The 144,179-nt window shown below is 40.0% G+C and overlaps 3 protein-coding genes across 3 annotated transcripts; 2 read left to right on the top strand and 1 right to left on the bottom strand.

The window, feature by feature from the left end:
* Positions 1-19,372: 19,372 nt before the first annotated feature.
* On the bottom strand, positions 19,373-48,551 carry LOC128114163 (protein phosphatase 1 regulatory subunit 15B-like). Its single transcript, XM_052744005.1, is given in 3 exon segments — positions 19,373-19,416; positions 19,419-20,745; positions 48,456-48,551. Coding segments are annotated over 3 exon segments (1,467 nt in total).
* A 3,192-nt stretch (positions 48,552-51,743) lies between these two features.
* LOC128114708 (claudin-34-like) lies at positions 51,744-52,376 on the top strand. Its single transcript, XM_052744896.1, has one exon. The coding sequence runs from the start codon at positions 51,744-51,746 to the stop codon at positions 52,374-52,376; it is 633 nt and encodes a 210-aa protein (XP_052600856.1).
* A 38,975-nt stretch (positions 52,377-91,351) lies between these two features.
* Positions 91,352-91,984, top strand: LOC128114174 (claudin-34-like). Its single transcript, XM_052744010.1, has one exon. It carries the CDS (start codon positions 91,352-91,354, stop codon positions 91,982-91,984), a length of 633 nt encoding a protein of 210 aa, XP_052599970.1.
* Positions 91,985-144,179: the final 52,195 nt, after the last annotated feature.

Genomic DNA, 144,179 nt, shown 5'->3' on the forward strand with positions numbered 1-144,179 from the left:
GTTTTGTCTAACAGAAGAAAAGGACACTGAACGAGTGTAAAGATCAGGGTCTGTATTTATGAGGGGCATCTGCTTTTGATTATGAGCCACAGACTATATTGAACAGTGGTGAGAATTGTTTTCATAAGGGATTACCGGTCAAAAGTCACATTTCATACATATTTGTGATAGCATTTTATCCATCAAGTGAAACGGCCTTGAACCTCATTCTCTGTAATCCTTTCTTTTAGGTCTTTCTATGTGGTGAATTGGAGGTCTTCATGGGCAGGATTTGGTCCTACTTCTCTTATGACTGAAAACATAGTCACTAATGTTCCTCCTTGAGAAGCATCTTTATGGCATTTTTGGAAAGTACTTTGTGGACATGGATCATTTATTGTATTACCGTTTGTCAGAGAACAAGGCAGAGGAGGTGTACAAAATTTAGTAGGAGGGGGCTTTTCTGTACCTTCCTTTTTCTTTTGGTAAGGCTGTATGGCTAGCCTAACCTCGTTCCAAAGGTCTAAGCATCACCTCCACTCCCAGGATGCGGAATCAAACAGTCCATGGTCAGGATGCCAGAGACAATATTTATTCTTTTATTTTTAAGATTATATTTTAATGACAAAAGTTCTCCATTCACTTTCTTCCCTGCAACCCCCCCCCCCCCCTTATACCCTTGCCCACTCTTCTTCAAATTTATGGCCTCTTTTTAAAATTAAGTATTATTACATGCATATATGTATACACACACACACACACACACACACACACACACACACACACACACACATATATATATATATATTTCTAAATACAACATGTTCAGTTGATATAATGCTACCTATATGTATGTTTTCAGGGCTGACTGTTTGGCACTGAAAAACCAATTGGTATGATCTTTCCTGGGGAAGGCCACCTCTCCCATTCCCAGCTTTACTTAGTTGTCTATAGTTCTTTGTGTAGGGTTGAGGCCTCTTGGGATTTTCTCCATCCAGTTTGGAAAGTTCATTAAGTGTCATCTTTCTTCAGCTCAGACAGGGACAGTATTTTTTAATTATAGTAAGTAGCTTACAAATTTGTCTTAATGACACTTTGGCTCCAATTCCTTTAAGTGAACTTTTTAGCTGCTGTGCCTGAGGGTAGTGGTTTGAATGTAAATGATCCCTATAGGCTCATATATTTTGAATGCTAGGTCACGAATTGGTGGAACACTTTTGGGAAGAATTAGAAAGTGTGGCCTTGTTGGAGAAAGTATATCAATTGGGGTTGGCTTTGACTTTTAAAAAGCACATGTCAGGCCCAGTCTCACTCTCTCTGCCTCCAACTTGCAGATAAGTTATAAGCTTGCAGCTACTGCTCCAGTGCCATGCCTGTCTGCCTGCTGACATGCTCCCTGCCATGATGGTAATGAACTCATCCTTTGAAACTGTGAGCAAGCCCCCAATTAAATGCTTCTTTTCTGAATTAACTTGGTTCTTGTGTCATTTCACAGCAACAGAACAGTAACTAAGTCAGTGGGCATGAGCTGTGGGAGGCAGGGCATTACCCATAGTGTGAGCAGTTTGAAAGTTAAAATGAGAGGGAAGAGGTATGAGATGACTGACAGAGAGACATGGTTTTTCCTTGTGACAGAAGTTGAAACAGAATCTAACTGGACTTGATAAAGAAAGAAAATCAAGGAAATAAAAGTTAGAGACTGAAGGGAAATTTCGGGGCATAGGATGTGTCTTCCTGAGATCAATTTACCAGTTCAGCTGATTTGAGACATCCAGATTTCCATTTTCCTTGGACCTGTCCACCATTGCAAGCAGATAAGCTGAGAAGTTTTTGGAAATTCCCAGGTTCCTGTCACTTTTGGATACTAAGATTTTCAAAATGCACATCCCCAGTAAGTGATACATCACCAACAAGGGATCTTCCAGATATGCTTGGATGAGTTCAGGCTGTACATTCCTTTCACTAAGTTCTCCAAAATACTTCACTAAAGCATTAAAAATTTCTCACATGGAGCACAAAAATATGTGGATTGTATGCATTAGTGATTAACTCCAAGTTATCCATAATGCGTTGGGGTTGCATTAAGGAAAGAAATGACACTTTCCCTTGAAGTCATCTAAGCAAAAGAGAGTTCAGATGTGAGTTCTCTTCTTCATGTTTCCCGTATCTTGTCTTCCGTATGCCTGTTGCATGAGTCTGATTCTGTGTCTGTCTTGAAGAAGACTGTCTTGCAAATCTGTCCCTGTCTCTACCCCTGTGTCTGTCTGTGAATCTGTTGTATGATTATATGTGTCTGTCCCTGACAAAGGTCTTTGATCTGTCTTTATTGAACAGTACAGAAAGCATCACATGGGGGAAGGAAGATACTTCACAGAAAATCTTTAACAGTTTTACAAGGGTTTAAGTCACTGGTTCTAATTGATCGCAACTGACCCAGACAACAAACAGTACTACAAACATCATTGTTTATCAACCAATAACCACAAATGGTAGATTTTATAAGGTTGCTTTCAATTTCTGTATTTGCTGTTTTCAGCAAATGATACACACACATTGTTCTGTGTCAGCGGCATTGAAGAGTATGTAAGTTAAGATTATAGCTATGCATTAGCTTAGGTTGTAATAGTTGATTACATTGAAAATTCAAGGCAAGTAATGTCAGATTTTATATTGTTATTTTAAAAGCAGGTTAAACATGAAAAAATAGCAGCAGTCTTAAGTGACCTCAAGGTATATGACTAACTTTTGTTGTGAGGTCCAACAAAAGGTCCAGTCTCTTAGAATGTAAGAGATATTTTCATAATATTGCATTGTCACACAGGTGAACACATGCATATATGTACCAATATGTACTGTGTTGAGAACTAAAATAGTGTGAGTATGTTATGTATTGATAGGCAACTATACATATAACTTGAATGTGTATTAATGTGTTCATATATGCTGATATATACCATGCTTGGAAATTCACATGTGTGAACATACAAATATGCATTGACATTGACTATGATTGGAATTTGCACACATGTCAAATTGCACATATGTACCAACAAGTGACTAGACTCAGAATTTGAATGATTGGTTATATGTGCCAATACAGTGACATGTGATCACTCTTGGGAATTGCATGCATGTCAACACACACACATATATGTTTATATGTGATCTAGCTTGGAAGTTCACCCATGCAAACACTCACATTTAATAAGATGCATCCATGCTCAGAACTGCATTACCTGAATGTATTCACCTGTGCTGACATGTTATTTCACTTGCATGTTGCATGCAGTTCAATAAATATTTATGCACCAATATGTATTCATTCTTGGCACTCAAATTCATTTCAAAATGTGCATGAGTGCTGACATATGACCACACTTGGAACTTGCATGTGTGTCAAAATGTTCATATACATTGATATATGACCAGGCTCAGATCTTACATGTTTGTCAACACGGATGTATGTGCTGAAATGTGACTGTGCTCTAAACTAGCACAGGTGTTAAAACGTGTATATGCAAACATGTAACCACCCACAAAAGTTTCACACAACTAATCCCACCATCTCCTGCTGTACTGCAGCCAATCTCTAGGTTTCTGTTAGGACATGCCTTACTTGCACCAAGCCACAGGACTCTTTGCACCACTTCCACCACCGCACTCCATAACCAAACTTCTCACATCCTCTTCCAGGATCTAGACTGGCTATCACCCCTGACCTCCTCATCCAGGCCTTTTCTGCAATCTACCAGATTTAGCTTGGGACCCATAACCAGGGCACACGCCTAGTCTGGCCTTACCTGCTTTCACTACAGAGGTGCTCTGGGCTTAGGCCAGTATTATCCTACCTATCCACCAAGGCATAGAACTCTCCCATTTCATATTCCACCTTTCCACTCAGACCTATCTACCTATACAATTCGAGCTTGGGATAGGAAGAACATCCTGTATACCAACCCAGTCCCCTCTGTCCACCTGACTTCATGCCACCCAAACCATTTCCAACCTCTAGACCCAACCTGTTCCTCATCTTCTCTTCTCATTCAACTTTCTCTATTCATAACAAACTCAGAACTAAAAAGGGAAGTCCACATGCCCAGATCTAATCCCAGGGATACCAATAATATGAAATATCAAGCCAGTATCTTCTCTCCAAAGCTGCTAGTCCTGTAGAAATGCTGGCCAATGAGAATTACCTAGATGAACTTCAGGATACAGAAGATAAAAGAACAATCATGAAGTTCATTAAAGAATTCAAGGAGTTTAAAGAAGGAACAAAGAAACAGCTCAGTGAAATCAGGGAGAAAGAGTATACAGAGAATAAACTCCTGAACGATGCCCAAGAAAACACAAACATTAGGCTGGTGGAAATAAGGAAGATAATCCAAGATGAGAATGGAGTGCAGTAAGAAACTAGAAACATTGAAGACTCAAGCTGAAATGAATTTGGAAATGAAAAACCTTATTAGGTTTCTAGACCAACTAGAAAATTCAAAGGAAAGCTTTACAAGTAGAATGAATCAATGAGAAGACAGACTATCAGGCCTTGAAGATAAAATAGAGAATTTAGACCAGCAGTTCTCACTCTATGGATTGCAACTCCTTTGGCGGTTGCATATCAGATCTCCAGTAGGATACCAGGTCTTACTGATAGAGGCTGGAGTAGAAGGCCCCAGCATCCATAGTCACCTAGAAGTGGCTTCTTAAATTGATGGGATTCACTCCAGAAGGTATGACTCATTGTGTCAGGATCTCTGAAGATAGACTCCACCTTAGACTTAAAATCATTTCCATCTTTTCCTATAGAAATAACCTTTAAACCGGTGTTTCTCAACCTGTGGGTCACAAACTCCTGGGATGGAATGATCCTTTCACAGGGGTTGCCTAAGACAATCAGAAAACACAGATATTTACATTCTGAATCTTAACAGTAGCAAAATTACAGTTATGAAGTAGCAACAAAATAATTTTATGGTTGGGATCACCACAATATGAAGAACCATATAAAGGGTTGCAGCATTAGGAAGGTTGAGAACCACTGATCTAGACCAAATAAGTGAGGAACATGAAAAATTTAAAACACTCAGGATGGGAGCATATAGGAAATGTGAGACAACATGAAAAAAAAGCCAATCCTTCAAATTGTAGGTATAGATGAAAGAGAAGAATCATAAGTCAATGGGATGGACCAGATCTTCAGCAATATTAATAGTAGAAAACTCCCCCAATCTAAGGAAAGATATATCCATACAGACAAAAGAAGCACACAGGACACGACATAGACAAGACCAGAAAAAACATCCCCATGGCATAATGTCGTTAAAACACTAAGAATATATAACAAAGAAAGTGTATTGAAGGCTGCAAGAGAAAAAATGCAAGTCGCATTTAAAGGAAAATCCTTCAGAATAATAGTTGATTTCTCAATGGAAACTTTGAAAGCTAAAAGAGCCTGGAACAATGCATTTGAAGTCCTAAAAGACTATGGCAAGCAGCTTAGATTAATATACCCAGCAAACTATCTGCCATGGTTGGAAGAAAAAAATTTTTTACATGACATAAACAGCCTCAAATTTTTATATCCAACAAAGCAAATCTAAGGAAAATATAGGAAGCATTATTTTGGGCCAAGGAGAAGAATGAGCACAGCAGAGAGACTGTGGAAAGAAATACAAAGCCATAATTATTAAAAGACAAAATCCCACTGAGAACACAACACTAAAAACCAACAATGTGATGACAATGACTAACACATACATTTTAATAATAACTTTATATATCAATGGCATCAGTTCTCCAATCAAAAGACACAGACTAACAGAATGAATCACGAAAAATCCATCTATTTTCTGCCTACAAGAATTACATTGTAGGTTTAAAGATAGGCCCTGCCTTAGAGTAAATGGGTGGAAAAAAAGTGCTCCAATCGTATACAATTAGGAATCAAACTGGCATCACTTTTCTAATATCTGACAAAATAGATTCAAATAAAACTAATCAGAAAAGATAAAGAGGGACACTTCATTCTAATGAAAGGAACAGTTAACATAGAAGACTTTACTATCCTGAACATATATGTAACCAAACTCAGGGGCGCTCAATTTCATAAAAAAATAATCCACTACTGGAATTAAAGACAAAGATTAAAAACAATTCATTAATATTAGTTTTCTCCAGCATACATGTCATTTGGACAAAAAAAAAGAACACACAGAGAAACATCAGAATTAGTATTATTCATCAAACAGATTGGATAGATATCTATGGAATAGTCTATCCAAATACCAAAAAGTACACATTTTTCTCAGCAGCACATGGAAGATGTAGACCACATCTTGGGACACAAAACAAATCTTTACAAATTGAAATTACTTGTATCCTCTGACCACAATGCAATAAAACTTAACATTGATAGCAAAAAGCATCTAGTAAATATATTAACTCATGGAATTTAAAGAACTGAATATTGAATGATGAGTGGATCAAAGAAGAAATCAAGAAAAATATTTAAAAAACCTTGAACTAAAAGAAAATGAAAATACACCATAATCCTCTGTGACACACTGAAGGCAGTCTGACAAAGGAAATGCACAACTCAAAGCGCCCATATTAAAAACTCAAAAAGAGCATAAATATATGGTTTAATTATGTAACTGAAAAAGTAGGCAAAATAGGAGCAAATCAAATACAAACCCAGTTGACTGCAGGAAATAATAAAAATCAGAGTCTAAATCAGTAAACTAGAAACAAAGAAAACAATATTGAGACTCAACAAATCTAGTTCTTAGGGAAGATAAACAATATTGACAAATCTATGGCCCAACTAAACAAAAGAGAGAAAAAGAGGATACAAATTTGCAGAATCAGACATTGACAAGGAAATATTACAACAGACACCAAAGAAATTGAAAATATTGAAAAACTCATATCCCATTAAATTGGAAAACCTGAAAGAAATTATTTTCTAGAGTCAAACCACCAAAATTAAAATAAGAAATCAGCAACTTAAAGAGACCTCTAACAAATGAGGGGATTAAAAGACTAATGGAAAATCTTCCACCCTGAAACTATCCAGAACCAGATGGATTCACAGTAGATTTGTTCCAAAACTTCAAAGAAGATCTACAGCTAGTCATTCTTTTTTTAAAATTAATAACATCATATTTTATTTTATTATAAAAATAAAATATAAGATAAAACAGAAACTAATATATCAGAGTTGCACAAGACAAACAAATAGAAGGAAAAGAGCCCAAGAGAAGGCACAAGAAACAAAGAACCACTACTTCACACACTCAGGAATCTCATATAAACACTAAACTGGAAGCCATAATTACAATATGCACAGGGTCTATTACAGATATCTGCATGCCCTGTGAATGTTTCTAGGTCTTTGTGAGTTCATATTAGCTTTGATCATGTTGATTTTAGAGGGCTTTGTTTTCCTGGTATCCTCCATCCCTTCTGGCTGTTACACTCTTTCTGTCTCCTTTTCCTTGGTGTTCCCTGAGCCCAGAGGGTAAGGACGTGATAGAGCTATCCTTTTTAGGCTTAAGTGTTCCAAAGTATTTCACTCTCTGCACAATGTCTAGCTGTGGGTCTCTGTATTTGTTCCATCTCCTATAGCAGGCAGCTTCTTGGATGATGGCCAAGCAAGGCACTGATCTATGAGTAGAGCAGAATGTCATTGGGAATAATTTTATTGTTACTTTTTTCTTTCTTTTTTCTTTTGCTTTTCAGATCAGTAATGTTTGGTTTTATCCTAGGTCCCTGGACTATATAGTCTCAGGTTCTTGGTCACCTAAGTAGTGTCTGGTATGAGTTTCCTCTCATGGAGTGGGCCTTAAGTCAAATCAGATATTGGTTGATTATTCCTACAAGTTTGTGCCATCATTGCACTAGCATATTTTGCAGACAAGACATTGGTTTTTACATTTATCTTTTGGTATCATGTAGAGTACCTTTCTGTACCAAAGATGTGAGAACACAGGAGTAAAGTCTCTATGTAGATACTAGCTCAACTTCTCATGTTCAATGGGTTGTGTAGGTGTCTTTAGCAATGGAGCCTTGTCATCACTTTGTGGGGAGCAACCTATAGCCTTGGCAATAACCTGACTTGTTTGGGGATTTCCATGGTTCCCTTTGGCCAACAACTCAATTAAATGTAACAGAATTCTGGTACTAGATGCTTCATCTGGTAACATGAGAAGACCATTTGGGGATCTGTCTCCCCCACTTTTTGATGATTTCATTTAGATAACCTTCATGTATGTATATATTTTAGGAATCTTTTACTGTTTTTCCATATTATCCCTCAAATGGCCCTCAATTTTTGCTCTCTCTTCATATTTCTTCCATCATTACCCTCTCTCCTTCCTCTCCCCTCTTGATTCTTCCATTCTAGTCCCCCTATGCACCCATAACTAGGTATTCTATTTCTCTTTCCTAAGGAGATCTATTTGTCCTCCCTAGTCCATTGCTCTATAAGTAACCTCTGTGGTTCAACAGACTGTAGTTTGGTCATCACTAACTTAACAGCTAATATCCACATATAAGTGAAAACATACTATATTTGTCTTTCTGGATATGGCTTACTTCACTCAGGATGATTTTTTTCTAGTTCCACCTATTTACCTGCAAATTTCATAAGTTCATTTTATTTATGGCTGAATAATACTCCATTGTGTAAATGTACCACATTTTCATTATCTGTCTGTTAAGGGATATCTAGGTTGTTTCCAATTTCTGGCTATTATGAATACAGTAGCAAAAAACATGGTTGAGCAAGTGTCCTTGTGGTAGGATGGAGCATTCTTTGGGTATATACCCAAGATTGGATCTTAAGGTAGATGGATTTGCAACTTTCTGAGGAACAACCATATTGATTTCTATAGTGGTTGTACAAGTTTGCACTTCTACCAGCAATGGATTATTATTCCACACTCTCAGCAGTATGAGATGCCACTTGTCTTAATTGATCTTAGCTGTTTTGACAGGTGTAAGATGAAATATCAAAGTAGTTTTGACTTGCATTTCCCTGATGGCTAAGGATGTTGAACATTTAAGTGTGTCTCAGCCATTTGAGATTCCTCTATTGAGAATTCTCTATTTTGATCTGCACTCCTTTTTAAAAAAGTGGCTTATTAATTTTCTTGATATATAGTTTTTTTAGTTCTTTATGTATTTTAGATATTAGCCCTCTATTGAATGTGTAGTTGGTTAAAATATTTTTCAGTTCTGTAGGCTGCAACTTGTCTTAATGACACTGTCCTTTGAATGCAGAGTCTTCACAGTTTCATGAGGTCCCACTTATTAATTGTTTATCTTAGTGCCTGTGCTAATGGTGTTCTGTTAAGAAAGTATTTTCCTGTGCCAATGAATTTAAGACTATTTTCTACTTTCTCTTCTATCAGGTTCAGTCCAGTTTTATGTTGAGGTCTTTGATACATTTGTAGTTGAGTTTTTTGCAGAATGAGAAGTATGGCTCTATTTGAATTCTTCTACATGCAGCCATGCAATTTGATCAGCTCCATTTGTTGAAGATGTTGTCTTTTTTCCAGTATGCATTTCTGACTTCTTTAACAAAAATCAGTTGTCCATAGGTGTGTGAATTTACGTCTGGGTCTTTAATGCAAGCAATTCCATTGATTGACATGTGTGTTTTTGTACAATGCTATGCTATGTTTATTGCTATAGCTCTATAGTACAATTTGAAATCAGGGATGGTGATATTGCCAGCAGTTCTTTGATAGCGCGCGGGTGTGTGTTTATGTGCATGGTGTGTGTTTCCATATGAAGCTGAAAATGATCTTTTCAAGATTTGTAAAGAATTGTGGCCAGTCATCCTTAAATGATTCAAAAAATAGAAACAGGGAACTTCCCCAGCACCCTGTTTCTCCCTATTCCCATGATGTCTTCATTTATCATGGTATCTCTTTCCTTGCTCTCCCACTCTGTCCCTGTTCCAGCTTGAACCTCCCATTTCCTTATGTTCTCATCCCCAATTCCTTGCCCTCCGTTACTCCCCTCACCCCCAGTTTGCTCATGTAGATCTCATCTATTTCTCCTTTGCTGGGCTATGTGCCCCTCTTAGGGCCCTCCTTGTTAGCACAAGGATGACCCCACCTTAGACTACTAGCAATAGTTGAGAGGGTGCCTGAGCTGGTCTACTCCAGTAACTAGATTAGTGAATACCCTGTCATCATAGAGCCTTCATCCAGTTACTGATGGAAGCAGATGCAAAGATCTACAGCCTGGCACCAGACAGAGCTCCAGGAGTCCAATTGATAAGAGAGAGGAGGGATTCTATAAGCAGGGGACATGGAGATTGTGATGGGAAAATGTACAGAGATGGCCAGCCAAACTAGTGGAAACCCATGAACTATGGACCAATAGCTATGGAGCCCCTATGGGACTGGACTAGGCCCTCTGGATACGCAAGATAGTTGTTTAGCTTGAACTGTTTGGGGGGGCCCCCAGATAGGGGGATTGGGATCCATCCCTGGTGCATGAGTGGGCTTTTTGGTGCCCAGTGCCTATGGTGGGACACCTTGCACAGCTTTGGTGCAGGGGGAAAGGGCTTGGGCCTGCCTCAACTGAATATGCCAGGCTTTGTGGACTCCCCATGGGAGACTTTGACTTGGATGAGGTGGGAATGGGGGGAGAGTTGGGAGGGAAGGCTGCAGGGCAGGAAGAGGGAGGAGAGGGGAATCTGTTGTTGGTATGTAAAATGATTAGAAAATTTCTTAATAAAAATTAGAAACAGAAGTAACGCTCTCAAACAACTTCTATGAAGAGTGTATCACTTTAATATGCAAATCAGGCAAAGGTATAGCAAAAAAGGAAACTATAGGCCAAATAAATGATGAACATATACTAAAAAGTAGTAAATAAAATGCTTGCAAACTCAATACATACATACATGAAAAAGATTATCCACCATGGCCAACATGGGTTTATTCTGAAATGCTTGTATGGCTCAACTTATGCAAGTCAATAAAAGTGATAAATTATATTGGAGACAAAACTTGCATGATCATCTTAATAGAAGCAGGGAAAGCCTTTGACAGATTCCTATATGCCTTTGTTGTAAAATTCACAGAGAATGCAGGAGTAGAGGAAACATACCTTAACACAATAAAAACTATATATGAGAAACCACAGCCAACATCATCCTTAGGGAAGAAAAGCTTGAATCAATCCAACTGGTCAGGAATGAAACAAGGATGTCCACTATTCCCACGCCTTTTCAATATTGTGCTGTAAGTATGAGCTAGAGCAATAAAGCAAGAGAAAGAAATTAATGGGCTACAGATAGAGAAAGAAGTCAAACTATCTCCATTTATAGATGATATACTATACATTAGAGATCACAAAAATTCTGCCAGGGATCTTCTAGAAATGATAAATAAATTCAGCAATGTGGCAGGATATAGAATCAATTTGTACAAATCAATAGCTTTTTCTATATACCATCAACAAACATGCAGAGAAGGAGATCATGGGCATACTCCCATTCACCATAGCCTCAAAGAAATAAAAATAAACCTAACAGGGGAAGTAAAGGACCTCTACACTGAAAACTTTAACCACTAAAGAAAGACATAGGGAAAGGCAATAGGAAATAGAAAGACATCTCATGCTCATGGATTAGTAGAATTAACCTTGTGAAAATGAGCATTCTACCAAAAGCTGTGTACAGATTCAGTACAATACCAATTAAAATCCCCATTCCATTCTTCACAGAATTATGAAATAAACTATCCTGAAATTCATATAGAACAATGAAAGAGTGCAGAAAGTCAAAATAATCCTGAGCAAAAAGAACAATGCTGGCGGGATTACATATCCTCATCTTAAGATATATTACAGAGCCATATTAATAAAAAATATTGTACTGGCACAATACTAGACATGTAGACTAATGAAGCTTTATCACTGATGCAAATAAGGGCACAAGTGACTTCAGCACTTAATATTTGAGATGCATACAAAAAAATTGATGGAGAAAAAGCATCTTGAAAAAAAATGGTGTTGGGAAAACTGAATATTCACATGGAGAAAAATGAAATAAGGTCCATATCTTTCATGTTGCATAAAATCTAAGTCTAACTGGATGAAATAACTAAGTGTAAAACCTAAAACACTTAACTTCTAGAAGACAAAATAAGCAGTACCCTACATGATACAAGTGTAGGAAAGCACTTCCTGAATAGGAATCTATTTACCTAAGAATTAACTAAAACTAAAACTAAAACTCTTGTACACAATTAAACAATTGGGTAAGGAGGAAGCCTACAAAAATGGGACAGGATCGTTGTCAGCTAGACACTGTCAGAGAATTAATATCCAGAATGTACATAGTACTAAAAAACAAAGTAAAAAAACAAAAAACAAAACCAAAAATTAAACAAATTCCAAATGACCTGATGAAAATATTGACCTACACCTGAATACATAATTCTCAAAACAAGAAAAAATGGCTAAGAAATATCTCAAAAAAATCGTTCATCATCCACAGTAATTAGAATGTGTAAACAAAACAACTTTGAGATTTCATCTTACCCCAGTTTATGGTGATATTTTATTTGTGTTGAAATGTGATTTTATTTGTATGTTAATAAAGTTGCCTGGAGGTCAGAGCTAATAGCAACCCATAGCAGAAGTCTGGCAGTAGTAGCACACACCCTTAATCCCAATCACATGACAGGCAGATCTCTGTGTGTTCAAGGACACCACCAATATGGAGACACATGCCTTTAATCTCAATACCAACCATAGAAGACCTGGAAGTCTGTATAGACAGGCAGTGCCAAGGAGGTCATGTGGTTGGGTTTACAACCAATGAGAAGGTAGAACAGAAAGTTAATAAAACGACAGGTACACAGGAAGTAGGTCTCTTTCTGAGGGGAAGGATGGCAGTGGCAGCAAAGGGTAAGAAAGAGATTTTAGTATTAGCTCTTAGCTACTGCTCTGACTTCTTGGGCTTTTAACTCTGCATTTGGCTCTGTGTGTCTTATTTAATAAGACCATTACATCTACATTTGGTGCCCATGTGGCAAGAATTCATTAAAAACTGCTTGGCTCAGCTTGGCGGCTTGGTAGCCTGCTGGCTCCTCAGCTCCCCGCCTTGGGCCAGCTTGGCCTAGCCCCCAGGCCCAACCTCTACAAGCAGTTACCCACAGCTGGACCTACTTGGAGCCAGATTGACAACTCAAGCATGCAGGAACAACTCAGGCATCCAGCTGCACTCCACTGTAATTGCAGCAACTACATGCAACTGCAGATAGAGCTGCTTGTGGCCGAACACCAACTCTTGTGGTTGGAACTTAAGGAAGCCAGAGCCCAGGTCAACTAGGCTCAAGCCAGAACACATGGCTCACTCATTCTTTTCTTTCTTTCTTTCTTTCTTTCTTTCTTTCTTTCTTTCTTTCTTTCTTTCTTTCTTTCTTTCTCTCTCTCTCTCTCTCTCTCTCTCTCTCTCTCTCTCTCTCTCTCTCTTTCTTTCTTTCTTTTCTTTCTCTCTCTTTGGATTCCCACCTCAGATGCTAGGTCTGAGGTTTTGAAATTCCCTCGGATTTCTACTGTTCTACACAGACTTGGTTATTCAATTAAGATATCAGATATTTTAAAGGAAAAAACTAAAAGAAATTTTTTCCACATTTAAAAAATGGGTATTGTGTGTACATTAGAAGAAAATTGGACTTTGTTTGATAAAATTTTAGGCAGTCTGAAAATGGAACAACTATATGAGAAGATTAATGTTGATGGGATTATGCACATTATTACTTTCCTTATTCTTATATTACTGTTTAAAAAGATAGTCAATTTAAGTGCCAGGATAAAAGCTTTAGAAAAACCTGTTAAACCTGTTAAAATGAATTATAGAGAAATTCAGATTCAAACAGAAGAAATTAATGGTGAAATTATTTCAGGATTGGTTTATAAGGCTACAGAAAGAAAGCCTGTTTTCACACAATCACCCTTAATTTATTTGGTAACCATACAGCAGCTACCTGATCAAGTGAATGCACAAAATATTTGGACTCCAATTGAAATGTTAGATTTACAAAGATTTAAGGAGGCAGTAGTATCTTATGGCATGCATTCCCCATTTGTAAAACAAATGTTAAACTCCTGGTCAACTTATAATAAGATTATACCACAGGACTGGCGAGAGCTGGTAAATGCTGTTCTGGAACTTGGGGCAGAGCTGCAGTGGCATATGTAGTTCAAAGAGGAAGCTAAAACATAGAAAATCAATGGAGGGCTAAAGGTATACAAATCTCACAGGATCAGCTTGTTGAAGAAGGCCGATATACTGCAATACAAGCACAATGTTTATATGATATCCAAACCCTAATTCTATGTCAAATGGCAGCCTTGAATGCATGGGACAGAGTTGAGGAACCAGGAAAGAAAACTGAGTCATTTACAAAGGTTATACGGGGCCCAAAAGAGTCCTTCACAGATTTCTTACAAAGACTGACTTCAGCAGTAAAGAGAATGGTCCCGAATTCAGAAGCTAGGAAGATAATAATCAAATCCTTGGCTTTTGAGAATGCGAATGCAGCATGCAAGAGAATAATCAGGCCATTAAAGCCAAGATCTGCACCTTTGGAGAAATTAACATCAAATATCCCAAAATCGATAGAATTGATCTTATAAAGAGAGGTGATTGGATTTTGCTGCAAATTGTACAGGAAAAACTCATATCTGGAGTTCGTACCTTTTATACAGATGCAAACAAACAAGGAAAGGCAGGTTACAAATCAGAAAATTTAAGTAAAGTGGTTCAAAGTCCTTATAATTCAGTTAAAAATCAGAATTGTATGCTATTCTGTTGGTATTAATGGATTTTTCAGAACCTCTCAACATATTTACTGACTCTCAGTATGCTGAAAGAGTGGTATTACATATTGAGACTGCAGAATTTATTCCTGATGAGTCAGAATTAACTTCACTATTTATTCAATTACAAGATATAATCAGGAAAAGGAGTCATCCTTTATATATAACACACATCCGATCCCATACGGGTCTGCCAGGGCCTCTAGCACAAGGTAATGATGAGATTGATAAATTATTGATAGGAAATGTGCTGGAGGCCTCAGAATTTCATAAAAAACATCATGTCGATAGTAAAGGTTTAAAAAAGGATTTTTCCCTAACCTGGCAACAAGCCAAGGAAATCGTAAGGAAATGTCCTACTTGTTCCTTTTACAATCAGACACCAGTACCAGCAGGATGTAGCCAAAAGGATACTCAGAGGAATGAAATCAGGCAGATGGATGTGTTTCACTTTGCAGAATTTGGAAAATTGAAATATGTACACCACACTATCGATACTTATTCAGGATTTCAATGGGCAACTGCTTTGAGCTCTGGAAAAGCTGATTCTGTATCACTCATTTACTAGAAGTTATGGCCATCATGGGTATACCTGCACAAATTAAAACTGACAATGCTCCAGCATATGTCTCTATTAAAATGAAACAATTTTTTGCTTATTACAATATAAAACATATTACAGGTATACCACATAATCCTACAGACCAAGAAGCTATAGAAAATCAAACAGAACTCTAAAGGATATGCTAAATAATAATCAGAAAGGGGTAACAAAAACCCCCAGAAATAGACTGCATAATGCTCTATTAACTTTGAATTTTCTCAATGCTAATGAGAAAGGAACAACAGCTGCAGAGAAACATTGGATAATGAAAAAAAATCAGAATTAAATCAGTCTATATTCTTTAAGGATGTGCTGACCTCAGAATGGAAACCAGGATATGTGTTACGTTGGAGACGAGGTTTTGCTTTTGTTTCTACAGGAGAAGGTAACCTGTGGATACCATCAAAATTGATAAAGGTTCAATTTGAACAAGAGAGACCTCTTAATTAGAAGAGGTGATAGTTAATCAACCAGCATGACCATCCAATTTAAACTGACTTAAACCATTAACACATGCCTTTTCATTTAATCAGATATAACTTGCCAAAAGGGAACCTCTCCAAAATTAGTCTTGGGGAAAGGTTTTTGTTTTTGTCTTTTAGGAGAATGGCTGTTCTGTCTCTGACCCCAGATAAGTTTATTAGGGTGCACAATATTTTGGGGAACACAACACCACCATAGGGCCCCACAACAACAATAATTCCACATGAACAATAATAATATCACTAAGCTGACAAACATCATCTACAGATCAGCTTTGGACTACAAACTGCTCAGAGCAATTTTGATATGGCTAGCTGAGACGATTCAGTTTCAAAGACTACTTTAATAAGGACTTGAGATAATCCCTGAACTTTGGTGTTACGCTCAAACTGAACAACAAAGGATATAGCTACCTTTCCTAGAATTTGACAAATAACCCCAAATTTTTCTTTTCAGATTAAAGATACCTTCGCCCATATCCAGCAGGAAGCAATTTTAAGAATATGATGCCCACATTCCCAAAGAGGTGGTGTGGGGCAAGTGGTTATTTTGTCTTTTAATGGGTTTTGGGTCTGGGATAATTTTCATTGTTTAGGAGGGTTGGTTATAAGTTGTTGTTAAGGGTTAGGAAAAGGGCTAAGCAAAGGAGATTAGATTTAAGGTTCTTGTTTAAAAAAAGATACTTAGAAATGATAGAATAGAGGGTAGATTATTGAATCTACTCAGAAAAATAAAGAGAAGATATAGATATGATATAGATAAAAAGGTAGATTATTGAATCTACTTTTAAAAGACAATTACTAGTTTTAAATACTTTACATTGGATTGGATTGGATTTTTGTATATTGTATATAAATTATATATATTAAGATTGATATTGTTAGAAAATGCTATACATATATTTCTAATCTTGTTCAAGATATTGTACTTATACTGTTCATTTAACAATGTAATGCAATTTGCTGATCCTTGAATGTTATTATTACCAACTAGTAGGATATAAATAAATGAAAGTTAGTAGTTAGACATTACAATAGAACTTGTAGTCATATTAGGTGTGTTTTCAAGATCGAGCAGATCTATTTTAGATAGACAGGTCATATTCAAACCTTTCAGAGATCTACCGAATATGGCATTTGAAATGTTTTAATAACTTAGAATTTTTTTTCTTTTTTTGTTATGACTATGAGACATGTCAGCTCCTGGCAGTACCAATCTACTTCAGAAAAAATATGGGCATTGAAGAAACTGCATATCGAGTTAACTTTCTTTGTGGCAAAAGTTAGCCACTGGATAACAAAGGATACTCGAATTGACTGCTGACAAACAGGACCAAATGGACAGACAGGACACGAAACAAAGGACTACTGATTCTTGCCAAGACAAGTGTGGCTGTGGCTTTAGCAACAGGCATCCTCTGAGGCCAGGACAATATGGCACTATTCCTGAAGTGGCCTTTGCAATCCAGAAAAGGTACCACTGTACCTTGAAGGCAGCTGAACAGGCAGTGGACTGATGGCTTCTGATGTGCAGTGGAACAGCAGCTGAAACAGTTATTCTTGAAAGAGTAACTAAGCTAACGGAGTCTAACCTCTCAATGGTAGACTTGCATTTAATAAAAGAGTTGAAGAAGCTCACAGCCACCACAAGCTGAGAAGAAAGGGATGCAGAGAAGAACGGGATGCTGAGATGAAGGCACACACACAAGCCGAGAAGAATGGACAACTGAATTCAAAAAATAAAAAAAAATCAACATTTTCCAGAATTTAAAATCCTGAATCATGACATTACACTAGTGGAATTCAGGTGTTTCTCGTACATGGACTGCTCTCACCAAATGTGAGATCGAACTGTTGATATTGTGTACATTCTACTTCACAAATGAGTCTGTCAGATACGCTAAGCCTGTAGGCTGAAGATGATGCCCCAACACTGTGGAGAAACCTCAGGTGACTGTCCAGGCAGCTGGCTGATTCTGTCAACTCACATGTTTTTGGAAGCTGCTTGCATGCACTTCCTGTTTTTATTTTTGTTAGGTAATATTATTTCCTTCTTGGGTCTCTGAGGGAGTTGTAGATTAGTTAGTTATAGTTGAAGATTAGATAGTTATAGTTTTCCTTGATAAGAATTTCTGAAAAGAAACTCACTAAAGAGGTGTAAGTGTATAAATTTGAAAGATGTTATAAGATAGGTCTTTTAGTAATATAAGTTAGGATAGAAAGTGAATCAGGTATATTTTGGACTTACCAAAATAGGATAGATAATGGAATTATTTTCTCTGAATATGTCAAATGCAAATGAACTAGACATTGTTTAGGTATTTATTGCTTGTATATATTGGATATAGTTATTGTACTTTTGTATATAGTTTTTCTTATATTAGTTATAACTTTTTTCCTTTTTTCTTTTTATTAAAATAGAAAGGGGTAAATATGGTGATATTTTATTTGTGTTGAAATGTGATTTTATTTTTATGTTAATAAATAAAGTTGCCTGGGGGTCAGAGCTAATAGCAACCCATAGCAGAAGTCTGGCAGTAGTAGCACACACCCTTAATCCCAATCACATGACAGGCAGATCTCTGTGTGTTCAAGGACACCACCAGCATGGAGACACATGCCTTTAATCTCAATACCAACCATAGAAGACCTGGAGGTCTGTATAGACAGGCAATGATGATGAGGTCATGTGGCTGGGTTTACAACCAATGAGAAGGCAGAACAGAAAATCAATAAAAAGACAGATACACAGGAAGTAGGTCTCTTTCTGAGGGGAAGGATGGCAGCTGCAGCAAAGGGTAAGAAAAGGATTTTAGTATTAGCTCTTAGCTACTGCTCTGACATTTTGGGCTCTTAATTTTGCACTTGGCTCTGTGTTTCTTTCTTTCTTTCTTTTTTTTTTTTTTTTTTGGTTAACTCGGGCCTCTCTGCCCATCTGATGCAGCAGCAGAGCAGAAGAGACCCTGAGTAGCAATCAAGCAGGTTTTTTTTTTTTTTTACAATGATTAGGGTGGGAGAATCTTGGTTTGAACTAATTGGAGAGTTGCAGCTGCAAGGAAAATGGTATATTCTCTGGTCATTCATGTCAGCGCACCTATATCATCAGCAGACCCATTTCCTGACAGTTAGACATCCCATTTTTATCTCCAGGAAATTCATTTCTTTGATGGCTATCGTATACAATCTATAGCAGCAGAAAATATCCCACAGGACATACCTGGTGCTTTGTTTATTACACAAGTTATGTCATATCATATCCTTTAGGTTATGGCAGGAAATGTCTGGAACTTGTTTTTATGTAGCTCCTAATTGTCTGGGTCTAGGGGCAGATGAGCAGCATATCCTCTCGTGTTGTTTGTTTGGTTTTTTTAGGATAATTTGTCCAAGGGCCTACTGACTCCTCTCTGACCCTTCTCTAAGATGGTTGCCACCCTGTCACCCTCTCAATTCACTCATCTTAACATTGCTGAACAATAGTAAGTCCGTTCAAACATGTTCCTGGAGTCTACTGAACATTCTTTCTCTGTGCTCAAATGTCAAGCAGTAGCCAATGGCATCTTCTGTTTCTCGAATCCGTTTCTGGAACCTGCATCTTTCCCTTGCAAATTCTTGCCATGGTCCTTTGCGATCCTCATCACCACTTATACAATACTCGGTAACTTCTTCAAGGAAGGTTACCTTTTTTCTTTTGACGTGAGTGTATTTTTCTCCAGAAAGAAACTTTTTTCTTTTGATACGGGTGTATTTTTCTCCAGAAAGAGCCTCACCCAGCCCATAGTCTGGACTATTATCTTCTTGGCTCTCTAACAGTTGTACCTTATAAGAAAGTAAGTTATGACACCCAGAAAAGGGCTCCATGGCCTGAGATGCTTTTGAGTCCTGACAGCCTTTCCAGTTGTTCCCTGACATTTGAGAAGGAGCCTTAAAATTTAAAAGGTTGTAGGGGTCCTCAGAATTGCAGAAAGAGTTCCACAAGCTAATATTCTCCTTTTCATCTGCATTGGATTCCCAGTCATCTTCCTCCCCAGATCTATGCTCAGGGGTCTCAAGAAGATGTCTGGCCCGAGAACCTCCTACACCGGAGTTGCCAGACAAGGACTTCTCTGAATCACACGGGTCTCCAGGGACAATTCTGTCAGCAGTCTGAATTGTGGCTGTAAAATTTGGGGGATTGTAAGGATCTACACTGCAGAAAGAGTTCCAAAGGTAAAGTCCTTCAGAGTCTTGTCCCTTGTCTGATTCGGACAGGGAGCCTTCACCCTCCGGTTCCTTATCCCAAACCCCACTTTCTGAATCAGCACTGGTTTCCAAGTCAGTGAAGGCACCTCCCAAAACACAATCAATCAGTTTGTTGCTACAAACTGGTCTGGCAGAAATAAGAGAGTCATCCTCTATGTCTGAGCAATCAGCTACACTAATGTGTTCCTCTTCTCCTTCTTTTTCCACAGGTAACTCGCAAGACAGATTGCTTCCCTGACGGCTTTGTGAAAATTTTTGAATTAACAAGTCTATTTTTTTCTCACCGGGCTTGGGGCTGGCTCTAGCGGGGGACACCGCCTGTGCTGGGATACCTGCGCAGTGTTGTGGGTCCATCCGAAGAAGGCTGTGTTTCTCCTCCAGGCTGTCGTAGCCATTATCTTGGTCAGGGGTGGGTAACTCTTGACCCTTCTTAGCCTGAAGTAATTCCAGCCGGTTCATATGAAGATCGTGGATTTCCCGCAGGCCTTCTGTAGAAAGATCTCTGCCACCCGGTTGCCGAGATCTCTTCACGCAGTAGCTTGGGGCAGGAGTGCTGAATGTGTGGAGATCCTGTCTCTCTGAATCCTCACACTGAATGGCAGAGAGATTCTGTCTCCACTGGCCTTTTATATTCCTGTCTCCACTTCCCTAGCCCTGGGATTAAAGGCATGACCATCCCATGTGCTGGGATCAAAGACTGATTCAATCTCATTCAGACTGATTCAATCTCGAGTAGTCCAGGGTGACCTTGAACTCCTGATCTTCCTGCTTCCTACTCCCAAGTGCTGGGATTAAGGGTGTGTGCAACCACTGCCTGACCTCTATGGTTAACTAGTGGCTAGCTCTTCCCTCTGATCTCCAGGAAAGCTTTATTTGTCAGAACACAAACTAAATATCATACATTTTATAGTTCATGGAGTCTCGGGTGATTTCTTGACCAATAACTCATAGGGAAATACCTTACTGCTGGCATTGGGGGCTTCATTCAATAACCTTATGGCCCCTGGAAGTGTCTTTTTCCACTCACGTAGATGGCCATTTGTATTCAAACAGTCTGGTTGTGCATTCTTGTTTGGTGAGTCTACTAGTACCCTCTGTGTACCAGGCATATAGATGACTGCATGGTATCCCTTCCAGTGTGTTATTTGACACAGCAGTTAGTTCAATTACTTAGGGATTCTCTGTGGCTTTAAAGGACCCTATTCCTAGGACAGTGTGTATGGCATCTGTGCAGGGGCTTGTGCACACCACACCTCATTTTGGTAAGTATGCCTACCACCTTTATAGAGTTTGATTCTGTGCCACGCCAGAAAGAGGATTGGCCAAGAGGCCTTCCATGCACCCCTTTATTGGTTAAGCTATTTTTTTTTTATTTTGCAATACAATTCAGTTCTACATATCAGCCACGGATTCCCTTGTTCTCCCCCCTCCCGTCCCCATCAACTTCCCCCCCGCCCATTTCCCAATCCCACCTCCTCCAGGGCAAAGCCTCCCCCACGGACTGAGATCAACCTGGTAGACTCAGTCCAGGCAGGTCCAGTCCCCTCCTCCCAGGTCGAGCCAAGCGACCCTGCATAGGCCCCAGGTTTCAAACAGCCAACTCATGCAATGAGCACAGGACCCGGTCCCACTGCCTGGATGCCTCCCAAACAGATCAAGCCAATCAACTGTCTTAGCCATTCAGAGAGCCTGATCCAGTTGGGGACCCCTCAGCCATTGGTTCATAGTTCATGTGTTTCCATTCGTTTGGCTATTTGTCCCTGTGCTATATCCAAACTTGGTCTCAACAATTCTCGCTCATATAAACCCTCCTCTTTCTCACTAATTGGACTACAGGAGTTCCACCTGGGGCCTAGCCGTGGATCTCTGCATTCAGATCCCTCAGTCGTTGGATGGGGTTTCTAGCATGACAATTAGGGTGTTTGGCCATCCCATCACCAGAGTAGGTCAGTTCGGGCTGTATCTCGACCATTGCCAGCAGTCTGTTGTGTGGGTATCTTTGTGGATTTCTGTGGGCCTCTCTAGCACTTTGCTTCTTCCTATTCTCATGTAATCTTCATTTACCATGGTCTCCTATTCCTTGTTCTCCCTCTCTGTTGTTGATCCAGCTGGGATCTCCCGCTCCCCCAAGCTCTCTTTCCCTCGATCCTCGCCCTTCATTACCCCTACTCATGTCCAGGCTGTTCAAGTAGATCTCTTCCATTTCTCCATCATTGGGCGATCCCCATGTCTTTCTTGTGGTCCTGTTTTCCAGGTAGCTTCCATGGTGATTTGAGTAGCAGTCCAGTCATCCTTGTTCCACATCTAGTATCCTCCTATGAGTGAGTACATACCATGTTTGTCTTTCTGAGTCTGGGTTACCTTACTCAGGATGATTTTTTCTAGATCCATCCATTTGCCTGCAAACCTCATGATGTCATTGTTTTTCTCTGCTGAGTAGTATTCCATTGTGTATATGTACCACATTTTGTTTATCCATTCTTCAGTTGAAGGGCATCTAAGTTGTTTCCATGTCCTGGCTATTACAAACAATGCTGATATGAACATAGCTGAACAAGTGCTCTTGTGGTATGATTGAGCATTCCTTGGGTATATGCCCAAGAGTGGTATAGCTGGATCTTGGGGGAGATGGATTCCCAATTTTCTAAGAAAGCACCATATTGATTTCCAAAGTGGTTGTACAAGCTTGCATTCCCCCCAGCAGTGGAGGAGAGTTCCCCTAGCTCCACATCCTCTCCAGCATAAGGTGTCTTCAGTGTTTTTGATCTTAGCCATTCTGACAGGCATAAGGTGGTATCTCAGAGTTGTTTTGATTTGCATTTCCCTGATGATTAGGATATTGAGCAATTCCTTAAATGTCTTTCAGTCACTTGAGTTTCCTCTGTTGAGAATTCTCTGTTTAGTTCTATAGCCCATTTCTTTCTTTCTTTTTTTTTTTTTTTTGGTTTTTTTCGAGACAGGGTTTCTCTGTGTAGCTTTGCGCCTTTCCTGGAACTCGCTTTGGAGACCAGGCTGGCCTCGAACTCACAGAGATCCGCCTGGCTCTGCCTCCCGAGTGCTGGGATTAAAGGCGTGCGCCACCACCGCCCGGCTATAGCCCATTTCTTAATTGGACTGTTAGGTATTTTGATAGCTAGTTTCTTGAGTTCCTTATATACTCTGGATATCAGTCCTCTGTCAGATATGGGGTTGGTGAAGATCTTTTCCCATTCTGTAGGCTGTCGCTTTGCCTTGTTGACCGTATCCTTTGCTCTACAAAAGCTTCTCAGTTTCAAGAGGGCCCATTGATTGATTGTTTCTCTCAGTGTCTGTGCTACTGGTATTATATTTAGGAAGTGATCTCCTATGCCAATGCATTCAAGACTACTTCCTACTTTCTCTTCTAGTAGGTTCAGAGTAGCTGGATTTATGTTGAGGTCCTTGATCCACTTGGACTTAAGTTTTGTGCACGGTGATAGATATGGATCTATTTGCAGCCTTCTACATGTTGATATCCAGTTATGCCAGCACCATTTGTTGAAGATGCTTTCTTTTTTCCATTGTGCACTTTTGGCTTCTTTGTCAAAAATTATATGTTCATAGGTGTGCGGATTCATGTCAGGGTCTTCAATTCGATTCCATTGGTCCACATGTCGGTTTTTATGCCAGTACCAAGCTGTTTTTACTACGGTAGCTCTATAGTAGAGCTTGAAGTCAGGGATCGTGATGCCTCCAGAGGTTGTGTTATTGTACAGGATTCTTTTGGCTATCCTGGGTTTTTTGTTTTTCCATATGAAGTTGAGTATTATTCTTTCCAGGTCTGTGAAGAATTGTGTTGGTATTTTGATGGGGATTGCATTGAATCTGTAGATTGCTTTTGGTAAGATTGCCATTTTTACTATGTTAGTCCTGCCTATCCATGAGCATGGGAGATCTTTCCATTTTCTGACAGCTTCTTCAATTTCTTTCTTCAGGGACTTAAAGTTCTTGTCATATAGGTCCTTCACTTGCTTGGTTAGTGTTACCCCAAGGTATTTTATGTCATTTCTGGCTATTGTAAAGGGTGATGTATCTCTGATTTCCTTCTCAGCTTCTTTGTCCATTGTATATAGGAGGGCTACTGAGTTTTTTGAGTTGATTTTGTATCCTGCTATGTTGCTGAAGGTGTTTATAAGCTGTATCAGTTCCTTGGTGGAATCTTTAGGGTCACTCAAGTATACTATCATGTCATCTGCAAATAGGGAAAGCTTGACTTCTTCCTTTCCAATTTGTATCCCCTTAATCTCCTTATGTTGTCTTATTGCTCTGGCTAGAATTTCAAGTACTATATTGGATAAGTATGGGGAGAGCAGACAGCCTTGCCTCGTTCCTGATTTTAGTGGAATTGCTTTGAGTTTCTCTCCATTTAATTTGATGTTGGCTGTTAGCTTGCTGTAAATTGCCTTTGTTATGTTTAGGTATGTTCCCTGTATTCCTGATCGCTCCAAGACCTTTATCATGAAGGGGTGTTGGATTTTGTCAAATGCCTTGTCTGCATCTCGTGAGATGATCATGTGGTTTTTTTCTTTGAGTTTTTTTTATATGGTGTATTACATTGACGGACTTTCATATGTTGAACCACCCTTGCATCCCTGGAATGAATCCTACTTGATCATGGTGGATAATTGTTTTGCTGTGTTCTTGGAGTCTGTTTGCCAGTATTTTATTGAGTATTTTGGCATCAATGTTCATGAGGGAGATCGGTCTGTATCCTTGTTTGGTTTAGGAATCAGGGTAACTGTAGCCTCATAGAAGGAGTTTGGTAATGTTCCTTCTGTTTCTATTGTGTGGAACAATTTAGAGAGTATTGGTATTAACTCTTCTTTGAAGATCTGGTAGAATTCTGCGCTGAAACCATCTGATCCTGGGCATTTTTGCTTGGGAGACTTTTAATGACTGTTTCTATTTCATTAGGGGTTATTGGACTATTTAAATAGTTTATCTGGTCTTGATTTAACTTAGGTATGTGGTACCTATCCAGAAAGATATCCATTTCTTTTAAGTTTTCCATTTTTGTGGAGTAGAGGTTTTTGAAGTATGATCTGATGATTCTCTGGATTTCCTCAATGTCTGTTTTTATGTCCCTCTTTTCATTTCTGATTTTGTTGATTTGGATGCTCTCTCTCTGGCTTTTGGTTAGTTTGGATAAGGGCTTGTCTATCTTGTTGATTTTCTCAAAGAACCAACTCTTTGTTTCATTAATTTTTTGTATTGTTCTCTTTGTTTCTATTTTATTGATTGCAGCTCTCACTTTGATAATTTCCTGGCATCTATTTTTCCTGGGAGACTTTGCTTCTTCTTGTTCTAGAGCTTTCAGGTGTGCTGTTAAGTCACTAGTGAGAGATTTCTCCAATTTATTTATGTGGGCATTTAGTGCTATGAATTTCCCTCTTAGTACTGCTTTCATAGTGTCCCATAGGTTTGGATATGTGGTGTCTTCATTTTCGTTGATCTCTAGGAAGTCTTTAATTTCTTTCTTTATTTCTTCCTTAACCATTGGTGATTCAGTTGGGTATTATTCAGTTTCCATGAGATTGTAGGTTTTCTGTAGTTTTTGTTGTTGTTGAAATCCAACTTTAGACCATGGTGGTCTGATAGAACACAGGAGGTTATTCCAATTGTTTTGTATCTGTTGAGATTTGTTTTGTGGCCAAGTACGCGGTCGATTTTAGAGAAGGTTCAATGGGGTGCTGAGGAGAAGGTATATTCTTTTTTGTTAGGATGAAATGTTCTGTAGATATCAATTAAGTCCATTTGAGTCATAACATCAGTTAAGTCCTTTATTTCTCTGTTAAGTTTCGATTTGGGAGATCTGTCTAGTGGTGAAAGTGGGGGCTTGAGGTCTCCCACTACTAATGTGAGGGGCTTTATATGTGGTTTAAGCTTTAGTAATGTTTCTTTTACATATGTGGGTGCCCTTGTGTTTGGGGCATAAATGTTCAGAATTGAAACTTCATCTTGGTGGTTCTTTCCTGTGATGAGTATGTAATGCCCTTCTTGATCTCTTTTGATTGATTTTAGTTTGAAGTCTATTTTGCAGGATATCAGGATGGCTACACCTGCTTGTTTTTTAAGGCCGTTTGATTGGAAAGTCTTTTCCCAGCCTTTTATTCTTAGTTAGTGCCTATCTTTGAATTTGAGATGTGTTTCTTGTATGCAGCAGAAAAATGGGTCTTGCTTTCGTATCCATTCTGTAAGCCTATGTCTTTTTATAGGTGAATTAAGTCCATTGATATTGAGGGAAATTAATGACCAGTGATTGTTCATTCCTGTTATTTTTGGTGGTAATGTGTGTGTACTTCTCTTCGTTGGGATTTACTGCTGTGGCTTTACCTATTGCCTGTGTTTTCGAGGGTGTATCTGACTTCCTTAGGTTGGAATTTTCCTTCTAGTGCTTTCTGTAGGGATAAGTATTGTTTAAATCTGGCTTTGTCTTGGAATGTCTTGTTCACTCCATCTATGATGATTGAAAGTTTTGCTGGGTATATTTGTCTAGGCTGACATCCATGGTCTCCTAGTGTCTGCATTACATCTGTCCAGGTCCTTCTGGCTTTTAAAGTCTCCATTGAGAATTCGGGTGTTATTCTGATGGGTTTGCCTTTATAAGTCACTTGGCCTTTTTTCCTTTGCTGCTCTTAATATTCTTTCTTTATTCTGTACATTTAGTTGTTTAATTATTATGTGGCAAGGGGACTTTTTTGGGGGGGTCTAGTCTGTTTGGTGTTCTATAGGCTTCTTGTATCTTCATAGGCATTTCCTTCTTTAAGTTGGGAAAGTTTTCCTCTATGATCTTGTTGAATATATTTTCTTTGCCCTTGAGTTGGTATTCTTCTCCTTCTTCTACCCCTATTATTTGTAGGTTTGGTCTTTTCATGGTGTCCCAAATTTCTTGGACATTTTGGTTCATGACTTTGTTGGCTTTAGTGTTTTCTTTGACTGATGAATCTATTTCTTCTATTGTATCTTCAACGCCAGAGATCCTTTCTTCCATCTCTTGCATTCTTTTGGTTATACTTGCATCTGAAGTTCCCAATCATTTACTCAGATTTTCTATTTCCAACATTCCCTCTGTTTGTGTCTTCTTCATTTTTTCTATTTCCCTTTTCAGGTCTTGGACTGTTTCTTTCATTTGTTTCAATGCTTTTTCTTGATTTTCTTTCAGTACTTTATTGTTTTCTTCCAGGACTTTATTGTTTTCTTCTAATTTGTTTGCCCTTTCCTCTAGTTGTTTACAGCGTTCTTCCCATTTTTTTGTCTTTTCCTCTACACAAGCCTCTACCTTCTTCATGATGTCATTCATAAGGCTGTTTTCTTCTGCTTCTTCAAATTTTTGATGTTCAGGTCTAGATGTTGGATGAGGGCTAGATTCTGGTGATGCTGTATTGCTCTTCATTTTTTTGTATGTATTTCTGCCTTGACGTCTGCCCATCTCCTTGTGGTTTGTTCTTGGTCTTATCAGCGCACTTGGTTCAGACAGAGCTGGCAGATTCAGGAAGTCTCTCTCTCTTGTCCATATGGGAGCTCTCTTGTCCAAATGGGAACTCCGGGGCAGGATGGGAGCTCTTGTCCATTCGGGAAGTCTGGGGCAGGATGGGAGCTCTTGTTCAGACAGGAAGTCCGGGGCAGGATGGGCGCTCTTGTCCAGATGGGAAGTCCGGGGCAGGATGGGAGCTCTTATCTCTCTCTCTCTCTGGTCTAGAAGGGAAGTCCGGGGCAAGATGGGAGCTGGGGGCCAGTCTCTAAGTCTCAGGAAGTGGCTGGGGTCTCAGGTGGATGGGCATGGGGGCAGGGCATGGAGATTCCAGGGTCTGTCTGGGGTCTTGGAGAAGGGGATCCTTTCTGGTGGGGCTAGGAGGGAACCTGCCCAGTGGCCAGAACTTGGGGCCAAGTTGGGCAGGTCTTCCCTGGAGTGGCTGGTGCCCATGGATGGGGTCTGGGCTGAGCCAGGGCACTCACCTCTGCTCCAGAAGGGAAGTCCGGGGCAGGATGGGAGCTGGGGGCTGGCCTCTAAGTCTCAGGAAGTGGCTGGGGTCTCGGGCAGATGGGTGTGGGGGCAGGGCTTGGAGATTGCAGGGTCTGCCTGGGGGCTTGGAGTGGGGGATCCTTCCCGGTTGGGCTAGAAGGGAACCTGCCCAGTGGCCAGAACCTGGGGCCAAGTTGGGCAGGTCTTCCCCGGAGTGGCTGGTGTCCGGGGATGGGGTCCGGGCTGAGCCAGGGCACTCACCTCTTGTCCAGATGGCTCTGTGTTTCTTATTCAATAAGACCATTACATCTACACCAGCTGGAATGGGATTATTCCAACTACAACAATTATGCATGGGATCTGGGGAAATGAGAACCCTCATTCACTGTTGATGGGATTGAAAACTGGTGCAGCCACTATGGAAAACAATGTGGAGAATTCTCAAAGAGCTGAAAATAACTATTCCTTGGCAGGTGCCTAAAAAACTCAATATCCTTTTCCAGTGATATTTGCTCAGTTATGTTCATTGCTGCTCTGTTCATAAGAGACAGGAAATGGGAACAACCTAAATGTCCTACAACCAACAAATGCATAGTAAAAATGTGGCACATACACATTATGGAATAATATTAGGCAATAAGAAAAATGAAATATTGAACACTGCAGGTATATAGATGGAACTAGAAAAGATTGTACTGAGTAAAATAACACAGATCTAGAAAGATAAACATGGCATATTCTCTCTTATGGGAGACTCCAAGCTCCAAATCTTCAGATATGGGTACATAGCCTGGAGTAACTACAGTAACCAGGAAAGTAAAATTGGACCATTGGCAGGATAAGGCAGGGGCTTGGGGAACAATACAGAGAGGCATAATAGGGTACAAGTGACCTGATCAGGAAAAAGGAGGCTTCTAGAGAATGGGGGAAGAAAGTAAATTCAGAAGAAGATGGGAAGAGAGTAAAGAAGCATAGCAGGAAACAAGTGATTTTTACAGCATAAATGAGAAAGGGAAGATATTTTGGTGGAATGAAGGGAAAGTGAAATAGCAGGTTACAAATGAGGTGACATGGGAAACCTCTTGGGAGGGGGAATGAGGTAAATACAGGGTAAGGATGAAAGCAGGCAAAATAACAATAAGGATTTCTACAAAAGCTACCAGGAATCATAGTATTAACTATTTTCCTAAAAAATTCTATAATACATTGTAGCTAGAGTTTTCCTGCCTTGCCCACAGTCAGGACAAATCTCTCTCACCTGCCAGTCCCACAGCCTCTCAGACCCAACCAAGTAAACACAGAGACTTATATTGGTTACAAACTGTATGGCCGTGGCAGGCTTTTTGCTAACTGTTCTTACAGCTTAAATTAATCCATTTCTATTAATCTATACCTTGCCATGTGGCTCGTGGCTTACTGGCATCTTCACATACTGTTTGTCATTGTGGTGGCTGGCAGTGTCTCTCTGACTCAGTCTTCCACTTCTCAGCTTTATTCTCCTCCTTGTCCCGCCTATACTTCCTGCCTGGCCACTGGCCAATCAGTGATTTATTTACTGACCAATCAGCAACACACTTGACATACAGACCATCCCACAGCACTTCCCCCTTTTTTTTTTCAAAAAGGAATGTTTTAACCTTAACAAAGTAAAATTACATATAATTTGGGAATTTGGGCGTAGCTTCTCTTACTACTTCCTGTAGATGTATCCAACCTTCTTATTAAATAATAAACACAGAACCAATGCAAAGAAGAAAGCCAAGAGGTCAGAGCTAAGAGCTAAAACCTTACCCTTCCTCCTGCAGTGGTCCTACCTCTCCGAACCAGAGCTACCCCTGTGTTAAAGTCTTTATATAGAGTTCCTGTCCTGCCTTCTCATTGGTTGTAAACCCAACCACATGACCGCCTCCTCACAGCCTGTCTGTATAGGCCTCCAGGTTTTCCATGATTGGTATTAAGATTAAAAGCATGTGTATCCAATAATGGCTGTATCCCTGAACACACAGAGACTTACCCAGCTCTGCCTACCAAGTGCTGGAATTACAAGCGTACGCTACCACTGCCCTGCTTTCCTATGGCTTGCTAATAGCTCTGACCCCCGGGCAACTTTATTTATTAACATACAAATAATATTTTAATATAAATAAAATATCACCATAACTTCCTGCTGGAGGGGGGCGCTGTATCTTATGGGGACACAAAGAAAATTTTAGGATTATGGAGTAGTCCATGAGGTTGTATTGTCTGAGCCAGTTGCCTTCAAACCATTCTGGATGTTGGATCATCTGGGCCATGGTGTCATCGGAGACCTTTCAGGGGGTCTTGGCTGGTCAAACCTGATGTGTCTTAATCTGGAACAAATCCATAGCCTCTGGCTTTCTGTGGGAACAAAAGCAGAGTCTCCTTTCCAAAGCAACATATCCTTATATCCAAATTTTGAAGTCAAGGTATCTTTAAAATATACATATTGGTTTAACTCAACAGCTTTTACAATCAAATGTTTTTCTGCAGTTAAAAATCCCAAAGACAACACAATCCAGATTCTCTGTGTAATATTCATCTTTACATGGCTTATTTTTTATATTAATTTTACTGTCTCTTTAAAGACTTTATTTTTTAAAACTATGTATTTGTTTCTATAACTGTATATATCACCTTTTTTGTGTCTTTCAAGCCTACATATATTTTACACACATTGTAAACTATTACATCTGAATCTGTCTTATTGTGAATCTATTGCTTTAAACTGCAGCAGCTGTGGCTGCTGGCTCTGCCCACCTCAGCTTCCCAATATGGCTATGTTTACCGCCAGCTCTGGGAGCTTTCGTGGGTCTATGCTTTTATCCAAGCAGCGTTTAGCCCAGAAACCTCTTTTTTTGTTTTGTACTAGCAAAGGCTAAATCCACCATGCAGCTTAATGTGCCACTTGCAGAGGCCTCATTCCCACCATACGGCAGGTCGAGCGTGCGCTAGGAACCCGCCAGTAGCTCAAACCGGCAGCTGCCGCTCATTTGAGAGAGACAATTAGGAACTGTTTTTAGCTCCGTTTTAGAATCTTTTCTCAGGTTTTAGGTGGAAACTCTTGCCACCACGTTGGACGCCATTTGTAGCTAGAGTTTTCCTGCCTGGCCCACAGTCAGGACAAATCTTTGTCACCCGGCAGTCCCACAGCCGTCAGACCCAACCAAGTAAACACAGAGACTTATATTGGTTACAAACTGTATGGCCGTGGCAGGCTTCTTGCTAACTGTTCTTACAGCTTAAATTAATCCATTTCTATTAATCTATACCTTGCCACATGGCTCGTGGCTTACTGGCATCTTCACATGCTGTTTGTCATCGTGGTGGCTGGCAGTGTCTCTCTGACTCAGCCTTCCACTTCTCAGCTTTATTCTCCTCCTTGTCCCGCCTATACTTCCTGCCTGGCCACTGGCCAATCAGTGATTTATTTACTGACCAATCAGCAACACACTTGACATACAGACCATCCCACAGCAATACATGCAATTCAATGTGTAAATATACATATATAATTTTAATTAACTTTTCTCATCTAGCCTCACTGTGTTCCCTCCAAGAGCCATAATCCACCTAACAAAAATCCCAATAGCAGACATGAGAAGCCCTTGAATTATTGTCCAGGGCTGTCTGAGGGACTCCTTAAACATCCAATCTATTGTGGTTGCCCTTGTTTACCCTCCATTGGTAAAAGGTAAATCTCTATTGCTGAAAAAAGCATTTACTTCAGAAACAGGGCCAAGAGGCCCCTGAGCTGGAGCTGACCTGAATGCTCCCTCCCTGAGAACTAGCTTTCATGATACCAGAAGTCACCACACAAGCTTCCAAAGGAAGGAAGCAACCAAGAATCCTACCCAGCTATGGTGTCTATAAACCACATTGACTAGCTTGGTGAGATAAACCTATGGGTACCATTGTGGCACTCATACCTTAATGTAGTCGAATGTTTTCATGGGTCCTGCCTGGCCCCATGGCTCTGCAGCAACTTGTAAAATAATCACTCAGAAGCTTATATTAATTATGACTAATCAGCCATTAGCTCAGGCTTATTACTGCCTAGCTCTTATGCTTAAATTAACCCATAACTCTTACCTATGTTTAGCCACGTGGCTTGGTACCTTTTCTCACTTCTGCCTTGTCATCTTGCTTCCTCTGTGTCTGGCTAGCAACTCCTGACTCCATCCATCCTCTTCCCAGCATTCGCCTAGTCTGCTCGCTCCACCTATACTTCCTGCCTGGCTACTGGCCAATCAGTGTTTTACTAAACCAGTGTACAAAAGCATTATCCCACAGCACCTCAGTGGTTCATTTTATAACTGGACTTATGACTCAGTCTAATGAGATAAATCCATGGAGTCTATTTAATGATCAAAGAAATTTATTTAGGGGTAAACTCCCAAACATGGGAGATTTATTGTAGGGTCCAGGAAAGCTGAATTATGTCCCACACTGAACCACTTGGCTCAAGAGCTCAGTATCCAGAACCTCAAGGTAACCAAGAAGAGAGGGCATACATGCATCCCTGGTCTTAAGGGTCCTTGGTGGCCTTGCTCCAGAAGCTGGTACCTCAAGGTGGGTGTAACAGCTACAGCTGCCTCACTAGGGGTGGTGACTCAGGGCATGGCTCAAACAGCTATCCACTACATCTCCCCCTTTTGTCTAAATAAGAAAGTTCTAACCTAACACAAAACTATATACAATAGGAATGATTATCAAGGAGAAATAAAGGGTAATGACATAATCAAATGGAATTATAACCAACAAGAACAACTTCAAACAAGAGACATATACTAAAATCCAGAGATTTCCAGAACACAGGTAAATGGTATGTTAGAGATATTATTCCAAAAGCTGTCTTATCCTGAAGAATCTGAATCTAGTACTTAGTATGTTCTAGCTAAGATATGAGAAAATTGTAACTGTTAGTCTTCAATCCCATCAAAGACCTGAGAAGGAATATATTAATGCCTGATAAAATAGGAAATGCATGCAAGCAACTTTTGGAAATCTTTCAAGAATAGGTAGAGACCGCTGGCAGACTGGACAGTCACCTAAAGTTTCTCAGCACCATTGGGGCATCCAATTTGGCTACAGGCCTAGAATATCTGACAGACCATTTTCAGAAGCAGGAGTTTTGAAAGACTATCTTATTCTGTCTTTGCAGGACATTGACCTGATAATTACACTTCAGGGCAAGGCACTATCACTAAGAATTCTAAGCTATCCTTGCCCAAAGCCCAGTCCCCAGGACCTCTGCTGAGCAAAATACCCTAACTGGTTGCCTTTCAGAAGACTCCCTACTGGGCTGTCCACACTGCTTGTAACCAGAGATAAGCCTCATATCCTCAATCAGAATACCTGGCCTTTAGACCAAAGACTCCATTACTGGGAATGGTGCACTGTTAAAGCACAGGGAACATGCATACAGGCTTCCTAATGTAACCCATCCCTACCTGGAAAGGAGGCCAGAAGCCTCAGGAACCAAAGCGTGGATAATTGTCATTTTGCATAGTACTTTCTGGGACTATGGGAGCCAGACCTCAGGAAGGCGGCTTCTTTCATGCTTGGCACTAGACACCATCAACTCCCTAGTTTTAGTGAGGTCATGGATCTTAGAAGAAAATCTACCACTATCACTTTGCTAGACCAGCATAATTCCTAACTACATTCTAAATCTTGTCCTTACACCACAGATATGTGGCATTATTATTCTTCATCAAAGAAGCTTCTCTTTACAGTAAATGGAAACCATTACATAAAATCACAACTGGACCCAAGTCAGTGACCAGTGGATTGTGGGCCACCATTTCCAACTATAATACAGCTCTGGCATATATGACTCAGGGAACATTACAGAAGATGAAGCAGAAAATAGTGTAAGAGCCAGAATACCAGGAAGTTTTCTGTGGGAAAGTCTCTCATTAACAATATTAATAGACATGCTAATGTGGAAGTGGGGAATCTCAGAGGGTCCTAGCCACAGTCATAGAACTACAGGCAACTAATGACTGCTGAGAGAGGAGAATTAGCCTCTCTCAGGAATGATCCCCCTAACTGGTTACCCAATATAATATAGTCATTTCTTAAACCATATATACACAAAAAACAACATAGACTCAGCATATTGTATTTATGTATGTGCATATATATTTACATGTAACAATAACCAAAGAAAAAGATTATATCAATTTAAAAATTAATAAAAAATTAATAATTTGAATCAAACTGTGCTTTTATTTTAAAGAGATGTACTTAGAGAACAAGTAGTTTTTTTTTTAATATCTGCTAAAGTTGTGGTTCAGAGACAGGAGAAAGAAAATACAGTAAACAGAAGGTCATGCTCAGCTTAAAAGCATTTAAAGTCACACCGAAACATCAGAAAAAAACAGAACAAAATAAAAATAAGTATACCAGGGCAAGGGACTGACTGAGACCAGGTACTCTCATTGCCCAGCAATAATATTCAGACTTAGGCATTGGTGCAGGACCCTCAGCTATCACCTCAATCCTAGATCCAAAAGTGATCCATAGGTTGGCCAGGCCTAAAAGGGGTGTCATGCTGTGGAACCATGACACACCCAAGCTTTTAGAGACCATAGAGCGCAGAAGAAGATGGACAGCTGCCATGAGGGAGACAAGAATCTGTTTCAACCAGGACCTAACTTCTGAAATGGCTTTAAACCTAGCAAAAGATGGCTCTGGTGTGAACATAAGAAAAAACTCACCTGGGTATGAGCACACCTGAGGCCTAGAGTTTCTCAGGCCAGTACCCAGATTCTGAGGGAAAAGGAAAGCTACCACTGAAACTGTTGGTCATCTTGTTGAAATACCCTAGGCTTTGCCAGAAGTACCTCACTGTGTGTTCCTGTGAAAGCTTTAATCTACCTTCCCCTGTTAAGAACATGGCTCCCTTGGGAGAATTCCCAAACAACATACACTGAAATAAAGGTTGTAGAGCAGTGTAGTTCCCAGTCTTCCTAATGCTTTGACCCTTTAATACAGTTCCTCATGTTGTGGTGACTCCCAACCATAAGATTATTTTCATTGCTACTTCATAACTGTAATTTTGCTACTGTTATGAATTGTAATGTAAATATCATATATACAGGATATGTCATGACCTACAGGTTGAAAATCACTGTTGTAGAGTATCCTGATTATGGGATAAGAAAAAAATCAAAGGAGAAGTACTGCATCACAGCTGCTACCTCTCCTTGCCTGGTGCTTACTATGGGCCCACAATCATCTCCTTGGGATTGCCCAGCCAGCATTTTGATCTCCCTCTCTGGCACAATCTTTCCAATGACCTAGTACCCAGCCCCATCCAAACATGACACATCGCATACTTTTATTTCCTTTTTCCAAAAGATTCCAAGTCCCTCTGGAAATTGTAATTATTTTTTTCTTCTATGGCCACCAAGAATTCTATGGCTAGTTATGGTGATATTTTATTTGTGCTGACATGTGATTTTATTTGTATGTTAATAAATAAAGTTGCCTGGGGATTGGAGCTAAAAGCAAGCCATTTAGCGGAAGTCCGGCTGTGGTAGCACAGGCCCTTAATCTGATCACATGGCAGGCAGAGTCTCTGTGTGTTCAAGGACACAGCCAAGTGGTGACCCTAACCTTTAATCCCAGTACCAACCACAGAGACCTGGAGGTCTGTATAGACAGGCAGTGATGAGGAAATCATGTGGTTAGGTTTAGAGCCAATGAGAATGTAGAACAGAAAGGCAATAAAAAGAAAGGTCACACAGGAGAAGGTCTCTTTCTCAGGGGAAGAGATGGCAGTGACTGGTAAACTAAAGGTAGTCTTGGGCTTTGCTAGTGCTCTGATCTCTTAGGCTTTAACTCTGTATTTGGCTCTGCATTTCTTATTTACTAAGACTGTTTAGAATTTCATCTACAGCTAGTGTCAAGCACATACACAAGAGAAGGCACTATGATGACATTCAAATAGCATAATGGGCAATTGGACACACTACAAAGAACCAATTCCTCATGTCTTTCACCAGTATACCAGTAGCACCTCCACATTCCTGGATTACTCAGTCCCTTCCCACTGCAAACTTGGCATCCTCAAAGGAAAAAAAATCACAAGATCCATCATCCAGTTGTTTTCTCACAGAACTCATCCCTACAGGAAAGAGACAAAGTCAGTGGAGTTAGCAGGTGAGTGACTGGGTTTCCCACCAGCCTGCCAGCACTCATAGGTATCCATAGCACACAGTCCTCTCCTCTCTGCATTCCTAGGGAATTAAAATATTTACTTGGAAAATGCACTTCCCCACTTAACAGGAAATCTCACTCTCCTTAAGGAAGTCTCCAGAAGACCACCTTTTCAAAGGTTAGTACTTCTGTACTGCAGAAAGGAAACAGCCCATTCTCCCGGTGTCATTGGGACAGCCCTGTCATCACCTCCCACTTCCCTCTGTATCAATCCCAGCTCAGGGGTCCTCTAATGTGGGTAATTGTGCTCATTGAGAACTCCTGAGTTATTACCAGGACCAGGCCATATATTTCAAAGACTGACCTACCACATTCCACATAGTTCCCAGCCAATAGTATTGGTGGTTTAGCCTCAAATATAGGCACACATAACTGACATTATGGAAGCCTCTTCTCTGGAATCCATGCACTACTTGTCACCTGAACTCACTTAGGTTTCTGATGGCTGAATCACTAAATGGCTTCCTCCACAGGCAAACATCATACCCTGTGTGAACAAAGGGTACATCTACAACACCCACTACATAAGTAGCATGCTGTACCATTGTTTTACATGCTCTGAGGTTTTTTCATCCTTTCCAGGACAAAGAGTATATGTTTGTCACTCCCAGTCACCTCCACACTGAATTCTAGACTTTACAGTTGTGCCATGTGTCAAAGTTATTTCCTGTCCTACTCATTCTTTCATTTATGATAATAGCACAGCCAGATGCCTAGGTCTACTCTACTTGGGAGAGGTGGGCCTGAAGGATTTCCTAACCTTAATCTTGGTTGGTTCACTAAGATCCTGAGCAAGGTAGTTGTCTTATTTAGGGTAACTATTGCTATGCTGAATGCCATTGACTGAAACAACTTGGGGAAGAAAGGTTTATCTGACTTACACTTCCACATGACAGCTCATCACTGAAGGAAGTCAGGACAGGAGCTCAAACAGAGCAGGAACCTGGAGGCAGGAGCTGATGCAGAGGCCATGGAGGGGTGATCCTTACTGGATTGTGTCTCTTGGATTTCTTAGCCTGATTTTTTTTATAGAACCCAGACCACCAGCCCACGATGGCATCACCCACAATGGTCTGGGCCCTCCCCCATCAATCACTAATTAAGAAAATGCCTTACAGGCGTGTCTGCTTACAACCTGGTCTTCTGGAGACATTTACTCAACTGAGGATCCCTTCTCTTAGATGACCATAATTTGTGTCATTTTGACATAAAACTAGCCAGCACAGTGGCTGAGTAAGGAGGTACATCCAAGAGCGACAATCTATGCATGGGTCAGGAGTACCTGGTGGTTGATTTGATAGAGCATCCTTGGTCAGTGAAACTTGGCCATATGACACTGTTACTGCTACACCACTTTTGGGTACACTCCACCTAAAACTGCTACTGCTTTTACTCAGATTCACCCTAAGGAAGGACACCATATTCTGCTCTTTGCTACTGCCCACCCACAAGCTACACATATTCAGGATGCTCTAGGTGCATGTCACCCTTGCAGTGTTTCTCATCATTTTTAGATATTGCTAGCAATTGGGTTTTCTTGCAGAACCCTAGTCTGACAGGAAGGGTTTCCTTGAACTTCACCTGTAGATCAACCAAAAGAGAAGGAAAGTGAAAAAGGAACATTGTTGTGGAGCCTACATGGGACTATACTAGGTCCTCTGCATGGCAAGACAGTTGTGTAGCTTGATCTGCTTGGGAAGCCCCCTGGTAGTAGAATCAGAATCCATCCCTGGTGCATGAGTGGGCTTTGTGGAGCCCACTACCTATGATGGGACATCTCGTGCAGCCTGGAGGCAGGGGGAAGGGCTTGGATCTGCCTCTACTGAATGTGCCTCCCCATAGGAGGCCTTGTCTTCCTGTAGGTGGGAGTGGGGGTGGTTTGGGAGTGGGAGGCTGGTGGGCAGGAGGAGGGAATGGGGGGAAATTTAAAAAATTAAAATAAAATTAAAAAAGAAAGAAAAAGGAACAAAGGAGAGGTAGAAAGAAGAAACAGAAGGAGAAAGGAAGAAGAGATGAAGGCAAATGGAGAGGGGGTGCTGTGGGATGGTCCTTCTGTACACTGTGAATATGTGTTGCTCTCATTGGTTAATAATAAAACAATTTGGCCAATGGTGAGGCAAGATAAGGTTAGCATAATCAAACTAAGGAAGAGAAGAGAAGGGCAGAGTCAGGAGACATAAGCCAGCCACCCAAGGAGCAAGATGCCAAAGGACTGGTAAGCCACAGGCCATGTGGTGATGCTTGAATAAATAGAAATGGGTTAATTTAAATGTAAGAATGAGTTAGTAATAATCCTGAGCCATCGGCCAAGCAGTTATAATTAATATAAGCCTCTGAGTGATTATTTGGAAACAGCTGTGGGACGGGACAAAGAAAAGACTCCATTTATAGGAGGGCAGGGTGAGAAGTAGGGAGAACAGAATAAAGAAAGAAAGGAAGCAAAGGATAAAGAAAGGAAGAAGGGGAAGACAAAAGAGCTTTGAGTGAAAGGATTTTTTGTGTTTTGAACACCATGCTGGAGGTCCTAATATCCAGGGCTTCTGTGGCTCCAGAAAATAAGTTGTGGGTGGGATAGTGAGCCCATAATGCTGAGGCTTCATGAAGCTGTGGCTTCAGAAAATGAGTTGTGGGTGGGATAGTGAGCCCATAATGCTGCCAGGGACTCTGTCAGTGACTTGTGTACTGGGACACTCTGCTTTATGCTAGGAGGAGAGGAAGGGATCCCATCAAAATTTCCCACCTCCCTCAGGCCCAGTTGCATACTCCTAGGCAGTGAAAACCTTGCTTCCTGGGCAGACATGGTAGCCATATGACCTGGGAATGTATTCTTCCTCTGCTGCACAAGCCAAGAGTTTTTTAGCCCTATCTGAGTCAGGAGCTTGCACTGGCCCAGGCTACCATGGAGAACCTGGGACATGGCTTTTCCCAGGCCTCTCAAACTTACAGGAACCCCCTGGCCTGGACTGCAAGAAAAAGGTTCCACATTTATAAATATTGCCAATACAAAAACTATAGAGCCAAAGCAATCTTAAACGAAAGGGAGTGATTGCCAGTCCAAATTTCAAGATTTATTACAGGGCTATAGTAATAAAATCAGCACGGTGCTGGCACAGGAAATACATATAGATTGATGGAACAAAACAGAAGACCTTAACAGGAGTGCATGAACTATAGACATCTGATATTTAATAAAAATACCTAAAATAGCTGCTGGAGCAAATACAGCATCTTCAAAAAATAGTGCTTGGAAACCTAGATATCCACAAACAATGACATTGGACCAGTTTCTATCACCTTGCACAGAATAAACTCCCAATGAATCAAAATGTCAATATGAAATTTGAAATTCTAATACTGGTAGAAGAAAACATAGGCAGTACCTACAAGGAAAGACTCTGAATAGGGCTCCATTTGTTCAAGAATTATGGCCACAGTTGACAAATGGAACCTCATAAAACTAAAAAACTTCTGTATGGCAAAGCAAAGAATAAATCAAGTGAAGAGTAAGTCCACAGAATTGGAAAGAATCTTTTCCAGCTATACATTTGATAGAGGGCATTCAAATATTCAGAGAGGAAAAAAACAAAGAATCAAGAAAACAAAAACCCAACACAAAGAGGCTATGGATCCAAACAGAAAGCTCTTAAAAGAAGAAACTAAATGGCTTAGAAATATTTTAAATTTTTTTCAACATCCTTGACAAACAGAAAAATATAGACTACAACTATTTCATGATTTCATCTTACCCAGCCAGAATGGCTAAGATCAAGGAAGCAATTGGTAAATACTGGTAAGGATGTGAGAAAAGAGAAACCCTCATTCACTGCTGGTGTTATTGCAAACTGAGTCAGCACTATTGAAGTCAATATGGAAAATTCTTAAAAAGCTAAAATTAAATTTACTACATGACCCAACTCTGCCACTTCTTCTCATATGCTGAAAGAACCTGTCCTCCTATTCCACTGACACTTGCTCAACCATATTCATCACCACTTTACTTACAATAACTAGAAAATGGAAACAATCTACATGCCCATCAATTTATGAATGCATAATGAAAATGTGGTTCATATCTCTGATGAATGAACTGGCATTAACCTGAGAGTACTGATGCCATCTCTGCTAATACTGTAATCTACATATGACAACGACTTTTCTAAAATGTAACTAGTTACAATGACAGAGTTAGAATTCCTGCCTCAAAAACTGTTATGGCACTCTCTCTGGAATAAGCACTCCGACATCAATGAGAGTGAAAGTGAGATGTTACCAGCAGACTGAGCAAGAGCACAGAGGACTACTAGTGAACACACCCCACCCCACAAATGCTTCATGAGAAGGGACATAACTAAAGAAGCTAGAGACTTCCAGCACATGGGAGGCAGAAGGATCTCTGTGAGTTCGAGGCCAGCCTGGGCTACAGAGCGAGATCCAGGAAAGATGCCAAAGCTACATAGAGAAACCCTGTCTCGAAAAACAAAATAAAACAAAACAACAACAATAAAAAACCCAAAACAAAACAAAAAAAAGAAGCTAGAGACCCTGCATGGTTATCCCCTAAAGATGTCACTGTCCTTACACATTATGGTTGGAAATGTGGCAGGTGAGGTCATTGAGGGTTGGTATTTGATGTCACAATAGAATTCTCAGAACTGTATAGTAAGCCAATGGAGTGGCTAAGAGCTCACCGGTGACTATGAGGCCAGTAGCGAGCATGAAAGGACATGTGAGGGGAGCTATGTCCTCATCAACCCTGCTGGTCTAGATAACTGCACATTCTTGCACAGCATTGGCTAGCAGTTCATTTAAAGACAGAATCACTGGTTAGTAGAGGTTTTGCCTGTCTTTATTGTATACTCTGATTAATGTTATTAAAGGTCAGGATTTCTTACTAACCTTTCTAGTTGTATGATCCCATGGCTATAAATACATTCACCAGGACATAGTGATGTCACTACTGTTAATCTCCCTCAGTTGAATTGCTGTCCGTATTGAATGCCATTTCCTGTTTCTCCCTGCTTTTGCTCCTATCAACCACCATTCTGCTTTCTGTCTCAGTAGAGTTGACTTGGTCAGGGACCTCCTTAGTTGAATAACATGGTATTTAATCAGTTGTGACTGCATATTTCACTTTGTGTAATGTCCTCAAACTTTAACCATGTGTCACCCATGTGAGAATTTTTTTCCTTCCCAAGTTTATAAATAGGAATAATATTCTATTGCTTGTACAGTTGGCCCCTAATTTACCATAGGGTTATATATTGGATCTGTTTTGTTCCCATAAAAGGCTTTGTGTTAATTCACTGATTCACAACTGATGTATGGTGCTGTCTTGAGAACATATGGGCACTTAAGAAGATGGGTTGTTGGAGGAGAAAGTAGATTCCAGGGGATTGTGCCTTTGAAGAGATTACTTCATCCCTGTTCCCTTCTCTGTCTCTGATTTCTGATCACTCAGAGGTGATTACTACCTTGAACCACCTACTCTCATTACAGTGGTATTCTGCCTCCCCATACAAAGGATAAACAGAACCAAGGACTTTGGACTAACATCTTTGTAACTGAACTAATAATTACTTAGTCCTCCTTTTAAGTTGTTCTATTAGACATTTGTTCACAGTTGTAGAAACTAAGCAACAGTGGTGCTATGGTCTAACATCATTCAACTTCATTGTGTTGTTAAAAAACAAAACAGACAACAGAGTTAACATGCTCAATAGGAATTATACTTGAATTTTGAATTTAGAACTTTGCTTATCCCATTATTGCTCCGAAAGATGATATTCTGTTCTACAGCTAGGCTACCCACTAAGCCATACTTGGGGGTTCTGAAGTCTCTTGTCACAGATCTTTTCTCAGAAAGAATACTCTTATATGAATAAACAGCACCCAGAATTACTCTGATTTCTTTTTTGTGTGTGAGGTGATCTTTAGGCTACCCTATTCTGAGTAGTTTTCTTGGTATTTTTAAGTCCTTCTCACATCCAGGGGATGTCACTTTTATGCTACTTTTGATATGTACTCTGATTCTTTTTTCAGAACCTCAGTGAGCATTTAATCCCTGAAAAATTTTTATTTCTTTAGGGTTTTTGGCAGTGGAACTGTCCTTAGAACACAAAGTTTGTTTGTTGAATTTCCTGATGTCAGTAGAGCACAAGATGATTCCTCCAAGGAAGGTTTTCACTATAGGGAAAGAATCTGCTGTCTCTCATCTTACCTTACCCTGCACATAGGCAGCCAATGAATTTAATTCAAGCACTTGTATTCTTTTTCTTATAAATGAGATGAGGAGGGTGGAACCACACAGTAGAAGAAGTAGTATAGGAGGAATAACTTTCACTAAAGATTTTGTAAAAGGTCATATGGAAAGCTACTATTCCAGAACCTTTCTAAACTATACACATACAGATATATCAAGAAAGTTTAGATGGAATTACTCTATAATAGACTGTTTAAATTGTCATTACTCTATAATGCCTCTCTCATACATTGTAGGCTGTCAGAAAAAAATCTCGGCTCCTGAAGTGGGTTACCTCTTTTCAAGCTTTTGATCAGTGGAGTCCTCCCAAATATTGCAGATTATTCCTATTGCTTTTGGGTACTCCTTAGAATATGATAGTAAGACCCTATTGCTAAAATACCATATACTTGCTCATAGGACATGGAAAAATCAAGCTAATACTGACCTAGAAACTATTAGCTATTAGCTAGCTTTCATAGTGCTGGGGGGTTCTATGCATACTTCAGGAACAGAAAAGCAATCAACAGTTTTACCCAGCTGTAAACTCTGTAAACTACAGTAACTGGTTTAGCAAGATATGCCCAGTGTTGCGAAAGTGGCATGAATGTTATAGGAGTAAAGAATCATTTCATAATTGAATTTAAAGTCTGATCCACAAGATAGAACCCATGTCTGGTACTGTTAACTGAACCAGAAACCTGTGGCTGGCTAAGTCATAGGCCCTAGGGGAGAACCTAATACTATTATTCTATGAAATGGATATAGTAATAAACTGCTCCCTAAATTCATCTTTATATTCATAGATTAGTGGATCTCTCAACCTTCATCAGAGAAAATCATTTTTAAAGTAGTGGTTAATACAGAGACCCATGATTAATAAATATACAGAGAATTAGAGTCTATGAGTGCTGCACTTTAAATGTGAGATCTACATCACATCTCTTACTTGCAAGACTCAGGGATCATTATGGAAGAGCAGGGATTAGGAATGGGGGAGACTGTAAGAGCCAGAGGTAGTAAATGTCTGTAGTAAAACAGTGTTTGCCAGACTTGACAGGGCTGTTGCATGCATAAACTCACAGTGACTGTGTTTATATGCACAAGACCTATACAGAATGGAGCAAGACAAAATAACAGTATGGACAAGGGAGGAGTTCATTGCTGTGGATGATTGATTGACAAATAAAATGCTGATTGGCCAGTAGCCAGGCAGAAAGTATAGGCAGGACTAACAGAGAGGAGAATGGGGGGAACAGGAAGACAGAGTCAGAGAGACGCTACCAGCAGCCACCATGACAGGTGAGATGTAAGGTACCAGTAAGCCACAAGCCAAGTGGCAACTTTTAGAATAATAGATATGGATTAATTTGAGATATAGGAACTAGATAACAAGAAGCCTGAGCCATTAGGCCAAACAGTTTAAATAATATAAGCGTCTGTGTGTTTATGTATAAGTGGGCTGCGGGACTTCTGGGGCTTGGAAGAAGCTGGAGAGAAACTCTCCAGCTACAGTTCATGAAGTCCTACTTCTAGCTGAGAAGTTATTGGTAATAGAAAAGTGCTGGGGAATAGAGAGTCAGTTTTCTTCCTCCTTTTTTTTATTTTCTGGAGTATTTTGCTCACAGATAAGGAGACTGACAGAAATGCTTTGAGTTATAGTGGCTCGGCTTCATCACAGGCTTAAAAAATTACTATGTGAAAGAGATAATTTGCTCATTAGAAACCATAATGGAATTTTGCATTAGAATCTTTATCTATCACAGCTCTACCCTCACCCTACATGTGTTTCTATTGTCTGCACATTGTTTACATGTTCAAGCCATGCTTTGGGGATGCAAATCTCTTGGCACAGACCACTTACTGAAATATTACTCTAAATGCATTAAAATCATCCAGTGTTACTCTAAATTTTTGTGATATAATCTTTCATGAGACCATGTTCTGAAGGGACTGAGGTCCCTCTGATCTCCCTGACATACAAGAGGTATCCTTTCTTCTCCTTTGAAATAGGCACTAACTCCATGACTACTCTTTCTCACTTGAACAGATATCTGGTTTTTGGTTGGAGAGCTTAGCCTGGAACACTAAGTCTGTTTGTTGAATTTGCTGACACCAGCTGAGCCCTGAAACCCTTCTCTGACAGGAAATTCTACACTAATGACAGAATGACAGGGTCTACACTCCCTTATCTCACACATACCTGGATGACAAAGGCAGCCTGTGGATTTTAAAATCAAGCATTACCATTCATTTTCTTCTAAATACTATTCTCATCAAAGCATCAGATCAGCCTGGTGCAAGAAGGTAGAGGCTATAGGAACATCACTTCAATTGTTTTCTATGTCAATACAGAGTAAGAGGCCCTATATTAGATCAAGCAAGCAAAACACAGCAAAAAAGAATTACTTCCTGGACTACTGAGGGAATCAAGGACAGTCTGGGCACCTTTCAAAACCCTGTCTCAAACTGAACATGGATGGTGGAGAATTGCCCCCCCCATCAACTCCTGAGGCAGGTGTGGACTCTGGCCCTGAGGTCACAAAAGCAGGAGAGCTATCCCTACCCCCCACCAGCTCTTTATCACATTCACGGCTTCTTTTCTTTTGTTGTTTTTATGTATACTTAAACATATAAATTACAGCTACCTTCTCAGTCCATGCAATTTTTTTTGTACATATATGATTTCAGGGCTGACCACTTAGTATTGGATAACTAACTGGGGAACTCCTCCCTGGGGAAGAGCATTTCTCTCACTCTCAGCATTCCTTAGATGACCATAGATACTTGTCTAGGGTTGAGGCACCATAAAATTTCACCCATGTTAGCATATCTAACATGGTGTTATCCTTGATCAGATCTTGTTTAGGCAGCCATCTTGATGAGACTTTATGGGTATAGCATCTCTGACATTTCTAGGAGATACAATCTCACAGAAAACTTCCTGTTTCTCTGGCTCTAACAATATCTTTGCCCCCTCTTTCATAATGCTCCTTGAGCCATAGGTGTAGTAGTTGTGTTGTAGATGTATCAGTTGGCACTTGGCACCACATGATCTCTTGTTCTCTGCATTTTGATAGGTATGGTTTTCTGTAATGGTTTCCATCTGTTACAAAAATAAGTTTCTTTGATGAGGAGTGTGAACTGCACTTAACTGTAGATATAAGAACAGATATTAGAATTTAGTTAGGAATTATTCTGGATTTAACTTCTCCTCTAAGATCCATACCATCATCATTCCCTAATAGTTGACTAGGTTTCCAATACCAGGCATGATTTCCCTCTTGTTGAGTGGTCCTTAAGTCCAGGTACAGAGCTGTTAGTTTTTGCCAAAGTATGAATGTCACTGTAGTACTCTCAGGGTTATCATGCCATGCTGGTCATGGTAGTTCAATGGCCTCATATCTGGGTAAGACTATTGGTTGCTTCCATCTTTTGTGAGCTTATATGGTATCTTCTTCTACCATGAAAGCTAGTTCTCAAGGAGGTGGTTTTCAGGTGAGACCCAGCTCAGGTCCTCTGGATACTGTGTCTGAAGTACATGGTATCTTTAGCAGTAGGGGCCTACCTTCCACCTCCCAGAGGCAACTAACGACAATAGCAATAGCCTATAGAATTTTTAGGAGTCTCTTGGATAACTCTGACTAATGACTCAAAGCAGGGCTTCTCATGCCCTGTGTTAGGGTTTTAATTAGTCTATGGCTCTTGGGGAAGCCCTGTCAATCTAGATGGATAAATTTCAATTAAAGTATAAATGTATGTGTGTACACATATTTATATGTATTACATGTAATTTTAGGCAAGTATATAATAATATGATTCCTCATGTCTTTTTCACATATCCTTGCTGTTTTTTTACCCTCCTTGCTCTCCTTTGCTATTGACCTCCCATCATACTTAAATCCTCTTCTTCAAATCACTTGTACCTTACTATTCCCCTCTGTACTGTTCCTTCTCCCCATTGGTCCCGTCTTACTTTCCTGTTTTCATCAGTTACTCTGGGTTGTATATTCACATCTGAAGATTTGGATCTAGGAACTGCATCTGAGAGCAAACATGTGATATTTGTCTTTCTGAGCCTGGGTTATCTCACTCAATATAATATTTTCTAGTTCCATCCATTTACCTGTAAAGTTTATGAATTCATTTTTATATTTAGCTGAATAGTATTCCATAGTATGTATGTCCCACATTTTCATTGTCAATTTACCAGTTGTAGGACATTTAGGTTGCTTCCATTCCTTAGCTATTGTGAATAGATAGGTAACAAACATGGCTGAGCAAGTTTCTGTGGAATAGGAGGTTGAGTCCTTCAGATATATGTCAAGTAACAGAATTTCTGAGTCATATGGTAGATTTCTTTTTAGCTTAAACGAAGGGGTATTAAATGGTATAATTATGTTGCACTTAAGTGCTGCTTCTTGAGCAATGACAATGGAGATACCTGTAGATCTCTGTTTCCAGGGGTTACAACTACTCATTTTGTAGATAGTTGACACCAGGGAACTGAATTCCCTTAGGTCCTATCTTGAAGTCTATCCCACAGTATTTTTTTTTTCCTGAGGCACAAGGAAGGACATCTTTTTTTTTAATCTTTTAATTTTTATTGATTCTTTGTGGATTTTCACATCATGCATCCTGATCCCACTTATCTCCCTGTCCCCTCGAGTCCCCCCTCTGCCCTTGCAATCCCCCCAAAACAAAACAAAATTTAAAGAAAAAACAAAACCAAAACAAATAAAAACAAAAACAAAAACAAAAATAGGAGAAGAATCCCATCATGAAAGCTGTAGTGTGCTGGGAGATGTCTTTCTGTACACTGTGAGTATATGTTGTTTCTGTTGGTTAATAAATAAGCTGCTTTGGTCTTATTTAGGAGGGAAATCCAAGGAGAGAGACAGGAAAGAGAAAGGCAGAGTCTAGAGAGATGCCAGCCTGCCTCCCAAGGAGCAATATGCTAGCAGACCAGTAAAGTCATGGAACATGTGGCAAAACATAGATCAATAGAAATGAATTAATTTAAGAGGTAAGAGCAAGCTAGCAAGATGCCTGCCATAGTCCATACAGTTTGTAAATAATATTAAGTCTCTGAATGATTATTTTATAAGTGGCTGGAGGACAGTGGGGCCAGGTGGGACCAGAGAAAACTTTTGACTACAGTAGTGTGGTCCTGTTAGTTATACAATTTACCCTTTAGTTCATTCATCTTTACTCATAAGTATTTATTGCTATGAGTCATTGGTTTGGTTCAAGGCTTCTGGCTTCTGCTACACCACTGATAATGTACTCTCACTGGGGTTCCTCTTGGATATTCTGTTGTTGTCCTGTGTCATGGAGATCCTATAGTTTTGGATCTGTAGGTTCCTCCCCTTCACATGCTCCAGCAGTTCATTGATGAGGTGGATTTTGGGGTGGGCCAACTCATAGCCCTGGTTCTGGGCCTGGGTGGTAGCTGGATTGGTTAGCCTGCCAGCTTTCCCTCATCATCACTACCCAGGCTAGCTCACCCAATGCAGCCTGCAGCATGGAGCAGGGCTAGTTCTGCTCTCAGGCTCTTGGGAATGGATCACCCACACTCACACCACCAGGGCCATCTCTACTGTTTGGTCCAGGAGAGGTGCAAGACCCTCTCCTGATTCTGTAGATGGTATGCAGGGAGGGTCAGCTCTCCCACTTGCATGGCCTCAGAACTGGCTCACTTGTGCCCCCCCATGACAGGATTAGCTCTAGTGTGCTGCCCAGGTGGGGTACAAGGCCCGCTAGCCTGTGTGCTGCAGCTGATGAGGGGCAGGGCTAGTTCTCCCATTCTTATAACCTGGGTGCCAGCTCTCTTACCTGCTGCAGGTAGAAAGGAGTGGAGGTGGGCATCTTTTCCTCACCCCTGTCACCACATGGCAGACAATAGAAGGTGGTCAGCTCTGCTTCTCTCATGCTTTCAAGGCCAACTCTCCTGTACCCCCTCCAACAGGGCTAGCACTAGTGTGCTGCACAAGTGAGGTGTATGCCCATGGTAAAGGATAGGGCCATCTTTTACAAGTACAGGGCCAGCTCTTCCTAGAGGGGCAGTACCAACTCTTCTGCTGCAGTGTTCAGCAAGTGGCAGGACCATCTATGCCAGGGCCAGTGAAAGATGGAGCCAGCTCAGCATGGCCCTCTGACTTCAACATCCATGTTTCCTACGACTCCTGGTAACATGGGCCATGGGCATCTACATAGACCCCAGCTGCAGCAGAACCATGGAAGTAGACATGGCCCACTATAGCAATTCAGGCATGTGCATTACCATGGCCCCAGTGGCAGCACAGACCACACAGATCAGTATGGCCCTGGCAGCAGCATGGCCCTCAGTCACCAACATGGCCTCATGAAACTGGCCAGACCCTGGTTATCCACAGAGCCTTTGGTGGCAACAGGAGTCATGGGCATCAATTCAGACCCTGGCTGCTATAGGGCCATGGAATCAGATGCAACAGACCTGGTCTTGACAACACCATGGCCCCAGGTAACAGTACAGGCCACTCAGATCAGCATGGCTCAGATGGCAGCATGGCCCTTGGACACCCTTATGGTCACAGGTTGCAGCCTAGACCCCAGGTATCCATGTGGCCTTTGATGGCAACATGGGTCACAGACATCCATACAGACCCTGGCTGTGGTAGGACCACATACCCATACATGATTCTATGCAGCAGCCTGGGCTCAGATGTCACCATGCCCTCAGATGGCAGTTCAGGCCACTCAGATTGGAATGGTCCCTGCAGCAGCATGCCCCTCAGATGTCAATATGGCATCAGGTAGTGTCCCAGGGATTGGCATGGTCTTCAATGGTATCAGGAGCTATGGACATCAATACCACCCTGACTGTGGTAGGGCCATGGAGGGGAAGGATATCTTGTAGAGAGTAATTGAAAATATAACCCATGAAAACACACTTTTAGGAATGAGAGTTTAGATAGGTGGTAAACCATTTGAGTAGCATACATGAGACCCTGGATTTAATCTGCAAAACTTAAAAATAAATAAACAAGCCCACAGCCAGCATCACCATCATTACTACCACTACCACAACCTCCACCACCACAACAAAAAATAATAACAGAAACCTTTTGTAAGCCATGTAAGCCATGTATGGTGGTCAATACCTATAATCCCAGCAACTGGGAGTCTGAGGCAAGTTTATTTCCTCAAGTTTGAGACCAACATGAATTATATACTGAATTAGATTAAATCTGGACCTACATCATGAGAACTCCATTCCAGATAAACAAAAGCACAAAACAAACAAAACAAAAGTGATAATATTTTAGACTAAAACAAAGGGGAAAGAAAATCATCAATAACCCCAGGATTCAGCTATACCTTACTATATACATACACAGCATGTTTCACGATAGGCTAAAATATGAATAAATAAATAATATTATGTGTCTCAGTTTCTGTTTCTGTTGCTGTGATAAAATACTGTGAAAAAAGCAATGTAAAGAAAGTAGTGATTATTTTGTTATCAGTTCTGTCATTGTGACAAAGCCAAATAGGCAGGAACTTAAAGCAGCTAGTCACATTATAACCACAATCAAGAAAAGAGAGCAATGAATTAATACATTCATGATAGCACCCAAGTAGCTTTCTCCACTCATGCAGTACAGAGTCCCTTCCAAGAGAATGGTGTATCAACCCCTACCCATCCCCAACCAGGGCAAGTCTTCCTACCTCATTTAACATAATCAATAAAATCCTTCAAAAACATGCCACAGAAAATCTAATCTAGACAATTCATCATAGAGACTCCTGTCCTAGATCATTTTATATTAGGTCATATACACAGTATATACTTAAAATTTTCTCTGTATTTTACATATGCCTGATGGTGGACATTATCCCCAGTAACTAGTGTTAGGTTTGGACATGTGTCAAGCAGACCAGTGAGTAGTTTGCATCAAGGTAATATGCATTATAAGTACTTGTTGTATGTATTGGCCAGAATAAGCTAATTCTCTATTGCTTTAGAACTTTTCACTCATTCATAGTTTATTGGTGTTGATATATTAGATTTTGAGAGAGGAATGTGAGAGAACTTTTGTAGAATCTGGATCCTTCATATCATGCTACCCTGGGAGTACAAACTGGGGCAACCACTTGGTAAAATAGTTTATTGAATTATAAAGTATGAATATCAACCCCCCACCCCAGTTCTGTTGCTTAGGGTATGCCTAAGAGAAACAAGAATGCATATGAGTCCAAAGATTTATATATGCCTGATCATGCATACACACACACACACACACACACACACACACACACACACACACACACACACGTGCATATGACTTTATTCATGATAGGCAAAGCTTGGAGTTAATCCAGATGTCAAAACTTAATGCTGCAACAGAGAAACACAAGTCATCCATACCTTAAGAACAAACTGCTCATCCTGGCTGTAGCATTGATGGAGTTTGAAAACCTGACATCAGTTAGCTGATGTGGTGGCTGTTGCCTTTAACACCAGCAGTTGAAAATGAAAGGCAGCAGGATTGTCTCTAGCTGAGGGCCAGACTGGGGACATAGTTCTAGGTTAGCCTGGGATACAGAACCATACAATGTTGCAAAACAAACAAAAACCAAAAAATAACAAAAAAGCAAAATAACAAACCACAAAAATGTGTACTAAGCCCCAAATACCAAACTCAAAATGTATGATTCCATTTTTATATTTAAGATTGGCATATAACTCCATGGTGTGGGTATTTCATAAACTATTCAGTCATCAGACTTTAAGCGGCTTTCTATTTCCTCTGTGAAATTCCATGCTGTGCTGATAATCTGGAAGGCTAAGGATTCGGGGCCAAATTCATTGTGAGTCTATAAACAGTAGAAAAAGAAAATTATAGATGGTGTGTGGATTATCAGCCTGATGGTAAATGTTGCCGCAGAGTCAGCCCTTCTGAGTTTGATCAGAACGCACTCCCTGCAGAAAATTTCCTGGTCAAAGGCCCATCTGTTCAACACAACCCTTCTCTCCTGATATTGCCCCAACAGGGGACAATCTCCCAGGCCTGAAGAGCCCATCCTCATGATGTCCTGTGTTTTCTTTGCAGTTTCCAGGTGTTCAGTGTCAGCGTTAAAATGGTCAGAAAGCGTGCCAGCCGGCAGCTAGGAGGCTTTGCTGCCGCCGTCCTAGCATGGATCCTTTGTAGCGCTTCTATGGGCCTCCCTCGTTGGCGAGTGTGGGGTTTTCGAGAGCCCATGGATTCCAAGCCCAGAATGACTTTAGTGGGGATGTGGAAAACCTGCGTTCACCACCAGGAAAATAATTCAACCATTTCTACAGTGTGTTACCCATATACCTATCAGGACACCTTCATTCCTTTGGATATTCGAATTGCTCAACACCTGTTACTTGTCTCCAGCTTTCTTGGCATGGTTGCGACAGTCTCAGTCTTTGCTGCTCTTTGGAAATTGTACTCAGGGAAACTCCCGATGAAAGCCACCCACAATCCATTCGTCTTTCCAGGGGTTCTGAACTTCATTGCTGGCAGCTTTCTCTTCCTTTCTGTCTTGTACAACTATTTATCCATCATTCGCAAGGCTGGGATTGCCTTCCCCCCATATTTCCGCACGCCGTCCTTCCCAGATACCCAGAAAGTTGGCAGTGCATTGGTAATGGCAACTCTTTCTTCCTTCTTATTTCTAGTGGGTGGCACAATTTCCTTTTCTTTCACTCTTCCCCGGCGTTCCCATATACGTTCTAGCATTTAAATGTAAATTTCCAACTTACATAGACTTGAAAATTCAAAACTACAAGGAGTAATCACAAGTATTCTTCAGATATCTACCTAAAATTTCCAGATTCAAAACATGCCAAATTGGACAAGTGGCCTTCATTTATATTTCCTGTTTTGGTCGCTTTATTATTTCATTGATTGGTTTATGGATTTTCATTAAATAAATTCATGCCCACTTAATCTTATGACTTTTGGATTTTAATTACTATTGTTGAAGGTAAATAATCCGGGAACATAGTAGATGTGGAAATGAGTGTCAGAATTCTTTAATCCTCACATCACCTTCTAATCCATAAAAACAACAATAACAAAACAAATCCAAAACAAAAAAACCCCATGATAATGAGCCTGTTTCTCATGTCATGATAATAACAACTCCCCTTCATATGAAATTTCCCCAAATTTTTGAAGTTGAGAGACTGCTGTAAGAGACGTCCATCCAGTATGAGAATCATTACTTTTGACCGTTTTCCCACATTTCCTTGCTCTGTCTGTCAGTCCTGTAAGTCCAGTTTTCTTTTCTCTAAGTATTTTAAACTTATCTCATCCTTGCAAGTCCATATTCTCCCATACTATCCTGCAAAAACATATTTTCTTATTATCTCACATCTTCTAAGCATAATAAGTTTCCCTTATTAGTGCAGCCTCAAAATTTTTCATGCCACTCCCTGATGTGTGACAGACACTTCTCAGGGAGATGTGAGCAAATATTACTTCAGAGAGGGTGTGAACAACAAGAAGACTATTCTACTTTGGTACCACTTGGTGAGCCAGTGAGGCGACTAAGGTTTTCTGTAGTGGTATGGATGGAAGATTACTTTCAAGAACAGGAATAACTCCAAGACATCTCCATCACAGAAAAACCCACTCAAGGATTGTTCTGTATTCATGAAGGCAGCTCAACAGGTTTAACAGACTCCTCTCTTCATTTGTCCTTACTGTATGTGCAACTTTGGGGGAAAGAGAACTCTGAATATGGTAAATTTCAGGGATCTCTTAAGACTTTGAGTCATTTACTTCCTGGGTCTTAAGAGCCTCCCTTAAAATGGAATTATTCAGCTCAGACTAATTTGTTTCACAGCATTCTCCTCCCAAGACATGTTTTTCTTCAATGTATTTGTTATAAACTATATATATATTCTGCATCTTAGGTCATACTTGTCAATACCTTCACATGTAAGTATACTTTTGTTCCATCCCCTCTGACTCTCATCAATGAATTTTTGAAAAAGTGGGTCAATTGTCCTGTTAGTTAACTAACTCCAGCTGCGGTCTTCAAAGAAGACCTGGGTAAAGTCAAGTATTTTGCATTGATTTAGTGCTTCCATGTTTGATGCATCATTCTGTGGCTCCATGAAGGGAAAGCATAATCCCTCTAAACACCCTAATCTAACTGTAACACAACACTCAAGTTTTCTCCAGATAACTAATGGTTTCATCTCCTAATGGCCTTTCTTTGCATCCATGATCCCAGGGTCACTTTCTAATGTGTTTCTATTTAGCTAAGATGCTTTTTACAGATTTATCTCACTGGATCTGGCTACTTGTTTACTCCACAGTTCAATGCATGCAAAGAAGGCAGAGTCAATGCTTCATCTCTTATAACAGTTGATTTGTAGAGTTAAGGGAAAACACAAATTAGCTGCTATGGTGTCCAGCACATTTTAACTCATCTTATTTCATGTTTTACTTTTTCTTTTTTCATCTAATCCTTGATGTTAAAGTCATGAAAAACTCTCCATGGTGTAAATATACAAATGGTCAAGGATTTAGGTGTTTTAACATATAAGGGAGCTTTCTCAGCATGTAGAATGTCCCATTTTTTCTTAAGTGTAAATAAATAATAAATAAATGCATTCCAAGTACAGATCCTGCTTTTAGCTCCAGTAATGATCAATATATGGCCAGTCATGATTAACCTGTACTCTTTCTATCTGCTTCAAATCCAATGATAGATGATTTGGCTATCTCTGAAAATGTGTTTTATACATGTGAACTTCAATACACTTTGTATTGTAATGTTTTTAGAATGCAGCATCAGAGCATGCTCAGTCCTTAGTGGGCGTTTTCCTCCTGGCAGTCACTTTGTTACCCAGCTCCCCTGGCTTTATATTGGTGGATATGTGTCCCCCTTTCTATTCTTGAAGGCCAATTTGTTCTTTGATACCTCAACCAGTTCCACAGTGGACCACTCCTACAGTGTGTGCTGGTCAGTTTTTTTTTTTCAACTTTGCACAAACTCAAGTCACCTGTAAAGAGAGAATCTGAAATTGAAGAATTGCCTCCATCAGACTGGCTTGTGGGTATATGTCTTAGTTAGGGTTACTATTGATGTGATGAAACACCATGACCAAAAAGCAAGTTGGGGGAGGAAAGGGTTTATGCTGTGGGATGTTCTGTATGGCAAATGTGTTGCTCTGATTGGTTGGTAAATAAAACACTGATTGGCCAGTAGTCAGGTAGGAGGAAGTATAGGTGGGACAAGGAGGAGAATAAAGCTGGGAAGTGGAAGGCTGAGTCAGAGACACTGCCAGCCGCCACAGTGACAAACCGCATGTGAAGACTCCGGTAAGCCACGAGTCGTGTGGCAAGGTATAGATTTGTGGAAATTGATTAATTTAAGCTGTAAGAACAGTTAGCAAGAAGCCTGGTACGGCCATACAGTTTGTAACCAATATATGTCTCTGTGTTTACTTGGTTGGGTCTGAAGGCTGTGGGACTGGCAGCTGAGAGAGATTTGTCCTGACTGTGGGTCAGGCAGGAAAACTCTAGCTACAGGTTTATTTGGCTTACACTTCCAGATCATTGTTCATCCTTAAAGGAAGTCAAGACAGCAACTCAAGCATGGCAGGAACCTGGAGGCAGGAGCTGATGCAAAGGCCATGGAGGGGTGCTGCTTACTCACTTGCTTCCCCTGGCTTGCTCAGCCTAATTTTTTTTTTATAGAACCCAGATCACCAGCCCAGGGACGGTCTTGCCCATAATGGATTGGGCTTACCCCCATGAATCAATAATTAAGAAAATGTTCTACAGGCTTGCCTACAGACCAATCTTATGGAAACATTTTCTTTTTTAATTTTCTATTTATTTATTTATTTATTTATTTATTTATTTATTTTTATTAATTTTTATTTAAAATTTTTTTTTATTTTACACACTAACCACAGTTCTACTCCCATCCCTCTTCCCACTTCTTACTTCACCTCTCCTGACCCCAACCCCAATCCATTCCTCCAAAAGGGTAAGGCCTCCCAGAGGCAGTCAACAAAGCCTGGTACATTCAGTTGAGGCAGGACCAAGCCACTCCCCACTGTATGAAGGCTGAGCAAGGCATCCCACAATAGGGAATGGGCTCCAAATAGCCAGCTCATGTACCAGATATAGATCCTGATCTCACTGCCAGGGTCCCCCAAAACAGACCAAGCTTCACAACTATCTTACATGCAGAGACCTAGTTTGGTCCCATGCAGGCTCAGCAGCTGTTGGTCTAGAGTTTGTGAGTTTCCATGAGCTTGGTTCAGTTGTCTCTGTAGATTTCCGCATCATGGTCTTGAGCCCCCTTGCTCATGTAATCCCTCTCCCCTCTCTTCAACTGGACTCCTGGAGCTTAACTTGGGGCCTGGCTGTGGATCTCTGCATCTTCTTTTATCAGTTACTGGGTAAAGGCTCTATGATGATAGTGTATTCACCATTCTGATTACAGGAGAAGGCCAGTTCAGGCACCCTCTCCACTATTTCTAGTAGTCTTAGCTGGGATCATCATTGTGGATTACTGGGAAGTTCCCTAGCACCAGATTTCTCCCTAACTCCATAATGGCTCCCTCTATCAAGGTATCTGTTTCATTGCTCTCCTGCTCTTCTCCATTCTGCTCAACCATCCCATTCTCTCATGTTCTCATCCCCCATCCCCTCCCCTTTACCACGCTCTGTCCCCCAAATTTACCCAGGAGATCTCATCTATTTCACCTTTCCAGAGAGATCCATGCATCCCTCTTAGGGTCCTCCTTGTTTGATAGCTTCTCTGGTGCTGTGAGTTATAGTATGGTTATTCTTTGCTTTACATCTAGTATTCACTTATGAGTGAATACATATTCTGTTTGTCTTTCTGAGTCTGGGTTACCTCCCTCAGGTGATATTTTCTAGCTCCATCCATTTGCCTATAAACCTCATGATGTCATTGTTTTGTTTTTGTTTTTACAGCTGAATAATTGTGAAAATATACCACATTTTCTTTAACCATTCTTCAGTTGAGGCACATCTAGGTTTTTCCAGGTTCTTGCTATTATGAATAATGCTGATATGAACATAGTTGAGCAAGTGTCCTTGTGGTATGATTGAGCATTCCTTGAGTATATGCCCAAGAGTGGTATCATTGGATCTTGAGGCAGATTGATTACCAATTTTCTGAGAAACCACCATACTGATTTCCATAGTGGCTGTACAAGCTGGCACTCCCATGAGCAATGGAGGAGTTTTCCCCTTACTCCACATCCTATCCAACATAAGATGTCATCAGTGGTTTTGATTTTAGCCATTCTGACAGGTGTAAGATTGTATCTCAGAGTCATTTTGATTTGCATTTCCCTGATGATTATGGATGTTGAGAAATTCCTTAAATGTCTCTCAGTCACTTGATACACTTGATATTCTTCTGTTGAGAATTCTCTGTTTGGCTCTGTACACCATTTTTAAATTGGATTATTTGTATTTTGCTGTCTAGCTTCTTGAGTTCTTTATATATTTTGGAGACCAGCCCTCTGTCAGATGTGGGGTTGGTGAAGATCTTTTCCCATTCTGTAGGCTGTCATTTTGTCTTATTTACCATGTCCTTTGCCTTAAAGAAGTTTTTCAGTTTCAGGGAGTCCCATTTATTGATTGTTGCTCTCAGTGTCTGTGCTACTGGTGTTATATTTAGGAAGTAGTCTCCTGTGCCAATGTGTTCAAGGCTACTTTCCACTTTCTCTTCTATCTGGTTCAGTGTAACTGGATTTGTGTTGAGAGGTCTTTGATCCACTTGGACTTGAGTTTTGTGCATGTCAATAGATATGGTTTCTATTTGTAATCTTTTAAATGCATGTTTACATCCAGTCACGCCAGCACCATTTGTTGAAGATGCTTTCTTTTTTCCATTGTATAGTTTTGGCTTCTTTGTCAAAAATCAGGTGTTCATAGGTGTGTGGATTAGTGTCAGTGTCTTCAATTTGATTCCATTGGTCCATGTGTCTATGCTATTTTTATTATGTTGATCCTACCTATCCATCAGCATGGGAGATCATTCCATTTTCTGATATTTTCAATTTCTTTCTCCAAAGACTTGAAGTTCTTGTCATACAGGTCTTTTACTTGTTTGGTTAGAGTTACACTAAGGTATTTTATAATATTTGTGGCTATTGTAAAGGGTGATGTTTCTTTGATTTTTTCTCGGTCCATTTATGAGGGCTACTGATTTTTTTTTTAGCTAATCTTGTATCATGCCACATTGCTGAAGGTGTTTATCAGCTGTAGGAGTTCCCTGGTAGAGTTTTGGGGTCACTTACATATACTATCCTATTATCTGCAAATAGTGAAAGTTTGACTTCTTCCTTTCCAATTTGTATCCCCTTGATCTTCCTTTGCTGTCTTATTGCTCTAGCTTCGAGTACTATATTGAATTGATATGGGTTGAATGGCCTTGTCTTTTCCTGATTTTAGTGGAATCGCTTTAAGTTTCTCTCCATTTAATTTGATGTTGGCTGTCAGCTTGCTGTATATTGTTTTAATTATGTTTAGGTATGTTCTTTGTATCCCTGATCTCTCCAAGACTTTTATCATGAAGTGGAGTTGGATTTTGTCAAAGGATTTTTCAGCATCTAATGAGATGATCATGTGTTTTATTCTTTCAGTTTGTTCAGATGATGTATTACATTGATAGATTTTCATATGTTGAACCATCCGTGCTTCTCTAGGATGAAGCCTACTTGGTCATGGTTGATTTTTTTTTATGTTTTCTTGGATTCAGTTTTCCAGTATTTTATTGAGATTTTTTGCATCAATGTTCATGAGGGAAATTGGTCTGCAATTCTCTTTCTTTGTTGCATCTTTGTGATGTTTGGGTATCAGGGTAATTGTAGTCTCATAAAAGGAGTTTGGCAATGTTTCTTCTGTTTCTATTGTGTGGGATAATTTGAGGAGTATTGGGATTAGCTCTCCTTTGAAATTCTGGTATAATTCTGGGCTGAATTCATCTGGCCCTCAGCTTTTTTTAGTTGGAAGATATTTACTGACTACTTCTATTTCCTTAGGGGTTATAGGTCTATTTAAATTGTTTATCTGGTCTTGATTTAATTTTAGTATGTGGTACCTATCCAAAAAATTTTCCATTTCTTTTAGATTTTCCAATTTTGTGGAGTACAGGTTTTTGAAGTATGACCTAATGATTCTCTTGATTTCCTCATTGTCTGTTGTTATCTCTCCCTTTTCATTTCTGATGTTGTTAATTTGGATATTCTCTCTCTGCATTTTGGTTAGGTTAGATAAGGATTTGTCTATCTTGTTGATTTTCTCAAAGAATCAACTCTTTATTTCATTGATTGTTTGTATTATTCTGTTTGTTTCTATTTCCTTGATTTCAGCCCTCAATTTGATTATTTCCTAGCATCTGTTTCTCCTGAGTGAATTTATTTCTTTTTGTTCTAGAAATTTCAGGTGTGCTGTTAAATTGCCTGTATGAGATTTCTCCAACTTCTTTATGTAGGCCTTTAGTGTCATGAACTTTCCTCTTAGTATTGCTTTTATGGTGTCCCATGAGCTTGGGTATGTTGTACATTCATTTCCATTGAATTCTAGGAAGTCTTTAATTTCTTTCTTTCTTTCTTCCTTGATACAGTTGTGGTTCAGTTGAGCATTACTCAGTTTCCTTGAGTTTGTAGGCTTTTGGTAATTTGTTGTTCTAACATAAGCCATTGTGATCAAATAAGATATGGGGGTTATTCCAATTTTTTTTTGTAACTGTTGAGATTTGCTTTGTGACTGAGTATGTGTTCAGTTTTAGAGAAGGTTCCATGAGGTGCTGAGAAGAAGGTATATCCTTTTGTGTTTGGGTAGAATATTCTATAGATGTCTGTTAAGCCCATTTGAGTCATAACATCTGTTAGATCCTTTATTTCTCTGTTAACTTTCTGTTTGGCAGATCTGTCCAGTGATGAGAGTGGGGTCTTGAAGGCTCCAAGTATTAGTGTGTGGGGTTTGATGTGAGATTTAAGCTTCAGTAATTTTTTTTACATGTGTGGGTTCCCCTGTGCTTGGGGCATAAATGTTCAGAATTGAGACTTCATCTTGATTGATTTTTCTTGTGATGAGTATGAAATGTCCTTCTCCATCTCTTTTGATTAATTTTAGTTTGAAGTTGTTTTTGTTAGATATTAGGAGAGCTACTGGCTTGCTTCTTAGGTCCATTTGATTAGAAAGTGTTTTCCCAACTCTTTCCTCTGAGATAATGTCTGTCTTTGAAGTTGAGGTGTGTGTCTTGTATGCAGCAGAAGGTTTGATCCTGTTGCCTGTGTTTTCTTGGGCACATCTAGCTTCCTTGGGTTGGAGTTTTCCCTCTAATACTTTCTGTAGAGCTAGATTTATGGACAGGTATTGTTTAAATCTGGCTTTGTCATGGAATATCTTTTTTACTCTGTCTATGGTGATTGAAAGCTTTACTGGGTATACTATTCTGGGCTCACATCTGTGGTATCTTAGTGTCTGCATAATGTCTGTGTAGGACCTTCTGGCTTTCAGAGTCTCCATTGAGAAGTCGGGTGTTATTCTGATAGGTATGCCTTTATATACTACTTGGACATTTTCATTTGCTATTCTTAATACTCTTTCTTTATTCTGTATGTTTATTGGCTTGATTATGATGTGGTGAGAGGACTTCATTTTGGGTCCAGTCTATTTGGTGTTCTGTAAGCTTCTTGTATCTTCATAGGCATGTCCTTCTTTAGGTTGGGAATGTTTTCTTCTATGATTTTGTTGAATACATTTTCTGTGACTTTGAGCTGGAATTCTTCTCTTTCTTCTATCCCTATTATTCTTAGGTTTAGTATTTTCAAGGTGTCCTAGATTTCTTGAATATTTTGTGTTATGACTTTGTTTGCTTTAATGTTTTATTTGACTGATGAATCTATTTCCTCTAGTGTATCTTCAATGCCAGAGATTCTCTCTTCCATCTCTTGCATTCTATTGGTTATGCTTGCATCTGTAGTTCCTGTTTATTTACCCAGATTTTCTATTTCCAGAATTCCCTCTTTTTGTGTTTTCTTTATTGCCTCTATTTTAATTTTCAAATTTTGAACTGTTTTCTTTATCTGTTTGATTGCTTTTTTCTTAATTTTCTTGTCTTTTTTAAAGGAATTTATTTCTTTCTTTCAATTTTTTGTCTTTTCCTCAATTTCCTTAAGGGAATTTTTCATTTCCACTTTAAAGGCCTCTATTATCTTCATACAGTTATTTTTAAGGTTGTTTTCTTCGTCTTCTTCTTCTTCTACATTGGGATGTTCAGGTCTTGTTGTTGTAGAACAACTAGTAGAACCACTAGGTTGTAATGGTGCTATATTGCTCTTTATGTTTTTTTTTTTTTTTTTTTGGTTTTTTCAAGACAGGGTTTCTCTGTGTAGCTTTGCGCCTTTCCTGGAACTCGCTTTGGAGAGCAGGCTGGCCTCGAACTCACAGAGATCCGCCTGCCTCTGCCTCCCGAGTACTGGGATTAAAGGCGTGCGCCACCACCGCCTGGCACTCTTTATGTTGTTGAATGTATTCTTGCACTGGAATATACCCATCTCTTCCTCTAATCAGTGCAGTTGGTGCCTGTACCTCTGGGGTCGCTCTTCATCCAATTGGTGCAGGGGGTGTCAGTGCCTCCAGGGGTCACTCTTTGTGTGATTGTTGTAGGGAAATATTTTGTTAATTGAGGCTCTCTCCTCTCTGATTAGTCTAGCTTATGTCATGTTGAGAAAATAATCCAGTACAGCATGTGTGTGATGAATTTTCTTGATAAATGCTGTAGGAGGGCCTAGCCCATAATGGTGGTGGTAATGGGTTGTATAGGAAAGAAAGCTGAGCAAGACATGGAATGAAAACCAATTCAATTAGCAGCAATCCTGTAATGCTTCTAGTAATGAATTCTAGTAGAAAACACCATGCAGTACTGAACCTCAGAGGTCTCAGTAAAGTAGTAACCCCTTTACCATCTCATATAATCCTAATCTTCTTGTCCTGAATCTGCTAAATGGTACACGGTGTTAGAAGCAAAAGCTACCATGAGTCAGGTTTTAAAAGAATGCATTGGTATGTGAGATTACATTCACTGATGTTCACCAGCAACATATTTGGATAGTCCTCCTGAAAAGGTTCAGAGACAACCCCTACCTTTTATTAGTTCTTTTGAAAAAAATTCTCTTGGACCTAATTTTTCCCCAGGGAGTTTATATAACACATTATATGTATGTGATATTTGGTATGTATTCTACCAGAGTCAAAATAGATGAAAATAGCATTAGAGGCCTAAACTTTCTGGCCACTTGAGGCTACTGGATTTCCTAATAGAATTCTAGATAACATGAAAGAAAACACTATATTCAGGACATATTTTTTGGCACAAAAATATTCTCATCACAAGTTATAGTCATCATTGAAATATTTGAACTAAAGACAAGTTTTGATCCTCTCAAGACAAGTATGGATTTTGTCACATATGGATTCACAAATCCAGATCAATATCAAAACACCTCTGTGAGACCAGTAAGTACCTAAACTCTGAGCTCTATAATTGGGATAGTAAAATGAAATGATCCTTTAGTCAGATAAAGTAGGAATTCTTGGAAGCCACAGCACTGAGCATGCCCAATATTCAGCAGTGCTACTGGTTATTTGCAGCAGAAGAAAAACCCTAAAAATAAAACTGAACCTGTATCTTTTGCATTGTGACCCTCATAAGAGCTATAGTGGCCAACAGCACTGTGGTGATGTATTGTGTCCTACAAAATATTGTGCACCCTAATAAAGTTTATCTGAGAATCAGAGGAAAAAGCCAGCCACTATATTAAATGTAGAAGTCAGGCAATGGTAGCACATGCCTTTAATCCTAGCATTCGGGAAACAGAGATCCATGGATCTCTGTGAGTTGAAGGCCACACTGGGAACAGAGCCAGGCATGGTGACACATGCCTTTATTTCCAACACTAACCATAAAGGTCTGGAGGTCTGTACAGATAGACAGGAAGTGACAGAGCTGGGTAGGAAGAATAAATGATGTAGCTGAGTGGAGAGAAGAAATGAGATGGCAGAACAGAAAGGCATATAGGTGTGGGTATACAGGAAGTAGGTCTCTTTGGAGATTGAGGCATCAGTAAGGTGAGGTTGACTGTGGCTTTTCCTATTCCTCTGATTTTATTAGGTTTTAACCTCAATGTCTGGTTCTGGGTTTCTTATTAATAAGACCATTTACACAGCACTGATAATTGAAGGAATTTCTAAGCTGGCATTGGGGAAAACAATAGAATCCCTCAAATTCCATCAGATAAAAACCATACTAGAATTAAATGGTCTCCTATAACTAACTAGAACTAGACTAAATATCAAGCAACCATCCTAGAAAACTCAGAGATAACTATCAAAACATGGAGCACTCTATATTTAGCATCAATTATACCCCTGGAAACTTCTGATCTGATGACTTGTATACTGAGAACATCCTCTACACCTGTTTGATCCAGGCTAATGTATGTGACCAGCCCCTAGACAATCCAGAGAAGATGCGGCTTGCTACTGAAGGCAGTCATATTGTAAATGGATATTGAATGTTCAGTCCAAAAATATTAACTGAAGGATCTCCATCACCCCCTTCTACTTGTGTCCAAAATGCCAAGCAAATAGCCTTAACAATGGGACTCATTCTGGGTAAAGGTGAAAAGATTTCTATGAAAATTAATTTGAAGTATGCTTTCATGACCTTGTATGCCCCTTATGCAATCAGTAAAGTAATGGGATAATTCCACAAAGTCTATTTGATAGTCAAAGGAATTTATTCAGGGTTTAACTCAATAAGAATAAAGGAGTTGGTTGCAGAGTCCTGGAGGGGGGGCACAGTCCAACATGGTTCTCAGGAGCGCTCTGCCTTGATCCACAGCACCAGCATCCAAGACCATGAGGTAGTGAAGAGAAGAAGTGAGGTGCATGTATGTGCATCTCAGGTCTTAAGGGTCCCCTTCCAGGCCATGCCCAAGGGGGCAGGTACCTAGCAGCTACCTGCTACCTCACTAGGGATGGTGCTTCAGGGCCTGGCACAGACAACCACCCACTATAGGAAAGAGTGAGGACTATTAATAGCCCACATCACTGATTCTTTTGCCTGCTCTTGGGACCCTTTTCCTCCATCTTGTCCATTCTTGGTATGAGAATATGTGTCTAGTCTTATTGTAACTTGTTATGCCATGTTTGGTTGATATTCCTGGGAGGATTTCTCTTTACTGAAGGGAAATGGAGGAGGAGCGGCTCTGGGGGAGATTGAAGGTGGGGAGGGAACTGGGACTTGTGGAGGGAGGGAAGGTTGTGGTTGGGATGTATTGCATAAGAGAAGAATGAATAAAAAGAAAAAAGAAAAAAATATACAAACAACATTTCTAAATTTTTGGAAACTACTCAACTGTCCAAACAAGCAGCACTCATCAATCACTGCAAGAGCCATAAGAAGGACTTAGCTTGAGAGACAGACAGACAAAAAGACAGCCTTACAATTTTATCAGAGTTACCAATGTTCTTACCAAAGATAGATGAGGTGTAGCTATTCTTCATCTTGAGGTATAGTGTTGCCCCCCTCTGACCACGGCTTTTGTATGTTGACCCATTCCTTATTGTCCCAACTAGTCAGAGAAGATTTAACCTCAGTAGTGCTGGTCTCATAGCAATCATAACTGAACTTCAGCCCTAAACTGGCCTGTTGTGAAATATTATCTTAAGATGTGTTACATTTTTTTATGCTGTGGAACATTTGTTTTAATGATGCAAAGATGTGTTGCATTTTTTATGTTGCATTTGTTTAACTCTGTGAAGCTGTGTTACTTTGCCTGTCTAAAACACCTGATGGTCTAATAAAGAGTCAAATGGCCAATAGTGAGGCAGGAGAAAGGATAGGAAGGGCTGGCAGACAGAGGGAATAAATAGAAGGAGAAAAAGGAAGGAGGAGCAGGAGAACAAGGAGAGGAGGATGCTAGGGGCCAGCCACCCAGCCACTAAGCCAGCCACAGAGTAAGAGTGAAAGTAAGATATACAGAAGTAACAAGTGGAAAAAGCCCAGAGGCAAAAGGTAGATGGGATAATTTAAAGTTAAGAAAAGCTGGAAAGAAACAAGTCAAGACAGGGCTGGTCATTCATAAGAAAGAAGCAGCCTCTGTGTGTTATTTATTTGGGAGCTAGGTGGTGGGCTCCCAAAGGAAAACCCAACAATATTTTGGCATACCAACATAGGCTGAATTTCCATGTAGTTCCTGAGAAAGCTGAAAAAGAATGAAAATTTAAAAAAAAGAAAAGATAAAGACACAGCTCCATTAAGAGGCACTGCTGTTCAGCCACCAGCGCTAAATAAAAATGGCAAGCTGAGTAAAAACCACGGGTAAAAATGCAGGTACCAGCTCCCTATAGCTAGGAAGGTTGAATGCAATTCTTGGTCATGAACCTCTGACCAGGCCGTGAGTTTTAGGCTTGGTTTTCCTAACATGAGGAGCAGGTGGTGCCAGCTACCATAGCTAAGCAGAGGCCCTAGCCTCACCACGTGGCATTTTTTTGCTCATGCAGACAAAAAAGGCTAAAAGATACACAATAACAGAGGTCCAGGTGGAAAAATTTCTGAACAGGTTCCAGTGTGTTTTACAATGTGTGTAGGCTTAAGAAAGAAAGAAAAAGGGTATGGACAGTCATAGAAATAAATAAATATTTTAAAAATAATAAAATATTTAAGAGAGAAGTAAAATAATAAAAAAAGAATAAGCCACAGAAGATGGGAAATACACAGGGAGTCTGGATCCTATATATTATAGTGTTGATTTTGAATTTTTTAATTTTTTATTAAAAAATTTTCTATTCATTTTACATACCAAACACAGATTCCCCTGTCCTTCCTCCTCCCACCACCCAGTCTTTCCCCCAACCCACTGCCAATTCCCACCTCCTCCAAGGCAAGGTCTCCCTTGGGGGGTCAGCAAAGCCTGGTACATTCAGTTGAGGCAGGTCCAGCTCCTCTTCCATACACCAAGGCTGAGCAAAGTGTCTCACCATAGGCACTAGGCTACAAAAAGCCAGCTCATGCACTAGGGACAGGTCCTGATCCCACTGCCTAGGGGCCCCCTATATAGTTCAAGTTAAACAACTGTCTTGCTTATCCAGAAGGCCTACTCCAGTACCATGGGATCTCCTCAGTTATTGGTCCACAGTTCATGCATTTCCACTAGTTTGGCTAGTTGTCTCTGTACTTTTTCCAATCATGGTCTCAATATCCTTTGCTAATAGAATCCTTCCTCTCTCTTGCCCACTGGACTCCTGGAGCTCTACCTGGGACCTGGCTGTGGATCACTGCATCTGCTTCCATCAGCCACTGGATGAGGGTTCTATGATGACAGTTAGGGTGTTCAGCCATCCAAACACCAGAGTAGGCCAGCTCAGGCACCCTCTCGACTATTGCCAATAGTCTATGGTGAAGTCATTCTTGTGGATTCCTGGGAACCTACCTATCACTCTGCTTCTCCTTATTCTCATGGTGTAGGGGGTAATAGAAGGTAAATAATGGGGGATGAGAACATAAGGAAATGGGAGGGTCAAGCTGGAACAGGGACAAAGTGGGAGAGCAAGGAAAGAGATACCATGATAAATGAAGACATCATGGGAATAGGAAGAGGCAGGGTGCTGGGGAGGCTCTCACGAACCCACAAGGACAACTCCACCTTGGACTGCTGGCAGTGGTCCACAGGGTGCCTGGTCTGGTCTACTCTGGTGACCGGTCTAGTGAATACCCTAACTGTCATCATAGAGCCTTTGCCCAGTGACTGATGGAGGCAGATGCAGAGATCCACGGCCAAGCATCAGGCTGAGCTCCAGGAATCTAATTGATGAGAGAGAGGAGGAATTCTGCAAGCAGGAGACATCGAGATCATGATGGGAAGACATGGAGAGATGACCGGTCACACTAGAGGAAGTCCATGAACTGGAGACTAGTGGCTGTGGAGCCCCCATGGGGCTGGACTAGGCTCTCTGGATACAGAAGACAGCTGTTTGGCCTGAACTGTTTTGGGGGCACCCAAGCAGGGGGATAGGGATCCATCTCTGGTACATGGGCAGGCTTTTGGGAATCCAGTGCCTGTGGTGTGATACCTTGTGCAGCCTTGGTGCAGTGGGAACGGGCTTGGACCTGCCTAGGTTCAGTGTGCCGGGCTCTGCTGACTCCCCATGGGAGACCTTGATTTGGGAGATGTGGGATGTGGGGTGGCTTGAGAGAGAGGGCTGGGGGTGGGAGGAGGGAGGCGGTGGAATCTGTGGGTGGTATGTAGAGTGAGTAGAAAATTTCTTAATAAAGCAAAATGAAAAAAATGAATAAATGGTACCTCCTGAAACTGAGAATCTTTTCTGGGGCAAAGGACATGGTCAGTAAGACAAAATGACATCCTACAGAATGGGAAAAGATCTTCACCAATCCCACATCTGACAGAGGGCTGATCTCCATAATATATAAAGAACTTAAAAAGGTAGACATCAAAATACCTAATACTCCAATTAAAAAATGGGCTATAGAGCTTAACAGAGAATTCCCAACAGAAGAATCTCAAATTGCCAAAGACATTTAAGGAATTGCTCAATATCCTTAGTCATTGGGATATGCAAATTAAAATGACTCTGAGATACCATCTTACATCTGTCAGAATGGCTAAGGTCAAGAACACTGAAGAGAGCTTATGTTGGAGAGGATGTGGAGCAAGGGGAACACTCCTACACTGTTGGTGGGAATGCAAACTTGTACAGCCACTCTGGAAATCAGTATGGCAGTTTCTCAGAAAATTGGGAATCAGTCTTCCTCAAGACCTAGTTATACCACTCTTGTCATATATCCAAGGAATGTTCAATCTTACCACAAGAACACATGCTCAACTATGTTCATAGCAGCATTATTTGTAATAGCCAGAACCTGGAAACAACCTAGATGCCCCTCAACTGAAGTATGGATAAAGAAAATGTGGCACAAATATACAATGGAGTCCTACTCAGCAGTAAAATAAAAAAAAAACAATATTATGAAATTTGCAGGCAAATGGCTGGAACTAGAAAAAAATCATCCTGAGTGAGGTAACTGAGACTCAGAAGGACAAACATAGGATCTGCTCACTCATAAGTGGATACTAGATGTAAGGCAAAGGATAACCAGACTGCAACCCACAGCTCCTAAGAATCTAGCTAACAAGGAGGACCCTAAGAGGGACACATAGATAACCCAGTGAAGGAGAAATAGATAGGTCTACATGAGCAAACTGGAAGTGTGGGGATTAGTAGAGGGCAAAGAATGGGGGATGAGAACATAATGAAATGGGAGGGTTGAGCTGGAACAGGGACAGAGTGGGGAGCAAGGAAAGACATTGTGGGAATAGGAAGAGGCAGGGTGCTGGGGATGTTCTCAGGAATCTACAAGTTTGACCCCACCTTGGACTATTGGCAATGGTCAAGAGGGTGCCTGGATTGGTCTACTCTGGTGACCGGTCTAGTGAATACCCTATTATCATAGAGCCTTCATCCAGTGACTGATGGAAGCAGATGCAGAGATCCACTCCTGGGTGCCAGGCTGAGCTCTGGGAATCCAATCAATGAGAGAGAAGAGGGATTATGTGGACAGAGGACATTGAGATCATGATGGGAAAACCTTCAGAGATGAACAGCCATAGTAGTGGAAACCCATGAGCTGTGGACTAATAGCTGTGGAGCCCCTATAGGACTAGACTAAGCCCTCTGGATATGGGAGACAGTTGTTTAGCTTGAACTCTTTGGGGGGCCTCCAGGCAGGGGGATGTGATCCTTCCCTGGTGCATTGGTGGGCTTTTTGGAGCCCAGTGTCTAGGATGTGACACCTTGCACAGCCTTGGTGCAGGGGGGATGAGCTTGGCCCTGCCTCAGCTGAGTGTGCCAGGCTCTGCTAACTCCCCATTGGAGACCTTGATTTGGAAAATATGAGGTTGAGGGATGGGTTGGGGGCAAAAGCTGGGGAGTGGGAAGAGGGAAGAAGGGGGAATCTGTTGTTGGTGTGTAAAGTGAATAGAAAATTTCTTAATAAAAATAAAGGAAAAAAACAGGCTAGTAGTTATTCATAACAATCAAATTTGTAGTTATGCTAAGTGTGCTTTCAAGATCATATAGAGATATATTTTAGATAAATGGCCTTGAAATACTTCAAAGACCTATAGAATGTGGCATTTAAAATGCTGTTAAGGTTTTTCATGACAATGAGACACATCTGCTCCTGGCAGCACCAATTTACTTCAGAGATGATGGCCATTGAAGAAACTCCTTATGGAGTTTCCTTTCATTGTGGCAAGGTTAGCCACTAGACAAAGAAACTGCTCTTGCCTTTGACTGCTGACAATGTGCTATATAGCCTGGACATGCAGGACACAGAGGATAAAGACTGTTGAATTTGCCAAAAGAAGGCAGAATAGTCCTTAGAGATTCCTGCTTCACAGAATAGTCTGCCAGATATTCTGCAGGACATGGAGAAAAGCAACTGATGAGCTTTGTCAATACAAGGCATGACAGTCCTTCAAATTCCTGCTTCAATGAAAAGTTTGCCAGATATTTTGGGCCTGTAGGCTGAAGATGGATGCCCCAATGTTACAGAGGAACTTTGGGTGATTGTCCAGGCAGCCAAATGTCTCTGTTATTAGATAATATTGCATCCATCTGGGTCTTTGATAGATTTGAAGACTAGATAGTTATAGTTGCAGTTTTCTCTAGTTATGATAGAATGTAAATTAGGTGTAAAACTTTGGATTCACTAAGATAGGATAGATAATGCAATATTTTCTCTGAACATGTTAACTACAAATGGACAGAATATTGTAAATGTAAGTCTTGATAACTGTTTTTGTTGTGTATAGTTATACTATGTTAAAGTTAAAACTTTATATTTAGACAAAAGTGGGGAAATGGTGTAGAATATTATTTTAAGATGTGTTACATTGTTTATGCTGTGGAACATTTGTTTAATGATGCAAAGATGTGTTGCATTCTTTTATGTTGCATTTGTTTATCTCTGTGAAGCTATGTTATGTTACTGTGCTTGTCTAAAACACATGAGGATCTAATAAAGAGCTGAATGGCCAATAGCAAGGCGGGAGAAAGGATAGGTGGGGCCATCAGGCAGGGAGACTAAATAGAAGGAGAAATCTTGGAGAAAAAGAAGAAAGACCAAGAGATCAATGAGAGGAGGATGCCAGGGGCCAGCCATTTATCCACACAACTATCCACAGAGTAAGAGTGAAAGTAAAATATACAGAAGTAAGAGAAAGGTAAAAGTCCAGAGGCAAAAGGTAGATGGGATAATTTAAGTTAAAAAAGCTGGCTAGAAACAAGCCAAGCTAAGGCCAGGCATTTATAATTAAGAATAGGCCTCCTGTGTGATTTATTTGGGAGCTGGGTGGTGGGGCCCCCAAAGGCCAAAGAGCAAAAGAGTAGAAAAAATTACAAACCACCTTGGCTGGCTAAAACAAATTCTTAGTATGATATATCATAGAAAGGATCTTTACTTTCTTTTGAAACTTCAGAAGTCATGTCTTCACTGTCAGCATTTCTCTCAGCGTTCTCATATCCTAAGCTCCTACACAATAGCTCATTATTTTCTGAGCATTCAACAACTTTTTCTTCCCCAACCTGAAAAACAAAACAAAACAAAAAACAACAATAATCCTCCATAATTCTCCCATGATGTAGTCTAAAGGCTAAGTATCCACATTGTCAGGCCCATCAGAGCAACATCCTATGTTCTTTGTATCAATTTCTGTTCTAGTTTCCTATCTGTTACTGTGATAAAACCAAAACTAGCTTGTGAATGAAAGGGTTTACTTCACTTGCACTTCCAGGTCACAGACCATTGTTGAGGGAAGTCAGAGCATGAACTCAAAGCAGGAATGATGGAAAAACACTGCTTGCTTCTTCTCTGGCTCACTCACAGACTCATTCTTGGCTAGCTTTCTTATAAACTCCATGACTGTTTTGTTTTTATTCCCCAGATCTTCCTTTATGCAATAGGCTTGTTTATTCTGTACCACTATATGTTGGAAACACTTCTTTTTTAAAACAGAACTCATAGTTAAGAGACCCTGGACTTCTATGGTATTGAAATTGTTCATAATTATAGGGACTTTTAAAGTTGGATTTAGTGTATATTATATTATAACACCCCATGAAGCTAAGGGGACAAAGGTGAAAGGTTAAGGTTTAAAACAAACATGTTTGGTTGTCAATTTGACAGTAGGTAGAGTTGGGTGCTTAGTTTTCATTGTCTGCTTGAAAAATCTAGAATCATCTGGGAGTGGGACTTCTGAGTGTGTCTGGGAAGCAAACTAGAAAAAAATCTAAGACACGGCAATGTCCAGAAGCAATTTTGTTACCCCAAATTGAGAAGATGTTACTCACCTTGTGTGGGTGGCAGTGAGACAAATGATTGAGCATCCTACGATGCACAGGGGAATCTCCACAGTAAATAACTATGGACCCAAAATATGAGCTCTATTGAAGTTGGGAAACTTATTTCAGACCTAGAGGCCCTAGAGTAATATCCTGTCATTTGAGCTGTGTTAGTGAATCTAAAAGAAAATTAAATGTGAGGAAATCACATCTTATGCCATAACAGATATGGTTGGTGGTTGCCAAACAGGCAGTACAAATAAGAAACATCTATATCCTTCAAAGAAGCTGTGCTGCCATCCTACTGTGAAGTCTAGAAACTTTACAAATATATACATATTTATGTATTTAATGCATGGTCTTATGTATTCCAAGATATCCTTGAACTCACTATTTATCAGAAGATGATCTTGTACTTCTTTATATTCTTCCCTCTGCCCCCACCCTTGTGTTGGAATAACATGCATGCACCACCATAACTACTTGTGTAATGCTAGAGTCTAACTCAGGGCTTCCTGCATTCTAGGTAAGCACTAACTGAACATTTTTTTAAACTTCAGAGTAACTCAGGAGAGGAAAGATACTGATGATGTTGTTGTATCTCCAATAGTGATATTGACTTGACAACTTTATGTTTGTGCCCCAGCTGTGTTTTAAAATCATATTTGAATTAACAATCATGCTGGTGTAGATAGTTATTTACATATACCTAGGAGCATTTTTATTACAGTTTTTCATACAATGTGTTTTGAAACTCTTTACATCTCTCTTTCAGATCCTCCATCCCTTCCTACTAGTCCAAATTTATGTTCCCTCCTCCTACCTTCTTTATTTACCACCCTCTTTCTCCCTAGGGATCCCCCATTTTACCAATCAGATCACTTATATTGTAATATTTCTCCGTACTCTTGTCCTACCTTCTTCTGTGTTTACCAGTCACCCACTGTGTAAAGAGAACCTCTTTTCCCATTTCCCTTATGAGATCATTCTTATCCCACTAGTTCCCTTTAACATCTTCTCACCTTCTTAAATATCTATCTACCTCCCACTTCCTATGGAGCTCCCCTTTCTCATTTCCCTGATAAGATTACTTATATCTTTCTATTCTCCTCTCTATTGCTCCTCAAACCCTCTATCCTGGCAATGACCCATTTAACTTTCCTGGTTTCTGAAGTCTATATATAGTCACATCAATATGGCATATAATCACATCTGAACATTTGGAGCTATAAGCTTCCAATAAGAGAGAACATGTGACATTTGTCTTTCTAGTTCTGGGTTATCTCCCTGAATATTATCTTTTCTTTATTCATCTATTTACCTGAAACATTCATGATTTCATTTTCCTTTATGGATGAATAGGATTCCATATTGTATATGTACCACATTTTCATTATTCATTAGTTGGTTGAAGGACATATAGGTTGCTTCCATTCCTTAGTGATTATGAATAAAGCATCAGTGAATATACCTGAGCGACTATCTGTGGAATATGATGTTCAGTCCTTTGGGCATCTGCCAAGACTGGTATAGTTGTATCATATGGTAGATTTATTTTTAGCTTTTTGAAAATACACTGATTTACATAGTGGCTGCAACAGTTTGAATTTCTACAAGCAGTGAATAAAGGTTCCCTTTTATTTCGATCCTGTCCACTATTTGTTGTCAGTTGTTCCATTGATCTTGGCCATTCTGACTGAGGTAAGATGAAATCTAAAAGTTTTTTTGATTTGAATTTCTGTAACTGTCAGGGATGATGAGCAATTTTTTTTGTTTTGCTTTTTTTGGGGGGTGAGTTCAAGACAGGGTTTCTCTGTGTAGTTTTGGTGCTTGTCCTAGATCTTGCTCTGTAAACCAGGCTGGCCTTGAACTCACAGAGGTATGCCTGGCTCTGCCTCCCAAGTGCTAGGATGTGGGAGCCCACAACTGATTCAGTTTCCCAGTTTGAATCTGAAGTCTATTCTGAGTTAATAGAGTTCAGGTTTGTTTGCTCCAAGGCTGTGAGAAAGTCCTGAGTAGTCTGCAGAGTCTCCTTGAAGGGCTGTGAGAAAGTCCTGATTAGCCTACAAGAAGGAACATACTATCTAGCTAGATGCACACTGCTGATGCCAGCTGGAGGTACATCAAGATAGAAAATGAAACTGCCTGCTCCTTGACACAAGGCAAGATAGATAGTGGTTGAATGCCTGTGCTGTGCATTGTTCTACCTCTGTCTTTCAAAACTGTATATAAGCTGGTTGTGAAACAAACTCAAGGCTGTCCAGCATTGACCAGCAAACCTCTTGACTCTTTTCTTCTTCTTCATTGTCTCTTCAATCTGCATGTCTCTACTCAGCTACCCAGCTGACTGTCGGCAGGCTCCAACATGTGGCGCCCAATGTGGGGTGAGTACAGAGGAATCCATGATGGACACTACAGAAGAAAAAGGAGTGCACTGGAAAAAAGTGGAAGCTGTGGTTAGTACAACCCATGAGTGAAAGTAATAAATATAAATAAAAAAGCAGAAGCACATTAAAAATTCATGAACAAGTGTAAAAGTAAGTATGGGCCAAGGAAATAGAAAGCAGATGTTTGTACATTTACTTAAAGATATCTTAAAAGCTAGAGGCACTAAAGTAGGATGTAAGCAACTGTGTAAATTTTTAGAATTTGTAGCATGTATTGGAGTTAAGATAAGCAGTATTATGATAAGCATGATCCAGAAAAACTTACAACAGATATTTTCAGTCTCTGGACACTCATTCAGGACAACTTAGACCTCCATCCTGAAAGGCATAAAGTGTTTCCTGAATGAAGTAAAACTGAAACTAAACACTCTGCTCTGTCAGAGAGAACACTTTATGTGGATGATTTTACAAAGTTATTTGATGATAATGACCAGTTAGATTTTGACAATGAGGCAGAATTAGAGGAAGAGGCTGCTATAAGTATTATAATGAAGATTCTCTCACACCCCAAGATTCTCCTCCACCTCCATTCCTGACTATGAATGGTTCCTCTGGAGAGATTAAGTGAGTTGTGACCACAAACCCTTAGCCCAATGTCTCACTTTCAGATCTGCTCACTGCGGCTGATAAATGTAAATGTGAGTGCTCTTTGTCTTGGTCTGTGCTGAACTGTTATTATGTTACTGTTCTGTTCCATGTGTTTAAGGGGACTGGACCCTCCTGACTGAACTGAGATAAGCAGTTAGCTCCTGCCAGTTGTGGCTTGTGTACTGCAAGAGAGCTTGAAGGAGAGTGAAGAGCACCTACCTGATTCCCTGGCTACATGGCCATCTGCTTCCCAGGTAGAGAGTACCTCTGAATGTTAGTGGCTGATAGAAAGGGAAGGTATGAGGGAGGAAGGCTTGGTTCTACAAAGATATGTAGAGTCCCCAGGGAATTGTGGCCAAGAGGAAAGGCATTCCCCTGCAGGTGGTCTGCTGTGAGGCTGGGGGAAGAGACTAGGAAATTTGAGATGGAGAACAGAAAAGAGAGTGAAGATTGCCTGCCTGATTCAGAGGCCTATGTTGTCAGTGAGATGTCAGGTAGTTTGTCTGGTAGAGGGTGCTTTCAGGTTTTGGTGGCTTAGATAAAGAGATGGAAGAAGGGAAGAAGGCTGAATGAATAGATCTGTGGAGTCCCCTGGGAATGGTGGCAGAAAGAGAGACTCCAGCAGGTGGTCTGCTACAGGCCAGGGATAAGACTAGGGACTTGGGATAGGAGGACAAGAAGGAGGTGTTGATCACCTACTCACTTCTCAGGCCGGTAGCATGGTCACAGCATTGTCAACAGGTTTCCCAGTAGATGCCTCTGCTCTTGGCATCAGATACAAATGCCCAGGATGGCTTTCCATGTGCCTTAGAGGTTTTGTTGTGCTGTGTTTTTCTTTTCATTTGGTTTCAGACATTTTTTATTGCTTTATTGATTTCTTTTTTTTTTTTTTTTTTTTTTTTTTGGTTTTTCGAGACAGGGTTTCTCTGTGTAGCTTTGCGCCTTTCCTGGGACTCACGTGGTAGCCCAGGCTGGCCTCGAACTCACAGAGATCCGCCTGGCTCTGCCTCCCGAGTGCTGGGATTAAAGGCGTGCGCCACCACCGCCCGGCGCTTTATTGATTTCTTACTTGACCCATTCCTTATTCAGAAATAGGATATTTAATGTTGTCCATGAGTTTGTGTGTTTACTAGAGACCTCTCTGTAGTGGGTAGCTGTTCCAGCTTTGACCTAGAAATACCACCCCCATTGTGGCTTCTGGTAACTGTCATGCATATGAGGCAGGGCTGAGAGAGGAGCCCTTAAGACCTGAGATCCAGATGTGCCGGCTCTCTTGATTCCTGGATCCTGGACACTGGAGGTAGACCAAGCAGAGTACTCCAGAGAACACTGCTGGACTACACTATACCTTTCCCGGACCCTGTAACCTATCCCTTTACTTGTAAGTTACCCCCCAAAATAAACCTCCCTTTTAACTACATAGAGTTGCTTTAATACTTCCACCAACAAATGGCACCCAATGGCTCAAATTTCCACCTAAAACCTGAGAAAGAAGATTCTAAAATAGCTAAAAACAGCTTCCTAGTTGTCTCTCTCAAGTTAGTGGCAGCCTGCTGGCTTGAGCTACTTTATGGTGGGTTCATGGCATACAGGCTTGACCTACATCATGGTGGGAATGAGGCGTCTGCAAGCCGCGCAATACACTGTGTAGTGGATTTAGCCTTTACTAGTACAGACCAAATAAAAAGGTTTCTGGGCTACGTGCTGCTTTGATAGAAGCATAGAACCATTGCTTCTGAGAGTTGATGGTATACATGGCTCCCAGGTCCAGAGCTGGCAGAAAACGTACCACCACCATGCTGGGAAGGTGAGTGGAAAATGCTATAGTTTAAAGCAATAGGTTCACGATAAGACAGATTCAGATGGGATAAACCTCTAAATGGTTTACAATGTGTGTAAAAATGTATGTAGGCTTGAAAGATGTATTACTTGAAAAAGTAATATATGCAGTTATATAAAGAAATAGATAGTTTTAAAAATAAAGTCTTTAAAGACAAAGTAATATAAAAAATAAGCCATGTAAAGATGGAAATCACACAAAGAGTCTGGATTGTGTTGTCTGGGATTTTTAACTGCAGAAAGACATTTGATTGTAAAGGCTGCTCAGTTAAACAAATATGTATATTTTAAAGGTACCTTGACTTCAAAATTTGGATGTAAGGATATGTTGCTTTTGAAGTTTTATTCTGTAGTGAGTTGTTTGTTTTTTACAAGATTGTACAGTCTCTTCTCTCTTCTCTTTCTGTTGTTGCTGATAGGCAGCTTTAATTCATTGTGGTCAGATAAGATGCAGAGTATTTTTTCAGTTTTCTTCTATTTGTTGAAATGAGCTCTGCATCCTACAATGTGGTCAGCTTTGGAGAAAGTTTCATGAGCTCCTGTGAAGAAAGTTTACTCATACGTGTTTGTGTGGAATGTTCTGTAGATGTCTGCTAGCTCCATTTGATTTATGGCATCAATTAACTCCACCATTTCTCTGCTTAGTTTTTGTCTAGACAATCTGTTTATTGATGAGAGAAGGGTATTGAAGTCACTATCACTGTGTGTGGTACAACAAGTGATTTTAGCTGTAGTAGTTTTTCTTTTATGAACTTGGTTGACCTTTGGTGCTTAAATGTTGAGAATGACAATGTCCTCTTGGGCTTTTCCTTTAATAAGTATGATACATCCTTCCCTAGTTGGTCTGATTAGTATTAGTTTGAAGTCTATTTTCTCAGAAGTTAAAATGGCTATTCTTACTTCTTTCTTGGATCCATTTGCTTGTAATACTATTTTCCATCCTTTTACCCTAAGATAATGACTATTGTTGGTGAGGTATGTTACATAGATGCTGAGAGATAGATTCTGTTTTCTAATTCAGTCTGTTAGTGTCCATCTTTAATTGGTGAATTGAGACTTTCAATATTGAGTTATTAATGAGCATTGCTTATTGATTTCTGTTATTTTGCTGTTGGGTTGTGCATGTTTTTCACCTCTTTCAATTTATTCTTCTTGTATTATTTATTCTTAGTTTCCCCATGGATGTAGTTAGCCTATGCAGATTCAAATTTTTCCTCTGTTACCTTCCATAGAGCTGGATTGCTAAATAGAAGTTGCTTAACTTTGTGTTCATAATGGATTTTTCTCTTTCAACTGTGATAGATAGCTTTGCCAGGTATTCTTGCTAGATCTAGGCTGACATCTGTGATCTATCAGTGTTCATAGAAGCTCCACCCTGGCCCTTCTGGTTCTCAAGGCCTCCCTTAGAAAGTCAGGTGTTATTCAAATGAGCCTTTCTTTATATGCGACTTATTCTTTTTTCCTTGATGCTTTTAATATATATTCTTTATTTCTTCTCAGGTCCTGTCTATTTGGCCTTATGTATGCTTCTTATACCTTGATTGGCAACACTTTCTTTAGATTGTAGAAATTTTCTTCTATGATTTAAAAAGAATATTTTCAGCACTTTTGGCCTGGATTTCTTCTCTTCCCTCTATGCCTATCATTTGCAGGTTTAATATTTTCCCAGTATCTCAGATTTTTTGATGTTTTCAATTTAACATTTTCTTTGAATGAGCTATCCATTTCCTTCTATCTTGTCTTTGAGATCTGAACTTTTCTCTTCCATGTCTTGTAACCTGTTGGTGAGGCTTACCACTGAAGAATTTGTTTGAAATCTTAAGGTTTTTTTATTTTCATTTTGTGTTTTCTTTGGTGGTTCATTTTCTTTCATATCTTCAATTTGACTTTCATATCTTCAAATGCTTTTATTGTTTCAGCCAACTGTTTGAATTCTCATGGTAATCATTAAAGCATTTATTCAAATCTTTAAGGTCATTGAGTGTGGTGATATTATGTTCCCCAAAATATTGTGCACCCTAATAAATTTATCTGGGGTCAGAGAACAGAACAGCCACTAGATATAGAGGCCAGAAAATGGTGCTACACACTCCTTTAATCCTAGCATTCCAGAGGCAGAGATCTGCCTGGATCTCTGTGAGTTCAAGGCCACACTGGAAACTGCCAGGCATGGTAACAAGAGCCTTTAATCCCAGGAAGTGATGTCAGAAAGCAGAAAGGTATATAAGGCATGAAAACCAGGAACTAGATCCTAATTAAGCTTTTAGGCTTCTTGCAGCAGTTCAGCTGAAACTCATTCTGGATGAGGACTGAGAGGCTTCCAGTCTGAGGAAAAAGGATCAGCTGAGGAATTGGCGAGGTGAGGAAGCTGTGACTTGTTCTGTTTCTCTGATCTTTCAGTGTTCACCCAAATACCTGGCTCTGGGTTTGTTTTTATTAATAAGAACTTTTAAGATTAGTGCTACAATTAAGCATATTCATAATTCCTATTTAGAAGTCCTTATTTTGTGCTTTAACTAAATTACTTATCTCAGGTACTATTGCAATTGGGTTGCTGACTTCTTGAAGAGGCATATGGACTGGTCTGTTCACAATTGTGTTTGTGTGTTGGGATCTAAGCATCCGGAGTTATAGTGTTTGGGGTGTCTTTTGGTGTAGTTATCTGCTCCTGACTTTGTTGGATGGGTGTTCTGTTCTGTGATTGCAATTGCTCACTGTGAATCCCAGACTGGTCTTGTGTCTATGAGATCCCTAAGCCTCATCCCAGTGTGGCTACTGAGGGTTCCTGGTAGATAGTGTTCCTGCATATTGGTGTCTGACATAAAAGAATAGAGATGGGCTAGAAAGGAAGTCTGAGAGGGTATGAGGAAACAAAATAAGATAACTCTTGGTTTGAATCAAAAGGTTCAGCTGTGATTTATATCTTAATTGGCATCATTTATCCATTTATCCATCATCTTTCCATTTGTAGCATTCTTGGGGTATAGAAAGAAAATGTCATGTTTTGTTAGTTTCTGCTTTAATAGAATCCTGCAGGCTGAATGGCTTGGAAACCACTTGCTTATGGTTCTTGAGCCTGGAAACTCAAGATCAAAATGTAACAGATACAGTGTCTAGTGAAAAATGCCTCATAGTCCTTTCGTGGTGTCATCTTGCACTGTTCCCACATGGTAGAGGCCAAGGCCCTCTGTGAGATGACATTTAATTTCAGTGCCTTAAAAGCAACTTCCCTGGCAATAATTTGTCTGACAACCACCTGTCTAGCTATATTTCAAAAGAACAGAGCACACACAAGCAGACGGCTCTCCAGAGCTCTCTCTAGACAAGCCTCTGCCAATGGAATACACAACAGCTGGACTAATTCAGAGTCAACATTGGACACCATCCTGGTTGCCCAAGCCTGTTATCCTAGGTACTTGGGAGGCTGGATCAGAAGATTACAAATTCAACTCCTGCCTGGGGCAGAGTATGTGTTGATGGCTAGCCAGCCAAGGCAATTTTGGAAGTTTCTACCTGATGTGACTGTTTCAGTAGGACTGGTAGACATCTGGATACCATGTAAAGGGGCAATGTGGACAATTCCCAGCTACTGCCTTGTCTTTCCACTTACTTGTTTAATAGTGGAATTTTATGTAAAGTTGCATGTGGGGAGGAGGCCTGGCAGTGATATTTGTGGGTGGGAATCTGTGAAAGTCACGATTTCAGAGGCAAGCCCTTGTCTTAGCATAATTCAGTGAGTAAATGAAAATATCACCACCTTGAATATAGTTCCCATCAAAATTGAGCATTGAGATAGCCAGCCCAAGGACAGGAACCACTAGCACCTGGGACCCTGGCAAAGCTGCCATCACTGCACTGCTGCCTAGAGCAGGACCAGATCAAGATGCTGATCAAAGAAATGCTGTTGCCTGTACCTGAAAAACCTCACATAGGAGCCATCTTATCATGCCTTGGCTCCTACAGAACATCTGTGCTCCTTGTCAGAGATGGCTGCACCTCCCATAGTCAGCTACTGTAGGGCCATGGAGAAGACCAGGCATGGCCTGAAATCTAATGAAATGGCCACAGACCACCTGGAAAAGGATAAGTCACTGGCTACCATCCTACACACCAGTGTGCATCCTCCACCTCAATATGGAGACTCTTCCTCAAAGATGAGTAACTTCTAGAGGAAGCTCAGCAATGGAAGAAGTTTCACAGAGTTCCTTCACCATAGAGGACAAATAGGTTGATGGCACAAACGAGGGAGTACCACTTTCCTTGTGCCTATCTGTTAGGATTTTAAAGCTGCTAAAGGGCATACTAATTTTCCAATATTTATGGCTGCCTTGGGGGCTAAGCCAGGTTTTTCTCATTACCCTCTAGTGCTTGGCATTTTCTTGTTCAAGGGTTGAAAGCAGCATGCATTCATTGGTAGCATGAAGCCTAGCAGAGACATGATCATGCATCAACTAAGTTCTATATCCATGGACACTCATAGTTCTCCATTCTCATAGAACAGAGATTCTCATCATAGACTGTGTTCCAGCCCATGAAACACTTGACAGCATCCTGTGACAGTTTTGCTTGTCAAATTGGAATGTTGGGGGGGTATTCCTGACATCTAATAGAATTCACTGGGCTCCTGCCTCAACCTCTTGAGTGCTGAGGCTATAGGTTTATCTCTACATATCTGGCTGTCTTTTTCTCTTATTCTTTCTTGTTAATGCTGAAGAGTAAACCCAGACTCTCATGTATAGTAAGAAAATGTTTTGTCACTAAGCTACATCTCCAGGCCATTTTTATTTTGAGAGAACGTTTTCTTAAGTTACTCAGGCTGGCCTTAAACTCTAGATTTACTTGCCTTAACACAGTCTCCTAAGCACTGGGATTGTGCGTGCGCATTAAGTAACAGCAATTGAAGTTCTGACCTCTGATCTACCCAGTAAGTTGTAAGGGTTAACCTGAGATAAAAAGCAAAACTCTGTCAAAAATAAAAACAATTAAGTTCATTTAATGTGTGGTTATGAAGGCCATGAAGTCAAATATCTAAATTCTGTCATCTGATAAGAGCCTTCTTGTTCTTTGGCAGTGTCAGCAGCAAGAGGACAGGCACAGAGCTCCATGCTGTCAAGTTCAATACCTGAAAGACTACCTACGTTTTTTTTTAGGGACTTTGACCCAAGTCAATCTTGATTCATGGTTTCAAAGCAGAAAATAATCTCAGGAGTAACCAGTATGATGCACAGTTGAGGGATTTTATTAACAATAATTCTAATATTGGTTTTAAGCATGAGGATTAGAAGAAAGGCACTGAGAAAAATGATACACTGGAATGTGGGAATGGACTCTTCAAGGAAGAGTCCCAATTAATTTTCTTGGCATTAGGCATTAACACCATGATAGTGGCTATCAAGTTATCTGTTGAATGTTAATTTATACCAAAATTGTCACCTGTGATTCCTTTCCCCAAATACAGTATTGTGGCCCCTATAATGAAATGTGTATAACATGCAGGTAATGGAGTTTTGTTTGTCTGTATTTCACCTGTCTGTTTTGTTTCAGGATTTTCAGTTAAGGAGAACAATATGTAGTTCCCTAGGAGGCTTTTAGTGAAACAAATGTAATAATGATCTCTCTGTCCATTCCTTGCTTGCCTGTTCCATGTCTGGTTAGCCTATATGTACTAATAGTATAGAATAAGAAACAACCTGGTCCCAATGGTTGTCCCTTGGAATGCATAGGAGTGGGCACAGCAGCGGTGGTCTTCTGAATATACACTGAGCTTGCTTAAAGTCAACTTTTGTGGGTTTATTCTGCACTCCACCATGTAAAATGTGCACAGACTTCATGGTCAAAGCTTGTCAACAGACCCCCCTGCTTGATTTTGACAAAATAAATAGTGTCTATTCAAATGAATAGAAGGTGTCTTTATTTCCTACATTATAGCTTTGTAAAAAGAATTAAAGTACCAGTGCTGGAGATGTAGGTCAGGGGAAGAGGATATGAGCATGGGGTCCTGGGTTCAAACACTAGCAACATCCTCCCACCCGAAAACCAATATTTGAAACACGGTACTGAAGTCTAAACCTTCTATGCAAGTCCTTGGGATGTTGAGAAGTAATCATTGCTGAAGCTTCAAAGTCACTTTGGGATCCACTGCTACACATTTTCTCAGAAATAAGAGGAGGAAGAGAAATGGGAAGGAAAAGGGAAAAAGAAAGAACCACATTCACCAGGTGGCAGGTTCTTAAATAACTTACAGTCAGACCACTGTGAGGGATACAGGTTGGATTGGTTAGCTGTCACTCAAACTACTATGCAGCACTGCTATGAAATCTCAGCAGTATACATGGAAAATATTACTTGCATCATAATTTTTATGTCATTGAGCCTAAATTTTTATATCAAATAAATAGTTCAGACTGTTCTGTGCCACATGTCCTTCATTTTCTTCCTGGATTCAGCCCCGTGATCTGGGCATGTGATCAGCAGGCACACCAGAATGAAGTTATAAAGCTGCTTGCCATAGCTATGGCTATATACCTAGTAGCCTTCAATCACCTAAATCACCTAATGGCCAAGGGTAGAAACATTTGAACCCCTGAGCAGCCATCCTGGTGCAAAGCCCCTTTAACTTCAAGGTTGCATGGTCTAAGAAAATGACTTAAAACTTCTAATCTGATATGTCTTTCCTTGTAATTGAAGATGAGACATTGTGAGATGAACGAGCTTGGAACCCAGGCCTTGTGTAGACAATGTATGTAAGCTTTGAGGACAATTGTCCTTCTTGCAGGGAATATGATCTAGGTTGCCCAGTGACTATCTGAAACTATACATAGTGTTTTATGTAATGAAAGGTGATTCATGTGTCTGGGTTGTTTTTCTATTGTGACAGGTATCCAGTAGTCAGGACAGAAGATAAGTTACCATATTATAGAACATTAAAAAAAAAGCCTGTGGCTAGACAGAATCACTGTATTAGTTTTTATGGGTACTGATGTGGTTTAAATGAGAAAGGTCCCACATAGACTCATGTATGTGAACACTTGGTCCATAAATGGTGGTGCTCTTTGGGGGAGGTTGTGGAACCATTAAGAGGTAGAGCCTTGTTGGGGGAAGTACCTCATCCACTGTAGGAGGGCTTTGAGAGTTCATAGCCTTGTGCAGTTCTAGTTCGGTCTCTCTGGGATGGAACCCAGTTTCCTGACCTGAATGCCTGCTGTCATATTTCCCTGACATTATGGACTGTCCATCTGGAAACAGAAGCCTGAATTATCTCTTCCTTCTATAAGTTGCCTTGGTCAAGGTATTTTATCACAGCAATAGAAAATTAACTAATACAAGTGCCTAACAAAAGCATGGTGGAACATGCCTAAAACACCAGTGCCCTGAATTCAGAGATAGTATGTTCATAAATACAGGGTGACCATGACCTAGATGTAGAAACTGTCTCAAAAATGAAAAAAAATACAAAAAAATCCCCTCCTTTCCTTAAATTCTGTTCTGCCTTCATCTCTCCCTTTTCCTTTTATATTATTACAAAACTAGGACCAAGCTAATGATACAGTATTATAATGAGTGATTTACTAAGTAACATTTAAACATTTCCTTCAATACATTTCAACATAATGTGGACTAGCTTCATCTATCATGATCTACAGTTGTATAATGAAGGAGTTTTCTACATGTGATTTTAGGAGATTTCTCCTTTCATCCCAACTATAATTTCATTGGCTGTTTTATACCCCTGGATCCTTGTGAACATCTCTGATGAGTTAACAAGGATCTCTCCTGGTATGTTGATGCCACATCTTCTAGCACCTGTGTGGGATGACTCATCCCTAACAGGCTTGAGGGCCAGACGGCTCAAACAAGTAAAAAAAGATACTTTCTGAGAGCCAACCTGGGTCTGCCTGATGGTCTTAGCAACAGCAGCTGAAACATGATCTGGAGATGACCTGGACCAATGAGAGGCAGCCATGTCACACCAGCTGATGCATATTCATCAGACCTCCCCCCAGGGTGGGGTGGAGGGTATATAAGGCTTGCCTCTTCTTGAATAAACTGAGCTTGTTGTTTCGACATTCTCCTGGAGTCTGTGTGGTTTGACTCTGTGCCTACTTGGCCCCCGCAAAGGGAACAACAGCAAAGGACCCTGCTACACACCTGGATCTACATATGGCAATAACTTTTCTAAAATGTCACCACCTCCAATGAGAGGGTTAGAAACTGTGCCTCAAAGAGAAATAAAAAAGTAATGGACAGGGATGAACCAGTCAGGTAGGTCTTGACTATGAGCAAGGAGGCATACTAGCAAACACATCCCACTCCTCAAATGCTGCCTAAGAAAACAGGACAAAAGGAATTGAAACTCTTCCATGGTTAGTCAAACTGTCATTGCTCTCATACACTAATGGCTGAAACTTGGGAGATGATCTCCCTGAGAGATGAAATTTGGTGATGCAATAAAGGTCTCAGAACTGTGAAGCAGGCCAGTCACCACACAGCTGATTGTGAAGTCAGCAACCAGCCTTGGAGGACACATGAGGGGACCTGTGGTGTCTTAGCACTGCCAGTCCAGTTATCTTCACATTTTACCACATAACTGGCCACCAATTAACTTGGAGATAGTGTAACAGGTAAGTATAGGCTCCATCCATCTTTGTTGTATATGTAGTTAATGTTTGTAAGTATTCTTATCAGAATTTATGACTGACTTTGGAAAAGTAGGTTCATGGCTATATGTACATTCACAGTGATGTGGAAATATCACCACTATTCATATTCCCCAACTGAAATGCTGTCCTGATTGAATGCCACCTATCATTTCTCACTGCCATGGATGCTAGAAACTGCTTTTGTGATGTCTGCACCTGGAGGTGACTGCACCAGGGTCTGTTTTAGTGGAATCACGTGGTGGTTGATCTTTTGGGACTGGCATTTTAGTGTAATGTGTACAGGCCTCATCCATTTGCCACCCATGTGCATATTTCTCTCCTCAAGTCTGTAAGTAGGAATCATATTCTATCACCTGTACAGTTAGTCCTTAATTTCCCATGGTGCTCTCATTCAATGTGGCCTGTATCTGTAAAAGGATCTTGTGTTGAATCAATCATTCCTAGCTCTTAATACCAACTTGAGAGGATCTGGACACTGAAGGAAATGGGATGTTGGGCAGGAAGTAGTTCCTGTGGAATGTGCCTTTGAAGACAGTACCTTGTGCCTGCTTCCTTCTCTGTCTCTGAAAATGAAGTCCAGTTTCTGCTAGTAAACTACTACTGGATATAAGCTGAACTCTGGGATGTAGTTGATATATGCAGTGATAGTCTATTGGATGAAACTTATTTTTCCTTTCCCAGAAGGTATCCATTGCAAGCAGCTTCTTTTAAGTGGGGGAGGGGGAACCTATGTCCACCTCTCCTCTGTGCTGAGAGTACATATGGTTTGAACTTGTGTAGGTCTTGCATATGCTGTCACAGTCTCTGGGAGTCCAGGTTGCATCAGCCCTGTTGGGTGCGGAAGAAGCTGTTTCCTTGGAGTCATCCATCACCCTTGGCTCTTAAAATCTTTCTGCTTCCTCGTCCACATAGATCCCTGAACTGTGAGGAGATGGGGTTTGATAAAGACCCGTTTAGTGCTGAGTACTCCAAACTCCCTCATTCACTGTGCATTGGCCAGTTTGTGGGCCTCTGTGTTATTACCATTTACTATAAGAATCTTCTCTGAAGAGGGTTCAATAATGCATTGGTCTATGGGTACAGCACTGTATCATTAGGAGTCATCTTATTGCTATTTCCTTCAGCAAAATAATAGTAGTAGGTTTGACCTATCTAGTCTAAGGTTATTGGCCACTTTAGCAATGTCAAATATGTGTTCCCTCTCATGGAGTGAGCCTTAAGTACAATTATGTCAGTATATCTTGAAAGCAAGTCACTATTTTACATCTCAGGATTTGAAGCTGGGTGATATTGATGATTACTTTTCTTCTCTGATAGTATGAAAAGTATCTTGTAGCACAATGAATGCTAGTTAGTACAGGTGAAGCTTTCATGTTTGATGATATAAGTAAGTGGTGTCTTCAGCTATAGTGCTTTGTTGTCAGGTTATAGAGAATAATCCAGAGTCTTGGCAGTTAACATGTGATGTTTGGACATCTATGAAAAACTTTTGGTCAACGACTCAACAAAATGTAAAGCATTTCTGGCACTGGATGTTTAACTTTGTGATGTAAGATGTATAGTTGAGGCATTGTATCCCCTATTATAAATGACTCTAAGTTTACATATGTGTGTGTTAGTGTGTATGTATATATGTATATATTTTCCCCAGATCCTTCTACAGTAGTAGATTTCCATATAGTTTTTCAAATTTCCATTAGCTTCAGTTATCCCTCCATATTTTCTCCCCCTTACTTTACTTGCACATCCCTCTTTTTAATCTTCCTATTCTAGTTTTCCTTTATATCTTTGTAACACTATGCTACATTTTCCCTTCCTTTGGAGATCTCCTGGTCTCCCTTGGCCCCTTAATAGCTACTTAATCATTATGGTTATTCTGATTGAAACACACATATCTAAAGCTTAACCAAACATTCATACGTAATAGAAAAAATTGCAATATTTGTCTTTTGAGATCTGGGTCAACTTTCTTGGGATAATATTTTCTAGCTCCTTAAATTTACCTGCAAACTTCATAATTTCATTTTTCTTAACAGCTAAATAATATTCTATTATGTATATTTGTAACATATTCATGATCCATTTATCAGTCAAAGGATATCTAAGCTTTCTTTTTGCAATACCTGGCTATTATGAAGAGAGGAGCCATGAGCATGGAAGAGCAAGTGTCAATGTAATAAGATATAGAGTTCTTTGGGTATATGCCTAAGAATGGTATACCAGGGTATTGTGGCAGAACACTTTTCAGCTTTTTGAGGAACCTCCACTTTGATTTTCACAGTGGCTGTACCAGTTTGCTTTCTTACAATAATGAGTAAGTATTTCCCTTTCTGTACAATCTTGTCAGCATGAGCTGTCACTTTCCATTGATATTGGTCATTCTGACTGGGTAAGGTGAAATCTTAACATAGTTTTAATTTGAACTTCCTTTGTGAATAAGTATATTGAAAACTTCTTAAGTGTTTCTCAGCTATCCATGTTTCATCTTTTGAGAACTCTGATTATATCTGTATTTTCTTTTTGGTTGAATCATTTCTTTTGTTGATCAGTTTTTTTGAATTAGTTTTTTTGTATTCCAGTTACTAACCCTCTATCAGATGTATAATTGATAAATATTTTTGCCTGTTCTGTGGGCTTCCTCTTTTCTTGAATGACTTTATCCTTTGCTGTACAGAAGCTTTTTAGTTTCTTGAGATTCCTTTTATTAATTGTTGTTCTTTAATGGTGTGGTATTGCTGTCCTGTTCAGAAAGTCCTTTCCTGTGTCAATAAGTTAAAGCCTATTCCATACTTTAACCTCTATCAGGTTAGGATATTTGGTCTTACATTGAGGTACTTGATGGATTTGGAATTGAGTTTTGTGCAGGGTGATAAATATGAATTCTTTGACATGCAGCTATCCACTTTGACCAGAACAATTTGTTGAAGAGTATATCTTTTCTCCACTGTGCATTCTTAGCTTCTTTGTCGACAATCAAGTGTCCGAAAGTGTTTGGGATTATGTCTGATTATGCTATTCTACTCCATTGACCAATGTGTCTGGTTTTATGCCAATTTCATGTTTTTTTTTTAAATTACTGTAGCTCTATAATACAACTTGAAATCTGGGATGGTGATACTTTCAGCAGCTCTTTTATTACTTAGGATTGTTTAAGCTATTTTGGGTATTTTGTTTTTCCATTTGAAGTTGACAACTACTTTATCAATTTCTGTGAAAAATTATGTTGGAATTTTGACGGGGATTGCACTGAATCTGTAGATTGCTTTTGGTAGTCTGTCCATTCTTACAATATTAATCCTACTGATTCATGAGCGTGGGAGGACTTTTCATCTTTGGAATAATTCAAAGTATCATTAATTGCCTATGATATGATTTTATATGTAAAATTCCTTAAAGACTCCACCAAGAAACTTCTTCAACTGAAAACCAATTTCAGCACAGTAGCAGAATGCAAAATTGACACACAAAATCAGTAACCTTTTTATATGCAAATTAATAAGCTCAAAAACTTTCTTGCAATATCTGTAACCAAGTAAGTGCAAGGCTTGTATAATAAAAACTTTAAGATATTGAAGAAAGAAATTGAAGAAGTCAAAAAGCATTTTATCATTGTTTCTATTTCCTTATTTATGTACCTGTTTAAATTGTTGATCTCTTCTTGGCTTAACTTTGGTGGTTTGGATGCATCTAGAAATTCATCCATTTCTTTTAGGTTTTATAACAATATAATATAATTTAAAAATTTTTCCCTTATTGTGAATTTCTTTGATGTCAGTTGTTTCCCCTTTTAGCTCTGAATCTCTTCGTTTGGCATTTCATTCATTTGGTAATAATTTTGCCAATAGTCTGTAATTCTTGTTTATCTTCTCAAAGAACCAGCTCTCAAATTTATTGATCTTTTGTTGCAGGAGATTTGTTTGTGTTTTCACTCCGAGACTGCCAATGGAGTGGACAATAGAGTTTTTTGGTGTACTCAGAGGAAAATAGCAGACATCAAAGAAATACAGAATAAGGAAAAAATTTTAAAAATTGTATTCTATTAAGTTAATAAGATAATAAGGAGGGCTTAAAAGATGTGCAGTCTTTTTAGGACTTGGATTATTGTTCCAGGCTCTTCTCAATTTCAAGGTTGCCATCAGGAAATCAGCTGTTATGCTGATGAGTTTTTCTTCATATGTGACTTGCAGTTTCTCCCATGCAGGTTTCAATACACTTTCTTTGTTATATATACTTAGTGTTTTAACTATGATATGCTGTGGGATCTTCCTTTCTATTCTTGTCTATTTGGTGTTCCATGTGCTTTTGTATCTGCATGGGTGTGCCTTACCTTAGTTTGGGGAAATTTCCTTCTGTGATCTTCTTGAAGATCACCTGGTCTATGCTATTGACTTGGGAATCTTCTCCCTCACATATGTCTATAATTTGAAGGTTTGGCTTTTCATGATGTCCCACATTACTTGTTTGTTCCTTCCCTGTGTTTTTGTAAAATTTTCATATCCATTGCTTGCTTGGTCTAGATCCTCTACTTTAGCTCTGAGTCCTGATGTTCTATCTTCTGCTAGAGTCATTCTACTTACAAGGCTTTCCACTGAGTTCTCTACTTTAGTTATTGGTTTTTTATTTTGGCTGGAGTTCTCCTCAATATTTCTATCTCCTGGTTGAATTCTGTTCTGAAGTCCAAGGCTGTCTTTGCTGTTTCCATCAACCTTATATTTGTGTGTTATGGGCATCACTCAGGAATTTATTCTCCTTCAGTTCTGTCTCCTTAACTTCATTGAGCTGTTTCTTTGTGTCTTCTTACATTCCTTGAATTCTTTACTGAAACATATGATTATTGATTTAAATTATATGCTCTTGTCCTAGGGCTCATCTATATATTCTCATTAGCAAATACTTGTACAGGTATGGTAGATTTTGGAGAGAAGACACTGGCTTGATCTTTTATATTGATTGTATTTATGCAATGAGATCTGGGCATATGGATTCATTCTGTTAGTTGCTTTTCTTATCTTATATGCATAGAGCAGATTAGGTCAGAAGAGAGAATGTGTGGGCATGGTGGTCCTAGAGTTTGGAAATGGCTAGGGAGGAATGCAGTCTACTGGAAACAGTGGACTGGGTTGCTGTATAGGATGTCCCTCCTGGTCCAGGCCTTGAATATGGGTGTAGATCTGACTGAATGGAAAGGTTGAAGGTGGTGTGGGAGGGGCCTTCTCGATGGGAGGAAGGCGGGTGGTTCCTGGCAGAAGTATAGAGGTTGTTTTACATGCAGACATTGGTGGTTGGAATAGGCTTGGCCATAGTCGTGGGTCTCGGGAGAGATCTGGTTGTTGGAAAGTCTATATGTCAGGGGAAGATCAAGGAGAGTCACTTGGTTAGACCTGGAAAAGGGTGAGTGAGATCTGTCTGGGTTGAGAGGTTGGATGCTGTGTCTCTGAGGTATCCTTCTTTGTCTCCTTTCATTTATTTTATTTTGAAGTCTGTTTTGTCTGAAATTAGGGTAGAGAAAACTGCTCTTTTTCACTATTCCTATTTGCTTAGGATACTTTGTTCATCCTTTCAATTTAAGGTGGCTCCTAACGTTGAAGGTGAGTTCATTGTAGACTACACAAAGATAGCTCTTGTTTCTTTATCCAACTTGACACTTTTGATTGGGAAGTAGAGACCACTGGTACTTAAAGTTATTATTGAAAAGTATTGTTAGTTGCAGTCATTTTGTTATTTTGATATTTGTGTTCTTAGTTGTAGACTATGTTTCAGTTATTATAACTTCATTTGCTTTCTTTCTATAGTATATTTTCTAAACTTAGTCATTTCTTCAATTTAATAAATTCTAAAATATACACTAGACACTGTATTACACAAACTCAATCCTGTTCCTTAGGATAAACCCAAGGAAAGTGAGAATGTATATCAACATAAGTTAATAAGTTATACATACATACACACATAGGTATATATACATGATATCCTTACATACAATGCACATGGCACCATTCATAATAAGTAAAACTCAGTATTAATCCAGACATAGAAATTCAATGATTGATCAGAGAAAGCATGGGTCATCCATACAATGAGAAATATTATGGAAGTTGACAATCTTCTCACACTGGTTGTAGCATTGATAGACTTTGAATATGACATTAGTTAGCTGATGTGGTGGTTCCTGCCTCTAATACCAACAGTTGAAAAGGAGAGGGGGCAGGATTGCCTGTAGCTGAAGGCCAGCCTGGGATACAGAGCCATACAGTGTCACAAAAAATGAATAGTTATATGTGCTGAGTCAAAAATAACACAGCTTGAATATATGACCACACTTCTATCTTTAAGGTTGGCATGGAACTCCATGGTATGGATAATGCATAAATTATCCACTGTTGTGCTTCAGTTGGCTTTCTATTTTCAGTACGAAATTTCATGCTATGATGACAATCTGGATGGTTAAATATTTGGGGCCAAACTTCATTGTGAGTCTATAAACAATGGTAAAAGATAAATCTTAGGTGGTGTGTGGATTATCAACCTGCTGGTAAATGTTGCCACAGAGCTAGTCCCTCTGAGTTTGATCAGAACACATGCCTTGCAGGAGATTTCCTGGTCAAAGGCTCACCTGCTCAACATAACCCTTCTCTTCTGGTACTGCCCCAACAGGGGACAATCTCCCAGGCCTGAAGAGCCCATCCTCATGATGTCCTGTGTTTCTTTGCAGATTCCAGGTGTTCAGTGTCACCATTAAAATGGTCAGCAGCCGTGACAACCAGCAGCTAGGAGGCTTTGCTGCTGCCATCCTTGCATGGATCCTTTGTAGCGTCTCTATGGCCCTACCTCATTGGCGAATGTGGTCTTTTAAAGAGCCCATCGATTCCAAGCCCAGCATGACTTTAGTGGGGATGTGGATGACCTGCGTTTACCAACAGGAAAATATTTCCAGCATTTTCAGAGTGTGTTACCCATATACCTACCAGGATACCTTCATTCCTTTGGATATTCGAATTGCACAACACCTGTTACTTGTCTCCAGCTTTCTCGGCATGGTTGCGACAATCTCCATCATTGCTGCTCTTTGGAGAATTTACTCAGGGAGACTCCGGAAGAAAGCCACCTACAATCCATTCTTCTTTTCAGGGGTTCTGAACATCATTGCTAGCGGCTTTGTCTTCCTTTCCGTCTTGTACAACTATTTAGCCATCATTCACAAGGACAGGATTGACTTCCCCCCGTATTTCCTCATGCCGTCCTTCCCAGATACCCAGAGAGTTGGCACTGCACTGACAATGGCAACTCTTTCTTCCTTCTTATTTCTAGTGGGTGGCACAATTTCCCTTTCTTTCACTCTTCCCCGGCGTTCTCATATATATTCTAATATTTAAATGTAAATTTCCAACTTACATAGACTTGAAAATCCAAAATTACAAGAAGTAATCACAAGTATTCTTCAGATATCTACCTAAAATTTCCAGATTCAGAACATGCCAAAGGTGGACAAGTGGCCTCCATTCATATTTCCTGTTTTGGTTGCTTTAGAATTTCATTGATTGGCCTTTGGATTTTCATCAAATAAAATCTTGCTCACTTATGAGTTATGGATTTTAATTACTGTTGCTGAAGGTAAATAATCAAGGAACATAGTAGACATGGAAATGAGTATCAAAATATCTTGATCCCTTACATCATCCTCTAAATCCATAAAAATTATGTTTCCCATGCCATAAAAATTGCAACTCTCCACCAGATGAAATTTCCCAAACTATGTTACAGAGTGCTATAAGGAATCTCCACAATGCATTTGTCAAAATACCTGTGAAATTATTCCCCGTATTTCTTTGCTCCCTCATTTAGTCCTTTAAATAGATTTTTCTTTTCCTAAAGTTTTAAAATTTGAGGCATCCCATGTTATCTTTTATTTTCTTTGTACTCCAATTTTATTACATACTAAATATTTTCAGTCTCTCCTATACCTAATTAGCACAAGTATTCCCTGATATAGTTCCATACATTTTTTATGCCTTTCCTTCTTGTGAGACATTTCCTAGGGAGATGTAACAGAAACATATTACTCACCATCAACAACAGAACAATGAAATAATTATAGCTAGGTGTAACTTGGATGGAGTGGGATAGCTTGAGAGACTCCCCAAAGAAAACCCCAAACTAAATTCCTGAAAGTAGAGGTCATTTTGCTGGGAGTCCAGGGTCTAGTTCATAGTGGCAAAGATGTCATGGTGGCAGGATCTTGAGATTCTGATTACATTGTAATCACAGTTAGAAGACAGAGAGAGGCAAATGCGGTTTGACTTGCTTTCTCCTTTTCATGCAGTCCGTGACCCAAGCCTAGGAAATGGTGCTGCCTACCTGTAGGGAAGGTCTTCCCACTTCAACTCACTTATTTAATATAACCCCATACAGGCATTCCCAGAGGCTAACAAAATCTACATAATGTCTCACAAGTGTGTCCTGAAACTTATTATGTGTAATTCTAGAATCTAGAGTCTAGATCCTGTGAAATTAACAGTGAATCTAAACTGTCATACCCTAGTAATATCAACACTATAATGAGTCTGATGATTTATGTGACAAGCCCCTAAAAATCCAGGATTGATGTAGTTTAATAATGGGAACAGTTACACTGTAAATGAAGAAAATAAGACAGCATATGCTATTGCTACCCAGAAAATAATGAAAGGTTCTCTAGTATCCCCTTCCATTTCAACCCCAAAGGCCCAAAATATCCCTAATGAGGTGACTGATTTTGGGAAAGGAAATCAAAATTTTATCAACATTATTCCAAAGTATATGGTTAGGTTACTACATGCTCATTATGCCATCTGGAAAGAGCAAAGACTATTGGCATCCAACACATGTAATAAACCCAATTAGTGATCTGTTATAGGGCATCTAAATCCTCAGTCAAGTTGTAATCATTCAGTGTGTCATAGTTAAGGTTTCTATTGCTGGAATAAAACACCATGACCAAAAGAGACTTGAGGTGGAGTGTGGTGGTATTGTGTTCCCCAAAATATTGTGCTGGCATTCATGCCTTTAATCCTAGCATTCCAGAGGCAGAAATCCATCTGGGATCTCTGTGAGTTCAAGGCCACATTGGAAACAGCCAGGTATGGTGACACACACCTTTAATCCCAAGAAGTGATCCTTTAATCGCAGGGAGTGATGGCAGATAGCAGAAAGGTATATAAGGTGTGAAGACCAGGAACTAGAAGCATTTGGCTGGTTAAGCTTTTAGGTTTTGAGCAGCACAGTTCAGCTGAGAGCCATTGGGATGAGGACACAGAAGCTTCCAGTCTGAGGAAACAAGACCAGCTGAGGAACTGGTGAGGTGAGGTAGCTGTGGCCTGTCCTGTCTCTCTGATCGTCCAGCATTGACCCCAGTACCTGGCTCCAGGTTTGATTTTATTAATAAGACTCTTTAAGATTCCTGCTACAGTGGAGGAAGATTTTTTTGTCTGTTTTCATGCCTAAAAGAGATTTATTTTTAATTTTGAAACAGAAAAATTGAACACAAATGAGCTTTAGCTAGTCCTGCCAATCCAGGTTTTTTTTTCCTACAGGCTATAGTACATCATCTAGGAAGTTCAGAGTAGGAACTCAAGGCAGGAACCTAGAGACAGCAACTGATACAGAGGACATGGAATAGTGCTTCTTAATGGCTACTGTAGACTGAAGTTTCTTGGTCCCATCCAGTCCTGCCTGGGCAGCAGCAGTTTTTATAAAATAATCATTCAGAGACTTAATATTAATTACAAACTGTTTGGTCTGTGGCTCAGGCTTATTGCTAGCTAGCTATTACATCTTAAATTAATCCATTTCTATTAATCTGTGTATTGCCACATGTCTCAAGGAGTTACCTGTGTTCTACTACATCTTGCTCCCCTGGTGGCTTGCAGCATCTCCCCCAGTCTGCCTTTCTTCTCCTGGTTTTTCTCTTGGATCTCCTGTCTGGCTATATCCTATGTTGCCATAGGCCAAAACAGCATCTTTATTAACCAATAGTAGCAACACATATTCACAACATACAGAAAGACCATCCCACAAGACTTCCCCCTTTTCTATCTAACAAAAAAGGAAGGTTTTATCTTTAACATGGTAAAATTACATATAATAAACAGTTATCAAGCAAGAATTATAGTTACAATATCTAATCTTTGTATTTGGCAAAATTAAAGAAAATATTCTATCATCTATCCTATATTTGCGAGCCTAAGTTTCATATCTAATTCACCTTTTACCATAACCAAGGAAAACTATAACTATCTAGTCTTCAACTCCATCAAAGACCCCAGAAGGATATAATATTATCTGAGTAAACAGGAAGTGCATTGCAAGTAACTTCCAAAATTCTAGAAATGACAGAAACATCTGGCTGCATGGACAGTCACCCAAAGTTCCTCTGTACCGTTGGGGCATCCATCTTCAGCCTACAGGCCTAGAATATCTGTCATACTTTTCAGTGAAACAGAAAATTTGAAGGACTGTTCTTCCTATTGCAAAGTTCATCAGTCACTTTTCTCTGTGTTCTGCAGAATGCCTGGCAGTTTCTTCTGTGAAGCAGGAACCTGAAGGACCACTGGCAAAGTTCAGTGGTCACCTTTCTATGGGTTCTGCATGTCCAGTTTATATAGCATATTGTCAAGCAGTCCAGGCAAGAGCAGTTTCTTCCCCAAATGGCTAGCCTTTTCCACATTGTAAGCAAACTCTGTAATGAGTTTCTTTGGTGCCCATCACCCTCTTTGAAGCAATTGGTGCTTCCAGGAGCAGGTGTTTCTCACTGTCCAGAAAAGTCTAAGATCTTAAAACATTTAAAATTCCATATTCTGCAGGTCTTTGAAGTGTTTGAAGATTATCTATCTAATTGAAATGTATCTTTGTATACCTTAAATCTTAACTAACATGACTATAAGTTTCATTATCACAGATGACTATTAATCTGTATTTCTTAAATATATATTATAATTTTAAATAAGTTACATGAACATAATACCTTAAACTAGAATAGAAATATACATACAGTATAACAAAATTAACCTTAAAATTGTACTAATAAACCAAAAATCCTACCAATGTAAAGTATTTTGAGATTAACAATTGTTTCTTAAACTAAAGTAGATTTAATAATCTACCTCTTTTTCATCACTTCTATATCATATCCCTCTTTAAATAAAAACAAACATTCATAAACAATATTTTGTGAATTTGGGCGTAGCTTTCTATATTACTTCCTGCTGGATTGGGGGCCCTGGCAATCTTATGAGGATCCTGAGAAAATATAGGATTATGGTCAAGTCCTAATTGGAGTAGTCTGCGAAGCTACATTATCATAGCTAGTTTCCTTGAAGCTGTTCTGGATGTTGGATCATCTGGGCCATTGCTCCCATTGGAGATCTCTCAGAGGATCTTCCTTGATGGAATCATATTAACCTAGAAATAATCCACAGCTTCTCATCTTTTGTGGAAATAAAAGCGGAACCTCTTTTCTAAAGCAACATGTTTTAAGACCCACATTTTGAAGTCAAGGTACTTTTAAGATATATATGTTGGCTTAACTTAACAGCCCCTACAATCAAATGTCTCTCTGCAGTTAAAAATCCCAAGGACAACAGGCTACTTCCAATCTCTTCCTCAGCCTGTTTCCTTACAGCACCCAGTACCACCAGCCCAGGGATAGAAACACCCATAGTGAGATGAACCCTCCTGTATCAATTACTGGTCAAGAAATTGCACAGTAGTCTTCCCCACAGACCAATTTGGTTAAGGCATTTTCTCAGTTGAGATTCCCTCTTCTAGTATGTCTTTAGCTTGGTTGAATTGGCATAAATCTAGCCAGTACACTACAAGGAACATCAAAGGACATGTATGAAGTTGCTTAAGGAAATAGAGTGAGAAAGACAGACAATAATGCAGCCTTACAGATTTTCTAAGCCTTACCACTATTCCCTCCAAAGTTAGATTAGGTACAGCTAAAGTACATATCCCAAGAGGGAGAATAGTTAGATATAGTGTTGTCCTCTTCAGACTATAGCTTTAGTGTGCTGACCACTTACCTATTATCCCAATGAGTCACAGAAGAGTTCATCTCAGTGGGGCCAATCTCTTACCAAACACAGCTAATCCTTCAGCTTCATATGACCAGCATCCCATTGTGCCAGTGAAAAACAGTTCACTCAGTAGCACTAATATTCAGCTCAGTAGCACTAATGACTTGTTAATCATAGCTGATTCATCACCCCAAGAAGATCAGCAACAACAAATTATATTTATTTCATATATTTTTGAGATTTTTTGTTTGTTTTTCGAGACAGGGTTTCTCTGTGTAGCTTTGTGCCTTTCCTGGAACTCACTTGTTAGCCCAGGCTGGCCTCACACTCACAGAGATCCACCTGGCTCTGCCTCCTGAGTGCTGGGATTAAAGGCATGTGCCACCACTGTCCAGCGAGATTATATTTTAATTATAACATTTCTTCCTTCCCGTTCCTCCTTCCAAATCCCTCCCTCCTTCCCATTCCTCCTCCCATACATCCCTCTGTCCTCCTTTAGATTCATGGCCTCTTTCAATAAATTGTTATTATATTACATGTATTTGTCTCTATATATACTTATTTATTATATAACATATATTATGTATAAAGCCCTAATTAAAACCCATTGATTAATATAATGTACTTCTATGTATGTTTTCATGGCCGACAATTTGGTACTGGACAACCAATTGGTATGGTTTTTTTCCCCCTGGGATGGAACACTTCTTCCACTGTCAGCTTACCCAGTTAGCTATACTTTGTGTAGGGTTTGGGTGGTCATGTTGGTGAGGCTTTATATGTGTAGTTTTGATGTTAGTAGGAGACACATTCTCACACCAAAGTCCCCAGTCCTCTGGCTCTTACAATGCTTTGGCCTCCTCTTCTATAATGTTCCCTGAGCCTTAGGTGTAGGAGTGTTTTGTATATCCATTGGGACTGGGTTCCACAATTCTGCATATTGATTGTAGTTTTCTGTAGTAGTCTCCATCTGTCACAAGAGAAGTTTCCTATATGGGGGATAAGGACAACACACATCTATGGATAAAAGGACAGATATTATAGATAGGGATTATGCTGGTTTAGTAATTAATTGCATTTCTTGTTGCCTGTTCTCCTCCAATAACCATAATTTCACCAACACTGGTTAGTTAGCTAGGTTTCCAGTACCAGGCATGGTATCTGTTCTTGTTGAGAGTGATTTAAGTCCAATTTGGGAGCAGCTGGTTACCAACAAAGTATATGTGCCAACTACTGCAAACATAGGGTTTTCATACCATACTGGTCATTGATGTAGTTCATAGGTATCATAGCTGGATAAGACTCTTGATTTCCTCCCTTTTTGGAAGATTACAAGGTACCTTATGGTCCCATGAAAGCAACTACTGGAGGAGGGGGCTGTAGTTGATATATTGTGCACCCCAATAAACTTATCTGGGGGTCAGAGAACAGAACAGCTACTATATTAAACACAGAGGTTAGGCAGTGGTAGCACAAGCCTTTAATCCTAGCATTCCAGAGGAATCTAGTCTGGGTCTCTGAGTTCAAGGCCACACTGGAGAACAGAGCCAGGCATGGTGGCACACACCTTTAATCCCAGCACTTCAGATCTCATGTCTTGCTTGGGGAAGACACACACCTTTAATCCCAGGAAGTGATGGCAGGAAGCAGAAAGGTATATAAGGCATGAGGACCAGGAACTTGAGGCTTTTATCGTTATAAGCTTTGAGGCTTTTAGCAGCAGTTCAGCTGAGATCCATTTGGGTGAGGACTCAGAAGCTTTCAGTCTGAGGATTCATGGAAACAGGATCAGATAAGGAGTTGTTGAGGTGAGGTTAGCTGTGTCTTGTTCTGCTTCTCTGACTTTTCAGAATTCACCCCAAAACCTGGCTTACCAGTTTTCTATTAATAAGACTTTTTAAAATTTGTGTTACAGGGGGCATTTAGGTCAGTTCCAGCACAGAGGTCCCTGGACCTGCTTTGTGAAGTATTTGTTATCTTTAGCCAGACTTACCTTCCACCTCTGGTGAGCAACCAAGGGCAATAGCAATATGCTGTATGTTTTGGGAGTCTCATAGACAACCCTGTCCAAAGAAGGCTTCTTATATATGGCAGTGGAATATATATAAATGAACTTATCTTTCCTAATGGTGCTCCCTTCAAGACACAAAGACCACCTAACAAAAATTCCACTGCCATACAGCATATTGCTATTGCCCTTGGTTGCTCACCAGAGGTGGAAGGTATATATATATATATATATATATATTTTTAAAGAAAATAGTTAATGGCGTGATTCCTTGTGACTTTCTCAGCCATCCATATTGTTATTTTATCTACTTCCCTTCTTATCCTGTATTTATCCCCACCTCCATATTCCATAAAAAGCCTCCATATTCCCATTTCCTCTAGAGATCAGTTGTATCCCCTCCACACTTAATCCTCCTACTGCAGTCTCTCCTGTATCTTTCCATTACTACATAGTCTGTTTCCCTTTCCTTGGGAGTTCCTCTCCATGTCTTAGTCCCTTGCTTTATATATAACATCTATAGTTATATGGATTATAACATGCCTATTAAAGGATTAAAAGCTAACATCAACATATGAGAAATATATATAATATTTGTCTTTTTGTGTCTGAGTTACCTCATTCAGGATGATTTTTTCCAGCTCCATCTTTCACCTGCAAATTTTATGATTTTGTTTTTTTAAAATAACAACTGAATAATATTCCATTATGTAAATGTACCACATTTTCATTATCCATTCATCTGTTGATGGACATTCATGCTGTTTCTTGTTTCTGGCTGTTACTAATAGAGAAGCATAGAACATGGATGAGCAAATGTGTCTATAGTAGGATGCAGAGTCCTTTGAGTATGTACCCAAGACTTGTATAGCTGTGTCTTGAGGTAGCACAATCCCCAGCATCATAGGGAACTACCACATTGATTTCCATAGTGGCTGTACAAGTTTTCACACCCACCAGCAATGGATAAGATTTTACCTTTGGCACATTCTCGCCAGCATACACTGTCATTTGTTTCATTGAACTTGTCCATCCTTCCTGATGTAAGATGAAATCTCAGAGTAGTTTTCATTTACATTTACCTAGTGACTAAGTATGTTGAACATTTAAGTGTTTCTTGGCCATTTATGCTTTATATTTTGAGAACTTTATGTTGTTTTTAAACCCCATTCTTAATTGAACAATTTTTTTGATGTCCAGTTTCTTTTTATATAATTTTTTATTTAAAAAATTTCCTTCCTTTTACATACCAACCCCTGTTCCTCCTCCCTCATCTTCTCCTGCTCCCCACCACCTAGCCCCATCCCACCCTCATCCCTGATAAATGCAATCCACCATACAAACAAACTGAAAGAAATAAAAAACACATGATCATCTCATTGGAAGCAGAAAAGACCTTTGACAAAAATCCAATACCCCTTCATGATAAAAGTCCTGGAGAGATTAGGGATACAAGGGACATATCTCAACATAATAAAGGCTATCTACAACAATCCCACAGGCAACATCAACCACAGAGGAAAGGAACTCAAAGCAATTCCACTGAAATCAGGAACAAGACAAGGATGTACACTCTCTGTATCTATTCAATATAGTACTTGAAGTCTTAGTTAAGAAATAAGACTACCAATGGAGATCAAAGGAATACAAATAGGAAACAAAGAAGTCATAGTATCTTTATTAGGAGATATGATTTTCTACACAGAAGTCCCTAATTATACCAGGAAACATCTATACCTGATAAATACTTTCATGAAAGGATGATACTAAACTAACGCACAAAAATCAGTAATACAAGAGACAAACAGAGTAAAAAATAAATCCTACCTTTCACTAATAGCTTCAAAAAATAAAATGATGTTTCTTGGGATAACTCTAACTAAGCAAGTGAAAGACTTATATAATAAAAACTTTAAGACTTTGAAGTAAGAAATGAAAGAAAATGAAAAGATCTCCTATGCTCACAAATCAGTAGGATTATAATAGTGAAAATGGCCATCCTAAAAAAGGTAATCTGCAGATTCAATGAAATCCCCTTCAAAATTCCAACACAGTGCTTCACAGATCTGGAAAGGACAATTCTCACCTTCATATGTAAACACACACAAAAAAAAACCAACAAAAACAAACAACAACAACAAACAGGATAGATAAAACAGTCCTGAAAAATAAAAGAACTGCTAGAGGTGTCACCATCCATGATTCAATTTTTACTACAGACCTATAGTAAGAAAAACAGCATAAAAATAGATGTATTTATGAACAGAATTAAGTAGAAGACACAAATATAACTCCAGACAATTATGGACACCTGATTTTTGACAAAGAAACAAAAAGTGAGCACTGGGAAAGACAGCATCTTTAACAAATTGTGCTGGTCAAACTGGATGTCTGTGTGTAGAAGAATGCAAATAAATCCATATTTATGATCCTGCAAAAATCTCTACTACAAATGGATCAAGGACCTCAACAAAAGGGCAGGTACTCTGAATCTAATAAAAGGGAAAGTGGAGAATAGTCTTGAACTCATTGGAACAGAAAAAGGCTTTCTGAATAGGTCTGATAGCACAGACACTAAGACTAACAATTAACAAGTGGGAACTCATGAAAATGAAAAGCTGCTGTATGGTAAAGGACATCATCATTTGCACAAAGTGAAAGGATATAGAATGGGGAAAGGTCTTTTGTAATACAAATCTTAAAAGGCCTTATTAATAAAAAACAAACCAGAGCCAGATATTGTGTTGAATTCTCAAAGATCAGAGTAGCAGAACAAGCCACAGCTAACCTCATCTCGACAGCTCCTCATCCGATCCTGATTCCATGAATCCTCAGACTGAAAGCTTCTGAGTCCTCACCCAAATGGATCTCAGCTGAACTGCTGTTTAAAAGCCTAAAAGCTTAAAAGCCTCTAGTTCCTGGTCCTCATGCCTTATATACCTTTCTGCTTGCTGCCATCACTTCCTGGGATTAAAGGTGTGTGTCTTTCTCAAGCAAAGACATAAGATCTGAAGTGTGGGATTAAAGATATGTGCCACCACTGTCTGGCCTCTATGTCTAATCTAGTGGCTGTTCTGCTGTCTGAACCCAGATAACTTTTATTAGGGTACATAATATATTGGGGGGACACAATATATCACCAGAGTCTTTACCAATTTTACATAAGTCATGGGATTAGAATGTATAAAGAACTAAAGAAACAGGACATCAGGGGTATATAAAATTTTGGGGGACACGATATATCACCAGAGTCTTTACCAATTTTACATACAGTCATGGGATTAGAATGTATAAACAACTAAAAAAAACCAGACATCCAGGACACACTGGAGCCGTATGTCTATCCTGCACTGATTGGGAACAGGTAAGAGCCCAATCTCCAGACTGGGCAGCTCAGTTCTCTAGCCCCTAGGCCCTAGGGACACATTCTGTGCCCCTCCTCTCCGCAGCAAGTACAGCCCCAGAGACTGGGCAGCAGCTTCTTCCCCCCCTCGCCATGAAACCAACCATCTCCTGGGACACCAGTGACCACCAGAGCCATAAGCCCACCCTGTACCGATTGGAAACAGGTAAGGCCCTAATCTCCAGACTGGGTAGACCAGGTCTTTAGCCTCTATCCTCCGGGGACACATTCCATGCCCCTCCCCACCAGCCAGTGCAGCGCCACAGACCTGGCAGCTGCTTCTTTCTGCCCCCCTTGCCAAGCCAACCATCTCCTGTGGCACTAGTGACCACCAGAGCCATATACCCAACCTGCAACAATTGGGAACAGTGACTACTGGAGCTATAAGCCCCCTCCTGGACCAATTGGGAAGAACAACCACAGAAGCCAGAGGCCCTACCTGCACCAGTTGGAAGAAGAGTGACTTGGAGCCCCACCTGTTTCGATTAAAGGAAGAAATGTGTAGATGGCAGTGTAAGAAAACGTTAAACAACATAAAGAGCAATACGGTACCATCAGAACCTAATGATCCTACAACAGCAAGACCTGAGCATCCCAGACCAGATGACCCAGAAGAAAATGACCTTGAAAACAACTTTAAGAAGATGGTAGAGGACCTAAAAGAGGAAGTGAAAAATTTGCTTAAAGAAATGGAGGAAAAGACAGAAAATTGGAGGAAATCAAGAAATCTCTTAAAGAAAGTCAAGAAACAAAACAAAACAAACCAAACAGACAAACAAAAAAAAAACCAATCAAACAGGTGAAGAAAACAGTTCAAGACCTGAAAATTGAAATAGAGGCAATAAGGAAAACACAACCTGAGGGAATTTAGGAAAAGGAAAATCTGAGTAAATGAACAGAAACTACAGAGGTGAGCATAACTAACAGGATACAAGAAATGGAAGAGAGAATATCAGGCATTGAGGATATGATAGAGGAAATAGATTCAAAGGAAAATCTGAGTAAATGAACAGAAACTACATATGTGAGCATAACTAACAGGATACAAGAAATGGAAGAGAGAATATCAGGCGTTGAGGACATGATAGAGGAAATAGATTCATTGGTCAAAGAAAATGATAAATCCAACAAATTTTTATTACAAAACATCCAGGAAATCTGGGACACCATAAAAAGACCAAACCTAAGAATAATAGGGATAGAAGAAGGAGAAGAATTCCAGCTCAAAGGCACATAAAATATATTCAACAAAATTATGGAAGAAAACTTTCCCAACCTAAAGAAAGACATGCCTATGAAGGTACAAGAAGCATACAGAACACCAAATAGACTGGACCAAAAATAAAAGTCCTCTCATCACATAGTAGTCAAAACACCAAACATACAGAATAATAAAATAATTTTAAGAGCAGCAAAGGAAAAACGGCTAAGTAACACATAAAGGCAGACCTATCAGAATTACACCTCACTTCGCAATGGCAACTCTGAAAAGAAGAGGTCCTGGACAGATGCTGTGCAGATACTAAGAATCTATGGATGCCAGCCCAGACTACTATACCCAGCAAAGCTTTCAATCACTGTAGATAGAGAAAACAAGATATTTCATGACAAAACCAGATTTAAACAATACATATCCACAAATCCAGTCCTACAGAAATTTTTTAACTATGTTCATATGGAAAAATGGTCCATAATTTTCTTTGATGGGTCTTTGTGTGGTTTAGATATCATGTTAAGTGGGATCTAATAAAAGAATTAAGCAATGTTTCTTCAATTTCTAGTTTGTGGAATAATTTTAAGAGCCATTCTTCTTTGAAAGTGGAAGAATTCTGTGCTAAATCCATTTAGCCTTGAGATGTTTTTTGCTTGGGGGACTTTTAATTACTACTTCTATTTCACTAGGGGTTATGGGTCTATTTAAATTGCTTCTATGATTTTGATTTAATTCTTTTAAAGTTTTATATATCAAACAATTTATCACTGCTAGTATTTTAAGCTGGGGTCCTCCCTGTGGATTCCTGGGAACTTCCCTTGCACCAAGTTTCTCCCTATCCCCATAATGTCTCCCTCTATCAAAATATCTCCCTCATTGCTCTCCCACTCTTCACCTGCTCCAGCTCGACCATTCTATTTCCTCATGCTCCCATCCTCCATTCCCTACTCTCCCTTGCCCCCATACCACCAGTTTACTCATCAGGAGATCTCATCTATTTCCCCTTTCCAGGGCAGTCCATGCATTCCTCTTAGGGTCCTTCTTGTTAACTAGCTTCTCTGGTGCTATGGTTTGTAGTCTGGTTACCTGAGCTGGCCTACTCCTGTGATCAGATTGGTGAATTCCCTAACTGTCATCATAGAGCCTTCATCCCGTAACTAATGGAAATATATGCAGACAGTCATGGCCAAGCACCAGGCTGAGCTCCGGAATTCCAGCCAAAGAGAGATTCCATGAGCAAGGGGCATCAAGACCATGATGGGGAAACTTACAGAGACAACCAAACCAAGCTAGTGGGAACTCATGAACTTTGGACCAACAGCTGTGGAGCCTGCATGGTACTGGACTGGGCCCTATGCATGGGTGAGACAGTTGCGTAGCTTGATCTGTTTTGAGGGGGCCCTGACAGTGGGGATAGAATCTATCCCTGGTGCATGAACTGGCTTTTTGGAGCCCATTGCCTACAGTGGGACACCTTGCATAGCCTTGATGCAGAGTGAGGGGCTTGGACCTGTCTCAGCTGAATGTGCAGGGCTTTGCTGACTCCCCATGGGAGGCCATACCTGCTGTGGGACGTCTTTCTGTGTGCTGTGAATATATGTTGCTCTGATTGGTTGATAAATAAAGCGGCATTGGCCTATGGCAAGGCAGCTTAGAGGCAGACAGAAAATCCAAGCAGGTATGTGGAGAGAAGAAAGGAGAGGAGAGAGAGATACCAGCTGCCACCACAGAAGGAACAGCAAGATGCCAGCAGACTGATAATGCCACAGCCATGTGGCAACTTAAACAAATACATGAGAATGTACAAAAAGAGAGGGCAGAGAGGATCCATAGGAAGGCTGACAAATGGGTCTACCTTTAATTTTTTGATGTAAACATTTAGTGCTATGAACTTCATTCTTAGAACTGCTTTTATTGGGTTTGTTGTGTTTTCATCTTCTTTAAATTCTGAAAAAGTTTTAATTTACTTCCAGATTTCTGTCTTGACTCAACTTTCATTCAGTAGTGAATTGTTCAGCTTCTATGAGGTTGTACACTTTCTGCTGCTTCTATTGGTGTTAATATCTAGCTTTAATCCATGGTAGTCTATTGGTGAAATTATTATGGCCACTCCACGTAGTTAAAAGGGAGGTTTATTTTGTGGGGTAACTTACAAGTGAAGGGATAGTTTACAGGGTCTGGGAAAGGTGTAGCGCAGCTCAGCGGTGTTCTCTGGAGAACTCTGCTCAGTCTACCTCCAGCGTCCAGGGTCCAGGAACCAAGAGAGCCCATGCATCTGGATCTCAGGTCTTCAGCATCCCCACGTCATAGGCGTGACCATTACCAAAGCCTCAATGGGGGTTGGAACTTCCAAGTCAAAGCTGGAATGGCTACCCACTACATCTCCCCCTTTTGTCTAAATAAGAAGGTTCTAACCTAATACAAGACTATATACAAAGGAATGGTTATCAAATATTGTCCAGGAGTAATTAATGAGGGATAATGACCTAGATAAGATGGAACTATAATCAATGTGAACAATATCAAGCAAGAAACACATACTAAAATCCAGAGAAGTCTAGAGTGTGGGTAAATGGCATGTTACAAAGATCATTCCAAAAGGTGTCCTATCCTAAAGAACCTGAAACTCATACTTAATATGTTGTATCTAAGATATTATATATATACTAAGTTGTAACTATAACTGCTAGTCTTCAATCTCATCAAAGACCTGAGAAGGAATATAATGGTACCTGAGAAATGGAAGATGGATTCAAGCAACTTTCAGGAATCTTGCAAGAGTAGACAGAGACAGCTGGCAGCCTGGACAGTCACCTACTGTTTCTCAGCATTGTTGGTTCATTCAAATTGGCTATAGGCCTAGAGTATTTGACAGATCATTTTCAGAAGCAGGAATTCTGAAAGACCATCTTACCCTGTCTTGGCAGAGTTTAGAAGCCACTTTTCTTTGTGTCCCGCTTGTCCAGAAGGACAGCACTTGTATTGTCAGCAGTTGAGGCAAGGGCAGTTCTTTGCCCAATAGGCCATTTTGTGCCAAGAAGACAAACTTCCAAATGGAAATGTCTTAGAAGCCCAACATTCTCTCAGGATCAAATTGTTGCTGCCAGGAGCAATTGTGTCTAACGTCAACAGAATTCTAAGTTATTTAAATGCCATATTCTCTAGGTCTATGAAGTGTTTGAAGATTACCTGTCCATCTGACCTATGTATCTGTAAATCTGGATAACCTAACTAACATAACTATAGAGGTGACAAGCATAGGTTACTATAAATCTATAAGTCTTATCTACCTAAATAACCTAAGGACTAAGGCTTCATGTAAACAAGATAAACAGTCTATAAGCAAATGTACGATAAAGGACGATGACTTCAAGATTGTGACAATACACAAGATACTTATAACAGAGGTAGGAATGTATAGTGAAATATGCATTATGACAATAATCTTAAATATATATCAGTATACAGAATATCTTAAACAGAAGTAGAACATACATACAGTATGACAGATATGAATTTACATTTGTATCAATATACAAATACTTCGAATAAGGGTAAAAATATGTGTACATTATAACAAATATAGTTCTGTATTTGTATCAATATACAAATTATCTTAAACAGGAATATAAAAATAGTTTATATTTGTACCAACATATAAGAATTCATGACAGTGCAAATTACAATGCAAATTATCTAAGGCTGCTATTTTATTAAATTTGTTTACTGGTGTATACAATAATCTACCATAATATCTTATACCTATCCATTCCATTTCTTCTTTTCCTTTTTTTAGACACCTTTTGTTTTCTTAAGGAGAATACTGAGTTTAATAGTTTCTTCCACCCTCAGCCCTATAACCATCATCCATAACCCTGAGAAATATGAAACCTTAGGGAGAAGGGGCGTCATTTTCTTAGACTTGCTTCCTGCTGTTTTGGGGGTGATGGTATCTCTGTTGGATACTGTAAGAAAGCTCAGATAGTTAAATCTCAGTTAGACTAATTGTAGATTCCACAGAAAATTTCAGAGTAATGGCTAAGATTGTCTGAAATTCTGACAAGAAGTATAGTATGATGATGATTACCATGGCATCATTCTGGATTGGGTAGAGTTGTTGTTGTTGGGGCCCCATCTTCCTTCTGGAGAATTTGAAGATAGATATTGGAAAAACTAATTTTTTATCAAAATGGAAAGGTTGGATTTAAAGATGACATGACAGAAAGGATTCTGAGAAATCAAGAGTAAGCATGGAGAGAATTAGTATCTTGAAGACAATGGTCCCTTTTTATTGGTTTCCTTCTGTCCCTCACCAGAGGGCTCTTCTGATATGGGACTGAAGAATCTCTCAACCTTTTCTTTTAGCAATATGCTTAGGTTTAGAAAGGGAGTAGGCCAATTCCATCTCCAAAGCCAGCTTGGTTTATAATTGAATTGGAACCACAACTTTTCTAGATTGATAGAGATATAGATGTTAGAAAGTGAGATTTTACCCTGTGTAGATTGGTACCAATAGATTCTTTCTTTCTACTGTAAACATCCAGATATCCAAGGCCTTATGATTTCTGGAAGATGGGTGTTTCCATTATCCCGGAAAGACAAAAACAGAACCCTACCCCAACCTTTGATTGTTAAATTTTTCTTGCAACTCATAGAGATGTCACATTGGTGGATGAGCATTTACTTCTCATCAAGGGGTTTCTTCTGTTCAAATTGAATTTTTATTAATTTTGTTGGTATCCATAGCTTTTCTTCTGCAGAAACAAAAGCGAAAACCCTTCCCCAACATAGAACATATCCAGGTTTCCATTCTGAAGTCAACACGTCCTTGAAATAAACCGGTTGGTTTAGCTCGGGAGTTTTGTCTGTCATCAAATGTCTCTCTGCAGCTGTTGTTCCTTTCTCATCAGCATTGAGAAAATTCAAGGTTAATAAGGCACTATGCAATCTATTTCTAGGAGTCATTGTTACCTGTTGATGTTTATTTAGCATATCCTTTAAAGTTCGATTGGATCTTCTGTGACTGCTTGGCCTGTGGGCTTGTGTGGTATACCTGTAACATGCTTTATATTGTAATAAGTAAAGAACTGTCTCATTTTATTGGAGACATATGCTGGGGCATTGTCAGTCTTAATTTGTACAGGTATTCCCATGATGGCTATAACTTTTAATAGGTGTGTAATCACAGAATCAGCCTTTTCAGAACTCACAGGAGTTGCCCACTGAAATACTGAATAGGTGTCAGTGGTATGGTGTACATACTTTAATCTTCCAAATTCTGCAAAATGAAACACATCCATCTGCCAAATTTCATTTTTTTGTATACCTTTTGGATTGTCCCCTGCAGGTAATGGAGTTTGGTCATATAAGGAACAAGTAGGACATTTTTTTACAATATCCTTAGCTTGTTGCCAAGTGATGGAGAAAACCTTCTTCAAACCTTTGCTATTTACATGGTGTTTCTTATGAAATTCTGAGGCTTCTAGCACATTACCTATTAGTAACTGATCAATCTCATTATTACCTTGTGCTAGAGGTCCTGGCAGACCAGTATGGGATCTGATATGTGTTATATATATATATATATATATATATATATATATATATATATATATATATATATATAATGTTCCCTTTTTCTGATGATTTCTTGCAATTGTATGAATAATGAAGTTAATTCTGTATTATCAGGAATAAATTCAGCAGTTTCAATATATAAAACAACTCTCTCTGCATATTGAGAGTCAGTGACTATATTGAGGGATTCTGCAAAGTCCATTAGTACCATAAGAATGGCATACAGTTCTGCCTTTTGTATAGAGCTGTATGGACTTTGTACCACTTTACTTAAGTCTCCTGATTTGTATCCTGCTTTCCCTGATTTATTTGCATCAGTACAGAATGTGAGGACTCCAGAATTTGGCTTTTGTTGTACAATGTGAGGAAGGACCCATTCAGTCTTCTTTATGAATTCTGTTCTCTTGCTTTTGGGATAATGGTTATTAATCTCTCCCAAAAAGTTACTGCAGGCTCTCTGCCAGTATTCATTATCTTTCCATAGTGATGAAATTTCCTCATTAGTTAAAGGTACTACAATTTCTGCTGGGTCCATTCCTGTCAACTGGCGAAGTCTTAGTTTACCTTTTTGAATCAAATCAGAGATCTTTTCTATATAAGTCTTTAATTTCTTATTTGGTTTACATGGTAGGAATATCCATTCCAATATAATATCTTCCCTCTGCATCAAAATACCTATGGGGGAAGGTCTGGAGGGGAATATGAGAAGAATACATTTAAGTTCTGGATCCACACAATCCACATGTGCTTCTCAAATTGTCTTTTCTACTAGAGCCAATTCCTTCTCAGCCTCGGCTGATAATTCTCTTGAACTATTTAATTTTTTGTCCCCTTCAAGCATATTAGCCAAATTTTGTAGTCCATCTTCTGGTATTCCCATGATACCCAGTAAGTTGGAAATGCTTCCTAACAACTTTTGAAAATCAATGAGTCTTCAATCAATCTCTCCTTAGTTGTACCTTTTGGGGTCTAATTTTTTGTAGCTCTATCTTATATCCTAAGTAATTAATAGAATCCCCTCTTTTTATTTTTCAGGAGCAATTTGTAGTCCCCAGCGAGGCAAAACTTTTTTTTTACTTCTTCAAACATGCTTTCTAACGTGTCTAACTTTGGATCAGCTAATAGGATATCATCCATATAGTGATAAATTATGGATTGTGGAAACTTTACACAAATTATCTCCAATGGTTTTTGCGCAAAGCATTGGCACAAGGTAGGGCTGTTTAACATTCCCTGTGGGAGGACCTTCCACTGATATCTCTTGACTGGCTGGGAATTGTTATAATTAGATACTGTGAAGGCAAATTTTCTATATAATTTTCTTGTCAGGGTATGGTAAAGAAACAATCTTTTAAGTCAATAACTATTATAGGCCATTCTTTGGGTAGCAGAGAGGGCAAGGGCATCCCAGTCTGTAGGGAGCCCATTGGCTGAATTACTTTATTAATAGCTCTCAGATCTGTCAGCATTCTCCAATTACCAGACCTTTTTGAAATAACAAATACAGGAGAATTCCAAGGGCTAGTAGATTCTTCAATGTGTTGAGCATTTAACTGCTCTTGAACCAGCTGTTCTAAAGCTTGTAGCTTCTCTTTTGTCAAAGGCCATTGTCCAACCCAGACTAGTTTATTAGTTAGCCATTTTCAAGGTAAGGCAGTTGGTACTTCTGAGAGTTCAACAGCAGTTGTGCTCTGTTTGTGTACAGCCTGAATGGTTGGTGACTGTTTTTTATAGCATGTTATGATATTATTCCTAGAAACATGCATTGATCTGTATTCCTTTTCTGAGTGTAGGAATTTTAATCTGGGTATTCCACTGTTGTAACAGATCTTGGCCCCAAAAATAACTGCTACATTTGCTACGTATGGCTTCAGCCTTCCTCTCTGTCCTTCTGGCCCTATGCATTCAACCCATCTTGAACTCTGTTTTATCTGAGATAGGGTTCCAATCCCTAGAAGTTAGACATCTCCCTCTTGAAGAGGCCAGTTCGGATACCATGATTTTGGTGTAATTATAGTCACATCTGCACCTGTGTCTACCAGGCCCTACAGAACAAGGTCATTAATTCAAATTCTAAGCTTTGGTCTTTGTTCATTTATGGAAGTCTGCCAAAATATTTGTTTTATTGTGTTCTTTATAAACTGTGATTCATCTATCAGAGCTGTTTTATCATCCATTGCAGTATTGATTTTTACATTAGGCATTGGTTTATTCAGTTGTCCTGGAGAGGAATTTCTTCCACAGTGGCTGGGAATGTTCATACCACATTTGATTTGGGGGCCTGCAAGAGGCCCCCTGAGGCATTTCCTGCCAGTAAAGGGTTGCCTTGTATATCTATTTTTGATCTACACTCACTGGTTCAATGTTGGCCTTTGCCACATCTTCTACATAATCTAGGAGGTGGTTGGGTTCTCCTGTTTAGGCTATTCCTAGAAGAAGTATTACTTCTAGGAGTACCCCATGTACAGTTTTTACTTATATGACCTGGCGTAATACATTTAAAACATTTAGTACCATGGGGGCTTCTTTCACCTCTGGGATTTGTCTCTCCTATCCAAGCCTCATTACTGTAGTTAAGAGACTCAACACCATTAGTATACTGAATCCATTCTTCCAAAGGAGCTGATCTGATCTTTAATGGTGTAAGTATTCTTTTGCATTCTGCATTAGCATTGTCAAATGCCAAGGACTCAGTTAATATTTTTCTTAATTCTTTATCTGACACAGCTTTTGTCATAGCTGTGTTCAGCCTTTGTAAAAAATCAGTGAAGGGTTCATGCAGTCCCTGAAATATCTTTGTGTATATCTCAGTTGGTTTTCCAGGTTCTGGAATTTTTTCCCAAGCATTTATGCTGTGCAGCATAAGGATATTGTATGCTCATCATAAGGGGCTTGTACATTCCTGTCAGCAAAACATCCCTCACCAAGAATTTGATCTTGGGAGATCACAAAACCTCTGAGTTTACCTCGTTGTTCTAAATTTCTTGCCTCTTCTCTCAACTAGCTTTTCCACTGTAACAGCTGTAATTAACTGATGCCAGTCATCTGGAATGATTCTATGTGAGGTAGACCACAAATTTAACATCTGTCTTACATATGTGGAGTGTATCCCATATGTACCTACTGTTTACTTTATATTTTTAAAGTCCCTTGTTGAAATTGTTTGTAATGTATATGTCATATATGGCTCGGGGTGTATGTCATCTGCTGGCTTCTCATGGATGATAACAGGATAAGCCATTGTATGAGAGCCATTTGGAGATGTTACAACCTGTATGGTCTTGCCCTTCTGCTTATTAGGTCCCTTGTCATGTTTATTGAGAGTTTCCTCCAGGGCTTGCAAATGAGCACCTAGGGTCTGTTATAGGGAGTAAACCTCATCTCTTGCAAGAGATTCCAGATTTCTCATGGAATCATGGAAGTTTTTATGTTCTTCTGAAACACATGATTCCATGGACCTTATCTTATCAATTAATGATAATCTTTCTTCCTTATATAGTGTCTGATTAGCCACAACTTCACTCTGGAGAGTTAGTGTCTATCCATTAAATATTCATATTTATTATCAATAAAATCAATTTTGGGTACAAGCCTGTTTTGTAAATCCTGATTAGCCAATTCCAGAGAAAGAATCTTTTTCGGTAAGCCTTCATTGCTATTTTTTAAAGTCTGTAAATTCTGGTTAGCAGATTCCAGAGAGAGAATCTTTTTCTGTAAGTTTTCATTGCTATTTTTTAAAGCCTGTAAATCCTGGTTAGCAGACTCCAGAGAGAGAATCTTTTCCTGTAAGCTTTCATTGCTATTTTTTAAAGCCTGTATCAGTCCCCAAAATGACTCATCTTTGTTCTTATTATTAAACCAGTATTTGAACACTGTGTGAATTATTATGATGAATGGCAAAGTGGTACAGGCCAGATACGCCCAAGGAAGGTCATATATTTCCAGGAAAATGTCATTCATCATACAGGCAAAAGGGTTTTTAAATTCTTGTGAGGTAATGTTGTCAGCCATATTACAAGAATTATTCAAAATTTGTTAGTCAGTTTTAAGGTGTAAAATTATCAAGTACTTTTATTTAAAATAAAATGCTGGTTAGCCTATCTTACCTTTCTGTGGTTTTGGGGTGGTGTAGTAGCACTTTTCAGCCAGCAGGAGGTGTTGGTATAGCTCCAAAGCAGGTCCTGTTGAATGCCTTGGCTGGCGGCAGAGTGAGCACAAGCAGTAGGCAGTTCTTCCAGTGACTCCCTGGAGCTTCAGGACATGGAGAGTTCCAGGCTGCTCTAAGCCCCTCTCTGCCTCTACAGACAATAGGTCTGCCAGCAGGCACATCTCCAAGCCCTCTCTGTGCCTCTGTAGGATGCCGCTGCTGACAGTGGCATGTCTATTTTAACTAGGTGAAACTGTGGAAGCCTCAGGCTAAGGCAGGGGGCCGGCACTCAGGGAGGAGGGGGAACACCTCACTCACAGCGGTTTTGCTGGTCTGGGGGCTAAACTTGCCATGGAACTGAGACCGGATTAGCTCCTTTTCAGGAATGGAACCATGTAGGCTTTTCCTCATTTTTATGGAGCTCTGCAGGCAGTACCCTGCAGCTTCAAGTGCCCACCAGCCAGGGAGGAAGCTGAGGGTGGGAGCCACCCAGGCCTTTGGAATTTGCCCCATGTGAGTGCCAGATATTGGTGAAATTATTATGGCCACTCCATATAGTTAAAAGGGAGGTTTATTTAGTGGGGTAACTTACCAGTGAATGGATAGTTTACAGGGTCTGGGAAAGGTGTAGCACAGTCTGGCAGTGTTCTCAGGAGAACTCTGCTTGCTCTACCTCCAGTGTCCAGGGTCCAGGAACCAAGAGAGCCCGCACATCTGGATCTCAGGTCTTCAGCATCCTCTCTCAGCCCTGCCTTGTATGTGTGACCATTACTGAAGCCTCAATGGGGGTTGGAACTTCCAGGTCAAAGCTGGAATGGCTACTCACTACAGTAGTCAAATAGGATATGTATATACCCTGAATATATAACTGTTGAACTTGTTTTGTGTCTTAATATGTGGTCAGTTTTGGAGAAATTCCATGAGCTACTGAGAAGATATATTCTTATGTGTCTTTGTGGAATGTTTTGTATATGTCTGCTAGGTATGCTTGATTTATGACATTATTTAAGTGTAGTGTTTTCCTGCTTAGATTTTGTCTGTATAACTTGCCTACTATTGAAGGAGAAGCATTAAAATCTCTCACTATTACTGTCTATAGGTTAACACATGACTTCAACTGTAGTAGTATTTCTTTTATGAATTTTGGTTTGCTTGGTTTTGGTGTAAGCATATTTAAAATTGTAATATTCTCTTGGTGGATTTTTCTTTTAATGACCATGGAGTGTCATTCCCTATTTCCTCTGAAGTGGTGGTTTGAAGTCTATTTTGTGAGATATTAAAATGTCAAATGGAACTAATAAGCAAGCAGGTGTATCCACACTCATTTCTGACATGATAAACTTCTAACCAAAAATTACTAAGAAAAAATAAAGAATGTCATTTCATACTTGTCAATGGAGCAATCCATCAAGAGAATACTACAATTCTAAACATTTATGCAACAAATGCAGGCACATAAATTTTCATAAAACAAATACTACTAGATGTAATGTCACAGATTACTCCCAACATAGTCGTAGTGAGTGACTTCAACACCCCACTCTTACTAACAGATAGGTAATCCAGACAAATTCACATTGAGAAACACTGAAGTTAAATGACATTCAAATCAAACAAACCTAACAGATACATACCTACAGAACATTTCTTCTAAGTACTAAGGAATTCACATTTTTTCTTGTAGGCAATCAATATGGAGGTTTCTCAAAAAATTGGGACTCAATCTACCTCAAGACCCAGCTATATCATTCTTGGGCATATACCCAAAGGATGCTCGATTATTCCATAAGGACACTTGATCAACTATGTTTGTAGCAGCATTATTTGTAATAGCCATCACCTGTAAACAACTTAGATGCCCCTCAACTGAAGAATATGTAATTGTGATTTTCCTTGGGCCACCAACCAGCTCTCAAATAAAAATATGGAGACTTATTATTAATTATGAATTCTCAGCTTAGGCTTGTCACACTAACTCTTTTAACTTAATTTAACCTGTTTCTATTCATTGATGTTCTGCCTGAGGGCTTTTTAACTTTTCTCTCATTCTGTATGTCCTACTTCCTGCTTCTTCTATGTCTGTCTGTCTGGTTCCTGGAAGCTCCCTGGCATCTATTTTTCTTTCTTCCTCCTCTCCAAGCCTAAATTCCTCCTCCTGCTTACTCTTTCTGCCTGGAAGTCCTGCCTATACTTCCTCCCTTGCTTTTGGCTGTTCATCTTTTTATTGGACCAATCAGATGCAAGGTAAAACAGCAACACATCTTTACATAGCTAAACACATATTCCACAACATGAACAAACACAACACATCTTTACATAGTTGATCAAATATTCTGCAACAAGAATGGATAAAGAAAATGTGGTACATTTACACAATGAAGTATCACTCAGTTGTTAAAAACAATGATATCAGGAAATTTGAAGGCAAATGAATGGAACTAGAAAAGATCATCCTGAGTGATGTAACCCAGACTCAGAATGCCAAACATAGTATGTACTCACTCATAAGTGGATAGTAGCTGTAAAGCAAAGGATAACCATGCTAAAATCCACAGCCCCAGAGAAGCTAGGTAACGAGGAGGGCCCAAAGGGGATGGGGATGCATGGATTTCCCTGGAAAGGTGAACTAGAACAGATCTCCTGGGTAAACTGGGGCCTGCCAGGGATGGGAACATGAAGGATTGGGTTGGTGGGTGGAGGGGGAGAATAATGAAAGAGATGTTTTGATGGGAGGCATTTTGGTGTCAAGTAGAAACCTGGTACAAGACAAACTCCTATAAATCTACAAGGATGATCCAAGCTCCTAGAAATAATGGATACGTAGCCTGAACTGGCCTTCTCCTGTAATCAGATTGGTAACTACCCCAATTGTTATAAGAGAGCCTTCATCCAGTGACTGATAGAAACAGATGCAGAGATCCACAGTCAAACACTGGGCAGAGCTTGGGGAATCCTGCTGAAGAGAGGGAGGAAGGATTGTAGGAGCCAGAGGAGTCAAGGTCGTTATAAGGGAACCCACAGAAGCAACTGGCCTGCTCATGGGAGTGCTGCAGAAGGAGGTGGCACATTTGCAGGAGCTGCTGATGGCTCAGGGACTCTCAGCCTCTGCTCTAGGAGGTCTAATGGTAAAAGAGGGCAGTCCTGGAGGTGCTCTGTTGGCTGCATCATCTCCTCCCACCCCAGCTTTACCCTAGTCTCCTCCTCCACACAATGGGGAGCTGGAGCACTCCTTTTCCCCCAGTGCTGAGCCCCAGATTGGGCCTGAGGAGGCCATAGAGAGGCTGTTGGAGATGGAGAAGATTATTGCCGAGCTGAATGAGACTTGGGAGGAGAAGCTTCATAAGACAGAAGCCTTGAGAATGGAGAGAGAAGCATTGCTGGCTAAGATGGGTGTGGCTGTCCGAGAGGATGGTGGTACTGTCGAAGACTCCCCACCTGGTAAATCTGAATGAGGACCCCTTGATGTCTGAGTGTATTCTCTACCACATCAAAGATGGTGTCACCAGTGTTGGCTAGGTAGATGTGGACATCAAATTGACTGGACAGTTCATCAGGGAGTAACACTGTCTCTTCCGAAGCATCCCCCAGCCTGATGGAAAAGTGATGGTCACATTGGAGCCTTGTGAAAGAGCTGAGACCTATGTCAATGGGAAGCTTGTGACAGAGCCGCTGGTGCTGAAGTCAGGAAACAGGATCATAATGGGCCGGATGGTGGGAGAAAATTGATGCTGTTCTGACTGGTGCCTCCAATGCTATGGAGACCTGGGTAGGGATTTGTCCCTGTAACTTATAGGATTAGAAGCTTCTTGGTCTGCACTCAGATATAGTTTATCCTTCTCAGATCTCTGACAGTACTGATGGCCAGGCTAGCTCTAACTTTGTCAGCATGGCAGCATCACACAACCAGTTCTTTCTGCAAGGCTATAGCTGGCTTGTTAGCTTACTTTTAAGAAAATGTTCTAAGATATAAAAGTTTCAATAAGTCATAAAGGTTCAGATATGAGTCTAAAATGAGATATGTTTCAGATTACTCTCCTGTTCTATGGTTCAGAGCTTAACATTTAGAAGTCCTGATGAGCTGGTACAGCAATGACTACTTACTGTTCAGTCACAAGCTCAACATTTTGGATTTATTTTAGATGTCATCTAAATATGTCTAAATGTAAACCTAAAAGTGCTTCTCATCGGGCCAAAAATCTCTGTCCAATTTATACCTGGCTTTCTGGACAGAAGGGAAATGCACAAGCTTTTAACCCAAATCTGTAGTTCTTGTTGGGACTCAAAGGTATGAGTCCACTTCTGCTGTTTTACAGATACCCATTTCCTGCTTTGTCTACAATATGGATTTCAGTACAGATTGGTAATACTAATGTGTCTAAAACTTTTATGTCATTGTGTAAGTAGGCCTCAAAGGATCAAAAGAGTCATAAAACCGAGACCCACTTCACAGAGGTCAAAAGGACCCCAGATAAGTATTCCTAAAGTTCATAAATTTTAACTTCTGTTCCTAGTTTAAATTTGTCTCAACAGATTTCCACTTGGCTGGCAGTCACCTCCAAGCTTCAGTTGCTGACTACACTGCTCCAGATGACTGTGAGCTCCGGACTTGCTAAAGGCTAACGTGGACCAGCCCAGCTAACATGATTCTTCCCTGTCCCTATGGGGCCAGATAGCTACATGCTTCTGACAAATGCCCCTTGCCCAGTCTTTGGCCAGCTTTTCAGCCTTCTGGGGGCCACCAACAACTGCACCATAATGGCAGCTCTAAGCAGTTCCAGAAGAGAATACATTGTCCCATGTTCCCTCTTCAGATAAGGCTGAAATGCTGGGTCAAAAAAAAACCCAAAAAACAAAACAAAACAAAAAACCAAAAAAAAAAAAAACCCAACTCCCTGACATAGAGGCAAAATGGCCATTATTAACTAATTTCTAGTCTAATAGGGCCTGCTGTGATTCTTATTATCTTACTCATCTTTGGGCCCTGTATCCTTAACAGACTAGTACAATTTATGAAACAGAGGCTAGGCACCATACAACTCATGGTGTATGACAGGGTTATACTCAAGTCAGGACCACCAAATATGAGTCATATGCAGACCCCGGAGTGAGAACATGGGAATCTCTTGAATTAGAACAAGTTAGGGGCCCATGATTGAGCCCCTCTAGGGCCAATGAAAGGGGGGAATGAAAGACCCCCACCAAAGGCCCAGACATAGTTCCCCTCAAAACCCAAAAGAGCTGAGGGAAGAGATATCTTAAAATAAACAGAACTGAGTCAGTTCCCCCTTCCTGGAGAGGGTAAAGTCAGGTGTTTTCAAAAGAACAAAGTCAGGATGTCTGGTGGTGACTGATTAACCATGAAATGTCCCTCTCTGGAGATAACATGACCAGACCCCGGAGATGGGTTGTAAAACTCCTGACAGGGCAAACAGATAAGCTGAAATAAGACAAAGTCCAGGCCCAGGAAAAACTGGACCAATCAAGGATGGACCTGCACTAACCCCCTCCCCTCTAAGAAATTTTGTGGGTTTTGCCTATGAAAACTAACTTCCCCAAGAAAGAGCAACTCCTCCCTGCCTCACTGCGCTGAGGCCAGTGAATGCTTGAGATGAGTTCCCTGCCTCTACTTGTAATGGAAATAAACCTTGCTTTTGCATTCTGGTATGCTCGTCCTGGGTGGTCTCTCTGGGGGTCACGATCTGGGCACAACAAGGAGAAGGAGGAGAGAACCAGGGAGAAAGAGAGGGACATACCCGGGACCAGAAGCTAGGCAGCTGCCAGCCAGTCAGACACAAGAAGCAGTGAAAGTAAGATGTCCAGAAAGAAAAAATGGTAAAAAGCCCTGAGGCAAAATGTAGATGAAGAGAAAGAGGTTAAGTTCTAAGAGTTAACAAGTGAGCCTAAGCTAAGGCTGAGCAATCATAACTAATAATAAGTCTCTGTGTCATGATTTGTAAGCTGGTTGGTGGCCCAAAGAAAAAGCTTGTTACAGATATGACCATGTTTTTTGTTTGGAGGAATTTGGACTTTGGTACTTTGGGTTAGGAAAGCAGTGGAATGCTTTAAGCACTGCTTAATGGGCCATGCCAGTAGGAATATGGAAGACAATGGTGCTGATAATGACTTGAGCTGTCAGGGGCTGGCTCAAGAGGTTTCAGAGGAGAAAACTTTTAATATGTTGCCTAGAAATTGTTCTTGTGATATTTTGATAAAGAATGTGCTGCTTTTTGCCCTTGTGCAAAAAGTTTGCCTGAGGCTAAAGTGAGAATTTTGTCTTAATTTCACTGACAGAGGAAATCTCACAACAGCCTAGTATAGACTCTGTTTTGTGGTTACTAGTCTTAACTCTAATGAATGTATGTAAGGAAAAGGAGCCAGCTGAGCAAGGAAAAATATTTGAGAAAGGGGAACCAGCAAATAGAATGGAGCTAAGTTTTGTATTCAAGGAGATAAACAGATTAAGAAATGGAATAAAGGGAGTGGTGACCCCACAGCAAGATTCCACCCAGCTAAGTTTCCAACTGGTGAAAAGGAATTAAAGAAAAGCTTAGAGACAGATGTGGTGGTACATGCCTTTAATCTCAGCACTGGGAAGGCAGAGGCTGATGGATCTCTGAGTTTGAGGTCAGCCTGGTCTACAGAGCAAGTTTCAGGACAGCCAAGCTTAGGCAGTGAAGGACAGAAAGCTGGTGAAGTTGTAATTGAATGAGGGGGCCATGTTCCAGCCGCAGCTAGCAGCAGCAGAACTTGGCAGTTTCAGCCACTGGTTCTAGCTTTAGAGTCAAGCATAAAAGAAAGGTATTAAAGAACATTCATCCATGGCTAAGGAAAGCTGCTGAGGCCAGGTATGTGCCAAGGATGTCCTTGAATGGAGGCCTAAAGAGGCCATTGCATGAAGCTGTGATGTTAAAACCGAGATTGCCTTGGAGCCCCCAAGATGTTAGAGATGCTGTAGTTGTGGGATACCTGCTGAGGAAAGCTGCTAACAGGGAGTGGAAACAGCCAAAGAGAAAGAAGTGTGTTGCAGTCAACAGAGCTGAAAGGAAATGGAGATCTGAAGAGTGTTTTGACATCAGACATAATGATGAGTTTGGAGTTTGCCCAGCTGGTTTTCAGTCTTGCTTTGCTCCAGTATTTCCTCTCTGTAGCATGAATATTAAAAGGTCTTATTAATAAAACCAAACCCAGAACAGGTATTGGGGTGGACGCTGAAAGATCAGAGAAACAGAACCAGCCACAGCTAACCTCACCTCACCTCACCAATTCCTCAGCTGATTTTGTTTCCTCAAACTGGGAGACTCTGTGTCCTCATCTAAACGGATCTCAGCTGAACTGCTGCTCAAAAGCCTAAAAGCTTAACCAGGCTCCAGTTCCTGGTCTTCACACCTTATATACCCTTCTACTTCCTGCCATCACTTCCCTGGGATTAAAGGCATGTGTCACCATGCCTGGCTGTTCCCAGTGTGGCCTTGAACTCACAGATATCCGGATGGATCTCTACCTCCAGAATGCTAGGATTAAAGGTGTGTGTGCCACCATTTTCTGGCCTCTATGTCTATCTAGTGGCTGTTCTGTCCTCTGACCCCAGATGAGTTTATTAGGATGCACAATATATTGGGGAACACAATATCACCACACCTCTCTATGCTCCCTTCCCTTCCCTACATTTTGGAATGGTTACGTATATCCTGTGCCATTATATGATAGATGTGATCTACTCTTTGATTTTGATTTTACAGGGGATTGCAGTTAAGTGATTGCATGAATCTCAGAAGAGACTTTGGATTTTAGACTTTTAAATAAGTTTGAGACGGTTATATGAGACTATGGGGACTTTTGAAGTTGGACTGAATGAATTTTTGCATTATACATCTGCAAGTCTTTGGGGACAGGGAGTGGAATGTGGTGGTTTGAAAGAAAATGACTTCCAAGGGGAGAAGCACTGTTAGGATGCATGGACTTGTTGGGGGAAGCATGTCACTGTGGGGGTGGGCTTTGAGGTCTCCTATGCTCAAGATACACCCAATTTCACAATTCACTTCTCATTGCTTGCAAGATGTAGAGCTCTCAGCTACCTCTCCAGCCACATGTCAGCCTGAATGTCACCATGTCCCACCATGATGATGATGAATTGAACCTGTGAACTGTAAGCTGCCACCTCAATTGTTTTCCTTTATAAGAGTTGCTATGGTTGTGATATCTCTTCACTGCAATAGAAACCCTAATTAAGACTATATAATATATGTATATTAGATTACTGTAAATGTGATTGTGTTCATTATCTCTTTATCTGAATGTTGCCAGTGCATATAAAACTACTGATTTTTGTAAATCAATTCTATATCTTGCTACACTGTCTCAGATTGATATTTGGTCACCACTGAACTACCACAACCTCAAATACTGGGTCAAGAGCAACTATGCTGAGAAAGAATCCATTGTACTAAAAAATTTTGTGACAATTTTACTTCATATTGTATTTGTAAATTTTTATATGTAAATTCAGTAACTGGTAATTAGAGACATTTTAGTATTGTATAATGTCATTGTGGTGGTTTGAATAAAAATGGAATCCATAGGCCCATAGGAAGTGGCTCCATTAGGAGGTGTGAACTTAGAAGGTTGCCACTGGGGGCAGGCTTTGAGGTCTCAGATGCTCAAGCCACATCCAGTGTGTCAGTTTCTTCCTGCTGCCTGTGGATCCAAATGTAAAATACTCAGCTCCTTCTCCAGAACCATGTCTGCCTACATGCTGCATGTTTCCCACCATGATGATAATGGACTAAACCTTTGAAATTGTAAGCAAGCTCCAATTAAATGCTTTCCTTTATAATAGTTGCTGTGGTCACAATGTCTTTTCACAGCATTAGAAACCCTAAGACAGTCGTGTAGTTTGAATCTCAAATCTAACAAAACCATGGAGGCATAATACATGTTTAATGGAATATTAAATAGCCTATAGTGTTTTTCAATCATTACATATACTCACATCCATCCATATCTATATCTTTTTGTCACAGTAATTTGTTTTATATATTTACTGCTTGTGTGCCTGTGCATGTGGGTAAGTGTGTAAGGATCATAGTTGTGTTACGGCTCGTGTATGAAGGGCAAAGAATACTTTGTGGAAGTTATTTCTCTCCTTCTACCATATATTTCCCAGGGATGCAACTCAGGTTGTGAGGTATAGTCCAAAACACGATAGATAGGAGTATTATTGCTATCAGTATTACTAGATAATGCCAAGTTCCTTTCTGACAAGTCTGTACCTAGTTACTGTTGCAATGCAGACTGAAGAAGTTTCTGTGCTTTGGTTTTTATATCTTTGGTCTGGAAAGATAGATCAGCATTTGCTGCTCTTGCAGAGGGCCTGAGTTTAGTTCCCAGCACCCACATGGCAGTTCACAATCATTTCAGTTCCAGGGCATCAAGCCTCTTTGGACACCAAGCATGCATGTGGTACACATACATACATACAGGCAAGAGATCCATACATTTTAAAATTTTTATTTTACTGAGTATTATCAAGTGAAGCAGTTCATCCTGGAGTGAGGGTCTTACCATTCAAATTTTGTTTCTCCAAGTGATTCAATTGCATTGAAGTTCACATGAGAAATTTATGACTTAACTAATTAAATCTGAATGCTGTCCTTAAGTAAATTAAAAGATTATTTCCAACCAGGATGGTGCATGCCTTTAATCCCAGAACTAGAAATGCTATGATAAGAGGATCACAAGCTCAAATCCAGACTTGGTAGAATACTGAAGTCTTATCTACAAATAAACCAAGTCAAAAGGAACAGAAACAAGATGGCGGGAAGAAAGGAATGTTTAGAACTTTTGTTATAATAGTGGCAATGTGAATGAGGAAGTGGTACATCTTTACTCTTTCAAAATGTGTGTTGTTACTTCTGCCACAGCAGCCAGAGCTCTCAGTGGTCTTATGGCCACAACAAAACCCACAGGTGACAAAAAGCAAGAAAAAGATGAGATTTGCTGTAAGAAGAGGTGCTTCACCAGTTATGCTTTGTTGGGACACCCAGGATAGTCTGTTTCTGAGCATGTGATAGCCATGTCTTAGCTTCTTTTAGAATATATCCTAGGTATGTGACTTCTGAGATGCAGATCTGAGCCTTTTTAGCTGACACCTTATACCACAGTTAATCTTAGGCCTGCAGTAAGTCCCTGGTTGACTGGTAACAAGAGTCCTGTTCCTTGGAAGCAATCAAGAGGTCATCTACATATTGAAGGGGGCTTACTTCAGGGTGTGAGGTCGAGTAATCCCTCAAGTCTCAATGGAGGGATTCATCAAAGATAGTTGGGGAATTCTTGAATCCCAGTCCGGGTCATGCCATTCAAAGGCAAAGATGGACTGGCTCTTGACCTCCAGGGTTAGGCTGAAGAAGGCATCTTTAAGGTATAGAACTGAGTAAACTTTGAGCTCTGGGGAGAGAGAGTTTAGAAGGCTGTAAGGGTTGGGAACAGTTGAGTAAATATCTTCAATCCACTTATTAACTTCCCTAAGGTTCTGCACTGGCCAATAATCACTGGTCCCTGGCTTTTTGACTGACAGAAGTGGGGTGATCCATGGGGACTAGCAAGACACTAGAATAATTCTGTGCTCCAGGAGCCAGTTGATATGTTTAGTGATGCCCAATTTGGCTTCTGGCATCATGGGATATTGCCTTACCCAGACCAGTAGGGCATTTGCCTTTAAGGTGAATATGACTGGGGGCTGCTGGATTGCTAGCCCTGGGGGGTTAGTCTCTGCCCATGTTCCAGAAATGGAATGTTGGGTTTTGAGCATTAGAGGAGACATTTCTGAAGTTAAGTGTCTGTGGGAAAAGCCCATATTCTTACTCTAGGTCCAGACATAAGGCATAGACTTTGGGCCATGGGGAGATCGTCACCCCCTTCCCAGTGAAATGAACTTGGGCTTTCATTTTAGACAGTAAGTCCTGCCCCAACAAGGGGTAGGAGTACTCACAAATAACCATAAAGGAATGGGATACCTTCTTCTTCCCCAAATCTACAGTTTCCTTGGTGGTCCATGAGTGTAGAGCTTTTCCTGTGGCCTCTAGCACCCACAATTGTTTCTCAGATAAAGGGCCTAAAGGAGTTTTCAGCACAGAATGATGCACCCCAGTGTCTACCAGAAAATCACCTTGCTTCCCCTCTACTTGCAGAGTTACCTGAGGCTCAAGGGATGATTCTGAGCCCTGTCCTCCTTAGTCATCTAAGCTGCTAATTCAAGGACTTTCTGTCCTCTCCAAGGCCCTTCTACTTTCTTTTTTCTCTGAGGACATTTCCCCTTCCAATGGTCCATCTCTTTGCAGTAGGCACATTCGTCCTTCTTTAATTGAAGTCTGTCTGGGGGTTCATCCCCTGGGGTTCTGCCAGTTTGTGACTTTTGGTGGTATTTACCCCAGTGTGACTCCCAGCCTGTTCTCTTGCTAGAAGGATTTGAGACAGTCCCCGGGTTTTTCTGTCCTCTGGTATTTCCCTGCTGTTGTAAACTTTAGTAGTTATGGCTACCAATTTAGACATGTTTTTACCTTCAAAGTCATTGAGGCATTAGAGTTTCTTTTTTATATCTGGGGCTGCCTGGTTAACAAAGGCCAAATTGACTGCCATCTGCTGTTTGGTTGCTTCTGGGTCCAGTGGAGTGTGGGTACAATAGGCATCCATCAGTCGTTCAAGAAAGGCACCTGGTGATTCTGTCTTCTCTTGCATTACCTGGCTTACTTTTGACAAATTTGTGGGCCACCTAGCTGCTGCCCAGAGACCACCTAATGAGAATATGATGATAGATTTTTAACCTCTCCCTACCTTCAATGGTGTTATAGTCCCATCCCTCATGTGGTCACTGTATTTATGGGATAGCCATCATTCCCAGGGACCAGTTTATGGGATTCTTGCCAAATCCTTTCTCTTTCCTCTGTAGTAAAAAGAATAGGAAGAAGCTGTTGACATTCATCCCAAGTAGGGTGATGAGTTAGCAGAACAGTGTCAAGAAGGGATATTAGAGTCTGTGGTGTCTCAGAAAATGAAGGAGTCTGAAGTCTCCAATTGTACAGATTGCTAGTGGTGAACAGAAAGTAAGTTAGATGGGAGTTCCTATCCTCAGCAGGCAGTCCCATCATGTTGAAGGGGAGAACAACTACCTTCCTAGACTGCGTGTGGAATGGGCTAAGCCCCAGGGGTAGGGCCAGGGGAACAAGGAGGCAAAAGGGAGGGGTGGAAGATAAGGGACTCCAGGAAGAGGCTGAGGGTCCTGGAAGTTTGGGTAAGAACACAGCGAGGGAGCCACTGTGCAGAAGCTGGTGATCTCTGGCTTCCCTCCTGGGCTGCCTCTGGGGCTGGAAGTTGTAAAGGGGAGGGAGATCCTCTATTCCAGGGAGTTTCCACTGCACTAGTTTTCTATGTTGCCCCCTACCCAAATGCCTCCAAATTCCAGTCATTTCTGCCAGTATTCTCTCCCGCCAACTCTCCCATCCCCTGCCTGATCCCTCCTATTCCTGTCCCTACATGACCCTAATGAAGTCTTCTAGTAATGAGGGATGTGGAGCCCTAACTGACCATCTTCTTTAACCAAGCAAGGCTCCCAGCAGAAGGACGAGAACATCAACCCAGCCACAAAACCTTCAACATATAGTTTCTCCCACCTGTAAGGCATTCTGGGGCAATTGTGGTGCAGAACTTGTGGAAGTGTCCAACTTACGTAGGTCTGAGTTGAGGCCCTCCCCATGAGATGTGGCTTTGGCAAGCCTTGCCCTTTCCCCCCCCCAATTCCCTCTGCCTTGCTAAAAAAAATAAAGCCCATTAGATTACATTCACAAAGCTAGCCCCCAAGGTCTGTTCCCTTATTTGGCCACTTCCTCCTCCTGAGGCTGACTATCAAGGTCCAGCTATCAAAGTACTGAAGTCCAGAAATCAAAATCTCCCTTTGGCTCACCTAATGACATGCCCAATTAAAACTAAACACCTCATCCTAACACAGGTTTTCCCCTTGTACCTTTTTAAACTGCCATTTGCCTATATGCCACATCTGTCTCCTCTCTATCCAGAGGTAGTTCTTTGTCCCCCAGGACAAATACCCCCACCCCTTTTCCCTTGTTCCCTTCCCCTTCTCTCTCATCCTCTTTCTCCTGTCTTTGTCCCTTACCCCTGCCCTCTGTCCCTCTGGGAAAATAAATCTCCTTTGTGCTGAGAACTTGGCCTTGGGAGTAAGGAGCTGATACTTTTACTTTTGTTGGTGCAAAAACCCAGGATTTGGTCTACAGGACACCCTAGCCCCACCATGTTCTCAAACACTCGGACCTCCTGATGCCTGATCTCATGCAACAGTGGCTGACTGGTAAGCTCCCCCTTCTTTGCTGTCCTAAACAGTCCCCAGGTTATCAGATGAGAGCCACCCAGCATCTAGTTTCCCTGCTATGTCCTGTACTATTGGGGAGACTGCATACCACCATGACCTTCATTGGTTACTGTAGACTCTGTGGATAGCTGAAAGGCATATTCTGTTCAGTTGGGCCTGGCTTGAAGTTTTTCTTTCACTTTTGGTGGCCATACAGTCAGAATCCAGTGTCTGTTGCAAACTCTCCAAAAATCCTGTCTGACAGGTCCTGGATTCCTCCTTGGATTATTGTCCCCCTCTTGGTGATAGAGCTTGAGTGACTACTTCTCCCTCCCAGAAGTCTCCATAGGGCTATATGAGACCAGGGGACTCCCTAGGATCTTGACCCTGGCCCAAGGTCACCATTGGCAAAGGGAATATGTTCTCTACATCCCAACTGAAAACTCCAACACATACTCAAAATTAGTGATACATCCCAACCCTCAAAAATAGCCCTAATGCTCCCTAATGACCAAACAAACTGACAGCCTTTACAATTCTGTGGGCATAAGAATGAATACAGGAGATATAGCCCTCTCTTTCCCTCTCAGAGATGTCCCTGCCTCTTCTCTCGGAGAAGTCCTATGCCTATGCCTGTCTGGGCCTACTTCTCAGCCCTGCCTGTTTCCTGCTTCTCTGCCTACTTCTAATCACAGCTCCAAACTTTCCCCTTGCACTTTCTGGTCTTTCAAACTTCTGCTGCAGCTCTGCAGGAACACAGTGACTGATAGACTGCCCTGCACTCTCTGCCTAGCCCCCTCTGTACCCAGTTTGCAGTCACAACAGAATTCTGCCCGCAGAGCCTGCTGAGAGCCAGCAATGGCCATGGCCCTCGTCACTGCTGACAAAGGGCTCCACTGCCACTTTCAACTGTTAACAGCAGCCTGTTTTTCCTTCTGTTCTGAAACCACATTGTTGTCTTTTCTGATCCCCTCTCTCAGCCTGCCTTCCTTCCCCTGTCACCACAGGGTCTTTCGATGACCTGTACACTCTGCTCTGTGTGGCCAGCCTCTCCAGCTCTCCTTAGCACAGGTAACCCAAACAAATACACTTGCCTCCTTCATATCTGCTTCAGTTCCTCCACTACCCATCTTCTCCCTCACTGTCCTTAACCCAGCCTATCCACAGCTCCTGGTTACTGTCTCCTATGCCAATGTGCTTCTACTGTCCTGAAACTCCTTCTGCAGCTCACCCAAACACAGGATCCCCAAATCTCTTATATCTTAACTCTGTCATACACTTCACGTCAACAAAATTTCACTTTGCACTCTTTCTCCTGTTTATATTTTGTGGAGTATTGGTATTAGCTCTTCTTTTGAAGGTGTAGCAGAATTCTGTGCTGAAACCATCTGGCCCTTGGCTCTTTTTGGTTGGGAGACTTTTAATGACTGCTTTTATTTCCTTGTGGGTATAGGTCTATTTAAGTTGTTTATCCGATCTTGTAGAGCACAGGTTTTTGAAGTATGACCTAACAATCCTTTGGATTTCCTCAGTGTCTGTTGTTATATCCCCCTTTTCATTTCTGATTTTGTTAAGTTGAATGTTCTCCCTCTGTCTTTTCATTACTCTGGATAAGGGTTTGTCTATCTTGTTGATTTTTCCAAAAGAACCAACTCTTTGTTTCATTGATTCTTTGTACTCTTTGTTTCTATTTTATGGATTTCATATCTCTTTGATTATTTTCTGTGATCTGTTCCTCTTGGGTGAGTCTGATTTTTTTGTTCTTGAGATTTCAGGTGTACTGTTAAGTTGCTATTATGTGATCTCTCCAATTTCTTTATGAAGGCATTTAATGCTATGAACTTTACTCCTATCAGAGCTTTCATTGCGTCCCATAAGTTTGGGTATATTGTGTATTTCTTTTCATTGAATTCTAGGAAGTCTTTAATTTCTTTCTATTTCTGCCTTCACCCACCAGTCATTTGGTAAAGAGTTGTTCAGTTTCCATGAGTTTGTAGGCTTTCTGTGGTTTTTGTTGTTGTTGAAATCCAGTTTTAATCCGTGGTGGTCTGATAAAGATACAGGGGGTTATTTTAATTTTATTTAATCTATTGAGACTTGCTTTGTGACTGAGTATATGGTCAATTTTGGAGAAGGTTCCATAAGATGCTGAGAAGAAGGTATATTCTTTTGTGTTTGGGTGAAATGTTCTGTAAGTATCTGTTACATACATTTGGTTTATAATGTCTGTTAGCTCCAGCATTTCTCTGTTTAGTTTTTGTCTGGATGACTTGTCATTGTGAGAGTGGAGTATGGAAGTTTCTCACTATTAATATGTGAGGTTCAATGTGCTAGTTAAGCTTTAGTAATGTTTGTTTTACAAATATGGGTGCCCTTCTGTTTGGGGAATAGATGGTAAGAATTGAAAGATCATTTTGAAGGATCTTTCATTTGTTGACGTATCCTTGCCTGTCTCTTTGCATTAATTTTAGTTTGAAGTCTATTTTGTTAGATATTGGAATGTCTAGACCAGCTCGTTTCTTAGGTCCATTTGCTTGGAAAATCTTTTTCCAACACTTTGCTTTGAGGTAATGTCTGTCTTCTTGTATGTAGCAGAAGGATGGATCCTGTTCTCATCCATTCTGCTAGTCTGTATCTTTTTATTGAAGAACTGAGACCACTGATATTGAGAGGTATCAATGATCAATGATTGCTAATTCTTGTTACTTTATTGTTGATATTGGCTGTGGTGGGAGAGAAAGAGGGAGAGAGAGAGGAAGAGAGAGAGGGAGAGAGAGAGAAAGAGAGAGAGAGAGAGAAGAGAGAGAGAGAGAGAGAGAGAGAGAGAGAGAGAGAGAGAGAGAGAGAGAGAGAGAGAGTCCCTTCTTTTCGTTTTGCTAGTGTGAGATTATTTATTTCCTGTGTTTTCATGGGTGTATTTAATCGCCTTGAGTCAGAATTTTTCTTCTAGTATCATCTGTAGGGCTGGATTTGTGGATAGATATTGTTTAAATTTGACTTTATTGTGGAATACCTTGTTTTATACATCTATAGTGATTGAAAGTTTTGCTGGGTACAGTAGACTTGGAGAACATCTATGATCTCTTAGAGTCTGCAGCACAGCTGTTCAGGTCATTCTAGTTTTAGAGTTTCCATTGAGAAGTCAGATGTAATTCTAATAGGTCAGCCTTTATATATTACTTAGACTTTTTTCTCTTATAGCTTTTATTTTTTTTAAGATTTATTTATTTATTATGTATACAATATTCCTCCTGCATGTTTCCAGAAGAGGGCACCAGATCTTGTTATCAATGGTTGTGAGCCATCATGTGGTTGCTGGGAATTGAACTCAGGACCTCTGGAAAAGCAGCCACTGCTCTTAACCTCTGAGCCACCTCACCAGCCCATCTCTTATAGCTTTTAATCTACTTTCTTTTTTCTGTTCTCTATGTTTAGTGTTGTGATTATTATGTACTGAGGAGACTGTCTTTTCTGGTCCAATCTATTTGGTGTTCTTTGTGCTTCTTGCACCTTGATAGACATATTCTTCTTTAGGTAAGGAAAATTTCCTTCATAATTTTGTTAAAAATATTTTCTGGGCCTTTGTGCTGTAGTTCTTCTTCTTCCATCTCTATTATTCTTAAGTTTGGTCTTTTCATGGTATCCCAGATTTCCTGGATGTTTTGTGTTAAGAATTTGTGGATTTAACATTTTCTTTGATTGATGAATCTATTTCCTCTATTGTATCTTCAGTGCCTGAGATACTTTCTTCCATCTCTTATATTCTGTTGGTTATTCTTGCATCTGTAGTTCCTGATTGCTTACCCAGATTTTCCATATTTCTTGGATTTATCACTTCAGTTCCATATTCATAAAATGTTAATGATTGCCAAATAAAGTATAAAGTTCTATATTTCTATTCTATAAAGTAAAGTTCAAAATATTGCAAAATAGTTTCTTGGCTAACTCCAGTAATTTATAGGCAGTCAACATTTCAGCACTCCCAAGCCATGCCAGCTATCTTTCAAAAGGAAAATAACTCTAATATTCTGGCAAAGGAAATTCTATTTTCATACACAATGACATTATCTGATTTCCTAGGCTTAGGAAGCTTAAAAAGAACTTAAACTTAAGTAAAAACATTTCTCAACTCATGTATTATTTGGTCTATGACATACTTCAATTGTTTTCATATGGAATTCCCAAGGTATAATTTAAATGAACTAATAAACTAATACTATACTATCCCCCTATTTACAAGAGATATGCTCTAAGACACTCATCAGATGCCTAAAACAGCTGATAGTACCCTATCATATGGGCACTGTTTCTTCATATATCTGAGACAGTGTTACTATGCAGTACCAAAGTTAATCCATCATTCCATATTTTATGCCTTGGTGGGTTTTTTGTTGTTGTTGTTTTATCACTACTCTTGTGTTTGAGGATTACTCAAAGAGAAGCCCAATAATACCATTGCTACAGGACACAGAAATATGAAGTAGGGGTTCAGCTGACTATGGCAAAGCTATTATCTGGAAAAGTCAAGGATTTTTCCAGAGGAAGCCAAGGCTTAAGGAGTATTGGTGTTATTTTGGCTTTTGACTATATCAGCTGTTTTCTGGTAAGAAATTCATGAGCAATATTATAGCTTCCCCAATTGATTTTTTTTTCCTAAGAACTTCTAACGGTGTGGAGTGATCATTCTTTGGGCATATACAATTAAGGTATTTGGATAACACTCACACAGGAAAGATTTCCTGCTTTCATGCTTTTTGTTTCTTCCTTTTAGCATTAGAATCAGATGTCTGCCTTCTACAACTATCTCCTTTAGCAAGCATCCAAGGCCAGGTCCAGCTCTAGACAAAAGCATTTTATCTGAGAGACCTATCAAACATCCAAGTATAAACGGCAGACAGTATAAGCATTCCAGACCATCTGCTAGTCTCCTGAATTAAGGTAAATAACCATATGGAGACACCACACCACTTAGGCCAGGTAGACATTAGGTACATAGTTTTGTTTCTTGTGCAAATTAAGCTCAGACCCTTCCCCTTTCTCATACATCCCAAGTGGCACCTCTAGACTTCCCCTCATACAATTTACTCAGAACAAACAGATTTTCACATACCAGGTGCATTAAGCTATGATGCAGGCTTCCTAGCTACCAAGCAGACTTGCCACACCTGATCAGAGAATGGTAGAGTCAGAGTATTGCTGATTGTAGGTGTATTGATATGGGTCATGGAAAGAGGGAGGAGAGGAACAAAGATGGAGAGAGGAATGAAGATGAAGATGAGAACAAGATGGAAATAACTTAGAACTATGAGAGGACAGGAGGAGAAGAGACAGAGAGAAGAAAAGTATGAGAACAGAATTGAAGCTGTGTCGATAGAATTTTGTCTTAGAAGAATAAAGTGAATTGACTAAAGAGCTTGGTGTACTTAGATTCATTCCCTCAGATTAATTCCTGCTGCTCATAGCATCTCTTTTGGAGCCCTTTTCCCAGAGGCTGGACCCAAATAGTCATTGATATACCATGACTCTAATAATCAAGATAACTACTGAGTAGTCACAATAAGATACTATACAAAGTATGAATAGGCTAGACAAGGAATTGTTGATGTTCTGGGGGAGATGGAGTAGGATGACATGAAATCTCATCATGCTTCTGGGAGTGTAATTGAAAACATTCAAATTGTTTATTTCTAAAGTTTTACACTTGGTAATTTTGAGCCATAAGTGACTGAAGTTAAGTCAAGGTGCAGAAAGTAAAATGTTAGATAGGAGGGGCCTACTATGTATGCATAGCACTTAGAATTGTGGCACACAGAAATTTTTATTTGAATGTTTACAATTATTGATAATCAATAATGATTATCTATATGATAATTATATCATATAGATTATCAATCTATATGATAATCAATAGAAAGTGTGTGATCTCTGGATGAAGACAGACATGGATGTGGATTCTATGCCTAGAATCACTGTTTGGCAGTATAGGACAAATCATTGCATCCTCCTGGGCCTCAGTTTTTTCTTTTGCAAGACATAGATAATAACAACTACCTTGAAGAATTAGAAAACCAAAACAATGAAATGAAAATAGCCTGTACAATATGCACCAGACTTGGTGCATAGCAAGTACTCCATAAATTTTTACTATTTTTGTTCATTGCTATACACTGCTCTCTCTGCTCCCTGGACCGAAATATCTATCACTCCTATCACTCTGTCCTCATTTGAACTCTATTTACTTTTCCTGAGAAACAAGATGCAGCAGCTTCATCTTCCCTCACACCCTAGCATTTACCTATTTAATTCACACATGCAAAATATATGGAATAGAACACTATTTGAAAACAATATTATAAAGATATGTCATGAACCATAATTTGCTCATTTAGTAAATGTTATGTTCAGTGAGGAATCTCAGACCCAGAAAGACAAACACCACATGTTCTCTCTCATCTGCGGTTCCTATTTCCAAATTTTCAGATCTGAGTATGTGACCTGGAGTAACTTCAGAAATCAGGGAAGTAAAAAACTGATCATGGTGGAAGGGGCCTAGGGAGTGCAACAGCAAGATACAAGTGATATGGAAGGAGAAATGAGAAAATTGAGGAAGAGGAGGGCTTTAATTGAGAAGGAGAGAGTAAGGTCAACACAGAGGGAGACAGAAGGAAGAACAAATAACACTGCAGATGGTTGAAAAGGCCCTAAAATTATATATATATATAAAAATAAATATATAAATAAATTTATTATATAAATTATATAATATATATATATATAATATTGTATATAAATAAATTTTAAAATGTATATTATATATATACATATGCATTGTGTGTGTGTGTTATTTGGGCTCACAATGCTTTCACTAAGAGCCATAGACCACGTGTTGGTTTGAATGAGAGGCCCCAGTAGGCTCTTATATTTGCATGCTTTGTTCCTAATAGGTTGAACTGTTAGGTAAAAATTAGGAGATGTGGCCTTGTTGAAGGAGGTATGTCACTGGGAGACAGCTTTGAGGTTTCAGAAGACCATGCCAGGCCCAGTGTCTTTCAACCTGCTGCCTGTGGATCAGGATGTAAAGCTCTCTGCTACTGTGCCATCACCATGCCTGTTAGCTTCCTACCACAATGGTCGTGGACTAATCCTATAAAACTATAAGCAAAACACCAATTAAATGCTTTATAAAAGACTGAGCTACTGCTGTGACAGGCCTGACCATACTGTAATATGGAAGACTTGGGAACTTTGGACTAGAAAAGCAGTTGAATGCTTTAAGTGAGACTTTAAAGTGAGGACAATCTGAACTATGGGGACCCAGCTCAAAATCTTCATAGGGAATGAAAATTATTGGCTGCCTTAGAGGTCATTCTTGTGATATGTTGGTAAATAATGTGGCTCCTTTTTGTCATTTCAAAACTGTGTCATGTGGTTGTTAGTGATTGTTATGCCCATATTGCAAGCCCCCCCCCCCAATAAATAGACCACCAAGGAGCCAAATTCTGATGCAAGAACAAAAGGTTTCTTTATTCAAGCCCGGGCAGGGACTTCATCTGACATCTCTTTATAGCAAATGGGGGAGGAAGTTCTGAGCACTTATTTTAAGGGGTTATATAGGAAATGTTTACATGTAGTGGGTTCCATATCTTAGGGGTGAGGTAGTCCTTTGAAGTTACTGGCTGAATAATAAGCATGAAATTACTAATGGCTAACAGGATGTAGGATATCTACAGAGACATAATTTTTTTACTCCCTATATCCTGTTTTGCTGAGTCCAGGATATGTAGATTTATTGGTCCAGCCCTATTTTCACATGAGTTCAATCTCTGGTCAGCTCTAAATTACTAGTCAGCTCTGGGTTCATTTATACATCAGCAGATACTTTTGGATGTCGGGGGAGGTGACTCTCAAGAGAGCTACTGATTTTTCCCCTTCATGATCACTCTTAGGCAGATGTACAATGAATACATGTAGAACAGAAAGTTATACAAAATGTACAGTTTGAGGAGAAAAAGAGACCCAAGAAGCATAATGTTGTTGTTCTGTGTTCAAGGAAATAAAAGGTTTAAAGAAAGGCTGGACTCTGAATGCCATAAAGGGAGTGGTAACCTCAGGGCAAAACCCCACCCTGCAACCTGTGAAAGGAAGAAGATGGAGACATTTCGCAGGCCTAAATAACAATGGAAAGTTTAGGTAAATGTAATTCAAGGAAGGAACCTGGTTCCAGCCCCAGCTAGCAGAAGAACTTGGCCACTTCAGCCACATCTTTCTGTCTTTAGAGTCAAGAAAGATACAGGAGAGGGATTATGGAATCTTCTTTTTATAGTTAAGGAAAGTTCCTGAGGCCAGGCATATGACAGGGGAGTCCCTGAATGGAAGCCCATTGCATGAAGCTATGAAGCTGAAACCTGGATTGCCTTGGAAGCCCCAAGATGTTGGAGATTCCAGAGCCATTAGATACCTGCCAAGGATAACAGTAGGCAGATTATAAAAATAGCCCCAAAGAGAAAGAGAAGTATATTGTAGTCAACAAATTGGAAGGAGTTCGAAGTCTGAAGAATGCTTTGACATCAGACATGGAGATGCAGGATCTGGAGTTTTCCCTGATGGGTTTCAGTCTTCCTTTGGCCCAGTATTTCCCCCCTTTTGGGATAGTTATATATTTTCTGTGCTGTTATATGTTGGAAGTATGTTATCTGCTTTTTACTTTTGCTTTTACATGTGGTTACAGTTAAGGGATTGTCTTGAGTATCAGAAGAGACTTTGGACTTTTAAACATTCTTAAGACTGAAAGACTATGGGCACTTTCAATGTTGTACTGTATGCACATTGCGTTATGATATGGGTACAATCCTATGGGAGCCAGAGAGTGAAATGTGATGATTTGAAAGAGAATCCCCCCCTCTTATATTTACATGTTTGGTTCCCAGTTGGTGGAACTGTTTGGGAAAGATTAGGAGGTATGGCTTTATTTAAGTAGGTGTAGCCTTGCTGGAGGAGGTGTGTCACTGGGAGTGGGCTTTGAGTTTTCAAAAGACCATAGCAGGCCTAGTGTCTCTGCCTGCTGCCTGTGTACCAGGATGTAAAGCTTTCAGCTACTCCTCCAGAGCCATGCCTGTCTGCTTCCTGCCATGATCATGGACTAACCCTTTAAAATGGTAAGCAAACCCCTAGTTAAATTCTTTATATTATGAGTAGACTTGGTCATGGTGTCTCTTTATAGGGACGGAACAGTAACCAAGATATCATCTAACAAAAACCTACCACCTATCATGAGAAATCCAAAAGATTCCCAAGACAAAATGGTCTATTGCTGTTGCCCTTGACTGCTTCCCAGAGGTTGAATATATGTCTCTGTTGCTGAAGACAGCATGTAATATGAAGACAGGACACAACATGGAAGATTTGAATTGAGTTTGACCTCAAAGCCTCCTCCATAAAGACTGGCTTGTATATACCAGAAGGTGCTATACAAACTGCCGGGTGGGGGGCAATGATCAATAGTCCTATCCAACTATGACACCTATTAACCATAACAATAGTGAACAAATTAAGATATCTCTAAAGATGCAATAGTGGTGCAAATATCTTGGGGACAACTAATGCCTATTTAATTGGACTTAAGTCCTGCTCAACAGGAGGAAAATCATGCCTGGTACTAGAAATCTATCCAACTGCCAAGTGCTAGTGAGGTTATGCGTCTTAGAGGAGAACCTACTATTGCCACTTTACTAGAATGAGAAAAATCCTAACTGCATTCTAAATACTTACCCCTATACCCAAATGTAAACACAGTCTCACCCCTCATGAAAAGCTTCTCACTGTAGCAGATAGAGAGCACTACAGAAAACCACAACTGGTCAATTTACAGAGAACTGATAATGGGGTTCCCAGTTTCAATGGGTACATCTATAATACAACTCTTGCACCTAAGACTCAGAGAACATCTCAGGACAGGAAGAAAAAAAAAAGATTGTAAGAGCCATAGGACCAGGAAGTCTACTGTATGATTGTGTCTCCTAAAAAGGACAGGGAAGCTTCATCCAGGATGCCATAACAATAGGTTTCCTAAACAAAACCCAATCAATGACAATACTAATAGACATGCTAACACAGAAAGGAGAAAGCTCATGGGGACCCTGTAGCTGGAGGCTTCTCTATGTCCCACCCATCCTTCAGCTGAATTATCTGGCTGATGGCTCAGGCTTATTACTAGCTAGCTCTTACATATAAATTAACTCATTTCTATTCTATTCTATTCTATTCTATTCTATTCTATTCTATTCTATTCTATTCTATTCTGTTCTGTTCTGTTCTGTTCTGTTCTGTTCTGTTCTGTTCTGTTCTGTTCTGTTCTATTCTATTCTGTTCTGTTCTATTCTATTCTGTTCTGTTCTGTTCTGTTCTGTTCTGTACTGTTCTGTTCTGTTCTGTTCTATTCTATTCTATATTTCACCATGTTGTCTGTGGTTTACCAATGGTGCTCTGGTATATTGCTCCTTCAGCGGCTGCTGGCAACTCCTCTGACTCCACCCTTCTTTCTCCCTGTATTCAGTTTGGCTTTCCTGCTTAGCTATATTCTGTCCTGCCACAAGCCAAAGCAGTTTTATTCATCAACCAATAAAAGTAACACATTTTTGCAGCACACAGAAGGACATCCCACATCAGCACCCTCCCCTAGACAAAGATTCCTGGAAGAAATGACTTCTGAAAAAGGAACAGTCTTCCCCAGGGATGAGTCTCCTCACTGGTTATACAATGCCAAATAGTCAGCCCTGAACAACACTAAATGGATTCAGCAAGTTGTAGTTATACATATGTGTAACAATAATAATCAAAGAAGAATAGAATGAACTTTAGAAGGAGCAAATGAGAGGATATGGGGGGAGTTAGAACGAGAGTAAACAGGAGAGGTTGTGGAGAGGAAAGGAAATGGGGTAAATAATCTATATTTTAAAATACTAAGAAAAACCAAAGTGTAGTTCAATGGATTTTCACACATGACAGACTTCTGCATATGAGAATTTCAAAATATTTTCATGCTCATTATCCCTGCCTCCAACACCAGCAAATATTCCCTGGGAACACATGAGTTGAGCAGGCTGGGGAAATAGGTAAGCCAACTGAAGACCTTCACCACTCCTTCCTCTCCAAATCCAATCCCTGAGTCTCATCCCTAGCTCTGCAGTAGAACACCTGCTGCAGCGTTCCTCTCCTGATGTCCACTTACACCTCCTGTGGATCCCATAGACCTTCCCCTCCTAACCTCCCCCACTTGACTCTTCCTTTATCCCAGGCCCCAACTCCAGCAGGTACTCCCTGTTAACCCACAGGCCATTCCTAGCAGGAAATCAGGTAAGCTGACTACAGATACTCAGCTCTCTCACTGTTCCCCAGATCCAATTCCCTAGTCTTATCCCCAGCTCTGCATCAGAATGCCTGTGGCAGCCTCCCCAACCCTATTTCTAGTGAATCCCACAGACCTTCCCCTCCTAACCCTGCTCCCTCCACTTGTTGCTTTATCCTAGCCCCAAACTCAACAGGCATGTTCCTTGCTAACTCACAGGCAACTCCTCCCAGGAAAGCAGGTAGGCTGAATGCAGATCTTCCCCTCTCCTGTTCCTCCAGATCCAATCCCCAGTCTCATCTTCAGCTCTATAGCAAACCTTCTGGGGTGCTCTATCTTCACTCTCTGCCACCATTCCAAGGAGACTACTGCTGTCTTCCAAATGGAGCAAACACTTCAACATAAAACTGAACCTGATAGAAGAGAAAGTGGAAAACAGCTTTGAACTCATTGGCACAGGAGACAACTTTATGAACAGAACATAGATAGTGCAAGGACTAAGATCAACAATTAATAAATGGGACCTCATGAAACTGAAAATGTTCTGTATGGCAAAGGATACTGTCATTTGGACAAAGCAGCAGCCTACAGAACTGGAAAGATTTTTTAACAACTCCACATTTGCTTGAAGACTAATATCCGAAATATATAAAGAACTCAAGAAACTAGATATCAAAAAAATAATAATTCTATTTTAACATGGGCTACAGATCTAACAGAGAATCCTCAATAGAAGAAACTCTAATTTCTGAGAAACACTTAATGTTCAGTATCCTTAGCTCTCAGGGAAATGCAAATTAAAGCTACTTTGAGATTTTATCTTACAATTACACCTGTCAGAATGGATGGCTAAGAGCAATAACACAACAGCTCATTCTGGTGAGGATGTGGAGCAAGGGGAACACTCTTCCATTGCTGGTAGAAGTACAAACTTGTAAAGCCACTATGGAAGTCAGTGTGACAGTTCTTCAGAAACATGAGAATTGATCCAAGATGTAGCTGCACCACTCTTGGGCATATACCCATAGGATGCTCCATCCTACCACAAAGACACTTTATCAACCATGTTAATTGCTGCCCTATTCATAATAGCCAGAAACTGGAAACAATCTAGATGTCCCTCAACATAAGAACAGATAAAAATGTGTACATTTACATAATAAAATATTGCTTAACTATTAAAATTTAATCATGAAATTTGCAAGCAAATGGGTGGAACTAGAAAAAAAATCATCTTCAGTGAGGTAACTATCTTAGTTCATGTGAAGAGACACCATGACCATGACACCTCTTATAAAGGAAACATTTAATTGGGACTGGCTTACAGTTCAGAGGTTTAGTCCATTATCATCATTGTGGGAAGTGATAACCAAGCTATAGTCCTTAGACCCACAGAGGTTGGATATAGAGGAAAAGACTACATTGGAACACATGGATCTCCCTGGAAAGAGAAGGTAAAATAGATTTTATGGGTGGACTGGAGGCAGGAGGTGATGGGAACAGGAGGGTCGGGTGGGGAGGGAGAGGACAGGTGGGGTTAAGGGAGGCAATTTGGGGAGAGACAGCTAAATTGAGGGGCATTTGAGGGGCGATATGGAAATGTAGTGCTGTGGAAACTTCCTAAAGTATATGAAGATGATGCTAATGAAGTCTCCAAATTATAGGAGAGACAGAGACAGAGTCCCAACTTGCCATCTCTTTTCACCGAACTAAGTTTTCAGTATCAGGAATGGGTTATATCCATTTGAGTGGTTGGCCAAAGGGGTTCCATGGAAATCCCCAAACAATCCAGGCTGTTGCCAAGGCACTATTAGTGGCTCTCCACAAACTGACAGCAAGGCCCCATTGCTGAAGACAACACCCACACAAACTCATGAACATGGAGAGGGTGAGCTGGTGCCTACATAGAACCTTCACCCCTATATGCTAGTGTCTTTAGTGTGGGAAGGTGTTCTGTAGGCTACCAGAAAACAAACATAAACACCAACCCAGCCACAAAACCCTCTGATCTTCAATGTAGTCCTAACTGTAAAATATCCTAGGATAACAGTGGCAAAAGTTTGTGGGTGTAATCAACCAATATCTGATTTGACTTAAGGCCCACTCCACAAGATGGAAACCATTCCGAATGCTGCTTGGGTGGCCAAGAACCAGAGACTAGATAGCCCAAAGTCCTAGAGTAAAACCAAATACTGATGGTCTTTAAAAAAAGTAGTGAAAAATGACTCATAATAATATTCTTCTATACTCATAGAGCAGTGCCTTACCTAGACATCATCAGAGAACATTCCTCCTACAGAAGATGGGAACAAATACAGAGAGCCACACACAGATATTACACACACACACACACACACACACACACACACACACACACACACACACACACACACACACAAAGAGACTTTAGCGCACACAGCTCTAAATGAGATGTCTCCATCAAATCCCTCCCCTCAGAGCTCAGGGAACCCCTAGGAAGAGGAAGCAGAAAGAGTATAAGAGCCAGAAGGGGGACAGCTTACACCAGTAGACCAAGTCCCTCTAAATGGAGCAAAGTTCATATGAACTCACAGAGACTGAAACAGCAAGTACAGGTTCTGCATGGATCTGTACCAGGTCCTCTGCATACATGCTATAGCTTTCAGTTTAGCATTTTTTTATTAAGAGATTTTCTATTCATTTTACATACCAACCATGGATCTCTGCATCTGCTTCCATCAGTCACTGGATCAGGGTTCTATCATGACAGTTAGGGTGTTTACCCATCCAATCACCAGAGTAGATCAACTCAGACACCCTCTCGACCATTGCCAGTAGTCTATAGTGGAGTCATCTTTTTGGGTTCCTGGGGACATCTCTAGCACTCTGCTTCTTCCTATTCCCATGGTGTCTTCATTTATCATGGTATCTCTTTCCTTTTTCTCCCACTCTGTTTCTGCTAGAACTTCCTGCTCCCATAAGCTCTCTTTCCCCCTGACCCTTGTCCTCCATTGCCCTCCTCACTCCCAGTTTGCACATATAGCTCTCATCCATTTCTCCATCGCTGGATGATCTCTGTGTCTTTTCTAGGGTCTTCCTTACTAGCTAGCCTCCCTGGAGCTGTGGGTTGCACTCTGGTTATATTTGCATTACATCTAGTATCCACTTATGAGTGAGTACATACCATGTTTGTCTTTCTGAGTCTGTGTTACCTCACTCAGGATGATATTTTCTAGTTCCATACATTTGCCTGCAAACCTCATGATATTATGGTGATATTTTATTTGTATTAAAATGTTATTTGTATGTTAATAAATAAAGTTGCCTGGGGGTCAGAGCTATTAGCAAGCCATAGGAAAGCAGGGCAGTGGTAGCGTACGCTTGTAATTCCAGCACTTAGTAGGCAGAGCTGGGTAAGTCTCTGTGTGTTCAGGGATACAGCCATTATTGGATACACATGCCTTTAATCTTAATACCAATCATGGAAAACCTGGAGGCCTATACAGACAGGCTGTGAGGAGGCGGTCATGTGGTTGGGTTTACAACCAATGAGAAGGCAGGACAGGAACTCTATATAAAGACTTTAACACAGGGGTAGCTCTGGTTCGGAGAGATAGGACCACTGCAGGAGGAAGGGTAAAGTTTTGGCTCTTGGCTCTGACCTCTTGGCTTTCTTCTTTGCATTGGTTCTGTGTTTATTGTTTGATGGGAAGGTTGGATACATCTACATGATATCACATTTTTTTCCTCTGAGCAGTACTCCATTGTGTATATGTACCACATTTTCTTTATCCATTCTTCAGTTGAGGGGCATCTAGGTTGTTTCCAGGTTCTGTCTTTTACAAGTAATGCTGCTATGAACATAATTGAGCATATGTCCTTGTGGTATGATTGAGCATTCCTTGGTTATACGCCCAAGAGTGGTATAGCTGAGTCTTGAGGAAGACTGATTCCCAATTTTCTGAGAAACCACCATATGGACTTCCAGAGTGGCGGTACAAGTTTGCATTCCTACCAACAGTGGAGGAGTGTTCCCTTTTCTCCACATCCTCTCCAACATACGTTGTCTTCAGTGTTTTTGATCTTAGCCATTCTGACAGGTGTAAGATGGTATCTCAGAGTCATTTTAATTTGCATTTCCCTGATGATTAAGGATGTTAAGGAATTCCTTAAATGTCTTTTAGCCATTTGAGCTTCCTCTGTTGATAATTCTCTGTTTAGCTCTATAGCCCATTTTTTAATTGGACTGTTAGGTATTTTGATATCTAGTTTCTTGTGTTTTTTATATATTCTGGATATCAGCCCTCTGTCAGATGTGGGGTTGGTGAAGATCTTTTCCCATTCTGTAGGCTTTCGTTTTGTCTTATTGACCGTATCCTTTGCCCTACAAAAGCTTCTCAGTTTCAAGAGCTCCTATTTATTAATTGTTGCTATCAGTGCCTGTGGTACTGGTGTTATATTTAGAAAATGATCTCTGGTGCCAATGTGTTCAAGACTACTTCCTACTTTCTCTTCTATCAGGTTCAGAGTAACTGGATTTATGTTAAAGTCTTTGATCCATTTGGACTTAAGTTCTGTGCACAGTGACAGATATGGATCTATTTGCAATCTTCTACATGTTGACATCCACTTATGCCAGCACCATTTGTTAAAGAAGCTTTCTTTTTTCCATGGTACAGTTTTGGCTTCTTTGTCAAAAATCATATGTTCATAGGTGTGTGGATTAATGTCAGGGTCTTCAATTCAATTCCATTGGTCCATATGTCAGTTTTTATGTGAGTACCAACTGTTTTCATTGCTGTAGCTCTATAGTAGAGCTAGAGTCAGGGATCATGATGCCTCCAGAGGTTGTTTTATTGTACAGGATTCTTTTAGGTATCCTGAGTCTTTTGTTTTTCCATATGAAGTTGAGTATTGTTCTTTCCAGATCTGTGAATAATTGTGTTGGGATTTTGATGGGGATTGCATTGAATCTGTAGATTGCTTTTGGTAAGATTGCCAATTTTACTGTTAATCCTACCTATCCATGAGCATGGAAGATCTTTCCAATTTCTGATATCTTCATCAATTTCTTTCTTCAGTGACTTAAATTTATTATCATACAGGTCTTTCTCTTGCTTAGTTAGAGTTACCCTAAGGTATTTTATACTATTTGTGGCTATTGTAAAGGGTGATGTTTCTTGGATTTCTTTCTCAGCCTGTTTGTCATTTGTATATAGGAGGGCTACTGATTTTTTTGAGTTAATCTTGTATCCTGCCACATTATTGAAGGTGTTTATCAACTGTAGGAATTCCTTGGTCAAATTTTTGTGGTCACTTATGTATACTATCATATCATGTTCAAATAGTGAAAGTTTGACTTCTTTCTTTCCAATTTGTATCCCCTTGATCTCCTTATGCTGTCTTATTGCTCTAGCTAGGACTTCAAGTACTATATTGAATAAATATGGGGAGGGTGGACAGCCTTGTCTTGTTCCTGATTTTAGTGGAATTACTTTGAGTTTCTTTCCATTTAATATGATGTTGGCTGTTGGCTTGCTGTAAATTGCCTCTATTGTGTTTAGGTATGTTCCCTGTATTCCTGATCTCTGCAAGACATTTATCATGAAGGGGTGTTGGATTTTGTCAGAGGCCTTTTCAGCATCTAATGAAATGATCATGTTTTTTTTCTCTTTCAGTTTGTTTATATGGTGTATTACACTGACAGACTTTCGTATGTTCAACCACCCTTGTAGCTCTGGGATGATGCCTACTTGATCATGGTGGATAATTGTTTTGAGGTGTTCTTGGAATCTGTTTGCTAATATTTTATTGTATATTTTTGCATCAGTGTTCAGGAGGGAGATCGGTCTGTAGTTCTCTTTCTTTGTTGCATCTTTGTTTACTTTGGGAAGCAGAGTAACTATAGCGTCATAAAAGGAGTTTGGTAAGGTTCTTTCTGTTTCTATTGTGTGGAACAATTTAAAGTTTATTGGTATTAACTCTTCTTTGAAGATCTGGTAGAATTCTCCATTGAAACCTTCTGGTCCTGGGCTTTTTTTGGTTGGGAGACTTTTAATGACTGATTCTATTTCCTTCGGGATTATTGGTCTATTTAAAAAGTTTACTTGGTCTTGATTTAACTTAGGTATAGGTAACTATCCAGAAAATTGTCCGTTTCTTTTAGATTTTTCAATTTTGTGGACTACATGTTTTTGAAGTATGACCTGATGATTCTCTGGATTTCCTCATTGTCACTTGTTATGTCTCTCTTTTCATTTTTGATTTTTTAAAATTTTGATACTCTCTCTGCCTTTTGGTTAGTCTGGATAAGAGCTTGTCTATCTTGTTGATTTTATCAAGGAATCAACTTTTTGTTTCATTATCTTTGTATTGTTCTCTTTGTTTCTATTTTATTGATTTCAGCTCTCAATTTGATTATTTCCTGGAGTCTATTCTTCCTGGGTGAGTTTGCTTCTTCTTGTTCTAGAGCTTTCAGTTGTGCTGT

This window comes from Peromyscus californicus, unplaced genomic scaffold (assembly GCF_007827085.1).
Source record: "Peromyscus californicus insignis strain IS unplaced genomic scaffold, ASM782708v3 Scaffold_10__1_contigs__length_136768540, whole genome shotgun sequence".
Taxonomy (NCBI): domain Eukaryota; kingdom Metazoa; phylum Chordata; class Mammalia; order Rodentia; family Cricetidae; genus Peromyscus; species Peromyscus californicus.

Bases quoted from the DNA above. Each gene is read 5' to 3' on its own strand.
- LOC128114708 (XM_052744896.1), top strand. From the start codon at position 51,744: ATGGTCAGAAAGCGTGCCAGCCGGCAGCTAGGAGGCTTTGCTGCCGCC.
- LOC128114174 (XM_052744010.1), top strand. From the start codon at position 91,352: ATGGTCAGCAGCCGTGACAACCAGCAGCTAGGAGGCTTTGCTGCTGCC.